This window comes from Dermacentor andersoni, chromosome 6 (assembly GCF_023375885.2).
Source record: "Dermacentor andersoni chromosome 6, qqDerAnde1_hic_scaffold, whole genome shotgun sequence".
Lineage (NCBI taxonomy): Eukaryota > Metazoa > Arthropoda > Arachnida > Ixodida > Ixodidae > Dermacentor > Dermacentor andersoni.
Window position 1 is genome coordinate 148200862 of NC_092819.1, and position 144179 is coordinate 148345040.

At 47.0% G+C, this 144179-nt stretch overlaps 1 pseudogene; it reads left to right on the plus strand.

The window, feature by feature from the left end:
- The first annotated feature begins 7800 nt into the window (after positions 1–7800).
- LOC126523399 (uncharacterized) lies at positions 7801–81446 on the plus strand (annotated as a pseudogene).
- The last annotated feature ends 62733 nt before the right edge of the window (positions 81447–144179 follow it).

Below are 144179 nucleotides of genomic sequence, written 5' to 3' on the forward strand. Positions count from 1 at the left end.
TGATAACAAGAAAACAAATGTCTATATTTTGTATAGATTTTAGGATGCCAGATGGCAGCATTGTTCTCTGACGTTTGCGCGGTACTGCCCGACGTACCTGTACGCAGCATGCGTAACGTACACACATATATACGAAAATAGACAGCATACGTAGACACATACTTATGTTCATAGAAACAAACGTACGTAGATATATGTACGCATACATGCGTCATCCTGTCGTTTGCGTTATTCTTCTGTCCTGGTCTATTGCGCCTTGCTCTTTACTCATTGAATACATGCGTGCGTTCTACAGTCGCGTTCCTCTAGTTGATGTACGTTCAGAGGGGGAAGAAAAAAGATGAGGTAGGCTCACACAGGAGCGCCTAGTTTCACATGAAGGTTTATCTATAGCATATTATATGTGTATCTGAACAACTTCACAAAAATAAAAATATGAGCACGCGCAGCAGCAACGACTGGCTAAAGCTTAGAGAATTGCGAAAACTAAACTTTGTCCCCTATAAAGGCCACGTTCGTGAAATCCAAGAAACAAACTAAAAATGACATGATCTCATAGCGAACGTTTATCAGAGGGGTTATAGAACCTCACAAATATTCCTGTTCTTGTAAAACCGCAATTATCTGCTACTAAGGGCAACAGACGGCTTCGTGATGCCTTTACCGCCTTTGCTTTCAATGCATATTAAGGTTCCAAAAGTTTTCTTGTATTGTGGCCCTTGCACGAAACGTAATTGTTTCCCTGCCACCGGGATATTGTTTCGGGGTGTAGTGGTTGGTTAGACTTTTACCTTTTTTGGCTATTTTGGCCGACAAAATTTGTTAGTCGATGATATTACCACGAACAAGAAAGGATGGGAGGGGGAGGGGTGTGGAGCTCCAATCCACGCTTTGAAGTTGGTTGGCCAGCCATGCTGTGGTGCTACCTGATCCGATAGGCCAATGCGACGTAGACTTGAACTGGGTCCTGTCGAGCTTGTGCACGACGCAGTTTTTCATATTGACGTTGCTGTTGCATTTGTGGCTCATCGTATGCGCGCTGCTCTTCAGGCATAACCCAACTGTGCGTGGCTTGCTTTGGGCAGGAACCGTAGCGTACTGCCTAGCCTGAGTGCGACGCCGTTGGGCATACTGAAGCCTCCCTTCCCATTGCCACTCATCGTGTTCACGCTGCGGTTCGGGAGTCCTAAATATGCATAGCCTCTACATAGCGCTATCAGAAGACAAATGAAATCAGTTGCTAGCCGGGTTCTTCTTTCACATATACAAGGGTAGTTGCGTCACTCGCTACCTCGTATGCTTCAGTTGCCGCTTCCCGGCAACTGCAGCTTGTCCAACCGTAATTTTTACCGGGAAACACTTGCGGCAAGCGCTAAGCGCGAAGGTGAGCTTTCTGGTTCGTTTCTTTTGTTTCCCCCGCACGGCAGACGCCGCCGCTACCGCGGACGCGCATAGGTGAGCGCCATCTGGTGCCGTTGCAAGGAGCCAAGCGGCCCACACAATGCGCGCCTTCCACTGTGACTGGTTGAGGTTTTTGCCCAGGGACACGACAAATGCATTCGGGGAGAAGGAGAGGGGGTCAGAGGTATACAGCTTCGCTGTAAAAATCGAGTCACAGCACCACTTGGTTCTGTGACATTGTTGGGCAGAACGCTAGATATCGCGGAAGTGCTTGCTGTATGCATATATTATCCATCCGCTGACGTGGCCATCCTTTTGTGCTGTTGAAAAGACGTGAGATTGTTGGGCACATCAGCGGGTACTGAATGAATTGGGAAATTATGTTCTGCGAAGGGGAGGACACAGCGGCGGCAACGACGAAACGTGGGCGAACATTCACGTAGGCATGCCGTAGACATGGCTGGTGCGTACGGTAGCAATTCATCTGGGGCTTTATAATTATTATATACTATTGGCGGATGTTCTACTTCTGGGATAAATTTTGCTGAACTTTTGTAATATAATGCCTTTATTTCCACATTCATGTGCCAAAATTGTCGAATATTGGTTGAAGTCGTCAGCATCGGCGTTCTCATGGCTCAGTGCATTATTCACCCAGAATTCGGGAAGCGTTCATATTAGAGGTATCGGGAAACAAATGACTTCTTGTCTGTTATCATTCGGTCAGCACAGTCGGATTGAGGAAAGTGCAATGAAATTTCGTTGAAGTATCGGAATTTTAAGCCTTCTGACTGCTGTTGTGTCCGTAATGCGATTCAACCTCTAAGGAATGCCGAAGCGGTTGCTGTGTCGCGGAGAGTCTATTCACACACATCTGACTGCCAGTAAACGAAACTCGGCCTATAGAGGCCCTGCTAAAAAAAAAATATTGCCTAATAATTAAAAATGATGCAAACGAGTACGCCTGTTATGCTGATAACTGCAGAATACACGAAAACTGCTCAGCAATTTTTGTTCACCGACACTTCACGTTTCTTAACACAATTCGCTGCAGCCTTCTTGCCGTCAGTTAGATTATACTGGAAAGCTCAAACTCTTTGTTCCTTACGTTCTGTATCAGCTGGGTGCTGAACGAGCGACCGCGGTCGAGCGAGGTGCTTTTCCACAGGAACTCTCCGCAAATAATGAGCGTAGTCCTGTATGCTGTTTATATTAATCAACGCATTTATTTTCTTCTTTCTTAATTGAGGAACGCAATTAACCACCGGATCGAAGGAAATGACAGTTTTCTGCTATGCTCTTTCGTGCTGGGCAGCCTTTTGTAACTCATTTCTAAATGAGCTGATATAGAATTGACGAGAAAATTCAACTTCAGTTGTTGAATCCCTGTTGCAAAACCCAGTGCCACTGGGACCCAGTGCGCCGGATTATGGGCCCAGTGCAGCGCGCTGGATGCTGGGGCGCTGGGAAGGTGCAGCGTGCGGGAGGCACTGGGTACTCGCGCGAAAAACAGCTCTAGCGCGTTAAATACGCAGTGCCTGGACGCAGCATATATGTTTTTTAATGCAGAAAGCAACAAAGAGCGTTTTAGTGCAATAAAAAAAGGAAAGGAAAAGAAAAAACACGTAAACATAAAACTGCTCCCACCAGGACTCGAACGTCCGACCTGCAGATCCCAAGCCCGGCACTCTACAGCTACGCTACGCCAGCATGCAATTTGCCATGTCAAAGCCGAGAAGCAGTTTGTTTCGCAAAGCTACGACAACTACGACAACGGCGACAGCTCCCAGTCATACGTTACGTGCGAACTACTAAAAAAACGCGGCGTCCTCTACGTTTACGTGGTTTCGTTCAAGAATTTAGCTATCCGCCCAGTCAAAAGGGAAAATGAAAAAAAAAAAAAAAACGAAAGCGATTTTCAGTTTCAAATGTGCATGAATAAACAGGGCAGCTCACGCACCTTTATTCCAAGCTGTGACACGAAATAGGGTTTTATAACCCCAAGATATAGCGTTATTTAGGACAAGAGACTAGTATCCAGCGATGAAACTGTATAAAGCATTTAATATTCAGCAGCGCTCGTCCTTGCGTACTGGAACCGGCGCGGCACAAACACAACCAGCGCAGTTTCCAGTGCGAACCAGCGAACTGCAGCGAGAACCAGCGCCTGTACAGCACAAACCAGTGTGCCCCAGCGTCATGGCAGTGGAACCAGCGTCTCTTCCAGTGTGACCCAGCTCTTATCCAGCGTTCTCACTGGTGTCCCAGTGAGTCCCAGCGAGTGGCAGCGTACCCAGTGGGACCCAGCACCAAAAAGCGCGCTGGTTTCACACTGGAAGACGCTGGTTTTTGCAATAGGGATCAAATACGGAATAATTCCTCATTTCTAAACAACGTAAAATATAATGCCCAAGATCCGTTTACTTTAAAAAAGAATGCAAGTAGAATCTTATTAGCAATATTGGACGCCCTTAATGCCGTCCACGACGGGAACTTCCGTCACGTGACGAGCCATTTCACGTGTTAGCCCAGCGACTGGCGCCTGTTGGCAGCCACGGCGGTTGCGCTGCAGCAGAAACACGTGTGGGCCTCTCGCAAGTAGCACGTGGATTTCTACATGTGAACTCCCGAGCGCTGATGTGCAATTATTACAATAACTAATATTGGAAAACTTCGAATAGCGAATTCTCGTACCGAGCCCGAATGAAATGGCGCACACTATTCGGTTCGTGTTCGAAATTTCGAATAATCGGGCACTCCTGCTATTCGAGGGCCGGGAATGTGCTGTCTGCCGGTTCCGCTCTGTTAACTTTTCCGAGTCGACTGACCATTATTTGCCCTCAGTTCTCAGCAGTTCACATACAGAATGTGAAATGTAAAAGCAGACGTCTTTATTGCATTTCATTTTCTGACAAGTGAAACGAAGGATGCGCTTCAGCAGCGCCAAGACGACTCAGTAGATGCCAAGTATTTTTGGGACCGTTCAGTTTCCTTACGTTAATAATGATAACAAAAAAACAAAGGACGTCAACGCCGAGTTGGTCGCGGCCTAACGTTAGCGAATGCGCGCCTTCGCGTGTACCATACTTCAAGCACGGCGCGCGGGTTTGGGGCACAAAATGCGCCCGCTGGCGCACGAAAGATCCATTCCGCCAACGCGGACGTCCTGATTGAGAAGTTCGTAACGAAGATGTATTACGCCACGACTCGCGGTTGCCATCGCTTCGCGGGCCACCGTGCGAGGCGACAGTCGAAACGGCTCCGCTCGTGCTCATTCTGGCTCGAATTCTCGCGCAGTGCGAAGTGACTAATGGACTTCCTCAACTGCAGAACGCTTCCATTAAAGAAATTCAGCTATAAATAACAAGATATTCGCAATAAACAGGCCCCACTGCCGATGACTCCGGGACTTTTGTGCAGAGCGGCATTCGCGGTTATGAACGAATATATGGATAAAGTTAGGCACGGTTACGCATGTTTTCTCCGGTGAAATGTAACCGCCATTTATCACTATCTGGGGTGCCTGGTGTCTAAAAGCGAACGGCGAGAAGTCGTTCGGCTTGTTTTGTGTCTTATATGCCTAGTAATAGTAGCCAAGTGTTTCTGAGGTTTAATGCGTATAGGGTAGGGAAATTACGTCCTCTGAAACTAGAATCTCGCTGTTATTTTGTGGAGCAGAGTCGGAAACTTGAGAGAAAGTGAAAGAACAGAGATGTTGCTAAGTATGCGGGACACACAACCAGATTTTGCCATCCTTAACCACTTAACAGCGATAAAAATTGGTATGCTGTCGCTAAGAGATTAGTGATGAGTGCCAGCACGTTTAAAACTTTTTTTCAGTTTTCTGTCCGTGAGACGCACGTTTCGTTAAATGTAACTATACGTGGGCTCATCGGCCACTCTCTCTAGTGTCTGTACTCTACGGTGATGCATAAATGGCAAGGTGCTGTGCCCCAACTTTGTTTCGTCTCAGGCGTGTAAAAAAAAAGAAAGAGGCCGTCCATGAGAAGGTGAGACACGCAATTGGATTTTCCTAATAACCAAATCAAACCACATCAAATATGTTAATTAAAGTGCCCACGAACAACCTCGATCGTCTTCCCTTACAAGAATGAATATTAACATTATTTAGAACTTCTACCAACTGTCTCTTTGCTTGACTGACAGTCTATTTACATTTACATTGTAGTAACATTTGTTCATGCACTGTCAAAATATTTCTTCTTACTTTTGTATAGAGAATGTCTTAAATACACCGTTAGAAGACGCCCTTCTTACTTTTGTATAAAGAATGTGTTAAATGCACCGTTAAAAGACTTATTTTCTTTTATATAAGGAATATTTTAGAATACACCGTTAACAGACTTCCTTACTTTTGTATCAAGAAAATGTGTGTTCATGCACCGTTAAAAAGCTTCCTACTTACTTTGGCATAAATTATAGTTTAAGTACACCGTTAACATACCATCTTCTAACTTGTCTCTAAATAACTTTAGTACTACGTCACAAGGCTTGTTACTTTTGTGTAAAGAATGTTTTACTATATACATCATAAAATGTTTTTTTTTTTTCTGAAGGACATGTATCCCCAGTACGCCAACAGCCCGTACTCTTTGAAAAATATTTAGAATGGGAAGTAACTTGAAAGTTATTGGTAAATATTTCTAACGCGCATTAATGCCGATATATGACATACCCAGGAATCAAGCTCTTTTTTTTTAAATCACAATTCCAATCCAAGTCGGTAGCGAATTGTTGACGGAGCGCTACTAAAATGTTTAAAGAAATGTGTTCGTAAACTGTTGGAACTAATCTTTTTAAAAGTTCTACTGGACTACGTAAGCGTGCAGTGACGTAAGCACACTTCGAGAGAGAGAGAGAAAGAGATGAAGAGGATAGGCAGGGAGGTTAACCAGATATTAGTATCCGGTTTGCTACCCTACACTGGGGATGGGAGATAGGGGTTAGCAAGATGAGAGAGAAATTTGCTTGCGCTACACCACCTGACCGATGTGATGTCGGAGTACTGTGCAGGCCGCGCACCAGTTACACAGCTTTATCCCGGCCTTAGGGCTGGTTAATTAAAGGCCGATTTACGCTTGACCGTGACTTGAGTCGCCCGCTTGTCGCACGCGTGCGGTCGTGCGGAAAACTGCACATTTCGCACACTGGTTCACAATGTTTAGCATACACTGGGCTCGCACACACAGTGTAAGCCGAAATATGTGTACCAGTCTGCAAATTGTGTACATTTTCACCCGACCACATTCGTGCCGGCGGGCGGGTGGCGTGGCGTGCGGCTCGAGCGTAAAGCGGCCCTCACCACGCACTGCTATCGCAAGGCCAGCAATTAGCTTTGTAACGAGATAAACAGGTCAGTGCATTCCGCGATATGAACAGTATACGCCGTAAGCTGAAACATGTCATCACAGTAGCGGCACGATATTTGTTCAAAAGAAGAAAAAGGGACGCAACTCAAAGTAACACTGCGCTGCTGATGGGACGTTGCCGCTCAAGCAACCAAATGGCTGCAAAATACAGCTGCTGTTGAGTGAGCGCGAGCGTTGACCTGAGAAAGAAAGCGCAGAAGGTCGAATACAAAGAAAAGCTGAACTCTTTGAAAGTCACACCTTTGTGGGAAAAAAGAATGAAAAATGAATGAAAAAGAATGCTTACTGTATAAGAAAATGTGGAAATGCTGGCGTACCTACTCGCACGCTTTGCTCCCTGCCTCCCACCGATGCCTTTCGCACATTAAAGGAAACGATTAAAGCGTTGCATCAAAGTGAAAGTAAAGTAAATATGTCAACTATTCTGCTTCACGGCGATGGTTGCTTGCTGTGTCGGAAAACAGATTGAAAAGGAATAATTATTCCCTTTTAATATTCAATGCTTTCGCTTCATAACACGGCGACAAAGTTATGAGCTCCGACAAGTTTTTGCGGTGCCCTTACTACGACACCCGTAATTATGGCATTCCGGATACCAAGAGCCAGGATATCAAAGGCCATGCTTTTGCCGGGCTTCGGGCGTCTGAACACCAGTAACGTCATAGCCGCCACGCTTCGGACATATATTTAACTATGAAAGTACTACTGCAACAGATTTCAGCATTATTTTGCGTTGGACGCCATTAAGTAAATTCTCGTCTTTGAAAGCGACAATGCTAAAGGATATTTTCGCACAAAATAGAATAACGATATAATTTACCCTATATTAGGGTAAGTTATGTCGGCAGTTTATACCCTATAGCAGTTACGATATATTAGGGTATTTACGGCGGCAGCGGCAGCATCGAAGAAGCATCGTCCAAGTTACAACTTGCCTTTTCGCAGGTTAGTATTTCTATACTTGAGTACTTTATTTTTCCCCTATTGCTGCTGCTGCCTAATTGTGACCATGCCCTGCAATGTTATATGCGCCACTTGTGAGCTAACGCTTACTGTTTCAGACCCTATCATTGAATGTAGTGACTGTACTTCTAAATTTCACACCGGGAAATGCTTAGGAATCTCGGACACGACAATTAGGTCAAATAGAGATGCATACCGCCTGGCTTGGCACTGAATGTCTTGTAGACGGCAGAAATTGCGTGTGCAACCTAACAAATCTAGTGATGATTCTCACGCGCAAGACGTGCGGTAGTTGTTAATGACAATTAACGGAAAGCTTGACCAGCTGTTGCCACTCCGAGAGGTAGTTGAAGGCATTGAAGATACTTTACAATTTCTGAGCGAACAGTACGATGAACTGCAACAACTAACGGAGCGAAATGAAAATGAGATCAAGGATCTAAAAGCAGAACCGAAAGACTTGAAGGAGACGAGAGCGACGTCAATCAGTTTCATGCTGAAATTGACCAACTTGAATTGAGCAGCCGCCGCTTAAATCTGGAATTTCATGGGATTCAACACTCTGAAAAAGAAGACCTGCTCGAAAAGCTAAACGAAGTAGCCGTGCAGCTCGAACTTCCACAGCTCTCAGAAAATGACGTTGTTTCAGTTCCCCGGCTGCCGTCAAAGAAAGAAAAGATACCGGGTATAATCTGTCGCTTCGCGAAACAAGCCGACAGGGACCGCTGGTGGAAAAGCAGAAAGAAGTTGCGTGAATCGAATGACCATGTATTCCTGCTTGAAAATGTGACAAAAAGGACCAGTGATTTGCTCTTCCAGACAAAGATATGGGCGAAGCGAGCAAACTACAAATATGTGTGGCACAGCAACGGCCGCGTTCTTATCCGAAAAGCGTCTGCTACAAACAAACACGTACCCTTCAGCCGCTAGCCTCCACCTTATATTGCCAGACGGTTACACTACCCCCCACTGCCGGTGCTGTGGCATTCAGCCGGCTACGCTTCCGCATATGCTGTGGGAGTGCCCAGCACAGTACACACACATTAACACCACGACCCTCTGGTCGAGGTTGCATGAGGCTCTGCGGAGCTCCGCCCCCGACGACCAAACCTGGGCGACCCAGCACGCTCGTGAGGCGGCGGCGAGGCAAGCCCTTGACGTCCCCTCAAGGGAGGCTTAGGCCCGGCCATCATAAAGAGCCGGTTCTACCATAAAAGTTTATCCCCTCCCCCTCCCCCCCCCCCCCCCAAGCACGAATGAATACATTCAAATTCGTGACGTCGCACTGACGTACCGGGGCTAAAGTTTTTGCGCGAAATATCTAAAATCGTTCTCCTTCACTTTCTCATCTAATACGCACCAATTACCGCGAAATAGATGAAGGCGTAGTAATTAAAGAATGATTTATAAGTGTGAATTGATTATTTAGTGCTTATATTTAGAGCCCTTTTAAGGACAGTATACTCATATTCGAAGGCAGACTTTTAGAGTCGGTGTCGTGAAACCCTTAATCAAGCTGGCAAAGATCTCGGCTTTCTTAGTACCTGTACCAGAAAGGAAGTGCGTCTTTTGCTTTAATTTTGCTGTTGCTTTGAGCGTGAAAGTTGTTCTGTGGCCGCCGTGCAAATGATGAGTAATGTTTTGTACTAAAATCCCCGCCGCACCCTGTGAGTAATTTGAGCCACGCCACCAAAACTATTTGTGCAAGTGAGCCTGTTAATGTCCATGAAGGAATGCTCCATGAAAGTAACCTCCAGCTTACGTACGTGTGATGAAATCGACTAAACAAACTATATTGCCCTTAGCTCGAGAGCGCAACTAAATATTCCTAAAAAATAGCAAAAAATTATGGAAGGTACACAGGTCGACCTGCCTTTAAAATGAATTGTCACATAAAGTCGGAGGAGAATGAAGTGTCATTGCAATTATTTATGTGACGAGCGTAATTCTAATTTTTTTTTTACTTGGCTACTTCTTTTCTCAAGCCATAATGTAAATTGCAAAAACAATAAGAAATAAATGCTGAACCAGCTTCGCAGAAAATGCTATTGAAAGGGTATGCGGAAGCAAGTTGAGATCGTGCAGGCACACTCTGCAGGTGATGTAGTACATGAACTTGTTATTCAGTCACCACTTTAGATGCACCTGGACGAACACGCGATAGCGAGGCACGTGTTCCGGCGACTTGGTGAAACGTTTGTGCTTACTGCAGCGCCGTCCATTAGCCTCAACTGCGCCAAATGATTAGAGCGTTCAGCTTTGCGTCTTTTTCCCGTGGAAGAAAGAAAAGAGCTAGGAGAGAGCATGAATCCGCATGATTGAAGCCAACTGAGTCGGCCCAACACGTGCTGACACGTCAGAGCGCGCGGTAGGTTTTATTGCTCCCGATCTATCCGCGCTCTATTGGCGGCACAGCCAAACAAGTGCACATTAATCACAATATGATTGAGAACGGAACACACTCGGCTAATTCGCCGATACCCACTGGTCACATGTTGAGCAGAATTCTTGATGGGGAAAAATCGAATGCGATGGTTTTACGAATATGTAGCTTGCCGAGGCTGGCTGCGCATTTGAATGCTCTCTAGTAGTTTATATCCTTACTTCACGCTTTTTGCATCGTTTTATCTTCATTTTTGCGTTTGCATGCTTAGAGATACGACACACAGGAGGTTTCAGTTAATATTGGCATGAACAAGTCAACAGATTGCCTGTGACCTGCAATCGCAAGTAAGCTTAAGCGTTTTCCTTTTTCTTTTTCATGAGGTGTTTTCTGCTATAGCGTAGCCACAGTCACTGCTGACGTAAAATGCACTTGAGCATGAACGCGCATGATAAGCTGCTCTGAGCGTGACCTGCAGAGACAGCGGAATAAAAAGACACTTTAAGTCCACCAGAAATTGCTTGATCACCGAGAAGATTTTTGATTGTGCCTGAAGAAAAATGGCACCACTTGAGTCATGTCAATTTACCGCATCTGAGCGTAGTAATCTCGTTTCTACTCCGAGGCTACGAAGACGGAAAGATGCCTATTTTTATTGCGCTGGCTTGATGGAGAATTGGGCTATTCCAGGCTTCGTCAATTATTACTGCAAATATTTCGCGTCCGCGTCGAGGAAGCCCGAGAAGCACTCATTACCTTCTTCGGAATGAGTACTAGTGAGTTCACGCCTTTGCTAACGCACTCCAGAGCAAAGCTGTGACATGCCGGCGACAGGGCCAAATTAGGCGCCCCGCAGCTCGGAAGCAGATGCACGCGGGATGCGAGCATAGTAGGCGATTCTACGCGGGTGGAAGTGGGGGATATTGCTTTCGGGGATCCCGGCCAAGGCGGCCGCATTTCGATGAGCGCGAACAGCGAAAACACCCCTGCACTTAGATTTAGTTGCACGTCAAAGAACCCCAGATGGTCCAAATTTCCGGAGTCCCCTAATACAGCGTGCCTCATAAGCAGATCGTGGTTATCGCACGTAAAACCCAATAATTAATTGTCTCCCACTATGCCTCTACGGGAATGAAAGAACTGCAGGAACTTTACTGAGACGTATACAAGATGGATGCTATGCTCCGTATGAGAAGTTATGTACTGCATGGCAACAGGACCTCGTTTGCCCTCTGTTGACCTCCCGGCCACTGCTCGGTTTTCTGCCACAAATACCGGGATTAAAAACACCCGCAACAGAACTGCTGTAGCAAGGCACAAATAATACAAATACTTCAAGGATTACGTGGAACTACTGCTTGCATCTTTACCTGCAGTGTACTTAACAAGTATAGATGTAGAGAGAGAGAGAGAGAGAGAAGGGAAGACAGAAAGGCAGGGAGGTTAACTAGACTGAGTCCAGTTTGCTACCCTACACGTGGGGAGGGGAATGGGGAGTGAAAGAGGGAGAGAGAGAACTTAGATATAGGATGTCTACAGTCTGGCACTCAAGTCTGTTTCCCTCAGGTAGCGAAAAAGCGCTCGAACTGCTTTCTGGGCCATTGAACTATGAGGCCAGGCCCCCAAGATCTTCGCTTCCGTAAATGGCCTGTCATCCAGTCTATTTAAGGCACACTGGAGAGTCTCGCGTTGATTATCGAAGCGAGAACAGTGGCACAGAAGGTGACTGATGGTCTCTTCACACTTGCACTTCGCGCACATTGGTGAATCCGCCATTCCAATACGATAGCTGTAGGAGTTGGTGAATGCTACTCCTACCCACAGCCGACACAGCAGTGTTGCGTCACGTCGTGGAAGGTTCGCTGGTAATGTAAGTTTCAGTGATGGGTCGAGGCTGTGTAAACGACACTTAGAGTTCTGAGGTGTATGCCAGCAACCTAACGTGATTGTACGAGCGAGATTGCGAAGCTCTCTTGCAGCGTCGACTCTGGATAAAGGTATAAGGAGTGTCGGTGAGCCAGCCTGGGCACGTCGGGCAGCGTCATCGGCGAGGTGATTACCAACGATGCCACAATGTCCCGGCAGCCACTGAAATATGATGTTATGTCCTCTTTCAGAAGCGCAATGGCAGGTTTCGTGGATTTGTGACACCAGCTGTTCATAATTGCCACGTCGTAAACTTCTCAAGCTCTGGAGGGCTGCTTTCGAGTCACAAAATATTGCCCATTTGTTGGGCGGTTCTTTTTCAATGTATTCGACAGCAGCGCGAAGAGCGGCCAGTTCAGAGCCTGTAGATGTCGTTACGTGTGATGTCGTAAACTTGATGACGACCGATTGAGATGGTAGAACAACTGCGCCCGTAGAATTTTCCGAGACGGAACCATCCGTGTAAACATGAATTCGGTTAGAGTATGAACAATGCAGAAGTTCCAGTGTGATCTGCTTGAGAGCCGCGGTGGTCAGGCTAGCTTTCTTCACTATTCCTGGAACAGCAAGGTACACAGGAGGCTTCTTCAAGCACCACATAGGGGATGGCGTTCTTGTTGCGGGTGAGTGCCTCAAAGACAAAGAGTGCCGGTTAGCCGCAATTGATCTGGAGAACGCTGCCCTGGGTCTTTTCTCAGGCAATCGAGCGAGATGGTGGTCAGGGACTCGGGATATATGGCGAACATGCACCCGGAGCGCGTCGATATCTATATAGGTCCTTATTGGGTGGTCTCTCGCGGTGGCAATTGTTGCCACGGTTGAAGCATTTCGAGGTAGCCCCAGACATGTTCGAAGGGCTTGGCCTTGAATGCTCTGTAGGACATGGATGTTAGTTTTGTTAGTATTGGACAGCACTGGTGTGCTGTATCGCAAGTATCCCAGGAAGAGCGTCCTGTATAGTTGAAGCATAGATGCCACGGATGTGCCCCACGTTTTACCGGCGAGAAACCTTAGTATGTGGGAGATAGAAGTAAGCCTCTTCTTCAAATATGTGATGTGGGGGCTCCATGAAAGGTCTCTGTCTATAATAACGCCTAGGAATCGGTGAGTTTTTGCGTAGGAAATTGGTTGGTGGTCAATAGAAATGGGGTACCAGGTCATGGGCTTGTGGGTAAAGGCGACTAAGGCGCACTTCTCGGTCGAAATGCTGAGGCCTTGCGCACGCAGGTACGATGATGTTAGGGTCACTGCTTTTTGGAGCCGTGCACGCACCTGGAGACGTGTAACTGCCGAGGCCCATATGCATATGTCGTCAGCATATATAGAAAGGTTTACTGTATGTGGCAGAACGTCGGCAAGGCCAAGGATTGCAAGGTTGAACAAAGTGGGGCTAAGAACCCCACCCTGAGGGACGCCACGGTAAGTGTAATGGTCAGCAGTTCGGCCATCTGCACTGTGCACAAAGAAGGATCTTTTGAATAGATAGCTCCGAATCCACCGAAACATGCGTCCACCTATTCCATTATTTTCCAGGGCATCAAGGATGGCTTCATGCGTTACATTATCATAGGCGCTTTTCACGTCGAGGAATAGTGCAACCGATATACGCTTGTGGTGTTTTTCCTGTTGTACAGACGAGACTAGGTCGATGACGGTGTCAATAGAGGAACGGCCTCTTCTAAAACCAGCCATGGCATCGGGGTATACGTTGTGGCGCTCAAGATACCATTCTAGGCGGGTGAGAATCATTCTTTCCATGACCTTCCCAACACAGCTGGACAGCGCAATGGGTCGGTAGGACGCTAGGTCAAGTGGCGACTTTCCAGGCTTCAGGAGTGGTATCAAGCGGCTGGACTTCCACCGCTCAGGAACGACGCCATCATTCCATGACTGGTTATAACATTCCAGCAGTCTGCTTCGGCCATCTTCACCTAGGTGGCATAAAGCAGCGTAGGTGATGCCATCTGGTCCTGGCGACGATGAGCGCCTGCATGAGGCCAGAGCAGCGTCCAATTCCTCAAGTGAGGACACATTCAATTCTGGGAAGCGTGTCGCAGGAACTTCACCCAGAATTTCACTATTGATGGTGACCACACTGCCCGCAATCTTCACACAGAAATCTTCGGCTATATCGACCTGTGAGCGGCCTTGATGAAGGGCTAGGGCTGAGAATGGGTGTCGTTGCTGTGGAGACGAGCCAAGGCCGCGCACCGTCCTCCATATGATAGACAGAGGCTTGCGGGGGTCAAGTGATTCGCAGAACGTCTTCCACCGTTGTTCCTCCAACCTGTCCATACGACGTTGGATTTTCTTCTGTATACGTCGAGCGACTCTAAGGTCATTAATTGACTTCGTGCGCCTGTATCGCCTCTCGGCTCTTCTGCGAATCGTTCGAAGTCGCTCAAGTTCCATGTCAAAATCCGTACGTTTTTTCGCAGACGTAAATGTGTACTTAGACGATTCCAGTACACTTGTAATAAGGTTTTCAATGGTGCCGGTAAATCCTTCTTTGCATGCCTCTTCCACCTTTGTCTTATACGTTGACCACCTTATATATGCTTGTCGGGAAGTACAAGAGGAGAAGCTTCCAAATCCATTGATAATTAAGTAGGTGGGAATATGGTCACTACCATGAGTCTCGATGTCAGAGAACCATCGAACATTTTGACCAAGTTGCCGTGAAACCAAGGTCAAGTCTAGGCAACTGCTATAGTTCGCACCACGCAAGTACGTCGGACTGCCATCGTTCATAATGCAAAGTTCATGGTCGGAAGCAAATTCCACAAGTTTCCGGCCCCTGGAATCTATTCTGGAGCTTCCCCAAGCCAAGTGATGAGCATTAAAATCTCCTGTGATAATCCAGGGTCCAGTAGTTGCCGTCAGGATGTCTCGCAATCGGTCGCCGTCGAACCGACTATATGGGGATATGTAGGCGCCGATAAGGGAGAAGGCCACTTTATTCTTTGTAATGCGGAGACACACGTATTGGTTTCCATCATGAGGCTGCACTGAGTGGGGAATGTAAGTAAGTTCTGTACGGATGTAAACAATTACTTTGCTGGGTTGCCCGCACGTTGACGCCATAAAGGCTTCGTATCCAGAGAGTCTTAGCGCTTTCGACACGTTCGGTTCACATATTACCACTACAGGAAATCGGTTCGTGAAAACGTATTGGCGGAAACATGAAATCCGTGATTTAAGTCCTCTGGCATTCCACTGGAAAATTGTCGCGCTACGCACCTCATCACGGAGTGAAGGCAGTGGAAGAGCCATTGTGCTTATGCAAGATTTGCAAGCACTGGGCTCAGGGCATCCAACACTTGAACTGCGCTTCGAGCTGTTGGCGTATTCGAGTTGCCCACAAGCGTGCGAATCGCATTTATCAAAGACTTGAGCATTGTTACAATTCGGCGGTCATGCTCTGTCAGCTCATCTGGGTGAGGGGTGGAGCATTGTGGTGCCTTTCCTTGTTGGGGTTTTTCCACAGGGCTTATCCTTGGCAGTGGTGGCCATTCCTCATTCACGGCAGTCTTTTCAGATGCTCCGTTATCTATACACGGTTTGGAAACATTCTGCACTGAGGTTGGAGCAGATTCAACAGCAAGAGGCTGTGCGGCACGCGTATTCTTTGTGCGGAGAGCAGAATTCCTTGATGAGCGTCTGCGACGAGAACGACGTCGCCTGACGTCAGCAGCTGCTTCACGATGGGTCGACCGGTCCCTAACCATTTTCTTCAAGATGGAGAGTTCTCGCCTAACTCTAGGACAATCCTTTGATGAGGCATCGTGGGGCCCTTGACAGTTCGGACACTTATAAGTTTTTGCCTGGCAGTTGCCTGCTGAGTGTTGTGCTGCACAGCGGGAACATATAGCAGACTTTCCACAGACGGCGCTCACGTGGCCGAATTTCTGACAGTTCCTGCACTGAAGCGGCTTGGGAACAAAGGGCCGGACAGCATGTCGAAAATGACCTACCTTCACATGCGATGGAAGGCAGTCACCTTTAAAGACAATTTTCACGCATCTGGAAGTTCCGAGACGGGCCACCTGTAGTATGTGGGTCCCATGATTGGCAGGCTTTATCAAAAGTGGTAAATCCTCGCCTGAAATGGCCGCATCAATGTCATATATGACGCCTGTGGTAGTCTCTTTTCCCATCGGGATGATGGTACGGACGTTCATGCCACCGAGAACAGTGACAGCTCGCAGAGAATCTAACGCCGACGCTTGGGCGACGTCTACCGCGACAATATTCTTCCGAGGGTTGACTCGTACGTCCTCAATGCCATTTGGCAACAGTCTCTCGAGTTCAACCGATGCAACTTGCCTGTTGAGGAACCTCATGTTGTCGGTGGGTAGCACAGGTAAGAAAAGGATGGTGTACTTTGGCGAACTTTGCGGAGTCCTCATAGTAGATGTGTCCACAGAGGCCCCAAGCATCCGCCGCTTTGCTTTCTTACTCAGGACAGTCACGTAGTCGTCGTCGGAGCTGTCGTCGCTCTCGGTCGAGTCTATCAGGGTAGCCTCGCTGTCGCTCGAGAGGCTGTTCCGCTTCCTTGAGGCTGCCGACGCGGGCGCCGCTACATCAGGTCGGAGTGCGGGTGGCTCCACTTCCATTCCCGTCGGGCAGGGAACAGTGTTCCCCGGAAGAAAGCGAGAATTACCACAAAATACTGGTGACGGAGAACAAACACTCAGCAATAGGATCACTTCGTCGTCGTCTGCACCAAGTATAGATGTAACACGTTTGATAGCTTTCGAGATAAATATTGAACTTTTACGATAAGCTGGCGCGACAACAGGAAAGGGAAGGTGTTAAATACATGGAAACGCAGCAATATAGGTGGCGCATGCGCGTATTTCTACGTCCCAACAGGGATATAAGCAATCACAATGAGTGTATGGGTCATTTAGTCCGTGATAGTCACTTACGGAAAAACAAATATCTGGCCACGCAAGGAGTAGGTGCCTCTCAAAAATTATAATTTAAAACGTTCTGACAGCATTTTTTAGTGCGCTAGTGCTATATATAGGGTACTAATCCGGTGAAAAGCGCTTGTGTGTCTGCCCGTGCGCTGCGCGACCAGAAAGAGCCAACAGCAGCGCCTCCCGGTGGAGAGGATGCAAGGGGTAGGTACGTCACGCGTTGGAGGAGAGTAACACCTGCAGCCAATGACGAGCTCCCACCTCGCACAGCACAGCCACTCAGTGCGCGCGCGCGCCACGACAGCTGTAGCCAATGGGAAGCCACACTCGGCCTCAGTGGCGGTCGGGGGGGGGGGGGGGGGATTAGCGCCGCGCGTTAAAGCCCCTTAAACTTTGTCAAGTAGCGACACTCTCCTCCTCCGCCTTCACTCTTCCACGATTCTCCTCTTTTTCACGCTCTCTCCTCGACCGTGGCGCATGTTGGCGTAGTGACAACGGTGTCAACATGCGCTCCTCGCCACTCCGTTGACGCTTCTCGAGCGAAAATGGCGCTGAAGCACGGCGCGAGCACCCACGTGATGCTATTAGGCCAATAGCGACGCGGCGTCGGCCAGAGCGCGCGAGGAGGACGCAGCATTCTTCAAACCGTGGCGCTGCTTTACGACGTTTAAGGGGCTTTACCGCGCGTGGGTCTGCTCTTCTCGAGGATAGTTTAGTAGCGCGTCAGAACAAGTGTCGTGTTTCTTCGGAGGTGGGCCATGGATGAGGCAGAGGGTCCATCTGGGTTGGTCGGCGCGGAGCGTCCGGCTCGACGGAAAACACCGCTATGGTGGAACCGACTACACGAGCGTACGTCGACTGATCCTGGCAATGTAGTTAAACGAGAGAAGTTAGACGCAAACAGGTTGAGAAAATGTCGTGAACGTGCAAATGAAGCTTGTGCGCAGAGGAAACGTCGTCTCGACGCTGAAGCCGAGGCCATGAGAAACGCGCGGGATAACGAAACTCTCGATCAGCGACAATACCGTGTAGACGCCAACGTTCAAACTATGAGGACACGACGGGCGAAGGACACTGCCAAAGAGTAAGCCGCGCGTTTGGTCAAGTACGTTCACTGACGAGTGGCACACACCTAGTGCCACATAACAAATAACGCAAGTTGGCATCAAAGGGTTCATTGGAGACTAGCACCGACCGTGTGGCACATTCCCATGATTAGCCGAACCAAACTTTGCGAAACTAGTGTCAATGGTGTTAGCGCCCAATACTTCATGCGTAGCCAGGGCTAAGCGTCAGCGAATTCTGTTTATTAATAACAGGAAACTACGGGAGACCTTATCGCCATTAGACGGGGGCGCAATGCGAAAGCACCTTTGTACTTAGACTTAGGTGCACGTTAAAGAATCCCAGGGGATCCAAATTTTTGGTGTCTCCCACTACGCCGTGCCTCATAATCAGATCGTGGTTGTTGGCTAGTGCACGTCGCATAACATAGTGAAAATAAGTAGTGAATACCGTCTAAGAGCAAGAACGCATGCAAATTTCTCTATAGTCTGTGAAACCAGATAATCTAGTAAAAGACCACGTAAACGTGCAACAACATTTATGAACGTGCCCAGTTCCACATATGAATAAAAGCACTTGAACATAACCAAGAAAAGACACAGTTCGCAGTTTAGCGGAGGGGTTGACCGGCTGCTTTTACTTTCATTGCACGATGTTACAAGAACTGTGCGTCACGTTGCCACTGACAGGGTGGATGGAGGGGGTCATTATAAAAATTCCAGCAGAACACTCCGCAGAATGACTGTCGACGTTACTACGATTAACATTCACGCAATGTAACAACTAACTGTATTGCTGAAGAAGCTATCTAAAATTATTAGATTTATTTAGAATTTCTAGTAGCAGAGGTAAGCTAAGAATGCCAATCGCATTAATACAGTCGCGTGAAACAGCGCTCCACATACTACAGTGTATACGCCTTCGGACGCTACAAAGAAAGGCTCACTAAACCACGAGCGCGCTCGAACACAGTAAAAATGCTTCGTTGCTACAGTGTTCAAGCACGGCTGTGAGTAAACGAGCCCTGCCAACTGCATCCGGTTTTCGCCAGCTTTCACTGTAGATTTAGGGTTCCCCATAGGGTGTCCGATAGTCTGTGTTTCTGCGCTCTCCTGTGTGCAAGGTTTAACGGCTGAATATGGAGAGCAGGCTGTGAGGTATGTCATTGGGGAGACGTGCAGAATAGTTCTGATAGAATGCAGTTCTTTACCCTATAAGTAAAGCAGATTACACGAAAGTTTTCAATGCGAATAATTTTTTGCCTCATTCTTCGCACTATGACCAGGCAGGTAGGTTCCCGTATCGCCTGGCTTCAATAAAAGGAGGATATAATGGGGGGACGGACGATGGAATCGAACCTCTGTCGTCAAGCACAGAAGCGCGCTGCTGTAGCCGTTAGGCTCACGATCGCTTTTTTTTTCTTTCTTTATTGCCTTACTCAATTCACACACATTAGGTTCTGAAGGCAGCTATATAGTTCTTTGAAACACTCGGCGCGTGCGCTGCGAACCACTGCCTGATGCTATTTTCTTGTGAAAATCACGTGAGGTGTCTTAACTACCTGTCGTTTGTTAGCGTCTGAAGCCCCAATAGCCACTGACGCTGTGATGGGTAATTGAAATGCACTGAGGCGATTACCATGAACAGAATGTTTACTTCATCTTCAAAGGCCGCTTGGCGGGCAAACCTGTATTGCATAGTAGTGTTGTTGGTACTCTGGTTTTGGGTTCTTCGTTTGACATTACGCGTCACACATAAGGGTAGCTTGTTTACGTGGCAGCTCAAACGTGATGTCTGGCGTGCGCAGCCCGGAGCGCCACTCTAAGCTGGTCAAGCGCACCCACACTGTCGTTCGTCTCCATCGCCGAGAGTTGATTGCTAGACGGTAAAATAATTTACGCCCTTCAAAGTGATAAATGGTGTAAATTTTTTTATAACTCACACTCTTAGGGTGTGATTTACATAACCGACACCCTAATCATGTGAATCATAAACACCTTTACGCACTATTTCACTTTCAAGTGTGTAAATTATTTTATAGTGTATAGTGAGGAGATGAGGTTAGGATGCCGAAGATACAGGAATGGGTTTATTTACATATTTACCGCTGACAATGCCGCATAGAGACCCGTGGCTATATGAGAGCACATTACAGGTCGTACCAGCATCAAGCCGCCCCAAAAACACAAGACGGTTGCTTAAATAACACTCGTGCTGCCCAGATCCCTATGCTAGGCCAACGGGTGACGCTATAATCGACCAATCAGGTGGCTAGTAGCCGTCGTTTCGCACCACCACCGAGTAGGAAAGGTCACCACAAGGCACACGCACCAACTCTTATAGGATTGTTGAAAGGGGGAAGCCAGTAAACCCGACATATTGCCCAAGCGGCGTTAGAGGCGAAAGTCACAAGCTCGCCAGAAGGAACGACACAGCCTGAAAACCTCCAACCCCTCCTTGACTCGTTTTATGGGTGGCCACGAAGACTTGACGTCACCAATTAGCAGACTCTCCGATGCCGTATAGGCTTGGCCGGCTTGCTGAACGCGCACAAACCAATTTTCCAGCTCATTTCGTTGGATTCAGCAGGAGTCCAGCAAACCGTTCTGTTGTCGCGCTCTGATAATGAACGCCGCCAATAAAGCCGCACCTGAATGACGCACACGCCTTGTCGGACGAACTTCACATGGACGACGGGGGCGAGTCGATGGAGAAGACTCTCCTGACCATTTCGCTGGTCTCGTCAGCTTCTGAGTGGTTACTCTGGCTCTGTGGGATGCTTTTCATGTCATCGTGTCTATGGCGCTTGCACATCGTCGTAACAGTGTTCACGTTGCTCAACGATTTGACTGCAAAATACGACGAATACAAATAAGTACTAAATTTCAAAGAATCCATTGGCTAGTGGCCTGGTGTAGTACAGAATTGTTTAGATTCCGGCTCTATGCATCTGCTTGCCATCAACTGTGCATCTCACCTTCCCACGCAGCAAATGCCGTCATAGCTTCCTGCATTATTAAGTCACAACGGGGCAAAGATGATTGTACAAGTATATTTGCGGCATAAACACGTGACATAAGAAAGCCTCGGCACCACGGGTGCTCAGAAAGAAAAAAAGAATGCCCGGCAAGATGAGAGGGAGTATGCTCAGGAATTTAATTTCGAACGGTAAACAATAGATTAGGAGGCCTCTTACGTGTTACTGCGACAGCGCGCGAGGCAATATCGCAGAGTACAAACGCGCACCTACGCCTGTGCTCCGTCAACGCCGTCAACAAAGCCTGGAGTGAAAAGACAGAGAAGTTTCCTACTGCTCTTTCTTTTCACATTTCTATGTCCTAAATTATTTTGAGAGCGCTATTTATAGTTCCTTACTCTTCTGATACCGTAGAGAAGTTATTCCAGGTACCACTAACCTGTTTTAATTATGGTTTTGAGAATGCTCGCCCCAGTTTCTTCTCCTTCCCATTTTATCTTTCTGTCGTGTTCCAATCTTCTTTCCTGGCCCGAGTAGTGGTGCGCGTTATAGGCAGGGGCGTCGCTCTGTCGGCTGCGGGAAGGGGATGTCGGGTTCAGACAAAGGAGCCCATCGATTTCATAGAGCGCTAGCTTGAGCCAGCGGCATCAAAGATTACCGGGACAACGGCACGCCCGGCGCTCCCAGAGCTCTGCGCGGTGCTTTTTGTACCGATCTGCCTTTTTTTTTTTCCGACTTTTCTCCACACTTGAACGTTATCCCCCTGACTGTTCGCCAGTTCATTCCGAGTTTCGCAGAAGTGCGGCAAATGTGATTGCGAGGCTGAACTTTCGAGCCCACATTTTTGTTCCACTATGGTGCTTAGTCCCCGGGTCCGTTCTGCTCTATTATCTGCACCTCCGCGACCTCCATTACCGATTGCGGGCTCTGAACGTTTGCCGCTGGGGAAAGAGGTTACACCGATTGTCGTTATAAGCAGCTCGTCATAGCTGATGTGCGCTACTTGAGTTTAATGTATGTCTTAAACCCTCTTCCGAGTATGCAGTGGCACGTCGCTGTTTCTCCTTTTTTTTCTTGTTAATATCATTGTGTGTATTGTAATTCTTTAGACTTCTACTCCTATAGAATTATTCTACCACTTCTGTCGCTGTGACAAATCAGAAAAAACAAAACAAAATTGACATTTTTTAACACAGCACTCTAGGCAAAAAAAAAAAGAGAAAAAGAAAGAGAACTTCAAGGATTGGGTTTTGTTGCGCAGCAACCAGCCTGAAGCAAACTTCATTCAAACAAAACCTTTCCCACAATAAATCTGCGGTACATAGTTGTTGTTGCTGTTGCCTGGCACATGCCCAAAAATGGGATGAACCTTTCTAGAAATGCGCGCGCACCGCTAGTGGTGGCCACAAGGGTGCGTGGGAAGCAGAAGCGACGGAGACTCGCCTGTCCGTCTTGTCTGCAGCGTGCGAAGCGCGCGCCACCGGGCGCTGCCTTATCCCACAATGCCTTGCGCCTAACCAGCAGCGGCGGCAGCGGCGCTACCGCGTGCATTTCTGCAAAGGCCCATTGGACACACGTTGTCACATGCGTAGTTTTGGCTGCTGTTGTTGCCTCGGAACGCGGCTCACGTGGTACTGGCCAGACAAACGAAAGATGAGAACAAACGAAAAACATACATCATGTTAGGTATGTGTGGTTCTCCGACGTCCTTTATCTCACGTTGCAGCTGACTGGCTTGACCTTCAATTACCCTTACTCGCATTTAGTACAGCAGTACGGTGCGGAAGATATTTCACTCTAGACTTGTTTTAGAGTCTGTACATAATTAAATAAGCAGTTTTTGCCCACAACAGGGGGTCTCGGCTACTCCTTGCTACTTAATAAAAGGTAAGTATGCCGAGTTGTAAATATGTAGACAAAAATGTTGATATTCACTTTAGCATACGCTAAAGAGGATGAAAGCGATAGCCTGAGCTCTCACGAGACATTAATTAAATTATTTTGACATTCTCATTCAACCGCAGTGTTACTTCCTATTACTTATTTTCTCTTCACTTGCTTTTCTCTTACTCTTTCTTTCGGTCGCCTAGACATCGCCACTGGTCTATGAAGACCATTAAAACACGTACGCAGGTTCATTAATTTTTGTTATTTTAACACCTTCATCGACCGGGAAGCTACATGGGATTGTATATACGGTGCCTTCTACTTTCTTGTATCACTGGCAGAATGACAGGAATACGAAAAGGCAAATTAGTCAAAGACACAGCGTTGTGCTTTCAACAACAGATTTATCTCCAGTTTACCAAGGCGTACTTATACTCCGTACAACGTCGTAAGACGCGTGTACATTGCTCTACAAAGACCAAAACCGGGTAAACCATACGCAGACAATTTTGTGGCTCCACTAATTATTCAGAAAGGTGTCCGTTCAACGCAAACAGATATAATCGAGCTCTTTCTTTTAACAATAAATAAATACTGGCATATATGCTTTAATTTGGGTGCTATAACGCCGAACGGTCAATTTTTCGACCCATGAGCCATCTAAGACTTTTGCCTTGAAAGAAATGGCACAGCTACAAAAAATTTGACAATATGGACCTCGTATAGAAGAAAGAAGAAAACCTACAAAGGGAGGAACCGACTCATATATGCCATCAGGCAACAAATACCCGAAACAAGAATATTGGAGACAGAAAGTTTTTCATCCCTATTCTTCCCTCCACCCCTCGCCCCAGCCCCACCGAAGCCCAAAAGAGCAATTCTCATTTTTGCATGACAATAACGTTACGTTGACTACATGCAATAAACTAAGTTTTAGCGAGAGGCAAAGCGTAATTTTTTTCTATTCATATGCGTCTAAAACGCAGTAGTTCTATGGACTGATTAGAATGCAATTCAAGTGCAATTCAGAATTTTAATTTTGGCCTTCCTTCAGAATTTTTAAAAATCTTTATACTCATAAACGCGAAACACGAGGTTTACAAAAACCTAGCTCATGTTAATCAACATGAGCTACCCCAAAATAATCGTAACACGCATCTCGAGCGGACAAATGGTATGATGGTTAAAGTGAAATTGTTGCCGCGTTTACGGCTTTTTTGCAAAAATCCTACAAACAAATGAGTTAGGAGTGATGTATAATCGATCACTTTCTTTGCTTTGTATGTTTGAGTTCGTGATGTTTGCAGATTATTATACTGTCGCAACGTCAGAAACAGGGGTCGTAGAGCGCTATTCAGGATGCACAGCGGCAGGTCGCCTTTTTTAATAGCGAGCCCAACTGCGACTTCATTTGACAAAAACGCCTTGACAAAAACGCTTATGCCTACACTCGTTGACCTCTTCTTCAACGGAGTACTGGCACGGCATTTGCCTCCCTCCAAAGGAAGCATCGTCCCGATGCGCAGATTAATCGGGACAATGGCACAGAGTACAGCACGACAGAGTCACACACAGACACACACACGCAAAAGAAAAAAAAAACGAGAAGGAAAAAAAGCAAAAGGGAGGTCGACAGGTACGGCTTCACCGGTACCACATGCACCACTTCGGGTAAGTGCTTGCGGCGACTGCAGCTATTGTCACTGTCGGGAACGACCTCGTAATTCACGTCGCTCAGGCGGAGGATCGCTCTGTACGGCCCAAAGTACCGTCGTAGGAGTTTTTCGTAGAGCCCACGACGGCGTATGGGTATCCAGACCCATACTTTGTCGCAGGGGGTGCAGAAGGACCTGTATCGAAGATCGTACCGTTTTGCATCTTGGTCTGGCTTACTGCAGATACGTACGCGGGAAAGCTGTCTGGCTTCTTCGGCGCGCTGAGTAAATTCGTCAACGCCGGTAAGTACGTCGTCAAACTCGTGCGGCAACATGGCATCCAGGGTTGTCATGGCTTTGCGACCGTGGACCAAGCTGAACGGCGTCGTTCCAGTAGTTTCCTGTGGGGCAGTATTGTAGGCGAATGTTACGTAGGGCAAAATCTGATCACAGTTCTTATGTTCTACGTCGACATACATGCATAGCATGTCTGCGAGGGTCTTATTAAGACGCCCGGTTTGTCCGTTCGTCTGGGGATGATAAGCGGTTGCTTTCTGGTTGCTTATGCCACTGAATCTGAGAAGCGAGTCAAGAAGTTCGGCAGGGGAGGCAGTTCCCCTATCTGGGCGCCGTGCCTAAGGACGATGTTCTCAATAAAAATATGAGCTGCTTCGGCTGCTGTGCCCCGCTGTGTAGCTTTCGTCTCCGCGTAGCGCGTCAGGTAATCGGTGGCAACAATGATCCATATGTCGGTACTACGAGCAGGTACGCGCTGCCACTGGCAGAAACGTTCTTATATAGAACATCGTTCCGGAGACAAAACGACGGCAGTCCCCTGACATAGATTCGCAGAACGTCTTTACTTCGGCCTTCCAAGAAATTAATGAGCGGAAGCAGCTCTGGGTCATGGCGCTGCTCCTGTGAAATAGTGACGGCGTCGACGACGCCCAAGATTGCAGCGTCCACGTCATCGTTACCTGCGGACTCGACAGGTAACGTAGGTAACGACAGGTAACGAAGCACCGTAAATTTGTAAAGGCCGTCGGGGGTCACAAAGGCAGTTTTCTCACGATCTCTCTCATCGACCTCGATCTGCTAATACCCGCTTCGTAGGTCCATTGATGAAAAATAACGTGCATGCCGCAGCCTGTCTGCGAATTGTCGATGCGTGGCAACGGATAGACGTCTTTCTTCGGGACCTTGTTTAATGAGCGGTAATCGATGCAGAATCGCAAATTGTCGTTTCTTTTTGACTAAGACCATAGGTGACGCCCAGGGATTTTTCGAAGGCTGCATAACACCATCCTAGAGCATCTTCTCCAGTTGCGTTTTGAATCTCTTCGCGTTCGTTTGGAGCTACACGGTAGGGATTTTTTCGAATCGGCAGCGTAGTATCATCCATGATGATATGGTGCTTGGTCAGTGGTGTTTGTGTGACCTTTGACATAGTCGAAACGCAGTCTTCGAACGGCTGTATGAGTTCCAATAGGCGCTGTCGCTCGGAAGGCGACAGCGTGAAGCTGACGTCCAGAGACAAAGACGCCGAGGGCGGGACGGTCCTTGCTGGTAGAGCGAAACAATCTGTAACTTTGGTGAAGTCGTCGCAGTACGCAATTTCGGTACCCTTCTGGATGTGACGGCGTTCGTTGCTGAAGTTCGTGGGAAGGACTTCCGCATGCCCATAAGTCATGTCGAATACGCTTCTTGCAATGGAAACGCCTTGCGTGAGCAATAGTGCAACGATTTGCTCCGCGATCAAATCCCCGTGGTAGGGCTTCGTGCATGATACAGATACAAGGCGGCAGGACCGTGGCTTAATGGTCATATCGTCCCCGATTCGCATGTCCGTCATTCGTCGTGTCGCCGTATGGGCTGGCAGAAAATGTCACCATACCTTCCGGCATGTTTATGACTGCGCCGTGACCTCGTAGAAAATCCATCCCCAAGCTGAGGTCTTTGCAGCAGTCGGGGAGAATGACAAAAGTGGCAACGAAGCTGGAATCACCATATAAAAGAACGGGCGCATGCGGTGCATGCGCCCGTTCGTGTCATTAGCTCACCCCCGGCACTTCTGATGTGGAGCCCTGTCCATGGCGTCTTCACTTTCCTATTTCGGCTGGCCAGATCTTGCCGCATAATTGAGAAGTCTGCGCCAGTGTCAACAAGTGTGGTGACGTGATGTCCATCCACCAGAATGCTGAGATCGGCATGGGCAACGTCGTCGGCGTGAGTAGTCGTCGTCGTCATATCGTTGTCGTCGGCATGAGTAGTCGCCGTCGTCAGGTCGTTTTCGTGGCGAGCATGGGGGGGGGGGGGGGTATTTTTGGCGGCACGGCACAGGGTAACCTTCCCCCCGGAAGTCGCTGCCGTTAGTTTCTCCGGCGCGGACTAGGCGAGCGACCACCCCTGCCGACGCCAGTGGTGAAAACTGTGGCTGTTTGGGGAAGTGTAACGTACAGGGGACGGGGACTGCCAGCGACGACGTAGTAAAGCTGCCTGGCTGGTCGAGAGCTGATCACTGCGCGGGGCGCGACGGTCGTAGGAGTGCACAGAAGCGGCGGGCGAAAAGGAGCCGACTACAGCGTCAGGATATGGGCAGTAGCGAGCGATGAGGGGGGGGGGGGGGGGTGGCCTGGTTCGCCGCAGTAGAAGCAGAGTGGTCGGCGGTCGGCCGCTCCATAAGTTGGTACGGGGAACTGGAGGTCGTCTCACAGACTCCGTTGCCACCACGGCACGGGAGCGGGCCGTGGCTGCAATGGTGCTATCGGAGGTGAAGGGGGAGGACGTCGGACCATGTCGGCATAGGTGAGCGGACGTGTTTCTGGACATGAGGCTGGTGAGGAGAAGGCTTGCCGCAACTCCCGGCGCAAGATTTCGGCAACAGAAACGACCGGCGACTCCATAGGAGGAATGCCGAGGGCTCGCAGCTTTACATGGAGGATGTCACGAATCATGTCGCATAAAGAAGGGTAGTCGACAATCTGAGCTGTGGAGCTGATTGGTGTGTTGTTTCGCTGGCGGTTGAAGTGGCGGCAACGTTTCTGAAGTGCCCACTCGATGACCGTCGCTTCCTTGATGAATTCGTCGACTGTTGTTGGCGGGTTTCGGAGAAGACCGGCAAACAGCGCTTCCTTAATTCCCCGCATAAGATAACGCACTTTCTTTGCCTCCGTCATATCCGGGTCAGCTCGGCGAAACAGACAGGCCATGTCTTCCGTATACATGGCGACGGTTTCGTTGGGTTTCTGCACCCGAGCCTCAATAGGTTGCGCGTAAACGTGCCGGTCTGAGCTCGAGAATGTATCGAGGAGCTGACGACTAGAGCTGACGACCAGTGTCGCAACGTCAGAAACGGGGGTCGTAGAGCGCTATTCACGAGGCACAGCGGCAGATCGCCTTTCTAATAGCGAGCGCAACTGCGACTTCTTGTGTCTTGTCTTAAATTACGGGGTTTTACGTGTCGAAACCACTTTCTGATTATGAGGCACGCTGTAGTGGAGGACTCCGGAAATTTCGACCACCTGAGGTTCTTTAACGTGCACCTAAATCTAAGTACACGGATGTTTTCGCATTTAGCGGCAATGCGGCCGCCGTGGCCGGGATTCGATCCCGCGATCTCGCGCTCAGCAGCCTAACACCATAGCCACTGAGCAACCACGGCGAGTAGTCAGGAACTGGAATTATGCTGTAGCGTTTATAAATGGGCACAAAAGCATAGGTTTATTCCAATGGGCTGCAGCCGCTGTAGAATGAAAGTCAAGGAGTTAGCTGATGTTTCCAACATTGACACTTCAGTGACTTTTCATAATTAAACAACAAAAATATTTATTGGGTGCACTGTCAATCTAATCAAGTTCCTTCCCAAAAGAGTTTAATTACTTACTTCAAGCACATGCACAAGTTAATGGTTGCCTGATACGTTAAGGAAGAAATACTCTTTCATCATTGCTGAAGGAACGTGACTGGTCTCTAACATGCCATCAAACACGCTTGTGCCTTCAGCAACGCAGCTGTCTGTAGCAATACTCGCCGCGTTGAAGCGAAGTGAAACCAGAATGAGTATGAAGGCTGTTCCATTAAAATATTTAAATTAAATTGTGTCACTGTAGGTGCCACAACCACGATACGATTTTGAGGCACGCCCGTATAGGGGGGATGGGGGGGGGGGGGGAATGAGTCCAGCTTAACTTTGACCCCAGAATTCATTAACTTCCACTCCGTGAACTTCTTATTCAATTATGTGCTATTAAATCTTTGCACCTTTTTTCAATCTGGTCTTGAATTATAGAAGAAATGCAATAGAACGAGCCAGAAGATGAAGCACCAGCAGCAGTGCTGGTTTTCTGTGGTTCATGCTTTCGTCCCCGTGTGTAGTGTACCTATTGCGAGAAAGCAATTTCCCCCCAAAAAAGTAAATATGTAAGGAATAGGTTTCTAAAGAACGGTGTCTGATGGTACATATCAAATAACGCTTCATGTCCTGCGCAATGGCGCCCGAAATCGTAGAGATTGTTTGGGAAGGAAGTAAGTGTAGTTTGGATTAAGTCTGGTTTTCCCGATAGCATTCTCCGATGTTTGCTCTCCGATGGCAATATGTCAGCAAGGAAACTAACATTCTAAAAAATTGTCAAGATTGAGAGCCAAATTGTTTTCATTTCATAAATAAATAAAGAATACATTCATGTAACTTGGACGCGCCTGCTTTCCTGCTGGAGGGAACGGCACTATAAGCTGCCCCAAAAGGTTGATAAATGGCAGTCGCCAAATCGACATGCCGTAGAACGGCTTTTCTTCCTTAATGCGTTTCAGGATTGGGCTATTTTTGACGCTCGTGGGCGTTGCTCTTTCCTTGCCTCCTTCTCGATTTGTCAGACTTAGTTTTTTTATTCACTCATAAAATAAAACAACAACACAAACTAAAAAAAAAAATGAGCCAGGCAAAGTGCTATGAATCTAAATCTTGCGGGCGTGGACATACGTATACGTGTGGACACTTCAGCGCATGCTTGGTCCTTCCATGCGTCGTCATTTTGCTTTCTTTTTTTCCCGGTGTTCCTAATCACGAGAATATAGCAGAGATAGACCTGTCGTACGGCGCGAGGAGCGCCGACGCAATTCCGTATTTGCTTGAACGTCAATTTTCATGAATTCCTTAACAAAAGAGGAGTTTATGATCACACTGAGCATAAGTCACGAAGAGTGTTGTACATTCTGGAATGTACTCCAGCACCAGCGATTAGTATGGAATTAAATTATGGGGTTTTACGTGCCAAAGCCAGGATCTGATTATGAGCCAAGCCGTAGTGGTGGACTCCGGAAAGTTGTACCCCCTGGAGTTCTTTCACGTGCGCCTAAATCTGAGTAGGCGGGTGTTTTCGCATTTCGCCCCCATGGAAATGCGGCCGCCGTGGCTATTAGCGTGGAATGTCCAATGAGTCAAGTGTAAATATCCAACGTACTTGACCCGTGGATTGTGGACCACCGACGACTGTGCTCGCCACTATCGCTGTGCTTCTCGTGTAGCTTGAGTTTAATGGCACGATTTCTCCCAATAAAATCTCATTCTTAACCGAAGCATTTTTTCATTCTTCACCGCCACTACACCGTGACAGTATTTTTCTCATGCTTCCACGGAGGAACGCCCGGTAGTAAACTATAAGCACCACCGGTAATCTTGAAGCATGCATACGGGGCAAGGTACACGACAGTTTTTGCATCGAACCCCTGGCGGAGTCAGGCCTACGCGGCTGAGAGCAGAACCAGCGACCTCATCCGCAACAGCTCAGCGCTACCGTCACTGCTCCACCACGACTGGCAAGCGCTTTGATGAACCTTCGCCCCTGCGGAGAAATGGCTCACACGCGCTTGCTTGCCGCGGCGGTCCGAAGCAATTACAGCCGTAATCGGTTCTGCAGTCGTCTTACGGAGACATTACTCCGCTTGCTCCGAAATGCGCAAGAAGATCTTGTGACCAGTCTGCTGGCGACATCGACGCAGCAACGTTATAAATGGCGCAGTCTAAGGAACAATCATCCATAACAACAATCGGTGGCACTTAGGTGATGTCGACCGCCTGAAATATTGCACAGGTGCAGCTGCATGGCGTCATTGCAGCCCATTTAACATCGGAGATGTGCGATTAGTGAGAGCGACTCGGCGGAGAGCACTTTGACAGCGTCGGTCGCGCTAACGAAAAACAAACTAAAAGAGAGCATGAAAGTTTCTACGGTTTATCGGGGGACCGAAGAACAAAAGTTATGCACAAAAAAAAAAAAAACGCATCTATTCGTTATTCACTCAAAAGTTCAGTACACAAAAAATGACTGAGACTCCACTAAACGAGAAAGGAAGACGTAAAAGGAGATATTTAAAATATTTGGCTTACACAAAGCACTTCATTATGCACTCTTAGTTAAGCTATCGAGCGCATGTTTCTTGTCGGTGCCGTGTACATTTGTGTGTTATCACGATAGCTGATATTTCACCTAGTATGCTATAAAACACTCGATTACCGCGGTGCACGGGTTGTTTTTTCGAGATCGGGCTAGCCCGAGCTCAATAGAAATCGACACCGAACAGGTTAACCTCCGAAAACTGCGCGGAGGGATATGTGCGACGCAGTAGTGGAACGCTATAGAATAAATTCGACCACCGGGAATCTTAAAACACGCGTACGAAGCCCGGTAAACGAAATTTTCGGCATAGAACTCCTCTCGGAATGAGGCCGACCTTGCTAAGAATGGAACTAGCGTTCTCATCCTCAACAGCGCAGCGCCACCGGAACTGGTGAGCGGTTCGATTAGCCTTCGCCCCCGAGGGGCAATGGCTTACACACGCACGTTGGCTCGCCAGAGCCTGGCTCGGTACTTTTAAAACCTAACCCGTACCTGGCCCAGGTCAGAAAGATTTGGGCGCTACCCGGGTGCACCTTATTCCTGGCTCATAAACGAAGCATCGTGCAGATGCCGGTTAATGGGAGGTATCAGCTACATGCAATGTATTTTCCAGAGGGAGTCTTGACTGTGTCAGGATTTCCACTGGCGTTATCGCTGCCAAATGAACAGGTCGAACAGAAAGAAACATTATTCCTTAGGTTCACTATGCTCCTGAGTTTACGCGTGACATGAACGCCCGCACTACACTTGCGAAATACTTGCGCGGCAATATATGTAGCGAATGCGTGGGTGTCTAGCAACGTAGACGTCGCCTACCACCTAATCTAAATATTGTATTTCGGAGAACTAGTGCAATGCGCAATGCCAGAGCTCGAGCCGACAACCTTGGCGGAAAATTTATAGCTGTATAAAACATAAATGGTGACACGCAATGACAATGCTCATGCGCAAACACACTTCACTTGGAACAAGCAATTTTTATTGCTTTATTCGGCTTAATCCTGATGGCGTACACTTTGCAGTCAGCGAGCGGAAACTCTGTTTCGCAATGTGAGTGAAGTTGAACTGTCTATGTTTTTGTTTCAGATTGTACGGCTGTTAAGTGCGAGGTTACGGCTCAGTCACGTCAAAAAGAAGCATGGAGGCGGGCATTGTGATGTCACCAACACGAACACAGCCCGCCCAATCCCTTGCTTAGTCGTTCTTCTCTTTTTTGCCGTTGACCCGCCGTGGACCCGCCGTGGTTGCTTAGTGGCTATATGGTGTTGGGCTGCTAAGCACGAGGTCGAGCTATCGAATTCTGGCCACGGCGGCCGCATTTCAATAAGGGCGAAGCGAGAACACACCCGCTTACTTAGATTTAGGTGCACGTTAAAGAATCCACCGTTGTTCAAATTATTTCGCAGCTCACACTATGGCGTGCATCATAACCAAATCGCGGTTTTGGCAAGTAGAACCCCCTATTTCTTTCTTTTCTACAGTTGCGCGTGCCGCTTGAATTAACTTCTCGCGTTGCTTCCAGCATTCCAATTCTAGCGGCGGTATTATTTAAAAAAATAACACTTGGAGAAATAACACATAACAAAGAACATGCAAGCATCTATGCATGTACGCGCACAAATCCACGACACACGCAAACAAACCAGAAATAACTACTATAACAAAAAAAAAAAAAAGCAAACGTGCTTTACCAACATAATCCCGAATTGCGAGGCCCAACAGAACTGGCGATTTGACGGAACCCCTGAACCGTTTCTACTGCAAATAACATCTCGCAAAGCGAAGATCTGAGTGTCGCAGCCGAGTTTTCCGTAGTTAATGGGAAATACCTATCGTGTGCAAGTATTCTCGTAAACATTTTCTCGACCTGCGAGTCATAAAAATAGGCTAGTGCGCCGACGGAAACTCTTATTTAAAAATATTGCGAGCCTTCTGAGCAACCGCGTCATCCCATATTAATCAACAATTGCGAGGCTGTTCGTATAAACACATTTTTTTTTATTGTGCTTAGGGTTCGCATAGAGTTCAGGCACGTTCAGAAAATATTTGTTTGGGTACGGGTTCAATTTCGACCAAAATGTCGTTTCGAGTACGGTCTCCGGTTCACGTTCAGTACGATATTCCGCTAATTGCGCCATAAACCACGGAATATTATTACTAAAATCGCTTGAGCAATGAACGACTAAATTAAACGGAAAACAATAGAGAGCTTCAATATGCCCTAGCACGCTCCTGCTTAGGTGAATGATTACTCTAGACTTTATTTACTGCAGTGTTAACGATTGCGTGCAGGGCTAGATGGTTCATTGCAACTTATGCGACAGCGCGAAACATAAGGGAGGGACGACGACAGAGACCGAGCGGAAACAGCACTCTTTGCACTCAGTCTCTGTCGTCCTCCCTCCCTTATGTTTCGCGCTGTTGCATAAGCTGTAATCTTAATGAATTACTTTATTACCCCAAAAACGTGTTTAAGGATGGGATAGCACGCTTCTTTTTTTTTTTTTTTTTTTTTTTAACTCGACCTGAGCGCACGTCTTTCAGGAATACCTGCGCACTTGAGAAATGAGGATTTAGCTTTAGACGCAGCACCCCGAGCATTCAAGAAACCTGGGACATGAAATATTGACAAGCAACAAACTGTTTCTGCACTACAGTGGCTTTTTCTGCGACTTTGCGGCTGCCAATTTGCGCTTATCCGCCGTCGTTTCTGAATGGCTATGGTGTTGGGCTGCTAAGTACAAGGCAGGGGGATCGAATCCCGCCCACGGCGGCCCCATTTCGATGGGAGCGAAATGCGAAAACACCCGTGTACTTAGATTTAGGTGCACGTTAATGAACCCCAGGTGGTCAAAATTTCCTGAGTTACCCACTACGGCATGCCTCATAATAAGGAAGTGGTTTTGGCACGTAAAACCACATATTTTTTTTATTTGCTTTGCTTGAGAACTTATTTGCATAAACTTGCTCCGAGGAAATATATATCTTGCGCTCTTTCACCATAAAATACTTGCGACGTGTGGCACGGAGACCGACGTGCCATACATTTCCCAAAGCTTAATCATTTTCCGTAAAACTTACGCAACACTCGTCAAATGTGTAATTGGGCCCAAATTCGTAAACTTTATGAAAGCAGCGGGAGAGTTGGCAGGTACGCTTGCAGGTTAACTTTTTTAACGAAAAGTGGCGTACATGTCTCGGTACCCTGTCGCTTCGTCTCGGCAGCGCTTTCATGAAGACAAAAAAAAAAAAAATTACGAATTGTGGCAAGGACAAGCGCGGCCATGGGGATCGCACACACACACACAAAAAAATTAAAAAAATGTTTTGTACGACAGTCATATTAGGGAAGTTCTGAACGCTGCTTATTTGTAATTAAGACGACTTCGTGCATCGTGGCAAGGCAGTCCCTAATAAATTTAGGCATTTCGTAAAGCGTCGAAACGCATTACTAGCGTGAAAAGGTCGGAGAGAGAGAGAGATAGCAAAGAGAGGAAAGGCAGGGAGGTCAACCAGACGCGCGTCCGGTTTGCTACCCTACACTGGGGGAAGGGAAAGGGGGAACAGAAAGAAAGAAAGCGGGATAAAGGGAACACTGTCTGTGCACGCAGCAAAGTGCTTGGAAATCAGTCAAGTCAAAGCAAGTGCTCCGTCGATACGTTAGGCTGCCGTCAATCTTGGTGGTTCATAGCTGGTGATGCACGTCGAAGTCACCAGTGAAGACCAAGGATCCGGTGGGCGTCAGCAGTACGTTGCAGTACGTGGCAGTATATTTTTAAGCTAAACCCCAGCCGTTCTGACTTCGGCAATTTCTAGCAAGGCTACGTGCATCTGCAGCAAGCAACGCTGCCCGTCTTCCGCCTAAGTAAAACTGCGTTCGGAAACCGAAGAAAAAAACAAGAACTCCTGAGGTGCTGAGGAAGTGGGAATTACGTTTACTAGTCTCCCAGTGCAACGAAAGCAGGCGCGGCGCGCAGGTGGGCGTGGGTGTTTACCGGGACTGTTTTGCTAGAAAACGAGGGGAGCCTGCCACATACACTCACCTGAAACAGCACAAGAAGACAGAATTGCTGTAGTATATCGAGAGCGCTACGAAAAAAAGTTATATCTCAAAGATGACGCCGAAGCAAATACATCCCCGCTGAGACCGGGACCACGACAGGAAGCCTAATCTATACCAGATGCATCAATCAACTGATGGATGCGAGCGGAGGCTTTTCTTTGGTGTCTAGTCGTATAGAAAATTGCCACGTGATGGTAAAGTTGCTACACTATTTGAAAAACCCAACCTGGAGAGGGAGTGTGAGGAAAACGTTGCCCACGTAAAAACGAAACTGCGACAAAAAAATGAAACATATGAGTACTGCCTGCCGCTTTCTAGAAGAAGTAACGATTCAAGATCAGTTAGCCGAACCAGCACACTCAAAAGTCTATTAAAAAAAAAAAACGATAACCATTGTTCTACAAGGCAATGTGGACAAAGTCAACCGACAGTAACGTGAAAGAAACTTGATCCTTGTGCACTGGAAAGCGTAAAGGCTGCAGTGCAACCGAAGAAAACAAGAAGGACCCATAACACTGGCTCTGGATCTGGCTTCGCTCAACCTCATACGCCTCCATTATGGTTCACCACTTATCTGTCATGGCTATGGCAGATAAGTGGAGACTATGGCATTTGCACTACGCTGCGATGCGCGAGGTCGCGGGATCGAATTCCGGCCGCGGCAGCCGCATCTCGATCGGTGCTAAATATAATAACACCCGTGTAGCGTGCGTCGACAGCGCGTTAAAGAACCCCAGGTGGTCGAAATTAATCCGCAGTCCCCCACTACGGCGTGCTTGATAATCATGTTCTTGTTTTGGCATGTAAAACACCAGAATAAAAAAAATATGATTCATCACTTTCTCATTCTCAGCACTGCGCACTAATATCACTGCTTCACTAGGTGAACTGCTGACGCTGCTTTCCAATTTTCGACAAGAGAATGTCAGTGGCTCGACAACGGCTAACGTGCCTTATTTATTACAGTTTCTATTATACCGTCATCGCGAACGCACGATAATGATCAGCATTAAATGGCTGCTGCAATAGTTGCCTACGCTGACGCTGCGCACGCTGCTGCAAAGTCAGTTTGGCAGTTATTGGTCAGAAAGAAACACAAGCAGAAGGTTGTATGGCTATAATTTTTATACACATTTCGCTGCGGTGTTAGATAAACATGTTATGAAAGATGGATAAAGCAGACTCGTTAAAGAGTCTCAGAGGAAGCTTTCTGTTTCAATCTGTTTTCAACATCTTTGCCAGAACCAGAAGATGTTAGATATCGAGTTTGCGAGGTTTCCTACTCATAAATTTTGAAAACGGATTTTTTTTCGTGTCAGGAACTCATGGCTCATACAGCGCACTGATTTCATTTTCCAGTTTTCTTCCCATATACACTTCATAAACATTTGAGGTCCTGTGACGGTTTCTTTCCTATGCTATGCGATAGTCTGTGCTACTTAGGTACAGCCTGATGTTGCAGCTTTTCGAAGAGCTAGCATTTTCTGCATATTTCTTTCACCATTTTAACCCTAAACCTCCGCCTGCTATTTCAGCATAAACTTCTTTTCGCTTGGAGATGCTATAGCGAGTGTATGAATACACATGTGCTTAATGTGGTTGCTTTCAAATACAAAAGCCGCGAAACTTCCAAAGAGAAAATCCTAGAATAAGTGACAAAATAGGCTCTCCACGTGAACAGAAACGGAAACCTGACCATAACACTCCATCATGTACATGTTTGAGAAGTTATCCGCCATAGTTGCTTCGTGATTACGGTGTTGGGCTGCTATGCACGAGGTCGCGGGATCAAACACCGGTCCCGGCGGCCGCATTTTATTGAGGGCGACATGCGAAAACACCCGTGTGCTTAGATTTGGGTGCACCTTAAAGAACCTTTGATGGTCCAAATTATTTCGGAGTCCCCCACTACGGTGCGCCTCATAATCAAATCGCAGTTCTGGCACGAGAAACCGCCTAATTTTTAAATCTTTGAGAAGATATATGGAACAGAATAAATTGAAAGCAGTATAGAAATAGCAATGAGTAAATTCATATTCCCTGCCGGTGTTTGAATTGAAAAGCGTTTATTGTAAAGAGATAGGGTTGCGAAAGCAGGTGGGTGAAGCCCCAAGTACAGGGCTTCACTGGTCTCAGCAGCGCACCATGGTTGGTGCAGGAGTGCCACTTGGGCAGGCTTTTTCTAGTTGTAGAGCACCCACGTTGATTGCGAGAGGTTGTGGGTTCGATTCCTACCGCCGCTGGATACCCACTGGTTCTCAAATGGGCACAAGTGTGCCCCGGCCTGGCGTTCGGCTTTCTTCAGGATTGATACGCTTGGTGAAGGAGTATGTGCCTTAAATTCCCGTAGTAGCCATCGCCAGCACAAAAAAAAGTGTTGTGAAGTGAAATTGCTGTTCTCATGGCGGTCACTTTCCATGTGGCGCTCGAAATGCACCTACTGAGGTGGAGACACCATCCAGTTGGAGACAAACACGCCTTTCCAAGCGTTGAGATACCATAATGGCCGAGCACCAGGCCGAGAGCGCTCTTGTACCTATTTTACCGGTATAGGTGCCTGGCGGCAGCACTTGCGTCCAGCATCCGCGGCGGATGCTCTTCAACACGGCCGTCTGTGGTTGGACAACCAGGCGCCCAGAGACAACTCGTAAATCTCTATTGGCCCCCTTATTCATGATGTGAACCCCCATGAGGGCCGAGCACCAGGCCAGGTGTTTTTCTATCTCTATCCATTACAAGAACCGGTGGGTTTTCGGCCGCACTGTGATTTCAACTCGGTGCCCCCCGCATACCAGGCGGAAGCTCTCCCCCTAAGCTGCCACAATTACCAGTTCTCCCAAGGCCCCGTTCTTAATTTTCTTGCGCCGCAATGCGAGGCGTATTATGGGTTGCCTGAGCTCGCATTGCCCCGTGATGTGGACGAGAGTTGGCTTGCCTCAGCACCACGGGCTCACGTATGCCGTGGGGTGGATGGCCTATTTTAACCGTAGGCGCGAGTATGTATTTGTCTGCTAGCGGCGCCACTCATACGCTTCCCTTAACCTAGCTGAAGGTGTGGCGGGGAATGGCGCCGTCTTTCTCGACGCTGGTGTTCTAGGACATACCGGGGCGTGCGGGGCGCCTGGGGTGGGAGGAAGGTGCGTGGACGGGGGCACATTCGCACGGTGAATAACAGCTTGATCTGCAGTGGCCATTCGGTCGTTACCAGTCGATGTGGTCAGGGCATCATATGATTCTGTGTTGCTTGTTTAAAGTTGCACCTAAATGGCGGGTGACACACGCAGGAACGCGGCCGCTAGTGAAATAACGGCACCCTATTTTAGAGTCTGTGACAATATAAGATACCGGTCTCATGGCTTCTTTGTATTTAATAGCAAGGGCGACCGCTAGGGCTTCCGCCGTGTTTGCCAAGTTGGTCTTGGCTGAGGCGCAAGTTAATATACGTGGCCTGCGGGCCGAGCGAACGTTGGCCAGTGAAAAGTCAAGCGTGCCACAGCGTGCTGCCTGAGTGTTAAGTGTATCTCCGTCCATTCCGTACTGTTTTGCGAGTTACCTGGATCCGGCGTCGCGACGCGCTCACTGGTATAAGGGATTCATGTTTTTTTTTCGGCATAGGCGCGGTGTGGATTTGAGTGCGGAGGATGAGCAAGCAGGAATAGACCAAAGGGCATGGAGGATAGCCAGTTCTCAGACCGGCTGGCTACCCTGCGATTTGGGTACGGACGTTGGCGGAAAGCGGTAAGAGTTCCTCATCACTGCATTGCGGCCGCATGAGATACCCCAAGCCACTGAGGACCTCCCTACTCATGAGACTGAGTCTTTCTCGCTGCGAGATGAGGACCGCGGCCCTCAGATCCTCAAAGGTGTGGTAGATACCTGAGGCCCGAAGTCGATCCGTGGGTGTTCCTGCTGGTAGTCGGAGGGCAGCCTACTCGGCAGTAAGGAGAAGGCAGCAGCTGTTAAGGACTTCACGTCACTGCTTCCCTGAAGCCATTCTAAGACTGCCACTTTCACAACCTCAGCAATATATGTTATTTTTTTCGAAGCTCTCGACTACACTTATGTTACCAGTGTATGCATGCCGCTGCTCTTCCGACCGATGACGGTATCGTTTACGGGATACGTGTACTTCACAGCTGAACCACTTCTTAGTGGATTACCCATGCTGGCGAAGTAATTGTAAGTACAGACAAAATGCTTATTTCACTTGTTCTTCCTTTGTTGACATCTATACTGAGGGAAACTCCGAGACAGCATGCGCACGTTTAACTGGGATATCAGAAATTAAGACTTCATTATTGTGACTGCGGGACCTATGCAGTTCATAGAGAGACCTTCAGTGGTCGATCGATTTTTGCGATAGCCACGTGTGGGCGTCTGAAACCTTCCATGAACAGTGTTAAAAGCGTGAAAAATAATACCAAATTTTCAGTTGGATGGATGGATGGATGCAAAACTTTAATAAGGTCCTGAGGTACGCGACTCAGCGCGCTGCGGGCCACTCCCACGTTGGGACACTCAGGCCTTGCCCGACCGCCGCATAGTGGGCCCTCTGGACAGCCCATAGTTGCGCCCCGGCATCGGGGCTCTTGATAGCGGAGAGCCAGTTGTCCTCATTGATTTGTTATGTGCCTCGTAACGAGGGGCAACGCCAGAGCATATGGTCTAGGCTAGCGATGTCATTGCAGTGCCTGCAAGAACTAGTGGCATAGGTGTCGGGATAAATTTTGTGCAATAAAGCCGGGTTGGGATATGAGCCTGTTTGCAATAATCTGAGGGTCAATGCCTGCGCTCTATTTAACTTCTTGTGTGGAAGGCGAAAGTCTCTCCTGCCGAGATAAAGGTGCTGCGCAATTTCGTTGTATGTGGTCGGTTGATGTCTGTTCTCTACTACTGCGGGCCGGCGTTGGAGTTCTCCATGGTCGCGGGAAGCGAGACCTCGCGCTTTGGAATGGGCCAGCTCGTTGAGGTTTGTGGGGCCTCCCATGATGGATCCCATGTGAGCGGGGAACCACGTGATAGTGTGGGTGGCGATGCTTTTGCCGTCGAGGATGCGACAGGCTTCCTTACACACGGCGCCAACGCTGAAGGCGCGGATGGCTGCCTTGGAGTCGCCAAAGATATCGGCATGTCCGTCGTCCAGGAGGGCCAAGGCAATGGCCACTCGCTCGGCCGCACGCGACGACGTGCTTCATACCGAAGCGGCGTTATCGGTCGAACCCCTGTGGTTGATTGACACTACCGTGAAATTGTTGCTGTTGCCATGCTGGGCCGCGTCAACGAAGCAGCTGCCGGCAGGGAGTTCTGTTGCGCGGCGTAGGACCGCCATTGCTCTGGCCTTCCTTCTTTCTACGTTGCGCTGGGGATGCATATTGCGCAGGGCGGGCGATATGATGATGTTATCTTTCAGATCTTTCGGAAGGCCCTGGTAGGCGTCTTCGACAGTGGCCGGGGGGACACCCATCTCAGTTAGGAGTCGTCTGCCCGCCCTGGCGCCGTAGAGCCTGAGAATCTGTGCCCTTTCTTGCGCTTCTGCAATCTCTTCCAGGGTATTATGAATACCCAACTGCAGGAGTCGGTCGGTGCCTGTGTAGTTTGGTAGACCGAGCGCGCTCGTGATCCCCCTCCTTATCATGGCATTTAGCTTGTCTCGCTCGGCCCTCTTCCAGGCGTGCATGGCCGCTACGTACGTAAAATGGCACAACAAAGAAGCGTGGACTAGCCTTAACAGATTCTCTTCGCTCAGGCCTCTCCTTCTGTTAGCTACCCGCCTGATTAGACCGATGACGCTATCCGTCTTTTTTTCTAGTTTGTGAATGTTCTAGTTGTGAATGTAGGTGGTCCAGGCTCGGCGGTTTACCGGGCTTCGGGATTAGTATGAAATTCGCCAACTTCCATTCTTCCGGTACAATTCCCTGCTCCCAAATCCGATTTATTTAATCTGTAAGAAATTCGATCGATGCGTCCTCTAGGTTTCTGAGAGCCTTGTTGTTAATGTGATCCGGGCCGGGTGCTGACCTACCATTGAGGTCGTGTAGGGCGCGACGGATTTCACTGACGTTGAAAGGCTCGTCCAGCGCGGAGTTCGGCTTCCCTTTGTATACTGGGTATGCCGCCTCATCGGCGACAGTTTTGAGCGGCAGGTACTTAGCCAACATCTCCAGCATGTCCTTTTCCGAAGACGACTTCTTGGCTTCGTTGAGCGCTTTAGCGAGGACACTTCTCTGGTTTGACTTGGTGCCGGAGTCGTCGAGCAAGTGTTTGAGAAGATTCCACTTCCCTCCCGTGCGCATCTGCCCATCGATTGAATTGCAAATTTCGTTCCATTGCTGCCTAGACAGGGCTTGGCAGTGCTCGTCGATCTGCTTGTGGATCTCGGCTATCTTTCTTCTGAGCCTCTCGAGAACCACCTCTCGAGAAGTGATTGCTTAGCCTCGAGAAGGTGTGCAAGCCTGCTATCCATTTTGTCTGTCTGTAGATCCGTCTCTATGGTTTTGGTGGTGGAGTAGATATCTTGCAGAATTAGTGCGCACCACTGGACGAGACTCTCCGGCTTTTCTCCACGGGCGGCGCGGGCCTTGCAAACCTCACGGAATTTGTCCCAGTCAGGCAGCGAGAACGCCTTCTTTCTTTTCTGCTCCACTTGTAAGCTGCTGACCGTGATGTTGTGATCACTACCGAGTTCTATGAGCAGATTTGACCACATGGCTAAGCCAGCGTTTTTAACAAAGGCGAGATCCGGGACAGAGTCCCTGGTCGAGGAGGCGCCCCGTCTGGTGGGAAAGGCTGGGTCCGTCAATAGTGAGAGTTCCGCATCTCCTGCCTCCTGCCACAGGCTTCTGCCCTTGACCGTGTCGTGCGTGTAGTTCCACGCGGGAAAGGGGGCGTTGAAATCGCCGGCCACAACGAGTGGAGAGTTTCCGGCGAGTTTCGTTGCCCTAGTGATGATGGTATTGAAACGCTGTCTGTGATTGCTCGGGCTGCTATAACGTTAATTATAAAAATGCTAGAGATGTTGGATTGGCTTGGGATGACTTTTACTAGGGAGGTCTCCGTCTTGCTAGGCCGGACCCCTAGATCGTGTGCGACGAAAGTGAACTTGCTGCTGACTAATGTGCAGATTCCTTCGCCGTCCCCACGTAGAGCAAGAGCTTTGTATCCCTGGAGTGAAACCTGATCAGTCATCGTTTCTTGCAATAATATAACATGTGGCTTTTCTTTGTGAGTGCGAACAAACTGCTTGTCCAGGTGACATAATATATTTATAGGTCGGTAAAATACTTGTACTGCGCGGTGTCACCTAAAAAATGTAATAAAAGTCGACCCTAAAAACACGAGGGTCCACCTAATACGGCCAAGTGTGACCTCACAGATGTGCAAGCAGTTGCGTGAAGCTTCTGATGTCAGACCTCAGAAGTGTCTTTATGCGCACATGCGTCAGCCATGCCATGAAAACTTCGGACTTCTTTAATGTTTACGAACACTGTATGTTACGATTATTTGGAATCATGACATCTTACAAGGAATATTCGCCACAGAGAAAAATATGCCAAACTGAGCTCTCGTTACATAATGCACGTAGACTTAGTGCTGGGGATCATTGCTTCTTCTAGAAATTGAGAATCAGTGCACACTTTGCAGATTGGAGAGATTAGGCGTGTGGCTGCATAATTGTTGCCTGCCGCCTAAAGCATATAAAACGTCTTAGTTGCAGCATGAAAAGAATGTTCGAATAATTCGGGCTCATTCTTCCCACACGCTAGTGATTGCAATTTGGATACATTAAGTTCCATAAACTTGTGAGGAATTCTGAATTTGTATGAGACAGCTGTTACGTTTGTTGAAGAATTGCTTTGGGAATTTTGTTTTCGTCATCTTTCTTTTTTTGTCATTGAGCAGTACATAATTTAAATTTGTTATGTCAATAAAAATAATATGAACGCTAAGGGATAAATGCGCGTACAGCAGAGGTTCGAATCTTGGTTAATGAGTTTCTCTTTCTTCTTTAGCCAAACAATACATATCAAATAAAGTAAAGCTATCAAACTTAAATTTGCATTAAAATTATATACTGAAAGGTTCGAACACGCTGACGCATTCATGGCAGAAAGATTAAGTTAGCCGATTTCGCGTCAGAAGAAGTAAAATTTACACCCCTCGTATGGGACAGTTTCGAAAAAGAAATACGAGAAGTGAAATAAAAATAACGTTCAAGTGCATTCGCTGACAGTCAATGTCCAATTTAGAAAGCACGGTGCTCTCACAGAAGCTCTCACAAGCTCAAAACATTTTACTCACACGTGGTAGAAAATCTGTATTGCAGCGCATGAGGCTCGACATAAAAAAATGTTTCATAGAGATCAAACAAGATTGCTCGGGTAGTTTCCGCGCAATTGTTCACATTTCTGGGAAAAGTTTAAGGACACTAACATGCAGGCTTTTGTGGTTCCACTGCTGGTAATGTTCTCTTTATTATCTGTTGCCGCTCTTGGCAGGCAAGAGTCAGAAGCGAAGTTCGACTATTTGCACGGCAGAAAAAAAAAAAAAAAAAGAAAAGAGCGGCGTATACGTTTCTGTGAAGTGATGGCTCCAAGGTAGAAGCGTGCTCTTAGTGATAGCTGAGACGTGTCTACTTCCTCGCGACGTTTGTTCGTTTGCTTGTGTGTCGCTTTCATTTTAGAGAATTGCTCAATAGAAGAATCTTCATGTATTAATCAAAACGACTGCGAAGTTGGGCCAGTTGTCTTCCTCTTATTCTCCATTATTTATTAATACGACTATAATAATAATAATAATAATATTAATAATAATATTTATTTATGCACCACAAGAAAAAAAAATACATAGTAAGCGGGCCTGTCGAAGCCTAAATGGCTTGTGTGACTAGGCCCGGCAGTGCCGGCAACAGCGATGAGGTCAGTGTATGTACATACATGCGTAACCTTAGTGCCGACAAAATATTGTGCATAAATGAAAAATAAATACATGTCAATACAATGTAGCGTGAACATATTTTCACGCTTATATAGATGAAAAACAGAAAATTTTGATACATGGTAGTCCAACATAGTGAACATTATTTTTATGCTTACATAGAACAAGAAACAAAAAATAAAAAACTAGTTATGGCAACGTAATGAACATTTTTGTAAGCTCATAGAGATATACAGGTTAATACAACCAAATTACTTCAAATAAACACATACCCATACATAAAAGAAAACTCAAATGGAAGATAACATCTTCTTTAAAACCTTTTTTGACTGAACCGAGAAAAATTCGTCAGGTAGATCATTAAAGATTTTGGGCACATAGACGCATCGCCGTGCCTCGCCATACCGAGTTGATGAACGAGGAACATTGAAACGAATGTTGTCCCTCAAAAGTCGAGGAGCTACATATTTTTCTCGAAATTGGTCATTCCAAAATTGACGAAGAACAACAGTTTGCGTAAATAAGGACTGAAATGAAGGAAAACCTAACGCGGAAAATGAATTGTCACCTGACATCTGGCCGCAGCCATAGGCAACACTTTTCAATATACTTTTTAATAAACTGTCAATTCTCGTCTGCCATTTCAATGCGCAGAAAGCGAAAACGGTGATTCCGTATCGCAAGATGCTGTATGCGAGTGCATGCACTATGGTTTTCTTTACCGATAATGGCGTGAAACCTTTTATATTAAAAAGCAACCAAGCGACACTCCTAAGTTCGCCACACAGGTATGCCAGATGAAGCTGCCATGACATGCTGCTATCAATAAATAAACCGAGATATTTCACAGAGTCTACATACTGAACAGGGGTACATGTACATGAAATGCAGTGCTGGTCATGCAAGAGTACTGGAATGTTTATTGCTGTGGTCTTTAAGGGATTTCTAAAACATATTAACTGTGTCTTCCTGATATTTACATTAATACAATTTTTTCGCAAACCAGTGCATTACACTGTATATTGTATTTTGCAGGGCGCCCACAGCCTTTTCATAATTTATATGCTTTGTTAATATAACCGTATCGTCAGCATACTGATAGATAGTGCCTTTAGAAATTACTAGAGGAAGATCGTTTACGAATATGTTAAATAAAAGAGGTGATAAAATTGAGCCCTGGGGAACACCGGCTGTAAGCCATTGCTTGCTACTGACGGTTTCCTTGTCACCCATAACTATCTGTGACCCACCACACATGTAGTTTCGCAGTACCCTGTGGAATGGTCCTCTGAATCCCATTAAAGCTAATTTCTCTAGTAAAATGTTATGATTAACTGTGTCAAAAGCTTTCCCTATGTCTAGAAATAGCGCACAGGTGAATAAGTTGTTTTCAAATGCAGAATATACTTCATCTGAGAATTCTTCCAATAGGGCTGTAGTACCTCGATTCACAACAAAACCAAACTGTCTGGGCGATAAAATCGAAAACTTCATTAAGAAAGACATCATGCATTCGTAAAGGAATTTTTCTAGTATTTGGGAAAGTACCGGCAAAATTGAGATTGGCCGATAGTTTTCAATGTTATCTTTCCTGCCTGCTTTATATAGTGGCTTAACTATAGCCGTTTTCAGAGTCTCGGGAATTACTGCAGTTTCTAAAAAGCCATTGATTAAAAAAAGCAAGATGTTAGCAAGCACATCGAAGTTTCTTCGCAGAGTGCCTACAGATATGCCATCTATTCCTGGTGGTTTATTTTGCCGAAAACTAAAAAGAATCCTTTTCAGGTCAGGCGTTGATAAGCTAGGCAAGAAAGCGGATGCCGACACAGATTCCTTCAACGTGCAATTATTTTCCTCTTGGGATAAAGTGTTTTCAGAAGCACGCGAAAAAAAGCGGTTGAATGCGTTAACTACCACTATTTTGTCATCTAGAAATGTGTCAATGGGATTAGAAGGCACGTCACTTCCTTTCCTAAGATTATTTATTATAGACCATGTTTTCGCGGGACTTTTGCGCGACTGGTTGAATTTAATAAAAAAATACATTCTCTTTGCTGTTCGCAATAGCCCGACTACCCTGTTTCTTGTAGTTTTATATTCAGCTTTTAATCTCTCATATTTAGGAGAGCGTTTGCAGCGCTTCCAGAGCCAATCCCTAAAAGATATGGCACGCATAATATCGGCATTAAGCCAGCTAACATTATTTCTGCATTTTTTCATGACAGTATATGTGCTTAGGCGCTCAAAGTGTTTAAGTTGAGTGGAGAACTTTTCGTATGCCTTATCGGGTGCACTGCCATCGATTAGCAAAGACCAGGCAAAATTAGTGATGTGTTGGTCCAACATTTTTGTATTAGTGATTTGGATTTTCACGTTATTTCTTTTTGTGTTCCCAACCGATTGATGTTCTGTAGATAGAGAAGGCTTCGAAAGGCGACATGCCACAAAGTAGTGGTCAGCTAATCTCTGATTTATGACGCAAGCAGCCACAGAATAGTCAGATGCGCGCACCACAATGTGGTCTATGCAGGACGCTACGACTCGGTTATTTAAGCACTCTTCTCTAGTCGGATGATTTATGATGGATTCCAAACCATAAGAAGACAAAATGGATAAGTAATCGGAAACAGTGGTTGACGTGACGCACAGCGTATTTATGTTCAAATCACCAGCTAAGCATAACTGCACAGCTGAACCCCATTTGCCCAGTATTTCATCGAGCTCTACCAAGAATCGCCTCACACTGTTACAAGGTGGACGATATATCGAAAGTAGGATTAGATCTGTATTTGAAAGATTTATTTTTATGGCCAGGCATTCCGCATGAACGAACGTAATATCTATTCCAGACGTCGCATACATGTCACGAACAAAAATCGCTAAACTACCTCCACGCCCTCGTGGCCGGGTCACGAAATGTGAACGATAACCAGACAGCGTAAACATATCAGCCCCGACTTGTGGTATATTTATCTCAGTGAGAATAAAAGCGTCAACGTAATTGCTAGCCGCTTCCGCTATCTCTTTAAATTCATTCCAGTACTTTCGTAGGCTTCTTATGTTTACGCTGACGAAAGTAAAATTATGTTGTGACCTCAAGCAAAACGTACTTTTGAAACTTCTAAAATCAGGAACCACACAGAAACTAGACGCCATGCTGCTTAAACAATCCTAGCAATATCAGCTGGCCTGATTACTGGGATCAAAGGTGCACCTTCGTCCTTCTTTACAAAAATCTTACCACCTTTTACCCAGGCGAACTTGTACCCGTTTTCCCTAGATACGGTTCTTGCACGCCAAAACAAACTGCGATTTGCCTTTGTCAAGTTATCGTTGAAAAACAATTTGGGTAGAGAATCGTTCTGGTGTAATCGCCGCAGCTTTCCTCGTGCATCAAACCAAGCTTCTCTCGCTGCTATCGAAGTGAATCGTATCAGGACTGTCGGGATTGTTTTACGTTTACTAGGCAAGCGGTGCACCGCTTCTATATCCGCGCTTGAAAAGTTCGTTAGCTCTAGCTTAATGGCTACCTCTGATAAAACATGCCTGAGGTTTTCATTTTGTTCCAGTGGAAGGCCTTCAATTTCCAAGTTATTCTTTCTATTGTATTGTTCGTTCTCATTCTGTAAATCCTGCAGAAGATCAAGCTGTATCGCTTGGGCCTTGACCGTTTCATTCAAGCGCAAAATTTCCTCTTCCTGGACCTTTCCGCGTTCTTTGTTAGCGTTCATCTCCTTCAGTACTGAGTCATACTGTTTAGACATAAATGAGACCGATTCCTCTAGGTTATTAACAGTCATGGAAAGCTTGGTAAACTCGGTTTTCAGCAGAAGCAGGGAATCCACTTTTGCATGCAGAGTTAACAAAGAAGCAATACTGTCTTTTATTTCCCTGAGCTCAGAAGCCAAGGATGGCTCTGCAGAACTGCTGTTCCCTGTCTGGCTACAATCCATCTGCGATGCTGAAACGTCTCGCTGCCTGCCAGCCCGACAGGTTTTGCAGACCCACGTTTCTCGCTTAGCTTGGCTCTTGTTCGCAAAAGTACTAGGTGCTATGCCTGAACAAGGTTGACCCAAATGGTAGCCATGTTTACATTCAGCGCACGATATAAAACGACCATCATCGGGTAACGCACTGTGGCAAGCAATGCACCCTTCAAATAACATGATAAAAGAAAACGAGGTACTTTCACGAGCTCAACGAGTCAGTCCGGCGGAGAAAGGTGAAAACAACCGAGAATCAAAGGCAACTGTTCTTACCTAACAAGAAGAACAAGCGATTATGACAGGTTCACACGCTCCGCCGGACTGCAGCCGCTCGTGGGGGAACGCTCGGTTTTACAGTTTCCAGTTCTTCGTGTGATGCTTTGATTGGTCGGCGCTGGACCCTCGTTGAACGATGCCAGCTCAGCACGTGCAAGTGTCAGGTGTCTGGTGGGTTGATGACGTCAGACGGTGCAGAGCTTGCGATCCATGCGGTAGATAGATCAGGCACGTCAACCGTTTTCGAGTGCTACGACGCAGGCAGACCTAACAAGAAGAACAAGCGATTATGACAGGTTCACAAGCTCCGCCGGACTGCCTATTATTAATAATAATAATATTAATAATAATAATAATAATAATAATAATAATAATAATAATAATAATAATAATAATAATAATAATTCTTACATTAATATTATATAACAATCAGTATTATTTAATATCGAAAGATATATGCACAGAGCAGAGAGGGAAATAGGGGAGGGAGCAGCCTAGCAGCAGCTACTCGAGAGGAACACTACGCCTGCCTAATCTTTAAGAAGTAGGTGATACATAAGTGGAAACTAGGAAGAAGGGAAGTAGAGATGAACAAAAGAAGCAAGATGAGAGGCCAGAAAAACTAAAGCAACGACGAAGTATAGAATGCGGCAGTAGGTAAAAAAAGAAGAGCTTGCCAGTCGCACTCTTTAAGACGAATAGTTAGGAACCATTCAAAAAATCAAATAAATCTCGCCTCTCACGAATAGAAAATATGTTCAAAACGGAAAGCCCAGTCCGCTTTTTATTTATTAATTTTTTTTGTTCGGCATTCAGCATGGTGTGACGGGGAGAACCTGCGCGCCTCGAGCAGCGCTACCTGTACAATACAGGCAATCATGGAGGGTCATACGCCGCAGGCAAGGCAGAAGATACACACGAGTAGCAACGCGCGTTGGTCAAGGAAAGGGAATCACTTTCACATGCGGCACTCAAGTGCCTTGCAGCAACCACAAAACGCTCACGATGTACTTTTCCCATGCTATTTTCGGTGTGAAACACCAGGAGCCCTGTTACATTTAACTGTTCCAATCTGTTTTATTCTAATTGCCATAGGGGTGCACAACTTACGTAATAACCGCGCAAGCATCGGGTGGTGACCCGCAGTGTTGTTCGAACAACTCAATCAAACGCTCTCCTCATTCATAGCAGGACACATTTTTTAAAGATTTCAAAGCAGATAGCATGGTCCACCTTGAAATGTTTTTGTCATTAAATTGGCTGACGACAGGCGAGGAGCATGCACAACTGGGGAGGGTTTTGGTGGGGCCGATCTTACGAAGTGAAAGTAGATAACACGATGAGGAGGATGCGGCTGGCGCCTGCGATTGGCCTACTTCCCCTTACTTAGCTAGCGGTGGCTGGTCGCAAATCGCGCTGGTGTGCAACGGAAGGTGAAAAGTGGCGCTAAAGCTGACCCTCAGTGAAGTATAGTTGGCCGGGCAACGTCGTAAACGTGCCGGAATTGCTCGACCACGCTATCCTGCAACGCTAAAATTGTTAATATGTTAATATACGCGAATAAGTCCATTCCCCTCGGCAGCTCCGAGTATCCAGTGCCAGATTAATCGGTGGGTAGACTTCTGGTCTTTTGGGAACGCGGCAGTCTCGGGCTATTCCCTGACAAAGTCAGTTTTGTTCAGCATATTAATGCATCTTTCATGCGTACACGCCACTTCGTCGCGGTTTGTTGCGTCGCGTGACAGACTGGTGAGGTGGACGCAGCGCGAAAACTTTAGACCAATAGCGGAGGTTTATGGCAGAAAAGGTGTCGACAACGAAATATTATTTTTATTTTGTTCGGTCTAGTTAGACATATTAAGTGTCTACAGGTCATATCAGTTGGGGAGTTATCACGGTGTGAGGGACGTCGGGAAACGAACAGGTATTTTTTGACCGATCGGGGAGGAATGATTGCAGAGATGGAATAGAAAAAGCCTGACATAGCTTTACGTTATAGCTCCCTAGGACGTAGCCAACCATTGACTTGACTAACAGTATACTAGCACGGCTATTGGCCTGCCTCGCTCACAAACACGATTCATTTCGTACAGGTTGGTCGGGGTACGGCCCGAAGTGATATTGGCAAATCAGCAGGTGAGTGTTGTATATATATATATATATATATATATATATATATATATATATATATATATATATATATATATATATTATAGGGTTTAACGTGCCAAAACCACTTTCTGATAATGAGGCACGCCGTAGCGGAGGAAGTTGTGTGTTTCTTTTTGGCCTCCTGCGCTCGATTGGGAGCCACACCGCATGTAAATCTGCGTCTCTCGGCCGTCGTGACTGTGTGTACGGCGAATGCGTAAAAGAGGCGTTGGTCGGGCACATCGGATACGCAAGAAAGCCCACGATCAGTTCGATGGTAACGCAAGGCGACAGCGTAAGTTTCTTCGGAACTGCGTTTCATCAACAAAGCTCAAGGCTGTTAGAATGCAAGCGTCCTTAAAGGAGCCGTTGTTTCCTGTTTGTCCGTATGCTGGCGAATGACGTCATCTACAAAACCCGCAACTTTTGGTCTCTATGCCGGCGGCCGAAACATGATGTCGAAAGCTTGCTTCACTACATTAGCTTCCGAAGCTTCATCTACCCTTGAGTCCTTACTGATCAATTAGCAACATCAGCTAGATAAATCATCACTCTCCGCAAGCAGCAAAAGCGCAAGTTGGCGTTGGAAAGCACCACTCATTGCTTCGAGAGACCGCGATTGGCAATCACGGGCCATAGCGGTACGTTGGCTGTGGGTGGCCTGACATCACGCGACTTCCGGTCGAATTCGTCAATTTTTACGGAGAGCGCTGATCCGGAGTGTATCTATAGCGTCGCAGCAGCTCCCAATCCACCAATGAAAGATACTAAAAACTATTGCTGCGAATGTGCTATTGGAATTCACCATCAATCTCGCGCTCCCAGGGGAGGAAAGCGGGGAGGAAGCGCGCCGTCTTCCGTCGCGCGTAAGGCACAGATGAGAGGGGAGGCAGGGGGGAGGTTGTTCTACTCGGGCGGCAGCTTTGTATGGCGCTGCTGCGCGCGCCCACCCGGAATCCGGGATGAGTACGGAGTCTAGGTGAACCGAGGGTGCTGTGTTCTCGCCGGTTACTTCGTGTTGAAGCCAGAGGCAGCATGAAGAGGCAGCCAGCGTTTTGACAGTTACTGCGCAAGGTCATCCAGTGAGATGTGTTCATGCTTGCTTGCGTGATACCATGTTCGTTAATTTAGTTAGTAAGCGAACGTTTACAAGTTTATGCGGCAGATAAAACTAGTATCCTTACTTCGTACAGCTGTCTAATTTGCTGTCGCGATCGATGCTTCGCCTTTCGGGCGCTACTGCAACTTTTTTAGCAATGTTTTCGTGAGTATTTGCTATATTCTCTAAATGGTTAAGTAAACTCGAAAACGTTTTGTCGAAACTGAGCAGCAAATTTGACAAACCTAGGAAAGTTTTGTAATGTGTCGCAGAAACGTGCATTTTTTTTACATTTACTGAGGAATATTGTTCAGCGCGCACTTATTAAATATGAAGCGGTACAACAGTGCGTAAAAATGCTGGTGTGCGTTTGAATGTCGGCTTATATGGCAAAGACTCATGACAGGAGACAATCGGAGTGTTGAATAAAACGTTCTCATAAGGCTCTTTCTCTTTGTGCTCTTCGCCAGTGTGTCCAACTAAGTTTTGCTAACCACATCCTTAGTGCCTTTGGTGCAACATATCAAACTTGAAGAGCCTCCGTAGAGATACTTCAAAGGCATTGCCATTATGCGTCAACGCCAGCTCTTTCTTCGTCTTTGTTTTTTTTTTTGTAAAAGATCAAAACAGGCGCTTGTGTGTCTAGACAAGCTGCACGGAAAGGTTCTCAGTTTTATGAATTTCGCAATTCAGTGTCTTTAGTCAAGCATCACTCTCGCGTGCGCAATGTATCTCGCGCAGACATGAATTTCTTGGAAGCGCCATAAAAAAAAGAAGACGCGGTGCAGTTTGGTGTTGCTGCCTTTCAAAAACGCCGACGATAATATTCTGGTTCAATAAAAAAACCTTGAATTACAGCGTTCTTTTTCTTTAATTTTCAACCTAAGAGTACTGGCTGGTCCTAACAAGAAATGTAAATAATTCACGAAGCAAAGGAAAAAACTGAAAAGCTGTAAATTTGCCAATTGTGTTCGTTAGGAGAGCTCGCACTGGTTCCTAAACAACAGAACAGTGCCACTATTTTCGCAGAATGCTCTCAACAGAGCTTTGTGATTTACTTGTCTTACGCGGAAATATCGCCTGTTTACACGATAACGAAGTAACAGTGCGAAACAAATGTTTCCGCCAAGGCTAGCTGTGACTGTATGGTCTTCTTTTCCTTTTTATATCATGTTTTATTGACAGCCAGACATATATATTAGTAGAAACGTTACTGATTGTTACGAAAGCCTAAGCTAAAAAATCAGGTATTACTTGAAACATTCTTCTTTCGTTGTGGTTCAACTAAATATCTATATATCTCATCAATTTTATTCCCACCTATAAAATTTAGCAAGGCCTGGAAATGCATGAAGCACATGATTGATGATTTCGTCTGCCAATGTTAAAGACAAATATTGGGAAATTATATATGAGAGGCTAAGATTATGTTCAATAAAGTGTGGCTATATATATACATAGTGCGTCAATTTTTGCGGGTGCTAGCCGCTTAAAATTTGAAGTTGTGCAAGCACGCTTTTATCAAAGCCGAGAAAGACAGACATGTTTTGATAATAAGCTCAAAACTAGCAGACAGATGAAGTTGTTTTGAAGTGTAAATAGCAAGAACCCTGAAGTCATGAGAAAAAATTTCACCGAGGATTATGATACTACCTAATGGGAATTTCGAGTGCAGGTGTTTAGGTGTTTTGCATTCGCGATATAATGTGGCGAATAACTTGATTCTGAAGGACAATTTGTTCTCGGCGGGGGCTCTGAATCTCTGCTCGGGCAGCTCGTTTTGCTGCAGCGGCAGACGAATGATTTAACAGTTGCGACGAGGGGGGTGATATGGGCTTGGTGGTCGGTGATCGTGGGATAGCGTGTCTGGATAGCGCAGTAAAGGACGGAAACAAGAAGAAACGAAGACGAAAATAAGCGTTCCTCTTTGCTTCTGCTTGTGTCCGTGCTTTACTGCGCTATCCACATGCCATTCCATGACCACCGGTTGCGTCGTTCATTGTTAAAAAGAAAGCGTGAACGCGGGAACGCGTAGATCGCGCGAAGCGCGTTCTCTAGCGGTGGCGGCGCCGCAGGTCAAGTACTGCTAAAGTCCCTTAATAATTTGAAAGTACCGCCACTCTTTGAGCTCTGCAGGCGCCGCGCGACCTCCTCGCCCGTTGCCCCCCCCCCCCCCCCCCCCCGCGGCCGCCAGTTGTGCCCCCGTTTTTCTGCACGACGATTGGTCTCCCTGCCGTTGTCATTGGAAATACGCGGATCTTGCGTTTTGCTTGTGTGTTTAAGGCTTGTGATTAAGGTGGAATACGCTGCATAATTAAGGATTAAGGGGTAGGCAAGAGATTAGGGTGGATGAAACAGCATTTTGGTGGATTAGGGTGGATTAAGGTGCATTAGGCTTCATGAAGGAGTATTAAGACCGATTAGGGTGGGTTAAGGTGGATTAGGGTGGATTAAGGAGCATTAAGATGCATGAACAAGGATTAAGGAGGAGTAGTGTGGGTGAAGGAGGATTAAGGTTGTAAAGCCTACTGTAATAAAACTTCATCATCATCATCAGCCTCGTTACACCCACTGCAGGGCAAAGGCCTCTCCCGTACTTCTCCAACTACCCCAGTTATGTACTAATTGTGGCCATGTTGTCCCTGCAAACTTCTTAATCTCATCCACCCACCCTAACTTTCTGCCGCCCCTTGATACGCTTCCATTCCCTTGGAATCCACTCCGCAACCCTTAATGACCATCGCTTATCTTCCCTGCTCATTACTTGTCCTGCCCATGCCCATTTCCTTTTCTTGATTTCAACTAAGATGTCCTTAACTCACGTTTGTTCCCTCATCCAATCTGTTCTTTCTTATCCCTTAACGTTACGCCCATCCTTCTTCTTTCCATAGCTCGTTGTGTCGTCCTCAATTTAAGTAGAAACCTTTTCGTAAGCCTCCAGGTTTCTGCCCCGCACGTGAGTACTGGTAAGACACAGCTTTCTCTTGAGGGATAATGGCAACCTGCTGTTCATGATCTGAGAAGGCCTGCCAAACGCACCCCAGCCCATTCTTATTCTTCGGAGTATTTCAGTCTCATGCTCCGGATCCGCGGTCACTACCAGCCCTAAGTACCTCCTTCGCTTACCGCCTTCTGGTTGCACTGCACCCTTCTTTCCGCTTTTTACTTCGCGTGTTTTGTCTCCCGCCTACCGCGCGCGCTGCGCTCCGCGCTCGCTTTGATGTTTCGCTGCGCTCGTTCGCTCAATTACGCCGGCGACGACGCTCCCCGCAGAAACAGGCGCTTAAAAAACTGCGCTCTAAAAGCGCGCGACATCTCGCACCTACAGAGAGGAGGCGAGATTTTCATCCTGTGACGTGAGGGCCGCAGTGGCTCGCCGCCAATGGATGTGTCACTCTGCCGCACCTGCACGTTTTACAGCTATTGTGTACGGGGCTCTCAGAAGCGACGATCGCTCCGAAAAATCACCAGAGTAGCACGCGTTGCCTGTTCGCCGATGGCGCCATCGATGAGGGATGTGGCGAGCGCGTCAAAACAAAGCGCTGCGGAGCGGAGCTTGTCTGTCTGCGGCGGCTGCTCTGAACAGCGCCCACGCGTTACCTGCGCGCTGCCTCTGGCGATCTCCCGATTAGCGAGGCCGTCACACCACACTTCGCTCGTTTGCAACGCGCCGCACTAGACATATTGTCCGCGCCAGCTAACAGATGGTGAAATGAAAGCGCATATAGAGCTGCGCCCAAATTTGCATTAGAGTATCGTAATCATCGGTGAATTTCTTCCTTCGTCTGTTGACAGTTTGGTGCTGTGTTTACGTTCTTCGTCCTTCATTCTTAACACGAGTCATGTCTTATAAAGATGAAGTTGTGGTTGCCAGTGATCATAATCATGTTGGTGTGCTCTTTTCTGTTGCGGCGTCTCCGCGTTCAAAAGTCAGGGAGAATGAGCTACGGGATGTCGCCTCCGCGTCCTTTTATTCAAGGTCCGTCTTGTCGTACAGAATCGGCTGTGGCGCACTGTGTCCAAAAACCTGTCGATCCCGAGGTCTCAGTTTGGACTCAGCATTTTAATATGCAATATCGAACCGTGACAATCGAAACAAGCGTGAACGCTAACCAAGCTAACCAAAAAAATGCGAGCGGGAGCTGACATGAACAGACCATAGTACGATACGAGCGGTTCGGCTGAGACCAGATACGAGTACGCAACGAGCGCTCGGGCGGCTCCGCATGACACCAGTTTCCAGCGCGGGTCACTGAATGGACCGCTCTCATTGGTCTTCACCGTTCGCAGCTCGTATCTTTGTTCTCCCGCTCCGTGTTCGCTGTTTCATTCTTCGCGGTTGTGCTCGTTCGCTCGGTTACGCCGATGCTGGCGCTCGCCGCAGGAAAGGGTGCCCAAAGAGCTGCACTCTAAAAAAAGATTGCATTTGCCTTTGAAAAATGCACAATTACTGCAATCTACCAGCATACAAAACTGTGGGACTGAAACTTAGAGCATAATTAGTAAGTCTGAGAAGAAACTATAGGTGGACACGCAATAACTAACTGAAATACTAAAGGGGCAACTTTATTAAACAGCAAGCCAAGGTATAGAAACGCTAGCGAGTAAACGGTGCGCATGTGGGCTGATAGTCTATAGTCGGTTACAACCTAATAATTCAGTATGTGCTCCACCAACAGAACCGCAGTGCATCTGTCCTTGCAGGTTCACTTCTCAAAGACAGCCACGCAAGCTGGAATTCGGACAGAGCTCAAGTACTATTCACCTATACGAATCTTAATGCTAGGATAGCTGGAAAAATGAACTCTTGGTGTTTCTAGCTAGAATATTTTCTTCGCATGAGTACTGGAATGATGGTTTCGCATAAAACTTTCCAAGACGTACACGTTTCAGGATGAAACCTGAACCTTCTAAAGACACAGAGAAACAGAAAGCGCTTGAAGTAGTGGAAATAAGCTAATGCCGTTGCCTGGCGCATCAATAAATTTTTCTTTTAGTTTGGCAGTGGTGCATATGCGACAGCAATATTTGGTTGTTGGCTGTTATAGTTAAGATTAAAAAAAAACGAAGTAGAGTTGGACATGCCATCTAATTGGCGTCGAGAAGATAACCGGTGGTTTAAGGAAGAGTGACAAGAAAAGGAAAGTTTAGTCATGAGTGGCAGAGAACTAGATGTATAATAATTACAGCGAAGCTCTATACCTCTGCCCCCCAATGCATTTGTCATGTCTGTGGGCAAGAACTCAACCAATCACAGCGGGAGGTGTGCGCCACTGGGTTCCTTCAAGCACCGCCAGATGGGTTGGTGGTGGTCCTGGTGATTGGAAGGGAAAGCGGCATTAAACTACATCGGAAAAATAACAGCGGAGTCTTTCCAAGGTAATGACGAGGTTGTATTTGAAGAAAAAAAGAACATGAAAGAGAACCTGATGGAAAAGGAGCTGGTGCTGACAATTTTAACTGGAAGGAAGCCGAAGAGAAAATTCCTAAGCGCACAGCCACAGGGCTAGAAGAGGTTCCCGTTAGGCTGATTAATGAACTAGGACCAAAAAGTAAGGAAGCTCTGGTGAAAACAGTGGAAAAACTTTAAAAGCTAGACGAATACCAGACAGTCTTTTTTTATTTCATTTATTTACCTTAAAGACCCCGCTAGGGCGTATTACATAAGGGGTGGGTGTACATATAGAACAAATAAGACACTCAAATTTTTGACAACAGGTGCTCAGTCACATTGGCAGAAAAAGATTATGGACAGGTGAAAGCGACGATACTGCGAGGAAGGCCGTTCCAGTCTTTGGCTGCACGAGGAAAAAAGGATGCTGAAAAATTAACAGTTCTCACACGTGTTCGGGAAACTTGCAGTTGGTGACCAGTGCGAGGAGATATGTATGCGGGCGGTGTGATGTAAGCAGCACTGTTAAGTGATGAATAGTAAAGCTTATGGAATAGACAAAGTGTTGCTATGCGTCGGCGGAGGGATAAAGCTTGCAGTCCTGATTGCGCTTTGAGGGCGGTAGCTCTAAAAAAATATTAAATTCTGAGGTTTTACGTGCTAAAACCATTTTCTGATTATGAGGCACGTCGTAGTGGTGCACTCCGAAAATTTCGACCACCTGGGGTTCTTTAACGTGCACCTAAATCTAAGTACACGGGTGTTTTCACATTTCGCCCCCATCGAAATGCGGCCGCCGTGGCCGGGATTCGATGCCGCGACCTCGTGCTCAGCAGCCTAATACCATAGCCACGGAGCAACCGCGGCGGGTAGGCGGTAACACTGACTTCGTGAAAATAAGATGAGTGAACGAATCTGGCAGCACAATTTTGTACCGCTTCAAGGTCATCTACGAGGCATACTTGATGCGGGGACCATATGGCTGCCGCATACTCTAGTTTTGAACGGATAAGTGACTTATAGGCTAATAATTTAACGTGTTGGGGCGCGTTACGAAAGTGACGTTTCAGAAAACCAAGAGTTCTATTTGCCGATGATATGACGTTTGTAGTATGTGCATGCCATGACAGATCATTGCACAAAGTAACGCCTAACTATGTGAACGATGTTACTGCTTGTGTACGTTCGTTAGCAATTGTGTACGGGAATGTAACGGGGCGCTTTTGGAGTGTAATGGAAATAAGTTTACATTTAGTCGGGTTAAGGGTCATTAGAAAGTCTGGCGACAAAATAGAATGAACTTAATTCATAAAGGTAAGGGGGAGAAACACAAAAATCACTCGTATAGACCGTAGACCATTGCATTGGTAATACACAGGCTAGCGCTGCAGGTAATCAAATTAAAGCTGCAAGCATGGACAGAGAATAATGGCATTTTGGGAGAACTTCAGAATGGCTTCAGAATACGTAGGCGTTGGGATGATAACTTATTTGTTCTTACTCAGTGTATAGATATATTAAGAGTAGAAAGCAGACCGTTATATGTGATATTTTTAGACATTGCAGGAGCGCATGACAACGTAGACCGCAACATTTTGTGGGATATTCTGGAAGGGGAAGGCTTAAGTGATGATTGTGTACAGCTTTTCAGAGAGATTTACCTTGAAAATTCCGAAATGCCGCTTGCGTTGCATGGGAAGGAATGAGATGCGAGGAGAAAGTTGATATCAACAAAGGACTGAGGCAGAGGTGCCCTTTATCCCAACTACTGTTTATGATGTACATGGTGAGGATGGAGAGGGCGCTAAGGGTAAGTAATATCGGATTTAATCTCTTATGCAGACTGGCGGGTACACTAGTAGAGCAGCAGCTTCCAGGTTTATTTTATGCGGACGACACTAACAAGCAAAGTGATTTGCAACGTCTCGCTAATATCTATGGACAGGAAGGCAAGAATTTAGTTTTGAAATTCAGTGTTAGAAAATCAGGTGTTATGGTATTCAATGAAAACAGTGAACAGACAGTGGCGATACAGGGCTAGGAAATGCCTCGGGTAACAGAATATGAATACCTCATTATATGGATAAACGAAGGCAATAGCTATATGGAAACACAGAAGGAAGGAAGGAAAAAGTGGAGAAGGAAGGCAGGGAGGTTAACCAGTTTCACCTAACCGGTTTGCTACCCTACACACGGGAGCGGGATGGGGGGGATGAAAGATGGGGAGAAGAGATAGAGGGCACATAACACGGCACACACATCGTTGGTTACAGTCTGTCACTCTTGTGCGGTACGTGACATCACTGTCACAGCCGCTTGTCCAAGCCCGTATCCTTCATAAACCGAAGTAGTCCCTTCGTCGCCTTCAGCTGCGATGTCTTCAGTCGGCGATATGTGAAAATGGTTGCAACTGACAATGGTCTATTGTCAAGGTTCGCTAGAACGGACGCCATGGACTGTCTCTGAGCATTATATTCAGGACAGTCGCACAGAATGTGTTCCAGCGTCTCCTCGCAAAGACAGGCATTGCAGAGAGCGTTGTCGGCCATTCCAATGCGAAACGAGTAAGATTTCGTGAAGGCCACCCCTAGCCATAAGCGATAAAGCAGGGTGGCCTCACTTCGGCGGAGTCCGGTTGGCATACAGAGATGCATCAAGGAGGGCAGGTCGTGTTGATGATTGCTGCGGTTGGTCTGGCTGCTTGGTGTGTACCATAGAGAGAGCGTGATCTCCCGTGCAAGCACTTGAAGTCTGCTGGCTGCGTCGGACCGTGAAAGTGGTATGGCCTCTTCCTGTGTGTCTTCTAGAGCTGTCCGAGCGGCTTTATCGGCGTCTTCATTTCCGATGACGCCGCAGTGACTTGGCAGCCACTGAAACGTCACGTGATGTCCTTTCTCATGTGATGTATGGAGTAGGCATCTAATATCGAATACGAGCTGTTCGAATGGCCCGCGACGCAGAGCTGATAGTACAGATTGTAGGGCTGCCTTTGAGTCGCTGAAAATTGACCATTGTCGAGGTGGTTCCCGATTGACAAAACAAAGTGCAGCTCGAAGAGCAGCTAGTTCCGCAGATGTAGATGTCGTTGGGTGGTCAGTCCCAAAGCTGATGGTAGTACCTCTTTCTGGGACGACTACAGCACCGGACGAACACTGGATGTTTGTGGAACCGTCAGTATAAATATGTGCACTGTCTGCGTACCTCTCGTGCAGAAGAAGCAGAGACAGTTGTTTCAGCACAGGCGACGACAGCTCAGACTTTTTCCCGATTCCTGGCACGCTGAGATGGACTGTGGGGCTGACAAGGCACCAAGGGGGTATCGATGGTTTAGATGCAGCGGTGAAGCCTGAGGGAAGTTTGTCGTTGTACTTGACGATAGTTTTTGAGAATGATGCTTGGTGCATGTCTGAAGGTAGTGTTGCAAGGTGGTGATAGGGGGCCCGTGCCAAATGTCTGATATGCGTTCTCAGGGTTTCCACCGTGATGTGAGTCTGCATTGGATGGTACCGAGCAATCGCAATAGTTGCCTCAGTTGACGTGCATCTCGGCAAACCAAGACAAACTCTGAGTGCTTGGGCTTGCGCTGCTTGCAGAACACGAATATTTGTCTTGCAGCTGTTGTTCAGTACAGGTAGACTGTATCTTAAAAAACCGAGAAAGAGAGCTCTGTAGAGTCTCAACATTGCGTCTACTGACATCCCCCACGTCTTTCCTGTCAGGTATTTAAACAACTGGGAGGTTGCTGTTAGGCGTCGTTTCATGTAAGCCACGTGCGGGCTCCAACAGAGGTCTCGGTCGATAATTACGCCAAGAAATCTGTAGGTTCTGACATAGGAAATGGTCCGCCCATTGATTGAGATGACATAAGGCGTCATTGGTTTGCGAGTATACGCCACTAGGGCGCATTTTTCTGGCGATATGCTGAGACCTTGTTCACACAAGTAGCTCGCTGTCAAGGTAGCCGCTCTCTGAAGCCGTGCACGGATCTGAGGACGTGTGACTGCCGAAGTCCAGAGACAGATGTTGTCTGCGTATACTAAAATTTTGGTGGTAGTTGGCAAGTGTTCAGCAAGCCCGATAAGAGCGAGGTTGAATAGAGTCGGGCTGAGAGCACCGCCTTGAGGAACGCCCTTGCTGGTATAGCGTCGCGTAGTTGGGCCATCAGCAGTTAATACATAGAATGATCTTGCAGATAGGTAACTTGCAATCCATAAAAATACTCGACCACCAAGGCCAACCGTCACAAGAGCGTCGAGAATAGCCTCATGTAATACGTTATCGTAGACCCCTTTCACATCTAAGAATAAAGCTGCAGATAAACGTTTACGGGACCTTTCGTGCTGGACATATGAAACGAGATCAACTACATTGTCGATGGAAGAGCGGTCACGTCGGAAACCAGCCATGGAACTCGGATAAATCTTGTAGTGTTCAAGGTACCATTCCAGGCGGCCAAGGATCATCCGTTCCATTATCTTTCCTACACAGCTGGCCAACGCTATCGGGCGGTAAGAGGTGAGCTCTAGCGGGGATTTGCCCTGCTTCAAGATTGGCACCAGGCGGCTCACTTTCCATTCGTCAGGAACATTTCCCTCCTGCCATGAGGTGTTGTAGAGACTCAATAGTGCTATCCGTGCGGATTCTCCGAGATAGCACAAGGCCCGGTATGATATACCATCTGGACCCGGAGATGATGAGCGCCTGCAGAGAGCTAGTGCCGCCTCGAGCTCCTCCATTGTAAAAGGAAGGTCCATGCGGCAATCTCGGGAATGGGGGACATCATCTCGGGCTGGAGGATCTGGACGTGTCGCTTGGTCTGCCATTCGCGCACAAAAGTCTTCTGCGACATCGATGTCTTGCCGCCCTTGGAAAAGCGCGAGCGCCTTGAATGGAAAACGCTGTTCCGGAAGGCAACGCAGACCTTGCACCGTTTTCCAAATGTGAGACAGCGGCTTGCGGGGGTCGAGTGTCTGGCAAAACGTTGCCCAACGTTCCGACGCTAATCTATCCATTCGACGCTGAATCTTCTTTTGTATCCTCCTGGCTGCCCTAAGGTCATGGATTGATTTTGTACGCCGATATCGACGTTCCGCCCGGCGACGAAGTGCGCGAAGTCGCTCTAATTCTATGTCCAAGTCGTTTCGCGTGTGAGAGATCGTCAGTATGCGAGTGGCGTTCCGCATCGTATCTTTAATTGTTTGTTCTAACCCAGAGGGTAGGCCCTCGCTGCAGGCCTCTTCCATATCAGATTTGAAGTTGGCCCATTGAATCGTCCGAATGGTATTCCGTGGGCCAGATCTAGACGACAAGCCTTTGATGTTCAGATAGGTGGGAATGTGATCACTCCCATGTGTCTCAATATCCGGAAACCACTTCACATATCTGGCGAGAGAGTTGGAGACAAAAGCAAGGTCGAGGCAGCTGCCGTATGTCACGCCTCGAAGAAAGGTGGGGCTACCATCGTTCAAGAGAGTAAGGCCATAGTTGTAGGCGATGCTTGATAATCTTCGTCCTCTTGCATTTGTCCTTGTACTTCCCCATGCTGGAAGGTGTGCATTGAAATCTCCTATGATGACCCATGGGGCGGGGCAAACACTCAAGACATCCGCTAATCTTTTAGTGTCGAAATTGTTGGAAGGCGATATATACACGCCTATGAGAGTAAACAAGAGTTTGTTCTTTTTAACTGTGATGCATACATACTGATTGTCGTCATGGGGCGCAATCGGTTGCAAAACATAGGTGAGTTCCCGACGAACAAAAATGTTGATTTTGCTGCATGCACTATTTGTTGATGACATGAAACATTCGTACCCTGACAGTCTGATTGGTTTCGACAAGTTGGGCTCACAAATGACGATGAGTGGAAACACATTGGCGTACACATACTGACGGAAATCTGAAATTCGTGATTTTAGCCCTCTGGCGTTCCACTGCATGACGGACGCTACCTTGACTTCTTTTCGGAAGGATGGGGTATGGGTAGCCATCTTTCTAGTTGAGGGATTCAAGCACTGGGCTTAAGGCGTCCAGCACTTTAAGTGCGCTTCGAGCAGACGGTGTCCCCATCTCAACTAAAATCGTTCGGATGGCCTCCATGAGGGAACGTAGCACCGAGATGAGTTGACGATCTGTTTTAGGTGAATCATCAACGGCCGGAGAAGGCTCCGGTGGAGCAGTGACCTTCTGAGGTTCCTTAGCAAGGGAGCGGCTTGGTAGCGTAGGCCATTCCTCTAAAGAAAGAGTCTTATCTGATGCCCTCGTAGAAGTGGTGGGCCCTTTCGCGTCGCGACTAAGTGGTACCGTAGTGGAGCGGGTACTATCGCTTCGCTCATGCGCCTTCTTTGAAGACGTACGACGGTGCCGACGTCGACGCCGGACTACTTCGGCTGCCTCCCTGTGGGCCGAACTGTCTCTGGCCATTTGCTTCAGAACCGCGCGCTCCCTCTTGATGCGGGGACAGTCTTTCGACGAAGCTGCGTGAGGGCCGCTACAGTTGGCGCACTTCAGAACTGTGGCACCGCAGGTCACTTCTGCATGAGGTTCGGCGCAACGGGGACACAGAAGCGAGTTGGGACACACGCCCTTTACGTGTCGTAGCCTGAAGCACTGATGGCATTGAAGCGGCTTCTGGATGAATGGTCGTACTGGATGTCGAAAATGTCCGACTTTAACGTGGGAGGGTATGCAATCCCCCTTGAAGATTACTTTTACGCAGCGCGTATTCCCAAGACGGCGCACTTGCGTAATGATCGTGCCCTCGTTTGCCGGCTTGATGAGGCTAGGTAAATCTTCATTGGGAATGGCAATGTCAATGTCGGAAATTACACCGGCTATCGATGTGTCGTCGATCGGGATGAAGGGGCGCATTTTGATTCCGCCAAGCTCCGTGATTTCTTGAAGTGTTCCAAGCGCACTCGCGTTGTACACGTCTATGGCGAGTATATTCTTGCGTGGGTTTATTCTGATGTCTTTAATTTGATCCGGCACCGCACGTTCCAGAAAAATGGATAGGGCTTGCCTGTTCAGCAACCGCAGGTTGCTTGACGGTTTTCCGGCATAAAGATGATGACGTGTGGCCAGCGCGCAGGCCTTGACTTCATAGTCGTAGTGCTCGCAGGAGGTGACGGCGCTGTGTTGGCGATCTTTCTCTTCGCCCTCTTACTCCGGACGGGTATGAAGCCGTCGTCGGATGAGTCGTCTTCCGACATAGAGTACAGCTCGGTGTCCTCGGTGTCGCTGGGGGAGCCAACTCGCTTCCTTGCGGTTGCCGGCCGTGATGACTTCTGGCCAGGCGGGCCTGTGGCATGCTCCGCGTCCATGGTCGCAAGACGGGGAGGTGAGGCACCCCGAAAGGCAAAGAGTTCACAAAAAATGCAGAGAGCACAGAAACAAGCGTTCTGTCAAGAAGATACTTCGTCGTCTTTCTCCGGAAACACAGAAAAAATCAATAACAGTAAAGGGGAAGAGAAATGCAGCCATAATGAAGCACAGAGCGCTATGGGGATACAATATGTACGAGGTGCTCTGGGGTATGTGGAAATGTATAATGGTTCCAGGACTTACTTTTGGAAATGCGGTTGTTTGCTTGAGATCAGGGGTGCAATCAGGACTCGATGAGAACCAAAGGTCAGGGGGTCGCCTCGCATTGGGCGCTCACGGGAAGACTACAAATGAAGCTGTGCAGGGTGATATGGGCTGGACTAGTTTTGAAGTGCGGAAAGCTCACAGTAAAATTGATAATTAAGAACGACTGAGGAATATGAAAGAAAGTAAATGTGCCGGCCGGGAGAGTGTTGAGGTATCTGTACAGGAAAAACAATAATTCACAGTGGAGGAAAAGAACTAGAAAGCTTACCAGCAAGTATGCGGCCTGTAGGGTGGGCAACACAGCAACAAAGAAGTTCAAGCGGAAAGCCAGAGAGGCTGAAATAGTCTCATGGGTGGCGCCAATGGAAAAGAAACCTGCCATGAGTAACTATACTTACGAGGAAAAAATGAAATCAGGAAAGAAACAATTTATGATAACTCAAAGTGAAGCTCATTACTTTTCGAAGCGAGATCAGGATGCCTTAGAACACGCACCTATAAAGCGAGGTATAAGAAGGCAGAAGAAGCATGTGCTTGCGGCGGTAAAGTTAGGGAAGCGATGGAGCATGTTTTATTAGATTGTGAAGACAGTGGTCGATTTAGGTGCCACTGGCCTCCTTGAAGCCCTTGGGTTCAGCGAGAGCAGGGGAAAAGTAAACATGTCCGCAATAGAGATTAGTAAGAGGCGAGTGGAAGATTGGGGGGAAGAAAAGCAGGGAAACGACAAAAAAACGGAGACGTACAAAAGCAAAGTTCGCAATAGGGGTCAGAAAATTTGGTTGTGAGAATTCATAGTGTTCTTTTTTTTCTTTTTTTTCCTTCTTTTTTCTTCTTTAACTTAGGTAGCACATTAGGCAGTAAATAGCAAGAGCTTGGTGGCGCAACCCACGGCCCCGTTCCAAAGGGGAAGCTCATAACATACAACCATGCATCCATTGATCCATCCGGGGCGCCCCAGACGACGCCGGGCGTGCGACGAAAAAAAATTGAACCAGAAAGCTCGACTTCGCGTATAGCGATCGCCGTATGCGTTTCCCGGTAATGATTGTGGTTGCATAAACTGCACTTACAGGGAAGCGGCAACTGTAGCATACGAAGCAGGGAGTGAGGCAACTACACTTTCATATGTAAAAGAAAAACCCGCCAGCAACTTAATTGATTTGTGTTCTGATAGCGCTATAGTAAGGCCGCAAAAGTACAGGCCTTCAGAAGAACAACGTAAATATGGACAATATGGACAATATGGACAATATGGCGTTTTGCGCAGGCTATGTAGAACGCAGCAGTTCCTTCCCATATCGACCCAAGCACAATTACGGCGCCTGAAGAGCAGCGCGAATACGATGAGCGACTACAGGAACAGCAACATCAATGTACACAACGGCGTTGTGCTCAGACTCAGCTAGAACCAGCTCAAGGCTACGTCACATTGGTCTATTGGATCAAGTGATACCACAGCTTCACTGGCCAACTACCTTTACCGAATGGATTAGAGCCCATTTTTAATAATAAGAGTTTATTTCTATTGAGACAGTGATAGGAAGAAATAGAGACAAAGCCTGAGGTGGCTTAGCCAGCTCTCCTCTCCCCAGTAGAGAAAAAAGCGTACATTGTGTAGCCCTTTCTTTTACAACCCTGTTATTTTAATCTACACTGAGAAAATTTGTATGCAGTTGCTGGCGTATGACAGTGGTAACTGAACTTCGCTGCAATAGGTCGTGATTCTGAGGAGACAAAAAAGAATGTAAGCGATTACTAGACACTTCTAGCGTGTCCGGTATCCCGGTATATGCGAGGACGTTTGCGTAACACCGAATGACCGGACGCCGGTAGCCACAACTCGTGACGCTTGGTCTATCTACAATGCCTTGTAGAGACCGTTCATGTTCCGTGAATGTTCTTGTCCTAAAGATATTTAAAAAGGCAACCTGTTGACAATGACGCCGCTGCTGAAAGTTTACAGTAGAAGTGAAGTAAAATACACGTGTTTACGGTAATATTAGTTTTGTATTTATCTAGTTGAACTCTGCGCCACAAATACGGGCGTTCAACATGTCCGCTAACGCGGTAATCCACCTGTGTATACCAGAATACTGGACACTCTAAAACTCTCTATTAATAATACGTTATGTCGCAACCTGAAATGCTCGGATAAGATAACACGTTGAGTCTAATAACACAAGTGGACATGGAATGCGGTTAATTCAATAAATAGAAGTTCTCTACGTAATTTTTTTTCTAGATATTCGATGAAATGATTTTGAATTGTAGCGCCAAGTGACACGGACACAGACTAGAAGCAGACCGGACGAGCGCTAACTCTCAACTAAATTTTTGTTGAAACGAACAGCATATATATAGGCATTTACTATCACTAACCTGCGAAAAGCTTTTAAAATGGGTAAAAAGCCCCTCTAAGAAACAATAGAAATAGAAAAAGGGAAAAAAGGGTTGCTGTGGTGCCCTTTTTACATATATTATGCCACGGTTTACGGATCGTGGCCAATAGATATGACGTCAATGCTGTTCTTTCGGCCCGCCGCAAATTGTCTATCATGTTCCCTATGATAAATAAAAAAGTAGAGCAGAGTGGCAAAAAAAGAAAAGATGATTGCGGCGTTAGACATGTGTCATGTTTTGTGCCTTGTAACACTGGTATAGTTTATCAGATTCCGCTAAGTGCGGGAAAACTTGCATTGGACACAGTGGCAGGTGCATTGATATTAGACTAAAAGAACACAAACATTCTCTTCACAATCTTAATGCTTCACATCTAGCGTCACATTGTTTCAATTATGGTGCTAAACCTTTCTTTGAAGACACAAAAATTCTTTCAAGACACAGATGCTAAACCACACGGGAAATAATAGAGGCAATCCACATCAAAAGATTGGGCGAGACATGCGTTAGCCAGACATCTTTGTCTCTGTTAGAATGCGAACTTAAGTATCTTCCCAGCACGTGTGTTAATCTGAAGTAGTGTCTTTTTGTTGTTTTCTTCTTTTGGCTTCCCTACCTCTTGATATGTTTAACTGATGTCTTTAGACCTTGTCACGTTCATATGCTGCGGTATTTGCAATCATCCTATATATGTGCTGTTCGTTTCAATAAAAATTTAGTTGAGAGTTAGCGCTCGTCCTGTCTGCTTCGAGTCTGTGTCCGTGTCACTTCGCGCTACAATCCAAGATAATGTTACCGAACCAACTCGCCCAACTTTCTATTCTCTTGCATTCAATTAAATGCCACACCAGCGCGACATTCTAGCAGACATAGCGGTCGCATAGATTATATCGATACCGTGTATTTTTTATTGTACTGACCGCTACTGCTGTTGAAATTAATTGGTTCCATCAATAATTTACGTGGCATTTTAACAAACTGTGTGGATTTTGTATCGCAGATGTATTGATTCGCTGCCTTCCTTTTTCACTTGTTGTCAGCGCCTTTGTGTTGCGGGCAGCTCTTTTATAAAATGAGGAGCAGAAACGGAGGGTTGAAATCGCCTTGCAATCCTACTGGCACCACTCGACGCACGTGTGCTTCCACTTTTGTGGGAGCACCCATAAGTTAACGCTGGGAAATACTTCAAAAGTTTCACTTCATTTAACTTTCGTAGTGTTGTTATATTCCATTCCACTAACCATCTTCCCAACGTTTCTTTAAGGTGGTCGATTGCCTAGCGTTGGCTGCTATCGCAAACCTGCAGCCATTAGTTGCTGCTCCCATAGCCGAGTGGCAACAGAACGTAAGTGATTTTTTTCTTTTTTTTTTCTGGTGTCTGTATTTTATGGAGCGGCTGTCCTATGCTCCTACATGGGACTCCAATTACTTGGAGTCCCATGTCTAGCACACTCGAATTTCATCTGGCACCGAACACTTTCATCAATTCTGCCTTAGGGAGCTCCAATACTTCTAGTCTTTTTGGTGACAGCATGAGGTATTGCGAATGATTTGTTGCTAAGAAAATGTTCGCTATGTTGTTTGACGAAAAAAAAGTTGGTTTTGCTTAACACTTATGAACTTCAGCTGACACTCATTGTTGTTTCCCGCTCGAGCTGTAGTTCTGGCGTGGCAAACTTCTTCATGAATTGCTTCAGCTTGATCGTCAAGTGCGCGAAATCCTTTTGGCTGACACCGTGGGTACAGCAGACTCCTCGCTGCTTTCCTTTCTTTATGACTTTTTTGTTCTTTGCGTATTTTTCATCACTGCACTTCCCATATTACTTGGTATAGGTTGTGCTTGCGGGGGATTCAAAGTATTTGCCCTCGTACAAAAAAAAAATGTTGGATTGGAAATCAGGATATTAAACTTTAATGCGGGCCACGCTTGTTGCCTCGCACGTGGGTGACATAGTCTTGCATGTGTGTCTGTTTCACTGGTTTCCTGCGCAAACGCATGCTCAGCTCCTACGTCATACAGAGCGTATTGCCGATGTTTCTTTTTTTTAGGGAGGGTAAGTATGTTCTTTAGTCCGCACGTAATAAATAACCCCTTAGGCTAAACTCGGAGGACCCCGAAAAAATCGAAGTAGGAAAGGAACTTGGAACGAAGCTGTAGACAGCGCAGACAGAGGTGGGGGCGGTAATTTTAAAGCGTATGGAAGAAATGCAGAAAGAAGGAGGTATCGATTTGTGAGCCAACAGGGATCGACGACGTCACACTTGCAATATATTTCTGCACAAACTGCCGACAGTGCCGTCAATGTAAGCGAATAGACAAACGTTGCTAGAATATTATTCGATTTAATAAAGAAATCATGCGCTTCACGGCGCATATATATAGTTGTAGTAATATATTTAGGTAACGTTCGTTGTTTTGTTGCGTAAGACCCGGTTGAAAACAGCCGTTAACCAGCAAATCTGTCGCGGCAGTATAAGTAAGGTGCACGTGTATCTGAAAGTGCTACAATAGGTCATCATCATCATCATCATCCAAAACATTTATTGGTCTCTGCTTACAGAGTCTTTGGTGGTAGTCCGTCAGGGGCTTCTTGGACACTCTCGATTGGGTTTAGCAGGGGTGGGGCCCTTTGTACACGGCTCCAACGGCCTCAGCGCTGCTCTACATGCTCGCGTCACGAGGCCAATTTAGCCCTCGCAGCGGTCGCTGGCAAAGCAGTGCGCCCTATTGCTCCGCATTTGGATTTATGATTTTGCTGACTGCTATTTTAAGTTGGCCTTCTCATGCGGTGTGATACAACGTGGGCTTTTGACCGCACACAGGGCAGCTACCTGCGTATCTGGCGGGGTAAATCTTACTGAGTAGCTGCCTCCAATGAGTGGCACCCGCCCTCGTAAGTGATTTATGCGAGGAATGATATCGTATCCTGGATCCCACTTGGGTATCAATAAAGACGACTATTTATTTGGAAAAGGTGGTTGGCTTTTGAGTGTGGGTTCTCCTGGTGCTCTGGTTGTATACCCTCGAGCTACCCTGTCAGGTTCTTCGTGCCCCGCTATTCCTGCATGTCCCGGCACCCACAGGATATTGTGTTCAATCTGCTGTATTTGGGATGTGTGGTGTATTACGGCACCTGTCGTCTCGAGGAATACACAGAGTGCGCGGTGGCCTACTCTGCCGTTCAGGAAATGTTGGCAGGCGCCTTGAGATGTTCGGCGACCCACGCGCCACAAAACAGTATAAGAAATTCTTAAAGTTTGTCTGCGGCAGCTAGCACAATTTTTAGTGCCATCTTTAGTGAATTTTATAGAATTTTTAGTAATTAGTTGATTATGTATTTAAATTTTTTGCAGAAGTAATGTCCGCCTCTTCGAGTAGACCAGCTCATGAACAAGAATAGTGCTATCTGCCGCAGGCAGCCTTTAAACAATTTAAAAAGTGTTCGCTGAAACATCCGGCATATAGGGTCGCCGATTCCCGCTACGTGTAGTCTACTTGAAAGCAACCTACGGAGTCTGGTGTTGTTGGATGACCCGCGAACAGAGGCGGTGCTTCAAGATTTTCTGAAATATGAATTTCAGGAACAGAGAAAGAACACCTTTCCAATCCGAGAGCTGCGCAAATTATGAGACGGTAACGCTCAACTCCGCTTACTTGCCTCGAAGCGCATAGGGAGACGGGAATAAGTGCTTGCGAGTAAAGAGCTCATAACACAAGCATGTATTAGACATATATAGTCCTTTATATTGGACATCGACAGTTCTTTTTCTTTATTTCGCGTATTTTCTTTGCGGCAGCACGGCTTGAACGTACTGTTTGCAACTTTCTGGTACCATCCTGTATCTGGGCGTGTATGCAAGAAGTGTTAGCTGTTTTTTTCTCCGTCGTCAAAATAGTGGAATTTTAAAGCGCATATCTTTCTTTTGGCTCTTTGCTTCGTTTTCGTGGTCGGTGGTCACGCTTTCACTAGTGATGCAAAGTAGCCGATGCAAAAGGAGCGTGTGCTCTCGCGCAGCCGAGTTGCAGGGCGGGTTAGTCGGCGAATGCCTACAGGAAGTATGTCAAATTTAAAAGAAAAATCCTCAATGCGAACGTCATTGTCATAAATATTCGAGTTGTAGACATGCCATTTTTAACGGTAAAATAAACATTTGTCCAATAGTTATTAAGTATTCGGGGATGTTGCCGAGATCGTGAAAGTAGGCGAATAGGCAGTGGACATGCCAAGGTACGACTCTGCTTTGTTGTAAACATACCTTCGTAACAGCGATCTTTGCTATCATTTTCACCAACAAGATGCGGACCTCACTCGGCTCCTGCTATGCACTGCCCAGAGTTTCAGCAGATTCCGAGCTAACGTGGAATAAATGAACATTACACAAACGTACGACTGACTGGCGTCAGGCGTCGCAGCTGTAGCGACGAGGACAACGAGGGTCTTTACGACTCCCGAGCCCCCAAAAACCATGAGCGTCGGACGGCCACCAGCGTTTGAAGGAGCGTGGTCAAGGTTCCGAATTCGCCTCGAAGCCTACTTCGAAGCGCAAGACATAACGTACGTGACGAAGCGACGAGTGGTGTTAGTCGCCTCGCTACCTGACCGCGCGATTCGAGTCGTCCAGGGACGTTGTCACCCGAGCCAGATCAACGTACTCAACTACGACTAAACCGCCGGGGTATCTCGAGGGATAATATGCTCAGGAAGTCAGTGAAATAGCGGCAGTGACAGTGACAAGAACTTTATTAGAGTGTCCTGAGGAACTTCATTTTGGGGAATCGAGGGCTCCCCAATGAAGTTGGTGGCTCCGCCCACGACGTGACAGGGAGGTGGTGACTCTCCGCGACGTCGCGGGCCCTCTGGACGGCCTGTAGTTGGTTCGTGAAATCCGAGCTCGTCAGCAAGGCGTCCCACTTGGACTTGTAGTGAAGGCCGGAGCCCGCGTTGTACGGGCATAGCCAGAGCATGTGGTCGAAGGAGCAGCATGCGTGACCGCATTTGGAGCACGTCTGCGGGAAGTTCGGGTCTATCCAACTAAGCGCTCTGGCGATGAGGTAGGACCTGATCTGTAGGAGCCTGAAAATAACGGCCTGAGCCCTGTTAAGTTTCGGCCTGGGGGCCGGGAGGGAATTTCCTCCTGCTTTGTCTGTAATGCGACTTAATTTCGTGAAAGGTGGTAAGATGATCTTTGAAGGGACAATCCTGTGGGAGAGCCGGGCCATTAGCTCGGGTGCGGTTCGTGAATTCACGCGCCAGGCAATTGGCCCGCTCGTTAGGGTTGCAACCAGCTTAGTCGGCTAGATCATTCGCGTGGGCCGGGAACCACGCATTGGTATGACGTCTAGTTTCTTCTCCCGTACTAATACGAAATGATCTGTTGATTATGCCGGCTGCGTGTTTAGAAACTACAGCGGACGAGAAAGCCCTGACCGTCGTGCGCGAGTCGGAGAAAATGGTCGTCGGGCCTATTGCGGCTTGAAGAGCCAAGGCTATCGCGGTTTCCTTCGCCTCATTCGTCTGTTGATTGTAGATTGACACGGCGCTGATAAGTGCTCCGTGCGCGTCAACGACGGAGATTGCAAACCTGTCGTCGCTGCCATATTTGGCGGCGTCGACGAAGAATGCATCTGCCCATAAGGATCTATTCGTCGAAGGATGGTTCTAGCCCGCGCTTTTCTGCGACCTTTGTTACATATTGAGTGGATGTTCCTCGGTACGGGGTAAACCTTTATACCTTCCCGGGCTAATTTAGACATGGCATGTCTGTCGAGCGGTGCCTGTATAGGGAGTAGACCAGCTTCATCAAGAATCCTAATTTACGGCTTAGTTGACGAAAGCCTGGAGATCTGTGCAATAAACTGTTCTTCAATTAATTCATCTGTGGGATTGTGAATTCCGAGTTGAAGTAGCTTTACAGTGCTAGCGGATTGTGGAATACCGAGTATTCTTTTGACGCCGGACCTCTGATGAGTACGTCGAGTTTGTCCTTTTCGATATTGCGCTATGTGAGGTACGGTGCCGTGTAAGTAATATTGCTGATGAAGAAAGCTTGGAAGACCCTGAGTAGGTTGTCCTCCTTGAGTCCCCCCCCACTTTTGCTTTTGATTCTAGTTATGAGTCTTAGTATATTTTTCGCCTGCGCACCCAGCTTGTTCAGAGCTTCTGCATTACATCGTTTAGCGTTGATTAAAAGTCCTAAAATTTTGATGAAGTTCACCTTCGGAATGGGGTACCCTTCTCGTGTTGCAATTTCGACTGACAGCGTTCCCAGAGGCTCAAAGTTCCTAACGCCCTTCCTTGACTGTCTGTAAAGGAGGAGTTCGGATTTGGTCGGTGACAGCTTGAGAGCCACGCATGTAAGAAATTCTTCCGTTACATCTATGGCCGCCTGGAGAGATTGCTCTAGAGCGGCCAGAGATCCCCCGGGGATCAGATAGGGATATCGTCTGCATAGATTGCGTGGTCTATTTTTGGGAGTACGGCCAGCCTTTCTGAGAGTTTATGCATGGCGATGTTAAATAGTAGCGGGGATAGGACCGAGCCCTCAGGAGTTCCGCAGTTGCCCAGTTCGTAAGGACCGCCCGAGATCGTGCCCAGTCGACGAAACGCTTTCCTTTCCGATAGGAACGAGAGAGTGAAATTAAAGAATTTCCGCCCTAGGTTGAGATGGGAAATTCCGTTCAAGATGTGTTCGTGGGCCACCTTATCAAATGCCTTAGCGAGGTCGAGTGCAATGATACCTCGTACGTCCCGGGTCTCTTTATCGAATATAGATCTTTTCAGGAGGAGCATAGTGTCCTGTGTGGAGAGTCCCTTTCTAAAACGTATTAGATTATGCCTAAATAGTTCGTGGTTTTCTACGTGTTCGACGATTCGATTGTGTATTGCATGTTCGGCCACTTTGCAAATTCACGATGTTACAGAGATGGGACGCAGGTTATTTCTGTGCGGTTTCCCCGGTTTGGGGATGAGCACCACCTTCGCGGTGCGCCATTCCGACGGGACCTGCCCCGATCTCCACACCTCGTTTATCTCTGCCGTTAGGATTTCGATGGCCTTGCCGTCCAGGTTCCGGAGGAGCTTGTTGGTGGCCCCGTCTGGCCCCTGGGGCGGTCTTCCATTTAAGTTGAAGAGTACGCCTGTGATTTCTCAAATTGTAAAAGGTTCGTCCGATTCTGGCCCGTTTAGCCCCGTGTAACGCGCTCTCGCGCTTATGCCTTGCGAATCTCCTTCCTTGACGGGTAGGTAAGTTTGCGCCAGGTCATTGACAATTACATCGTTTGTGAGGCCCGACGTTACCTGCTTACGTATGAGCCTATCGACGGCGTGATTTAACGCATTCCTGGACTGTTTGTCGTTGAGGAGGCTTTTAAGCAGATTCCACTTACTACCTCTTCTCATGCGACCGTCCGTTCCGTTGCAGGTTTCGTCCCACTGATGCAGGGCCAGTTGCTTGGAATAGCACTCTATTTCCTTGTTTAGTGAAGTTAGTCTTGCTCGTAGTCGGCGATTTAATTTCTGCATTTTCCACCTCTCTCCAAGAGCGTGTTAAGCCTCCAGGAGATGCGCTAACCGCGAGTCCATTTTGCGGACTTCAAGTTCTGTGCTGATTTCTTTGGTCTTGCTTTTGACGGCCTGTTTAAGATTGGTAATTAGTTCTTTGAAGGATTCGCTTGAGGGGGCCGTTTCGGCTCGAATTTTCCGGGAAAGATCCCAATCGACGTATTCGTATTTGACCGGAGGTTTGGGTTTGACCTGTTCCGCGATTGCGAGAACGTAGTGGTCACTACCAAGTCCTCTTGGAGATTATCCCACGTGCCCTCGATATTTCGGAAGAATGCGAGAATGCGTTGTGTCTCGACTGACCGAATTACCCCTTCTAGTGGGAAACCTAGGATCTGTAACAAGCGTAAGGTTAAAATTGGCTGCACATCCGGCTAAGTTTGTGCCCTTCTTGCTGTTAAAGCCGTATCCCCATTCCGTGTTCGGAGCGTTGAAGTCCCTCGCAATTAAGAGGGGCGCGTTTCTAGCTGCTCTGATTTCGGAATGAAATATTGCATTAAAGTCTCTGTTCCTATCTGCAGGTGAACTGTAGAAGTTAAGAATAAAGACATTCGCGTTGCTCGATCTACTGGGGACGAGCTCGATCAGTTGTGCTTCTAGTCCGCTACGATATTTTGGAACGGTGTGCTCCACAAAGGAGACGCTCTTTTTAACTAAGGCGGCGATGCCTCTCCCCGTTTCGCTATTGTACGCTACTGCGCAATACCCCGACAGAGTAATCTCCTTCTCCGCGAGCGTCTCCTGCAGTAATATGACTTGTGGCAGCCTGTCACCGATCGGACGAGCTGACCTAACGGAGTCTTGCGCCTCTGGAAGCTAGCGCAGTTCCACTGCCAAATTTTAGCGGTATTGTTATTTGTGATCGCCATCTGGGTTACTGTGAAATTTTAGAAACCTTTGGCGCCCCCGTCGGGATTTGATCCGGTCGGGAGCGGTGGTTCAGTATGTGTTGTTTTTCTACTTTTGGGCTGAGCCCTAGGTCTTTCTAGTAGCGTTACTCTCAACTCTATGGCGGAGAGCATTTCCATAAACCTACTCAGGATCTTTTCAAATTTACCCTCGTTTTTGACGGGGGAAGCCGAGGCTGCGGACGGGGTCTCGTTGACCTCGGTTATGTCGCTCTCTTATTCCTTCTCCGTGTCGCTAAATGGTTCCGGGTTGAGCGCCTTGCGTTTCTACTGCCGGCTAACGGACTTGGGTTACTGTTGCTAACCACGTGCCAGTTTGTGAGTTATTGCGGCAAGTTATGTTCTTTTTCACACGGTCACATGAAGAAGGAGATAGCGCACAGGTATTTATGGCCGAAATAAGACGCCTTGCAGAAAAATTCAATTTTGGGAAGTCTCTCTAACGCATGCACCGCGACCGAATCGTATCAGATAACGATGTAAGATAGCACTTGCTGACATTGCGAAAACTAACGCTAACAGAATCAGAGGCATTTGTCATCTCCGCTGACGACACCGCTAATGCATGAAGCATGCAGCCAGCGGATCCGAGTAGCATCCACTTCATGCGGCAGGAGGCACGGCTACGAAAACCGCAACCAAACCCCGAAAATACACCTTGTCCTAGGTGTGGCAGTGAAGCTGATGTGGAGGAACAGCACTCACACAGCTGTACAGTATGCCGCCGATGCGACAAGCGAGGACATCTAGCTCGAATGTGTGTATTATGAACAGGATGGAAGCCCTGGAGCACGTACGCCCTGTCGGCTGCACCCAGTGACAGCTCGGAGGACGAGACAACCCTCTACACTATAGTAGCTCATAAACCCACAAGCGGTTGCATTGTCAAGACAATTTTCCAAGAGATCACTTAGGATGGAGTGACTGTGACTATGCTAGTCTGCACTGGGTCACTTGTTAGCGTCATCTCAGTGACCACGTTCAATCAGAATTAAACCAGATGGCCGCTGTGAAGCAGCACTACTCTCAGATTATCTTGTTTTTTGGGGGAACTCTTAGTGGTTGGAGAACTGCGCATGAAATCTACATGTAAATGACATGACGTACATGGTACCCTGGTGATCGTCGATAGACCCAGACCGGCTCTAAGCGAATGAGATACCATCAAGTCGTAAAATGGTTGCTTGCCGGGTTAGTTGGTTCATTGTAACTTATGTAACAGCGCGAAACATAAGGAAGGGACGAGGATAGAGATACAAAATCTTCTGAACATATGCTCCAAGAAAGCCTCGCACTTCGAATTAGACGGCTGTCTGATGCGGGACACCCGGAACCTCTTGTGGTCTCTGTGGCCGAGAGCCCGTTGCAAAAAAATGAAAACAGTGCAGCAATCTGAGAAGAAAGATGTGCCATGCTCGATTGCGCGAAATAATATAGCCATTATTCCGTATATCCACCAGGCTTCCCATACCCTCAAAAAGATTGGCAATCGCGTAGGAGTCGATGTTGTGTTGTCGGATCCATTAAAATTTTCTATCCTTTGCAAGAAAACAAACCAGTGCAACAGCAATGATAAAAAAAATCATGCATAATTCACCACCAAAAACGTTTTGTCTATTGGGACGAAGGTGCCGTTTATTGCGTACAGCTGTCTTGCGGACACAAATACATTGTACAGACTGGCAGACGCGTAAACACCAGACTAAATGTGCACAACCAGAATATAAGTGACGGTAATTAGGGGCAGCTTAGCTTACGCTGCCGTAAATGTGATATGTCTACGTATCATCGTGCCAAGCCATGCGTGCCTCAGTTAAAAAAAAGCGGGATTATTTCTTGGTGCAAAGATTAGTGCGCCCGAGAGATTATTGAGGCAGTCAAGATTTCTCGTGCAGGAGAGGGGTCTGTAAGCATGCAATCACTTACATTCACCAAAAAATAGCTAAGGTATTTAAATGGTTGGTGATTAGGAGCTTGATGATATCACCCTGTGCCTCTCATGCGGATTGTTGTTCTTTTCCTTTGTCCCCTTTCTTTCCTTTCCCACTGGCATATGTATGTAAACATATGCATAGCATCGACAGTAGAATAAAAAGTTGGAAATCAACGCTCTTTTTACTCGGTCTCTATCATCATAATCATCAAGTACCTCCAATACCATCAAAATACCTACAAAAGCATCTTAGCCAAATAGACGTAGAAGATCCTTTTCATGTGAGCAACTCAAAGGATGTGATTGAATTTTTGGGTGAGCAAGATGGTGCTTCACGAGCCAATTTGCCTTTTCAGTTGATATTGAGGAGTTCTTTTATTCCATTCCCCAAACAGAGTTGTTAGACGCAGTAAAAGAGCGGATTGAAAACTGGGGGGCTGTCCAGTTGCAAAATAGTAGCGGGGTTTCCGTAAACGACTTTGTAGCATTAGTTGAGTGCTACCTCTCTTCCACCTACATTTGTTTTAACGACAAGTTGTTCGTGCAGAAAGATGGTATTTGCATAGGCTCCTGCATAGCTCCTATACTTAGTGAAATTTTTTTAGACCAATTTGACAAGCGCGTGGCAGCGTGCATAAAACAGGAAAAACGTGTTGTGAGGTGTTTTAGATATGTTGATAATTTTATTGTGTTTGTGAATGTTGAAAACGAGAGCGACAAACCACAGGTTGTAAAAAGTGTTTTAGAAATTTTCGGTGATTGTTCTGGCAAATTAAGGTTCACGCATGAAGTGCCTATGAACGGATGTCTCCAATTCCTCGAGCTGTGTTTGTACTTTGGCACAGGGTACATCTGCTGGTCGTACCAACCTCGCACAAAAAAGAAAATTCTAGCATATAATTCGGCTCACTCAAAATTGGTTAAGAGGGGCATTGCAAAAAATTGCCTGCGTGGTGCTCTCGAAAAGTCCTGCCACCATAAAATTGAAGTTAGCTTGCAGATGCAAGTGCTCCGGTTGCAGAACGCCGGTTTTCCGAAAGATATCGTGACGGCTGTGGCGGAATGCCTCCTGAAAGAAATCAGAGCAGGTGGACGCCCTGGCGTAGCAGCCGAAAAAAGCTGCAAGAAGCTGAAACGTACAGCTATACCGTACGTGCACCAGCTATCGCACCGGCTGAGAAAAGTTGGAGAGAAGTGCGGCGTGGACGTGATGTTCACTGCCCCCGAAAAGCTGGTGCGCATGTGCAAAGCCGTAAAGGAGAAGAAAAAACCGGTCTGCGCCATAAAACATGCATGCAAGTTTGTACCCTGCATTGTTGGGGTCGTATACCGCATACCTCTCTCATGCGGTAGATGCTACGTGGGGCAGTCTGGCCGCTGCCTAAATGAACGGCTACGAGAGCACCGAACGCTGGTAGATTCATTAGCGGGAGGCGGCCATTTGGCCATGCACTGTAAGCGATGCGGGTGCGTGCCTGCGTTTGACACCACGTGTGTTCTTGGTAGGGGAGGCACAAGGTGGGGGCGCGAGATTTGTGAGGCATATCACATTGACAGGGAAGGTGATAACTGTGTCAGCACGGCTTCACTTGCCTTGTCCAAAAAAGAAAAAAAATGTACTTACATAACAGTCTACCACATTTTGATTAGAATGTGATTGTACTGTTTTAATACTGTGTGCGCATGCACCAACGCAATGTATATATGTACCTTCGCTCGCAGTAAAAACCATTTGATGTATAGCGCTCGTCCTGTCGTCTTCTCTGTCTTTGTCCCTGCTATTTTGCGCTAGTCTTTTGAATAATGATGACACACCAACTAGCCCACCTTTCTGCCTTGATAACCGAACAGTACACACTCCCTCGTGTGGACGATATCTTCGCAAGATTGAACGGCAAAGTATTAGACACATTGGACTTGACTCAAGCGCACAATCAACTGCCCCTGGATGACGAGGGCAAGAAACTGACAGTCATAAACAGCCACAAGGGCTTCATTTATTTCAATAGGCTCTTTTGGAGTTAGCTCAGCACCGGCCGTCTTCCACAGCCATATGGATTCGTTGCTCAAAGATCTTCCGGGGGTGCAAGCCTACATTGACGACATCACAGGGACCGAAAACCACAATGATACTTCATTGCTAAGGCAAGTCCTTTAGCGCTTATGTGACTGCGGCCTCAGGTTAAACATCAAGAAATGCAAATTCAGACAAAGAGAAGTCACGTTCCTTTGACATCGAGTGGATGCTAATGGGCTTAAACCAAATGATAACAACATTGAAGCAGTTTATGAAGCACCGCCCCAAATTCAGTGAGCAAACTGAAATATTTCCTGGGTTTAATAAACTATAATGCCATATTTTTACCGAACTTTTCCCCAGGACTGGCTCCACTGTAGAGTCTACTAACAAAGCGAGCTACGTAGAAATGGCAACAAAAGCAGAAGGAAGCGATCGAGAAGGTGAAGCAAGCCATACAAGCGTCAAAATTTGTGACATACTTTGACCCTGACAAACACCATTGAAGTTGGAATGTGATGCCTCATCTGTAGCAGTGGGAGCTGTAATTTCACTGAGCTTCAACGGCACAGATTATCCTATTGGATTCCGCTCCACGGCGCTGTCAAAAGCAGAACGCAACTATTCGCAGATAGAAAAGAAAGCGCTGGCGCTTGCATTTGGTGTGATACGATTCAAGGACTACTTATATGGCAATAAATTTGATTTGGTGACGGACCATAAAACTCCGACGGGTTTGTTCAGCCCAGAAAAAGCCATTTCTCCCGTGGCAGCGAGTAGGTTCAGTGGTGGGCGCTCCTCTTATACAGGCATCAGCAAACGTTGCAGTATCGCAGGGGGTACGGAAAACTCGAATGCTGATGCCTTAAGTCGCTTGCCGTTGCGGAAAAAGCTGCACGATAACAGCACAGAGAACCCGCCAGAGTATGATCCTCACTCTGAGCGTTTGGAAAGAAAGACCGTTAGCCAAGCAAAAATTTCGCCAAGTTCGCGATCTTTGCGAAATTGCTCCTCGCATCCGTGTTGTTTCGGGGTGGTTCCGCCGTTGGGCAGCCAAGGTGCTAGATACTGTTGCGTAGTTAACTGCCACAACAGTGACAAAAAACACCCGAGGCTGCAGCCGCATGTAAAGTTCGACAGTTTCCCAGGAGCGCAGGCAGGCGTGGTTTATCGCCATCCGCAGAATCAAGTAAGCTCGATTGCGAAAGTCTGCCGCTTTACTGAATGTATGCTATTATTCGCTATGTTTTGCTGCTTCGCCTTATTGCTGAATAATGACAGTTTGCTCATGATGACGAGAATGTCACTGCAGCTCTCTTTCAGTGTGCTTTGAGTGATGCAATGAGCGTCGGCTGATTAGCGCGTGCGACGTAGATTGTGCTTTCTTGGGTTTGTTTGACAGCGCGTGCTTGATAAGTAGCGTTTCTGTTGTAGCCAGTTGGAAGGAGTTGAGCGCTTTATCACAGGCGTATAATTAGGTAGACCATTTCTAAAAAAAAAAAAAAACCAGTGTGGACCGTACTATGTGGCATCTAGACTACGCGAGTTGTGTCGCCAGAGGAGGGCAGCGGCAGTTTCGATCGCTTTGTCTCTCGGTCCTTCTTTAATATCGGTGCAACATGCGCGTGCACATTTGATCGTGACCAAGCCCGATACGGATAAAAGTTATCTTTCACGATTAAAAACGGTAGCTGTTGAATGGTCAGAAAATCCGGATAGAGTTGGTCGAGTTCACTCTGTATTACGGTATAGACGACAGGCTAGGATCGCTATATACTGGATCCGGATCGCGCTAAGTCGTGGTCAAACGTGCCGATGTAGGAGTACGCTGTCCGGATTGGACTCGAGAGCGCTCCAAAGTGCCTGAACGACAGGGCTATGAAATAATCATGTGATTAGACACCGCAGGGACATCACAGCCATTCCGTCACGCGGCATGACGGTAGAATAGCCTCTCGTGGTACTTGTGAGTCGGCTTTCGACATGAGTTTTTTATCACTTTTTTGTAGCCTTGCACCACTCTTTTGCCACTCTCTTCCTTTCCGTTTTTAACATGCAGTGATATCGCATCACATCACACGACTCGCTGCACCTGCGTGAAGCCGCCGCTGCTGCCGACACTCAGTGGTGGCACCCAGTGGGAGCCGCAGTGTCTCCTGTATTACTAGACCGAAGTTGCGTGCGAGAAAACCCCCGATTGACTACATGACACAGATGAGAATTTCACATGAGGCAAGGTTTAATAAAACTGGTTTGCCAAAGGGAACAATCGCAACATTACTTGGACTGTGCCAACAGCCGCAGTGGTGCATACTTGTGTCCTCTGTGTTTTGCACTACGCTTCAGGAAATATGTGGCATTTCACGGGCGGGTGTTTACCCTTCATGTTTTAGAGGCTATTGCGGCACTGAACGGCAGTCATGTGCGCATAAATTCACGGGAAACGCAATCTTGCAGCCCGTACTTCCGTAACCAACACGCCTACGGAACCGCGCTGCCTGGCGACGTTTTTGTTTGCTCCCGTGAATGGCGTTTCTCAGTAGCGTCCATGGTGCTACCTAGCTCAGTTTAGGAGGTCTATACGCAGATCACGCCATGCTGCCTCCTCATGTGAAATAGCTATGAGGCTGATGAGTAATTATATGACAAAAATAATATTTTTACGTGCTAATCGTAGTTGGCTTAAGCATATAAATTTTAGTGATTTAATTCCGAAATCAAAATCTTACTGGAAATGCGGAAATCGCAGAATTTAGGTGTAGTGTTCCTATAAAAGTAGGGAAAAGAAAGCGGAGACACGTATCTGAGATGTACGACGCCTGTCTAAAATGTGCTGCGAAATTTGTTTGCCTTCCACGTGAATTCCCGAAAAGCTCTCAGTCGCGCAGTGCTAAGCACATCTTAATAAAACGCCAGTGTATGCCATATACAGTTTTATGGATGCATGCCTGTAAATGTACGCCAGTAGTAAGACTTCTCGGAAACACTGAGAACTCTGTTAATGATAAGCTTCAAAACAAAATGCAAGATAACTTTACCTCACTAGACACTGCCTATCTGCCACTGAACAGCAAGAACGCCAACAAAAATAGGTAGGAATAAAAATAAAGAATATATCATCCCGTCACCGAACACATGGGTTCCATACTAAACCAGAAGGAGCGAAGGGACGCATATCAGTCACGGTAACTTTGTGGCTATACGGTGTTACGCTCCTCAGCTCGAGGTCGCGAGTATGATCCCAGCCGCGGCGGCCGCATTTTGAGGAAGGTGAAGTGCGAAAATGCTTGTGTTGCTAGATTTAAGTGCAGGATAAAAATGCCAAGTGATAGAATTTAATTCACAGTCTCCCATTACGGCGTGCCTCATAATCAAATCGCTTTTTTATACTCCCTAATAGATTTGCCCTCTGTAGCTGTGGTAATATATAATTTATTATGCAGCTTCCGTTATTTATGCGAAACTAGAAGAAAACGGGCACTCTTCTCACCACCTGTTATTCAACAACAATAACAGTTAATACTAGGACCATATTTCTCACTCAATGAGGTGGCAAGGAGGCTGTGATGCTGAAAGTTACTTTGAATTTAAATGACTTCTTAGCTGGCGGGGGTTCTTGTTTTTGTAATATCAGCAACAGGAATATGGCACTTTAGGTGCCCTCCTTGATGGAGACTCCCCATTTACAGTGTCAAAACACCACGAGATTATCCCGCATACTTTTAATTTACACTTCAACAAATAGATATTTCGCACAATGTTGAAGGTGCTACAGTCATCTTTTCGCACAATATGTGACGCACACTTGAGAAAATAAATCGAACAGTGGCCGACAATACGAGGAACGTGATTTAGCGTGCAATTCAGGACTTAGCAGAATGTCGCTTGAAAATCTAATATTAATCTGATGTTTCGTAACCAAATATTCAAAGAACCGTATTAAAAAGTGAACTACCAACACTAACCCTTTACTATGTGACTTAAGAGCAACCTCCTCGAACCCCTCAGTCGCTAATTCAATATCTGAATGTCGCATTCAGCATACATTCTTTTTCCGGGAGAGAAAGCAACTTTAGCAGTCAGATAGTCTCACGGAAACAATGTTCATTACATATCTAAGCACCATTTTTGCAGCGGCCGGCACTGCAGATGGTTTACAGAGTCACATAAAGACATATCGCGCACTAAATATTTTCTCAGAGGAGCTTCGCCCGTGAAATTAGCCACGACCAATTTTCATCAAGAATTGGCCAGAGGTCAACTGTTATCGCCAAAAACGCGGACATGGGCGGGCCTGGGGACGTGAAAAATGACGGGGAAAGCCGGAAAGCCCATTAGCGAGAAACGAGCTGGCGGCCTAACACACACTGAGTCACTTGTGTTCTTCGGAATCATCGTGCGATAACAGTTGGCTCATTCGGCCGTAAGCACAACACATAGTTCGTAAAAAAGCGTAAATTGACCGTCTCGGTGACGATTTCCTTGGTAACGTTTTAGCGACAGCAGACTTGGCTTACTGATTTTTTTTCGAGTTTTGATGGGAATGTTTATTATTCAGCTACTAAATTTCTACACAAAAAAAGTGGTGTTAGCTGGTACTAGGTATATTACTTACGCAACCTCGTTGTACTAATGTTCGAATTTTCAAATGAAGCGGGGTCTCGTAAGCTTGCAAGAATAGTGGACGTTTGAAAATAGTGATTTCATTGTATCACGTTTTCATTTGTATCTACAAATGTAAGCAATTACGAAGTGCGATTCATTTCGAAGCCTGAGTGGTGTTTTGCGGTGTTATACTAACTGATATGTACATGTTTACGTGCGCAGGCATTTCTTCACAGCAGTTGAATTAACGCTGATATACCGCACTCACTTCCTAATGTGTAAAGGGGACCAGTCTTCAGTAATATCGACGTCTACGCCTTGAATTGTTCTGGCACTTAGCAGAGGTGCTGTGTATTTTCCCATGCGTCCCCTCGCAAACTCTCATGTCAATATTATTCATATGAATCATTTCATAGAAGGCAACCTTAACGCCGCCATCTATGTCTTTGAATGACGATGAACGCCACGATCCATGCCGGCTTCCTACGTTGAATGAATGGAGTATCATGACATGTACACCCGGCCACAAAATCTTACGGACCATGGAATCTCACAAAATATTCAATTCCCGAGCAGCCTGTAGCAGTACTCAGTAAAAATGCAGACGACAATGTCGTTAGAATACTCTCTTCGAGGGCCGAAATGCGAATATCTGGCTGCGTTGTGAGGTTGTGGAGATATTAAGCTTTTTCCCAAATGTCATGGCCCGTAATATATTGTGGCCGGGTGTAGGTAACACCATGAATGAAAACTTATAGCTATTGCCTGTGTGCTATAGGCATTAAATGATGGAAAATGACTTTGCAAGGTCACGTAGGGCTGCAAAGCGCGATGAGTAATGTTTAACCAAGGTAGGCTTACACTGCGAAGCTGCTACAATGTTTACAGAATATGTAAATATGTAGGATTTCCCTGGTTGTCCCGAATCAAGAAATTAAAACATACATCGAGCACCAGAATGAAGTTATCCGCCAAATACTCCCTTACTGACGATATTAGATACCTAAGGGAGTCAGTGTCGAGACCACAATTCGCCACCATACAGGCTCCGTCAAACCACTGATATTCGTCCGGATTTCTTGACGTTCGTACTTCTAGTTCTCGATTTCTCCACGTTCGTCTGTAGTGTCCTAGGTCCTGAAGGTATTTAAATGTGTAAACAAGTAAATAACTAACAACGCACCTCGTAGACACGAGAAATTTCAGGCAGGTGGCTAATGTCTCGACCTCACGATGCCACTGCCAGTGTTTCCGCCGGTGGCGAAAGTAACGCGGCACAATTATGAACTCAATAATTCTCAATTGTTAATTTCTAGTATAACCGCGCCAGATTGTCCCTACGGTATACAGGTGCACTCCTGTGACGTCACAGATATGAAAACGCGTGCCTTTTTTGTGTAGAAGGCAATATAAACAATAATGAGGTGCTGCAGTAGGCCCTAGCCCACACGGGGCAATCCTTGGGGTAACGGGCCAAGATGTGACGACGTTACACGAGGAAGATCCGTCGACGTCTGCTAGCATCTAGACGCGGTTTGTTCACAGAATCATGGCACATCTACAAGCGATGAATGACATCTCGTAGGGATTCCAAGGCTGTAGGCTCGACGCCAATCTCGGCTGCATTGTGTCACGCTAGTTCTCGTGCAGCATTGTCGGCGATAACATTGCCTCTGATTCCAGCGTGTTACGGTATCCAGATGATTGCGATGTTAACACCTCTTTCGAGGGTGCTTTTACACACTTGCTTGAGGCGCTGTATTGTGGAATATGTGTAGTGGCGGTAGCGGCGGGCGCGTACAGAAGCTCGCGAATCCGTACAAACGTGTGCTTTACGCAGAGGTCCTGCGCGCGATCGCAGTGATTTCTGCCAACCGAGTGATACCGCGCAAATTCAGGTCTAAAGGTACGGTTCTTCGAGCAGTGTTGCCACTTGAGTGACGGCTTGATTTGTACTGGTATCGTAATAAGTGAGTATGCCATCTCGCCGGTCGAGAACCAGCGATGCGTCTCTACATACGTGCCATGGGGCCGGACCCAGGTGTTGCAGCAAGTTAGAATGCTGTTGTGCCTTGGCTTGATGGTGGTTGTCGTTCACGCAAAGTTGCATGTTTCGAGGTGGAGGTGAAGCGGCAGCTATGCGGACATCTTCACAAGGGGCAACGGCAGCTGGAACACGTTTCATGGGCTGGCACTGACGGCGGGCTGCAGCTCAGGCAAGTCTCCGACCTGGGGCGTGAAGATTGAGTGCTTCCAGTGGCCCTTCTGCGCAGATTCGATAGTTTCTTGCATCAGATGTAGTTTGGCTCCGCGGTATAGTCGTTATGCGGTTGCACGTTTAGCTAAACTGTCAATGAAGCTCAGTGCTTCGTGGATGAGTGTTTCTAGGAGTTGACAGCGAGATAAATAGCCTCGGAAAAAAGCAGCACTCGGACGAAGCTTTGAGCTTTGTCGTCGCCGGTGCCGCCGGTGCAGTATGTGATTCAATTTAACGTGTGCAAAATTATGTGCCACTTTAGTTGGAGTGCGTGAAGCCGGGGACATGCTAAGCCATTGTGGTCAAAGGGCGAACTTAGGACTTGGGTTGGGTTCCACGATAGTCGTAAATGTTTCGCCACCACGGCGGAGGCAAAAGGCGCTTTCGTCCGTTAAAAACGGTATACGTGTTTTCTGATGATGCTTGCATCCCCGTTGCCGGAATTAAAGCGTCAACGGGGTCAAGCCTCGCTTTCAGTGTGTCTCGTTTGTCAGCTAGCGATTGGGAATGGGTCCAAAGCATGAAATCATCCACGTACTATTATGAGCAATATGAAAGGGAACACAGGAACGCGTAGAAAACACCCTCAGACCCAGCTATATGGGTGATACGCAGCGACCGCCGTCGGAAACAAAGTGGAAAGGGGGACGCTGTTCCAACAATTGTTTGCACTCGCACCGTGTGTCTGCAAAGTGCGCAACTTCGCATCGCCAGCAGACAGTGATAACGCTGTTCGATATTGCATCACTGGTAACCTTTTGCGTCGAATCGTTACAAAAGGTAGCACTGTTCCTGACCTCGATATTTATTTGTAGTAAATCTTGTAAATCGGGAAAAAATGGCATTTAAGGATGAGTTCAAAATAAGCTTATTGGTGCTTGCCGAATATAAGAAAGATATTGAAGCAAATGAAATAAGGCAATAGCGTCATCGCAGTTTATCCTCGTCCTTTGTTTTGTTCGCTGGTGGCCTAATAACGCGTCATGCCACCGCCGACTTGAACGACGGCCTCCATTCTTTGGGGCAGAGACGCGTAGAGAGCCTCGATGAATGCGGTATCACGCTGAAGGCGCTTCCACTCATGTTCCATTGCTTCCCATATTTGGTCGGAATTCGCCAATTCTAGTGAGCTCTTCGAAAGGTTCACTTTCATACGGCCCCAAACGTGCTCTGTAATGTTCATGTCGGCACCCTTCGCGCAACACTGAAGTTGCATTACCCCTCGCTCTTCCAAAAGGCGCGCCACGTCTTTCGATGTGTGAACGGGGGACAAGTCCTGCTGGAAAAAATAACACCCATCCGGGTGCGGCCCGTTGAACACATAGGGGATCATCTGGTGCTCCAGCAGAGTGCAATACGCCGCACTGGTGAACCTCCCATCAATTCTCACCAGTGGGCCTAAGCCCACTGACTAGGTGACTTGGCCGCATGAGAATGAGGACGAAGATTGGCGTCACTCGGTGCACCCTCATAGCAGGCGCCCGATGGAGCCCGATGGGGATGGAAGCGCCGCGGTGTGGCCCCGCAGCCGCTCCTGCGCCCGGATCCGTGGGCCACGTATTTTTAATTGCAACTATACAGTGTAAATCAATGGTGTGGTAATGTGGCCAGTTTTCAAGTCAGTGACGTCATAACTAAGGTGATGAGCATGGGTAAAATATTATAAGCCTCCAGTACGCCGATTGCGTTGGGGAAGCACATGCTGTTGGTGCCACTGTCCATGTGTATTGAAAAGGTGTGATGTGACCGGAACTACTTGATTGAGTTTGTTATTAGAGGTCCCCATGCAACGTCGAGAAAGGCGCAGACGATGGCTGCATGGCGTACACTGCCAAAGCCTCATTTCCACCGTGCCAAGCGCTTTCGGTGCAGCAGCTACAACTTTTTTGTGGTAGTCGTTGTGGAAGTATGTCGTCTCTGAGAAAGCGGAGGCTGTCGTCAGAGTTAACGTTGGCGTGGCGAAATTAGAGTACAGAAACAACATTTAAAGCCTTCGGGTGCTTTTATTAATATGGTGCGAACGTCGACCACACAGCATCTCGGCGCCTTATAACGCAGAAGACCGGTGAGATATCCAACAGTAAGCGCCAGCGCACAAATCACACTCGGGTGTGAGCGTCCTCTGTGTCGCTGTTCACTTAGACTGCACACGCCTTGGCTTTGTTATCCGTCAGGCCACATCATTCACCGCAAATACCTCGTATATGGTGATAAATTACCTGCAACATTATTTCTTTATATATATTTGCCGGCACATAGGCGGGTTCAACATAAACAGAAAAAGAAGAATATAGCATCGCAGATGATTTATCGCTGTCGTCATGGTGTTCTGCTTCACATCGGTTTCTTGTAAACAGGATCGTGCAGATAACCTGGGTAGAGCGCGTGCCTTCCTGAAGTAGACAGCGTAGGATATGAAAATGCAATGTGCTTTGCGCGAATGTGGGTAATATGGCCGATCTCGCCGCTTCTCGTCGATATAAGGTAGGGACATACTGTGCGATCGATGATAGCGTGAGAGCAATAAAAATCCCAGAAGTTGTACGGCGTGTATCTGCCGGCGCTCGTCGTTACATCCATATTTCATGTAGAAGTTTACAAAATATACAGTGACGAACTGCGTCGTCAGAGCGAAATGGCGCTCATGTTAGAGCACATAGAGACCTAGTGCACCGGGAGCTTGAGAACACGTCGCAACGGCACCGATTATATATATGTACACTATGTACAGCTTCCACACGATATCTTGCAGGCGGCCTCCACTTATCCGCAGCACCCGATGGCCGGTTGTGCGTTTTGCATCAGCCTGTGTTTGCGTCTGTGTTCGAACAGCTGTCTCATCTGTTCCCAGTGAGCAGCTTTTGCGGACACGCAATCCTGAGTTTTTCTTTTTCTCTCTCCTTGAAAACCGAGTCGATCACGAATGTGTTCCTTATGTCGCACGTTTCTCTGAAACCGATAAGCAATAATGGGCACGTCGAACACATCTGCTTGTTCAGTCTTCATCGCAGCCTTTTTTTTCTTCTTGGTGGTTTTTTTCTATCAGGGATCGTTTTATCCATTTTCACCTTCAGGTAAAGCGCCACGAACAAAATCAACATATATGCTCTCGAAAAAGAAAGACGTGGCGCTAGGCACACGAATACAGCAGAGTTTACGCTGTTGGCGGTTTATGCTTGTCCTGAGTATTATAATACAACAGGGGCTAGATGTGTCTTTGTATATAGTCTTCAGCGCATATCCCAGAGTCAACATGATGGCATATCGATTCGATTGCACAGATGTTCTTCTGGGATGGTGTGTACAGTTTGAAGCGAGGTTCTCATTGGTGCGGTGTGTGTGTTCCATTTTGTGTAGGTGTACAGGATACAACAACGTCCTCAGGTAGACCCTTGCGTGCTTTTTTATGCGAATGGGGAGCATACGTCGCTTGCAATGCGATTCCTAAAACAATATTTATTTCCAATCACAGGTATAAAACTAATAAAATTTAGGGAAATTATTTCTTGAATATCTCTTGAATGTTATCTCTTGATTATTATCTCTTGAAAGCACCCTGAAATCTAAAAAAATGTTCCGATAGAGAGGCTATTGCTCAAGGAGGAGGAGGAAACAATATTATTCAAGAGAAATTTCAGGGCTTTGTAGACGGCTGCCTGTTTGCGGCGACCTATTCCGCCCACCCAATGATTGCTTTTAGTACATTTTCTGCGGGGGACCGTGTCAGGGTATCCCCTGTCGTTTCGGAGGGAGCTCTTTGGTTATTGTTGGAGCAAAGAAGCTCAGTTTCCTGAAATTCAAATAATGAACCGTCGAAACAGCTCACGGAAGAAGCGTATTTGTGCGTAACTTGAAAAACAAAAGAATATTTGTTGAAGCTATAATGAAGCTCTTCGAAAGTTTAATTCCGCACTGAGGAATATTCAAAATAACACAAAAGAGAAACTGCCAGGATGACCCAGTTCCATACAACTTATGGGAACAATGCCCTGTTTCACCGCTACGCGGCATCTGCATTCTCTGCCGTTTGTCAATCGGTTTTAGTGGAAGAGAAGGAGAACTTCAACTAAAATTTATCTTAAAAATCTGAGGTTTCGGAGCCTGACCAGGCTATTTTTCAGGGGTACAATGGCGATAGGTGTAGCAGTGCTTATACGCGCTTTTAGCACTCTGACAGGGGCGCAGACGTGAGAGTAAACGGCGGAAAATGTTTCAGACGAACGATGAAGAGGTTACCTGGCAGCTTCTAGATGTGTCAGGATTCCAAAAGGAGCCGTCGCCTGTGGTTGTTTTCTATCTCCAAGACTAGAGCGCCATCGGGCCTAATCTGGTCGTGAAAAATCTCGCAGCAATGCGTTCTCTCTTGACGTGGCAAAAGTCATTCTTGTTCTGGCTAATTATTTCCGAGAAGGTTTTGATTTCGCCAGTATACGACACTGGGAATTCGGTGCAGGTGATCTTTTGCACAATGCCCTGCGCCTGTTCGAAAGGAAGGCAGTATTTCGTACGCGGGATGGAGGAGTCTACCGACCATGGAAAGAAACTTCTGAGCGGCGTCAATCTCTGCCTCAAGCAGCACACGGGCTTATGTCTCGCTGACGCCTTGAACCTAAGGTATCGAGACAAGGCATCATTGCATGCGTGACTCGGCAGCCGCCCTCTTACTTTCATGCTCGTTCCGCCAGAGGGTGCGGTGAATAAATGCCTTTTCTTACAACTGCTCATCCCAAGGGTACGGATTACTGGGTTCTTTTCTTCCTTCTGTAGGTGCGGGGATGATCAAATTCTTTCGGCTCTTTTGATGAGCCTTGTGACTACTGAAATCTTGTGGCAGGTGCGGTGATTAGAATTGAAGATATCGTCCTGTGTGTGTCGGCTTCCTGAATGCGGAAAAGGACAGGTTTGGTCGCTCTCTATTCATGAGGTCCTCTAAGGAAGGGAGAGAACCAGAATTTTGGTGTTCCACTGTATACTGTTTAGTCGGCTATGAAGTTCAAGAGCGCAAGCAAATTGCCCACCCCACGTCAAAACAATCGTCCACGTAGTGCACAAAAATTTTGGGCTTGGGTGTGAAACTGCAAAGCACCCGCTTCTCGATGTCCTCCATGGCGAGTGCGGTGACTGTGACCGAGATTGGGGCGCCCATAGCAATTCCACTAGTCTATTTGCCGAACTGTTATTGAAAAAGAAGTCGAGACTTGAAAGTGCGATTTGCAGTAATCGGACAAATTTGATTATACAAAGGGTAGTGTGGTCTTTCGTTGCGGGTCATGTTCGAGAGCACAATGTGTGACGGAAAGCACGAGGGGAACAGGCACACTAGTGAATAGCGAAACCACATCAAAGGACAAGATGGAGTCTTTTTCACCAGTGCTCACACCGCACGCGATTTATAAGAAGTTTTGTGAGTGGCGTATTTAAGCTTCCGTTTTTCCGCTAAGAGGCAAGAGTACCCTAAGAAGATAGGTGGACCCGGCTCATAAGGGGGAACACCTAAAATCTGCTATGGGCCGTAGAGAAATTTCTGTTTTATTAGTCTTTGGGAGGCCGCAGGAGCCTGGGGTGGAGCTCTTTCTGCCTATTAACCTAAAGTGATAAGTGTTAATTACTGGATGTTGCTTGAAAATTTTGAAGAAAATCTGGGTTTGGGTTTGCGACGGTTGATTTGGGTTTGCGACGGTTTGGGTGCCAGGGTCCTCTCCTTTCTTCTCGTACTCAGCTCGATCCATGACGACAGTGCTGTGGCCTTTGTTGACTGGGAGGACAACGACGCTTTTGTCTTTCTTCAAGTCTTATAGAGCCGGTATCTTGAACAAAATTCCTATTGCTTTTAGTCTTTCCTCTTGTTGGACGCCAACTTCCAGATGTTGTATACCGTCCACAATTGCTGCGATGATCGTTGGGAGAGGCGGAGTGATTGAGATGTTGCACCCATGTTCCTTGGTCAGTACGGATACTTCCAGCATTGAAAGATGCCGAGATGATAAGTTCGTTACGAAGGTGCTTGGAGGATTTACAGGTGACTTTTGGTGGTGAACCAAGCTGCCGAGTTTTGTGCATGCTGGCTTCTGTAGAGGCAGCTTCCGTTGCAAAGTTGTCGCCAACCAGGCCGATAACAGCGGAATGTTTATCTTCAATTCAATTTTCTTTAGCTTGATTATTTTTATTGCCTCAAAGCTCAATAAGTACGTCGCCCTGACGAACATATCAAAGCAAAGAGTGGGTTTCTTCGCGAACAATTATAACTACAGGTTGATTATTGAAAAAGGCAAGTGACATATAGGTTTTAGAAGAAAAGCCACACGAGACTAATGCAGGGATCATGCTGTGTATAGCTAGAGTTTTGTTTCAAGATCAATTAAGTAATCAGCAACGGAAGGCTGTGGAAACGACGAAATTTTGTGCTCAATTTTCAAAGCAGAAGGGGCCACTGTAATCAAACTTGTGCGGCTTTCATAATAGCCGGTATGTTGTATGTTTGCCCCAACACTCGGCTTTCGATTGATGCTTCTCTCCACTATCCACACAGGGCGTAACACTGGTCCTAAATGTGCTGTCTCATGTCCCCCTTCTTCGTGTGTTGTTTTATTTGGCGCCGTCTTTGTAATCAAGCTTAACCAACTAGCCCACCAACACATGCTCAGTGCAAATTCACTTGGCAGCTTGATAAACACAAGCGTATCATTACCGAATGGTTAGAAGCAGTGGCCGAGTAGCTTAACTATACACAACTGCTGTCTCACGTGATGCTGACAGCGATTCAACACAGTGTTCAGTTATATATCTTTAGCGCGATAGCGTTGAGGTCCTCCAGTCACAGAAAATCCGGCGTCGGCCTCCGTCCGCCGTCAGGGGCGTTTTCCGTGAGTAAATACCACCCCGAACCACAACCACGCCGGCCATCTGCGTGGCGCAGAGGCATTAGTGAACTAATTGAATTTCTCAAAGTAAAATGCTTCACAAAATTCATAGTCACGCCTACACACAACCTGTAGCAATGATTGTGTCGGATTGTAACTTGAATATACGAGGAAATAATTTGAATATACAAGAAAACAATTTTGTTGCGCGGGAACTCAAACACAAACACCTATTGCCTCGCTTACGGGAGTATGAGCAATTGATGAGTAACTGATTATAGCCTTTGCCTCACGAGGAGTATGAGCCATGGACCCCCTGCAGAGCCACCGCGATCGACCCACCATTGTTTTCTGTCGAGTCCCGTGTCACAGAATATCCGGTATCGGTTTCGCCGTCAACGGCACCCGATAACGCTATCGCGTTCCACTCTTAAAGGCGAAGCTTAAGCGTTCTCCAAATTTTTGTAAAAGCGCACAGGACTTAGTTCCCAGGTATGTAACCAAAAGGGAAGAAATGAAAACTCAAGCTATGGCTACAGCTTCGCTTTGTTAGTGTTGCTCTTAAAAATATATATAATATATATATATATATATAAAATTAAATTAAATTATGGGGTTTTACGTGCCAAAACCACTTTCTGATTATGAGGCACGCCGTAGTGGAGGACTCCGGAAATTTCGACCACCTGGGGTTCTTTAACGTGCACCTAAATCTAAGTACACGGGTGTTTTCGCATTTCGCCCCCATCGAAATGCGGCCGCCGTGGCCGGGATTCGATCCCGCGACCTCGTGCTCAGCAGCCTAACACCATAGCCACTGAGCAACCACGGCGGGTTATATATATATATATATATATATATATATATATATATATATATATATATATATATATATATATATATATATATATATATATATATATATATATATATATATATATATATATATATATATATATATATATATATATATATATATATATATATATATATATATATATATATATATATATATATATATATATATAGCACTTCTTGTGTTTTGTAGCTGCACCAAGTTGTTAAAAATCACTTGTGGCTAGTAGCGCCATTCTAAACTTGAATTAAATTGCTTCATGAGGCAGGTATCATTTCCACGCACGAACAATGAAATACGTAAATAAGTAATTGCCGAAATTTCACTTATGTTCCATACTATTTATTTAGAGCACATATTGCAATTTATGAACTGTATAGGTGAGTTCCCAAAGCATATTGACGTGATACGAGTCTAAGGATGGCAACGGTTTCGAGATAGGCACCGTCTCATCATCATCATCATCAGCATCATCAGCATCATCATCATCACAATCGTCAGCCTGGTTACGCCCACTGCAGGGCAAAGGCCTCTCCCATACTTGTCCAACTACCCCGGTCATGTACTAATTGTGACCATGTTGTCCCTGCAAACTTCTTTATCTCATCCGCCCACCTAATTTCTGCCGCCCCCTGCTACGCTTCCCTTTCCTTGGAATCCAGTCTGTAACCCTTAATGACCATCGGTTATCTTCCCTCCTCATTACATGTCCGGCCAGTGCCCATTTTTTTTTATTGATTTCAACTAAGATGTCATTAACTCGCGTTTGTTCCCTCACCCAATCTTCTCTTTTCTTATCCCTTAACGTTACACCCATCATTCTTCTTTCAATAGCTCGTTGCGTCGTCCTTAATTTAAGTAGAGCCCTTTTCGTAAGCCTCCAGGTTTCTGCCCCGTAGGTGAGTACTGGTAAGACACAGCTATTATACACTTTTCTCTTGAGGGATAATGGCAACCTGCTGTTCATGATCTGAGAATGCCTGCCAAACGTACCCCAGCCCATTCTTATTCTTCTGATTATTTCAGTCTCATGATCCGGATCCGCGGTCAGTACCTGCCCTAAATAGATGTATTCCCTTACCACTTCCAGTGCCTCGCTACCGATCGTAAACTGCTGTTCTCTTCCGAGACTGTTAAACATTACTTTAGTTTTCTGCGGATTAATTTTTAGACCCACCCTTCTGCTTTGTCTCTCCAGGTCAGTGAGCATGCATTGCAATTGGTCTCGTGAGTTACTAAGCAAGCGAATCGCAAGTTACTAAGGTATTCTCCATTAACTCTTATACCCAATTCTTCCCAATCCAGGTCTCTGAATACCTCTTGTAAACACGCTGTGATCCTGTAAACACGCTGTGAGGCATCGTCTAGCTTGCGGTAAAAATTCATTGTTGTTCTATTCACATTTTTAAAGAAACACTGTTCGATACATTGAATTACCAAAGCAAATGAAATGCTCATGTATCACGTCACACATATTAAAAAATTATATTTGCTATTATCCCGAGAATACATTCTAAGTGGACACGCTTTGCGAACTCACCTGCTACAAGTGTTAACTTTTTATTGTGTATGGTAAAGTAATTAATTAAAAAGTTAGATTGTGCCAATATATCCATTATACAATTAAGAGTTCGGAGTTCTCCTATACGTTATGCCAGCGTCGTCGAGATGCTCAGTTCCAGGTTGAGAATTTTCAAAATTTCAGTGCAGCTAAGAATACAACACCTTATATTTTGCGTTTTTCTTTCCGGAAACGTATCAATAGGTTCCACGTTTGTTAAGTCTTAATTTTGTAATAGAATTTTATTCATTGGACTTCGACAACGTAACCACGAGCAGGTGTGTCTTTGTGCTAAGCTAAAAAGAAAAAAAAGCTTTCATGCTTTTTAGCATGAAACGCACCTAAAATACAATTTTGCCAGGTCACTGAAAGCAAACAACACCCTTGATAGCAGGCTTAAATATGAACGGAAAGCGAAACATGATACGGCTCATATACGGACGAATATTTAAATGCGAGTTTTATTACAAGTTGAAAAAGAATTGTCAATGCAACTTATTAAAATAAAATAATAAGATGCGGGAACTGCCTGAACGGCAGTTATCCACGATATGCGCAGCGTTAAATTGGCCTCGAGCTTGCTTCTGCTTTTGTTGCGGCTGTTCTTACGGCTGTTGTTAAATGTGCAATAATGTGTGCGTGTGTATATGGGAATTAAAGGCAACGTATATTACGTATCCAACCCGCCGTGGTTGCTCAGTGGCTATGGTGTTAGGCTGCTGAGCACGAGGTCGCGGGATCGAATCCCGGCCATGGCGGCCGCATTTCGATGGGGGCGAAATGCGAAGACACCCGTATACTTAGATTTAGGTGCACGTTAAAGAACCCCAGATGGTCGAAATTTCCGGAGTTCCCCATTACGGCGTGCCTTATAATCAGAAAGTGGTTTTGGCACGTAAAACCCCCTAATTTAATTTTATTACGTATACACTCACCTAGTCTTGCATTTCACGTACATTCTTCTCCTACCCTCTTGTGTGTGTCTTGTCCTTCTTCCTTTTGTTTCCTCTGGCACTTGTTTGGTCCTAGTGTGCTGAGTACGGGTCAAAGGATGCTGAAGTATGCCAAGTAAGTTAGTGTTTCCACGTTGTTGGTACCACATGGCGTATACGTAACCAATGACTCCTCCTTGTCTTGTGGTGGGCCCGTAGTCGACTGTAGATGGTGTTAGACAGACGTGTAGACTGTTTTGCAACGATGTGCGTAATATTTGCGCGCTGAGTGTGTCATCACGCCACAACAGCCGGCCGCTATCAAGCGCGCACGCAATGAGCTTAAATTGCGGATTATCCACACGCATAGGGAAAGAGTACCGGGCCACGTTCTGCCAGGTGTCGCACCATCTCCGGGATCGGCCCACATGTTCTGGCTAGGGACAGACGGACAGAATTTCCGACCTATTCCTACTATAATGACACGCATTAAAACATCTGCACTGAAATTTTCGTTCTAATACTGCAAGGCTGCTGACGTGTGCGTTTCTTTTTTCTTTTTTTTTCTTTTTGCCGTACAATGCCAGCCGCGGGATGAAGCGCACGGCCCGAGCACAGCACACAATTTGTAGATGACGCCGGCGGTGCGGCAAGCGCATCGTAGACTGGGAAAAACGTCACTGTCTGCTTACTTCGCTACTCTTCGCTGTGCCTGTTGGGGATGGGCTTCCCGCTCGAATGGGGAAATGCTGTTTTCGTCCACTGGCCGTATTTTACCAGCTGTATTGTTTTTAGTGTAAATCATAACATACACTTGTATAACTGAGAAAACTTGCTACACAACTTTTTTAACAAATTGCTTTAGCTCATGTATTGCAATACACAAATTGAAGCCCGTGACTTCACAAGGCACATTCACTTAAAAGGAATTTTCGAACTAAGACCAGCTTTAAATGAGCGCTGCCTAACTTGTGGTTTGAAATCCATGGTTGTTGTACTCACGTTTTAACAAAGCAACTTTTTAAGTTTTTATGCATTGAAGCTCAGGAATTACTGGAACACCAATGCATTTATTCGCGAAGTTTGTAAACGCATAACGCCTTACACAACTTTTATTTAAATCAATTGTACACGTATTGGTACTACCTACCGTATTGCCCAGCCTCGCACACAAGCACTGCTGCTGCTTATGCGGTCCGGATATATTTATCTCTTAAAAGAAGGGATGTAATAAAGAAATTGTTGTCATCGCCACAGTTTGTTCCAATAATACAGCTAAAACTCGATATAACGAAACCGGATTTAACGAAGTTACCGATCTAACGAAGGGATTTACATTCCCCTAGCAGGTATCCCTATGGTTCAATGTTATCATCCCGAATTAACGAAAGAAACTTGGCCGAACTCGATTTACCGAAGTTTTTCCTGAATAACATGAGTAAAAAAACCGCTGATTTCTTTCTAATTTTGACACATACGGGTTCTTCTTGGAGCGTTCGCTCTAAAGCTATCGCGTTAAACCATATAGGCGCCATGGCCGCATACCTAGCTTTATTTTGAGGAGATTGCACGCCGCGCCCAGGCACGGAACAGCCGACTCAACACCTCCTTGGTAGGGGCGGTGGTGCTTGCTTTCGTTACTTCATGGTGTATACGAGAGATGGCTGGATTAGCGGCAAATATGACAAATACTTTTGAGAGAGATTCACCTAGAGAATATCGCTTGCGTTGAATAGGAAGGAATGAGGAGCGAGGAGAACGTTGACATCAACAAAGGACTGAGACAAGGGTGCCCTTTATCCCCACTGCTGTTTATGATGTACATGGTGAGGATGGAGAGGGCGCTAGGAGGAAGTAATGTCAGGTTTAACCTCTTATACAAACAGGCCGGTACAGTAGTAGAGCAGCAGCTTCCAGGTTTATTTTATGCGGACGACATTGTGTTGCTAGCTAACAAGCAAAGTGATTTTCAACGTCTGGCTAATATCTGTGGACAAGAAGGTGAGAATTTAGGTTTTAAATTGAGCGTTAGAAAATGAGGTGTTATGGTATTCAATGAAAACAGTGAACAGACAATGGCAGTACAGGGCCAGGAAATACTTCGGGTAAAAGAACATAAATATCTTGGTATAAGGATAAACGAAGGCGATAGATATGTGGAAACACGAGAAAAATAAATTGGAGGATGCTTAAGCTTCGCCTTCAAGAGTGGAACGCGATAGCGTTATCGCACCCCGTTCACACCGCCCACTCATTCGCTCGGCATGCTCTTGAGTCACACAAAGACGAAACGTGCGCCTGAGCAAGCGGAACGAACCAAAGAACTCACTGTCTCGGAGGGAGAAACGATCTACATGAGCCAAACGTCGTGATCGGCACGGACAGCCGGGCGGCGACGCGTCATGAAGGCGGACGCGATCATGGGGCGGACGCCTCGATGGGTTCGTCCTCTATCTCGCTTGGGAGCACCCCGCAGACGCATGGCTCCTCGCCAGCAGCACGGCACACATCGCAGGGGACGCTTTCCCACCAGACGCGCTATGGCGCAGTGATCACGTCAGAGGCATTCCGCATCGGACGCTGCACCTAGGAATAGCGCTGTGAGCGGAAAGAGGAGCCGCGTCGCCTAAACACGAGGGTTCGAGTGACGCACGCTGGAAGTTGGATGGGGAGAGACCGAGAAAACTTAATAAATGCAAGGGTATTGGGGTCATCCTCGCACCGGTCCCCACACGGCCCCAATGCGCTCAAACGAGACGAAGGGGAGAAGCGGGCGAGTGGCGCGCCATCTGTCGGGGCAGCGCCGTACATTGCGAGGAGGGGTCTACTGTGTTTGCCGCAAGAGGGCTCTGCGTGTGCGCCAAGCGCAGAAGAAATGTAGCGGAAACGTACTTCGCTACTCGTTTAACTGCGACTTCTATAATTTACATGCTCAGAATTACCTATATACACCGCAGTGTAGCTTTATACGGCACGTTTCTAAGGCAACACCGCATTAACTAGAGGCGCTTTTGTCCCGCATTGAACCATCGAAGTTATGGCTGAGTGGTAGAGTCTCCGTCTCAAACTCCGGAGACCCTGGTTCGATTCCCACCCAGCCCATCTTGCAAGTTGTTTTTATTTATGAATTGCCTTCCGGGATTTTTCGCTCATGGCCAACGGCGCTGACGACACCGGGTTCTCTGCGACACGAGCTCCTTAACGCTGTCGCGTTGAAACAATAACAGTAAAGGGGAAGCGGAATGCAGCCATAATGAAGCACAGAGTGCTATGGGGATACAATAGGTACGAGGTACTCCGGGGTATGTGGAAAGGTGTGTACTGGTTCCAGGACTTAATTTCGGAAATGCGGTTGTTTGCTTGAAATCAGTGGTACAATCAGGACTCGATGGCAACCAAAAGGTCAGTAGGACGCCTCGCGATGGGCGCTCACGGGAAGACTACAAATGAAGATGTGCAGGGTGATATGGGCTGGACTAGTTTTGAAGTAAGGGAAGCTCAGCGTAAAATTGATTATGAAGAATGACTGAGGAATATGCAAGAAAGTAAATGGGCTGGGAGAGTGTTTAGGTATTTGTACAGAAAAAAAAAAACAATGATTCACAGCCCGCCGAGCTGCTCACGCTGCAGCTCGGCGTCCTCCTTGTAAAATTTGACAAGTGATCAAAGACATGAGTAATAACTGCATTACTATGACAAAGCTGTTGCAAACGAGTCCTTAAACGTTACGCACTGTCAAGAGAAGTAAAATATGTATTTTTTCATCAAAGAATATACTCCTATGGTCCCAAAAATTGTGCCCGAAATAGCTGATATCAATGCTTCCATGTTTGTTGTTGATTTAATAAGTAGAGGAAACATCACACGAATTTTAGAACTATATCAGTTCGAAACCAGCAAAGCAGTGCATGCCGCTGATATGAAAAATGTAAAAGCCATGAAGTGAACAAGTTGAGGACAAATATTTTAATGAAACTTTGTCATTCAAGAACCATGTTTAGATTTTTGTAGATATGGAACCGCCAGAGACAATCTCAATAACGCTGTCCTTTGTTCCAATGTGTTACGCAGGAGCAAGCTGTCACCGGTCATGTATTGTGAGTAATTGTACCGAAATTATAGTCGCAACAGAGAGCACATATAAAAAAGCAGAAGCTTTGTTAAATATACGAGGGCGAGTAAAGTGAAAGTTTGTAAATACAAATATATGACAAACGGGGTACTTTATTTAAACGTAGTATCCATGAGCATTTAGACATTTGTCCGACTGACTTACAAGTCGCGTGATTCCCGTCTCATAAAACTTCTTGGGTTGCTGCTTGAAAAAGCCTGTAACTGTCTATTTCACGTCATCGTTCGACGCAGATCTGGTCCTTTTGAGCTGTTTTTTTCAATTGCCCCAAAATGTGGAAGTCGCGAGGCGACAGGTTTGAGCTGTTTGGCGGATGTTGCAGCGTTTCCCACTTGAACTTTGCCAGTTTTGTGTTAAACACATCAAGGACGTGGGGCCGGGCATTGTCGTGGAGCAAGGTCACCCCATTCGTCAATTTTCCGCGTCGTTTGTTCTTGATTGCGACACACAGCCGATCCGGCGTTTCAGAATATCGGAAACGATTGATAGTCTCTCCAGGTTTAGCTAATTCGATGAGTAATGGCCACTGACGATGGAAAAAAAATAGTCAGGAACACTTTTCCGAAAGAAATGATGGCCTGTGCTTTCTTTCGGGCTGGTTAATACGAATGTTTCCACTGTAAGCTTTGCCGTCACGTTGCAGGCTCGTAGTAGTGGCACCATGGTTCGTCCGCGGTCACAATTGCAGACAAGAGGTCGTCACCGTCATTGTGATACCGGATCAGATGAGTCAAGGCAGCACCGAACCCCTCCGTCTTCTGGCGGTGATTCAAAATTTTGCGTATGCATTGCGCACACAGGAGCCGATAACCGAGATGTTCATGAATTATGGTGTTAGCCGAACCGTGACTGATGTTCACATGCCCTGCCAGTTCATCGATGCTTGTCCTCCGTTCTTGTTTAATTCGCTCATCAACATTTGCAGTTGTATTGGGGGTGACTGCACGGTGGCTCTGGCCCAGTCTTGGATCACCTTTGCAATTGTCACGTCCTTATTTGAACAGTTTGCTCCAACGCTTCACAATGGCCAATGACATGCAATGTTCAACGTACACGGCAGTCATACGGCGACTAATTTCGGTTTGGAAAACACCTGTAGCTGTCAAAAAACTGATACACCACGCTGTTCAATTTTTGGAGCGTGAACCATGAATGTGAACTATGATGCATCAAAGGCGACATAAGCATAAGTACAGGCAGGGAAGTGCACGAAAAATACAAAGAAGCAAAACAAACTGAGAATGGCAGCATCTTGTTTCACATATCCCTTCCATGCACGTGGATTCTGCATGGAACTATGCATATACTTGCACGATGAACCAACTACCTGAAACCGAAGCTTTTTTCCTAGTGAAGTGCTTAAGATGCGCTAAAGAAAAATTATCGCACTTTACAGAATCTTCATCACAAAACAAGTAAATGTGTCTAGAAAGTTTAATACATCGGCTCACGGTGCACTCTATCTTAAGTCCAGAAGAATTTTGTCTACTGAAGCCATGATACTAAGGGGCTTTTGCTTAACACTGTATGTTCACATCTGCCAACTGATGAACAAGTGTTCTATTCAGGGCCTTTCAGTTTTTTGCATTGAACGCATCTCTACCTCCACTAGCATATTTGGTTGGCAAGTAGATTGGGGAAACCACAATTTTACATTTTTAAAATAATTTTCAATTCCAAGTGACTCTCCGGCTTAGACGTAAGGTGTGCACCACCGTGTACGCAGTGAAAGGCCTTAATTGCTCCTTTCTTTCGCTTCAGTAGGCACAAGCGGTTCTAATGAACTGGTTTCGTGAACATGCACGTAAACAATAATGACTTCTTAAACATGGGATTATCTTCCCCCAATTCTTCCCCTTTCTGGGACCTATAAGGAAGTCATAATTCTAAAATTAGGTGTAAAAAATAGATGAAAAGGAAGACAGGAAAATCTGCCTGCTTCATGTCGGCATTTAAAATACCGAGTCACAGTGGTTTGTATTTGCACCCTTGCATTCACGTGCTGTTGAATGTAAGCTACTAAAGCTGTTAAATGTAAGTAAGCACCTAACCAAGCATGAGCTGTTGATTTTATAGTGAGCACAGGCACCGTGCGCATTGCAAGTAGGTATCATGTCACTAAGCAAATATGCAGTTTCACTGTACCACTATTTTTTTATCACGTGGATATATCTGTTGAGAAGCAAGACCAAAAGCAGTCACTTCTCAGAACTAATCAGCTTATTTTAAATACGTTTCTAAATTTTCAATGACACTTGCTCCTATGTGTTTGTGTCCAGAGATGATGCTTGATTTTGACTTTCCTATCAGAGACATTGCATAAATGTACTATGTTAAGATCACTGCGTAGAGATCGCGAGAATTTTCATCTTGATGTGACATACTTTCTTTTGATTTTGTTGGCATTTAGTCAAATGGTACACCTAATATACCCACATTCTAGTTTTCATGTCCAAACTGCATGGCAATGTATTTTGACTCTTTGACGTGCGCTCCTCTGCACTATGTGAAGTCGCGCTGGGCTGACTCTTTGACATCCTTCTGTCCTCGCGGCTGCCTTCTGCAGACAGAAATATGTATTTAAATACAAATGATGGACAAAGCGACGCATAGACCATAAACAAAGGAGTTCCACAAGGAAGTGTTTTAAGTCCACTTCTCTTCAATGTAGCAATAGCAGGTTTACCAGCAGTACTTCCAGCAGACAAAACATATTGTTACACACACTTGGAAAAGTGGTTTATTTAGGTGTGTGAGAGCAGGAACAGCAGGCTACGAACAGCAGGAATGGCCGCTGATCCCCGTGACCCTCTTACGCGCTTGGACGCAACATACCTCTCCTCGCAGGCAAAGCCCACTGGGCGAGTCAGCTAACTTGTCGTGGCGTGCATGATTTCAACCTTGCGACATGCGCGCCTTGTGCCCTAGCAGAACGTCTACCAGTGTTCTTGAGGCGCGTGAGAGTATAGTTCACTTAGCTGGCTTTGTCGATGACAACATACAGTGCATCGTATTTTGCCAGCAGCTTTCGGCACAAACCGCGCTTCCTTGTGGGAGTCCAAAGCCAAACGAGATCACCAGGGTGATATTGTCGCGTATACCCTGCTGGAGTATACAAGCTGAATGAAGATACAGGTGGTTGCACTTTACCAAAACGTAAGCGGGGACGCGCGATGCCGAGACGAATTTCGTTCTCCTCTTCTTCAGCCCCTTGCTCCGCCACACCATGTGGCATTACCCCCTCTTCAAAAAAAAAAAATACCCACAGAAGGAAAGCATACATAGGCTTGACCTGAGAGCGCCAAGATGCTCTAGGGCGAACACATAGGCTATAGTCACAATCACTGTGGTGTGCGATATAGTCACAAGGCACTGATGGACGAGCAACAACAAAAACTAACCGAAGCGGCTGAAAACGTCGAATATTAGGGGCTATAGTACGGTTTCAACTGCACAACGTGCACAATCTTAGATTGCGGTTGTCGACGTCGGTGAGGCTGGCTTCCGTCAGGAAGGACTTCATAATTCATGTCACTAATTCGCTGCAACACTCTGTAATTCCGAAGTAGCGACTCAAAAGCTTCTCGGATAGTCCTTTTCGGCGCACGGGAGTCCAAACCAAAAGTTGATCACCAGGTCGGAACTCGACATGTCGATGGCGGAGATTGTAACGGTGCGCATCGATGCCCAGTTGTTGCTTTATGTGCACTAGGGCAAGCTGACGGGCTTCTTCTGCGCGTTGCACGAAAAGTTCGGCATCTTGGGCGAGGTCGAGATGATCGATATTGTCGCACGGCAGCATTGCTTCTAACATAGTCTGAACTTCACGGCCGTAAACGAGGTAAAACGGCGTGAAGCGTTTTGTTTCTTGCGTAGCAGTATTATAGGCAAACGTTACGTAAGGGAGTATCTCGTCCCACGTCTTGTGCTGTACGTCTACGTACATAGACAGCATGTCAGTCATCGTTTTGTTCAGTCGTTCGGTCAAGCCGTTTGTCTGCGGATGATAGACAGCTGTCCTTTGATGGGTCGTGCAGCTGAGTTTAAAAACGTCTTCAATGAGCTGTGCTGTAAAGGCTTTGCCTCGGTCTGTGATGACGTCCGATGGGGCGCCATGCCGTAGGACGATGCTCTGTATGAAAAACTGGGCAACCTCGGAAGCTGTGCCTCGAGGCAGCGCCTTTGTCTCAGCATACCACGTTAAATAGTCCGTGGCGACGGGCCCAGAAGATCCATGCCGACCTGGTCGAAAGGTTTGGCAGGTGGATCAATTGGATTCAGCAATCCCGCAGGCTTCACAGCTGGCGACTTTCGGCGCTGGCATTCACGACAGGCTTGGACGTACCGCTTAACACACTCGGTGAGTTTCGGCCAGTAGTAGGATTTGCGCACTCTATCAAGCGTTCGCGTAAAGCCCAAATGGCCAGACGGAGGCTCGTCATGACAGGCGAACAAAACTTCGGCACGGAGCTCTGCTGGAACGACCAAAAGGTAGGTCTTCTTAGTGGCAGCGGAGTTCTTCTTGTACAAGACGCCATGTCGTAAAAAAAAAAAAAAACGACAATCCTGGAGCGCTATGCCGGGGTATTGATGGGTTTCGACCTTCTTGATGTTCGAATATAGGCCGTAGTGCGTCGTCTGCGCGCTGCCTTGTGGACGAATCAGTAACGCTTACGGCCCCAAGGAAAGCGCCGTCATCGTCAATGTCGTGGTCGGTAGCGTCGATAGGGGCGCGTGAGAGTGCGTCAGCGTCTTCGTGCATGCGGCCCGATTTGTACACGATGGTCACGTCATACTCCTGCAAACGTAGACTCCACCTTGCCAGTCGTCCAGAAGGGTCCCCGGAGATTTGCAAGCCAGCATAACGAGTGACGATCAGTTACAACTTTGAATGGGCGGCCGTAAAGGTAAGGTCGAAATTTGGCCAGCGCCCATACGACGACAAGACACTCTTTCTCCGTGGTGGTGTAGTTGGTCTCTGCAAGCGATAGTGTGCGACTTGTGTAGGCGATCACTCTTTCAATACCTTCCTGCCGTTGTACAAGCACCGCACCAAGACCAACGTTACTGGCGTTTGTATGAACTTCCGTGTCCGCCTCCTCGTCAAAGTGGGCCAAAACTGTTGCTGACACCAGACGTTGTCGAAGCTCGGTGAAAGCAATTTCTTTCTCTGAGGACCAGACGAACGATACATCGTCGCTCGTGAGGCGAGTCAGCGGCTCCGCCATCTTCGAAACATTTTCGATGAAACGCCGGTAGTATGCGCAAAGGCCCAGGAAGCGTCGGACACCTTTTTTGTCGGTCGGTGTTGGAAACGAGGCTACAGCGGCAGTTTTCGCGGGATCGGGGCTAATGCCTTCCGCGCTGACCACGTGTCCGAGAAACATCAGCTACTTCTAGCCGAAATGACACTTCTGAGGCTTAACGGTGAGGTTAGCCGATCGGATGGCTTCGAGAACTTGCCGCAGTCGTTTCCGGTGGTCGCAGTCATCACTTTTTCCTAGAGGTTTCCGAATTCTGGGGCGAGGCCTCAGATTCGCCGGCTTGTGCGGTGAGCTGGAGTCAACTCCAACTGTGTGGCGAAGTTCTTGCTGCCCAGTGGGGTCTCCTGCATAAGTTGAGCGTACCCAGCAAGCTCCACCAAATTGTCGCGTATACCCTGCTGGAGTATACAAGCTGAATGAAGATACAGGTGGTTGCACTTTACGAAAGCGTAAGCGGCGACGCGCGATGCCGAGACGAACTTCGTTCTCCTCTTCTTCAGCCCCTTGCTCCGCCTTACTATGTGGCAATATGTAACAGGCCGATGTCGTGCGTCGTAGCGGGCTTTGGAGTTTTCTTGCGATGTAAAAGTCGGCAGACGCGCAAGTGTCCGAGCCTCTTCAGCGAGGCATAGTGTATCGGCGACCGTAGGATTGTCGTGGTGGTAAAAAGGGAGGACAGTGTCGAGCGTATACCGGGGCTGCCGAGCATATAGAAGGAAGAAGGGACTGTAGTCGGTTGTCTCGTGCTTGGCGGTGTTGTAGGCGTAAGTAATAAACGGTAGAACTTCATCCCAATCCTTATGATCGGACGCAACATACATGGAAAGCATATTGGTGATTGTTCGATTAGTGCGCTCAGTGAGGCCGTTCGTTTGCAGATTTATTTTTTTATTTTTTTATAGTACCCTCAGGGCTTACAATGAAGCATTACAGAGGGGAGGGGCTAACAAATACAGATAAATATGCAAAAAAGGACAAAGAAAAACACGAATACTAGTCAGATGACAATGCATGGTGCAATGTAAAAATAACGCGAGGGCGACACAAAAAAAGCATATTACGGTAAAAAAATAATTATACAAAGAAAAACGGAAAATTTCGGTTATACAGACTAAATATACATGGTATATAGGACAAGTTAGAGTGAGACAATAAGCACAGAATGATAGAAAATAAAGCATAATACAAAATACACCATTTGTAGATTAGGTAGATAATAAAAAAAGAAAACTTATGAACAATACTGATCAGGAGAAAACGGAATTGCTTCGTTATACATTCACATCAAGGCATGCTAGATAATATTAGTAAGTGCCTTACGGAAGTTATCTGTGTTAGTTATATAGACTAGTGGATCTGGTAGGTGATTGCATTCCTGGCATGATTTTGGAAGAAATGAATTACCATAGGTAGACGTTTTGTGGAATGGGATGTTTACCTTATGACGATGGTCCAAGCGTGCAGAAGTAAAAGAGGCTGGTTCGATAAAGCGTGACTTGAGTGTAGGAATTAGGTGGTATATATTATGGAACAGACAAAGGCGAGCGATTTTTCTGCGTTTGGAAAGGAGAGATATGTTGAGGGCAAGTGTGATGCTAGTTACGCTTGCTGTGCGCTGGTAATTGTTAAGAATGAAATGAACCGACCGATTCTGCACAGCTTCTAAGCTGTTAATTAAGGTTAATTGATGAGGGTCCCTTATTGAGGATGCATACTCTAGATTAGGCCGAATGTAGGTGACATATAACTTTTTTCAGGGAAGAAGGTGCGAGTGAAAAATTTCGTTTAAGATAGCCCAGCATGCGGTTAGCTTTTGATGTAATGTGTTGGATATGTCGTTTCCATGAGAGATTATTTGTAATGTGCGCTCCGAGGTATTTATAACAAGATACTGATTCAAGTGGGATGTTGTTAAGATGGTAGTTATAAAAAGATACTTGGCTGCGTGAGATTCTCATGAATTTACATTTTGAAGTGTTAAGATTCATGTGCCAGCGGGAGCACCAGGTTGTAACGTTATCAAGGACTGATTGTAATGTAACCATACCAGAATCATTAGTTATTTTTCGGTAAATTACGCAATCATCGGCAAACAAACAAATAGAGCTGGTGATTTGATTAGGCAGGTCGTTAATATAAATGAGGAAAAGTAAAGGCGCCAACACAGAGCCTTGAGGTACACCTGATTGTACTGGCACCTCTGGTGAGTCATTGTCATTGATGGTTACATATTGGGTACGATTACAAAGAAAGCTGCAAATCCATTTGAATATTAAAGGGTGAATATTTAGAAGGCTTAGCTTATAGATAAGTAACTGGTGAATAACTTTATCAAAGGCTTTAAAAAAGTCTAAAAAAATACAGTCCGTCGCAAAAACCGAGTCCAAGAACGCATGCAAGTCATTAGTGAATGTTATTAGTTGTGTTTCACAAGAAAAAGATTTTCTGAAACCGTGCTGATAAGGGCTAAAAAAATTGTTTGATTCAAGAAAGTTTACAAGGTGAGTGAAAATGACGTGCTCAAAAATTTTGCAGGGTACTGAAGTTAATGAGATGGGTCTGTAATTCAAAGGGTGATGTGGGTTTCCCGATTTAAAAAGCGGGGTAACCTTACCGGTTTTCCAATCAATGGGTAGGGCACTGTCGTTAAGTGATCTAGTAAAAATAAAGGTAAGTATGATGGAGCTGTATTCTGCAGTGTTTTGGAGAAACTTGGAATTAATACCGTCAATACCGCATGATGATGACCGCTTTATCTTGAAAATTCTGGCTCGGATACCTGCTGGGTCTAGGGTAATGGGATCCATCGCCGGAAAGTTAACGGGTGTAAAAGGGGGATAGTCACTTAAATTTTCTGTGCAGAATGATTGGGCAAACGTGTTGTTTAGTACAGAAGCACAAAGATGATTCGGAACTTGATCGCCTGAATCGTTTACGAGACTTATAACGCTATCTTTGGTACATTTCATAACGTTCCAAAAGCGTTTTGGGTTAGTTTTTATCAGAGAGGGTAGGGTTGAGTTAAAGAAGTTAAATTTGGACGTGTTCAAAGCGCTTGTATAGGCTTTCCCAGCGGATGTATATGCTAACCATCGATCAGCGTTTAATGACCTTTTGGCGGAACGAAAAAGTCTGCATTTTTTGTTGGATAATCTTTTCAGATGGTTATTTTACCAAGGGGCGTTAGAAGATTGATGAATTATTCTAAGTGGAATATATTCTCACGTGGTGGTGACGTTGAATAACACAGTAGCAATACTGTGAACGACAAAACAAACTTTTATTGGGCGAACCTGTGCCCACAAAACAGGCTACACTTATAGCACAACGATAGCGGCAAACACGCTCGGCGATCGTCGAAAAATCTGATCAGCGGGTCAAGCGCGTCGGCTTTTATAGAGCAGTCGTCGAACGTTCCAGACTAATCGTTCGGACCCGCGTGCCTTCCACAAAGTTCTACACCATTCGCGTTACGCGATGACATCAGATAACACAAGGTTCGGCGACAACAGAAAGCCGGGTAGAAGCATCGATAACTTTCCAGAAACTGCAGGCGCGTTCCGCGCTGCGCGGTTACAGTTGTTAAGCGGCGAAACCTGGTCGCCCGATAAAGATAAGTACACGTGTCAATACCCCCCTCTTAAAAAGCATCGACCCGATGCTGCAAACAAACGAAGGTAGTAAACAAAAGCACTCGTAGCAAAGAAAAGAACAAAAATTACGAAGTTCGTCAGCGTCCGTAAAAGGGTTTAAGGCGCACCACGTGGACCACTTCAGATCGTGCGCGGCGCCGCTGTGAATGCGAAATGCCGTCTGGCACGACCTTATAGTCCAAAGCGCCAATGCGTCGGATGACCTTGTAGGGTCCGAAATAGCGTCGGAGTAGTTTTTCACTGAGTCCTCGTCGGCGTATCGGTGTCCAGACCCAAACACGGTCGCCAGGCTGGTACTCGACGAAGCGTCGTCGGAGGTTGTAGTGTCGGCTGTCGGTCCTCTGCTGGCTCTTGATTCGCAGGCGGGCGAGCTGTCGGGCTTCTTCGGCGCGCTGGAGATAGCTAGCGACGTCAACATTCTCTTCGGCAGTTACGTGCGGCAGCATGGCGTCAAGCGTCGTCGTCGGGTTCCTGCCGTAAACCAGCTTAAACGGCGTGATCTGTGTTGTTTCTTGCACCGCCGTGTTGTAAGCGAAGGTTACATACGGCAGGACCGCGTCCCACGTCTTGTGCTCAACGTCGACGTACATCGCTAGCATGTCGGCGAGGGTCTTATTCAGGCGCTCCGTGAGACCATTAGTTTGCGGATGGTAGGCAGTTGTCCTCCTGTGGCTTGTCTGGCTATATTGCAGAATGGCTTGGGTGAGCTCTGCTGTAAAAGCCGTTCCTCTGTCGGTGATGAGGACCTCTGGGGCGCCATGTCGCAGCAGGATGTTCTCGACGAAAAATTTCGCCACCTCGGCTGCGCTGCCTTTCGGTAGAGCTTTTGTTTCAGCGAAGCGGGTGAGATAGTCCGTCGCCACGACGATCCACTTATTCCCGGATGTTGACGTCGGAAACGGCCCCAACAAATCCATCCCAATCTGCTCGAATGGTCGACGAGGAGGCTCGATCGGCTGTAGTAACCCTGCTGGCCTTGCCGGTGGTGTCTTGCGTCGTTGACAGTCTCGGCATGTCTTGACGTAACGGGCGACGTCGGCGGTAAGACGCGGCCAGTAATACCTTTCATGTATCCTCGACAGCGTCCGGGAGAATCCGAGGTGCCCAGCAGTTGGATCGTCGTGTAAGGCGTGCAGTACTTCAGGACGCAGCGCCGACGGAACAACAAGAAGGTAGTTGGCGCGGACTGGTGAAAAGTTTTTCTTCACGAGTAGGTTGTTTTGAAGCGTGAACGAAGATAATCCACGCTTAAATGCCCTAGGGACAACGTCGGTGTGCCCTTCCAAATACTCGACAAGGGCTTTTAGCTCCGGGTCCCCTCGTTGTTGGTCAGCGAAGTCTTCCGCGCTTATTATTCCAAGGAAGGCGTCGTCATCCTCGTTATCTTGCGGCGGCGGGTCAATGGGGGCGCGTGATAGGCAATCGGCATCTGAGTGTTTTCGACCGGACTTGTATGTTACAGTGATGTCGTATTCTTGTAGTCTGAGGCTCCACCGTGCCAGCCGTCCTGAAGGGTCCTTTAAGTTAGCTAGCCAACACAACGCGTGATGGTCGCTGACCACTCTGAATGGCCTGCCATATAGGTAGAGGCGAAATTTCGCTGTAGCCCAAACGATGGCGAGGCATTCCTTTTCCGTTGTGGAATAATTGCCTTCCGCTTTTGACAACGACCGGCTAGCGTAAGCTATCACGTGTTCATGTCCATCTTTTCTCTGGACTAGGACGGCACCGAGGCCTAGGCTACTGGCGTCAGTGTGGATTTCGGTATCGGCGAGCTCGTCGAAGTGCGCAAGTACGGGCGGCGACTGCATGCGTCGTTTGAGTTCTTCAAATGCGTCGGCCTGCGGCGTTTCCCACTTGAACTCGATGTCACATTTAGTTAGCTGTGTCAGCGGCTCAGCGATGCGTGAAAAGTCCTTGACAAATCGCCTGTAGTAGGCACACATGCCAAGAAATCTACGCACTGCCTTCTTGTCGGTGGGCTGCGGGAACTTTGCGATGGCAGCTGTCTTCTGCGGGTCGGGGCGGACTCCAGACTTGCTGATGACGTGGCCTAGGAACAGAAGCTTATCGTAGGCGAAGCGGCACTTTTCTGGCTTCAGAGTGAGCCCTGATGACTTGATGGCCTCGAGTACTGTTGCAAGCCGCCTAAGGTGATCGTCGAAATTTTCGGCGAAGACAACGACGTCATCCAAGTAAACGAGACAGGTCTGCCACTTCAATCCTGCTAAAACCGTGTCCATCACGCGCTGGAACGTTGCTGGCGCCGAGCACAGTCCAAATGGCATAACCTTGAACTCGTATAGGCCGTCTGGGGTGATGAAGGCGGTCTTTTCGCGATCTCTTTCGTCGACTTCAATTTGCCAATAGCCAGACTTGAGGTCCATCGACGAGAAGTATTTAGCGTTGCAGAGCCGATCTAATGCGTCGTCTATCCGTGGGAGGGGGTATACATCCTTCTTCGTGATCTTGTTCAGTCGACGATAATCGACACAGAAACGTAGGGTTCCGTCCTTTTTCTTTACCAGGACGACAGGGGATGCCCACGGGCTTTTCGACGGCTGGATGATGTCGTCGCGCAGCATTTCGTCGACTTGTTCTCTTATAGCTTCACGTTCCCGCGTCGAAACTCGGTAAGGGCTCTGGCGTAGTGGTCGAGCGCATTCTTCGGTTATTATGCGATGCTTTGCGACTGGTGTTTGTCGAATCCTCGATGACGTCGAAAAGCAGCCTTTGTATCGTCGAAGCAGACTTCTGAGCTGTTGTTGCTTAATCACGAGGAGACTTGGACTTATGTCGAAGTCTGGCTCGGGAACTACGGTCGTCGGGGTAGATGCGACAGAATCCGAGAGGACAAAGGCATCGCTGGTTTCCACAATTTCCTCGATGTATGCGATCGTCGTGCCCTTGTTGATGTGCTTGAACTCCTTGCTGAAGTTTGTCAGCAACACTTTCGTGTTTCCTCCGTGCAGTCGAGCGATCCCTCTTGCGACGCAAATTTCACGGTCGAGCAGTAGACGTTGGTCGCCTTCGATGAGGCCTTCTACGTCAGCGGGTGTTTCGGTGCCGACCAAAATAACAATGCTGGAGCGAGGCGGGATGCTCACTTGATCTTCAAGCACACTCAAGGCGTGGTGACTACGAGGGCTCTCCGGCGGTATCGCTTTATCTTCCGACAGCGTTATTGACTGTGACTTCAGGTCGATGATTGCGCCGTGTTGGTTCAGGAAGTCCATACCGAGAATGACGTCTCGTGAACACTGTTGGAGGATAACGAAAGTGGCAGGGTAAGTCCGGTCATGAATGGTTATTCTTGCCGTGCAGATTCCAGTCGGCGTGATGAGGTGTCCTCCTGCGGTGCGAATTTGAGGGCCTTCCCATGCAGTCTTAACCTTCTTCAACTGGGCGGCGATGTGTCCACTCATGACGGAGTAATCAGCCCCTGTGTCCACTAAGGCGGTAACTGCGTGGCCGTCGAGAAGCACGTCGAGGTCGGTGGTTCTTTGTCTGGCGTTGCAGTTGGGTCTTGGCGTCGGATCACGGCTGCGTCGTGTTGAACTGAAGCTTGAACGTCGCCTCGTCAAGTCGTCTTTCGTCGGTGTAGTCTTGGCTTTCTGACTTCGTCGGGACAGCGGCGTGTCGTCATTAGGTCGTCGAGATGGTTGCTTCGTCGTCTTCGTCGGCGGCGGAGGATCTTCGTCAGTTCGACGAACAGCAACCGCACCTCCATCGGTTGCTGCTTTTAGTTTTCCGGATATGGGCTGACGGACCGGCCGCGGGCTGGGCCAGTGTATGGTCGGCGCTGCGGCGACAGGTTGCGGCCTGGTGACGGCGAACGGGAAGCTCGTCGAGGGCTCCACTGAGTGGCGGCGAGGTAGTCGGCGATATCGCGAGGTCGTTCGCCAATCTGTGGCCGCGGCGCGTTAACGGCGAAACCTCGCAGTCCCATCTCCCGGTATGGGCATCGGCGGTACACATGGCCGGCTTCCCCGCAGTGGTAGCAGAGCGGGCGGTGGTCAGGAGCGCGCCAAACGTCTGTCTTCCTCGGGTAGCTGCGCTGGGCGACGGGTGGTCGTGCTGGCGGCGGCGGCGGCGGCGGACGACGGAATTGCGGCGTGACAGGGCCCTGGCGCGGTCGCGGAGGGGGACCTTGACGGCGTGCGACGGCGGCGTAGGTCATCGCTTGCGGCTCAGGCTGCGGCGATTCAGGGGCTACTCCAAGTTGTTGTTGGAGTTCCTCACGCACGGCGTCGGCAATCGAAGCCACTTGAGGCTGTGCTGATGGGAACAGCTTTTGTAGCTCCTCCCGCACGACAGCTCGGATAGTCTCGCGTAGGTCGTCGGTGGCCAGTGACTGAACTCCGGCGTAGTTTGTCGCGTTCGTGCGGCGGTCGAATTGCCGGTTTCGCATCTCGAGTGTCTTCTCGATGCTGGTGGCCTCGCGAAGAAACTCGTTGACGGTCTTCGGTGGGCTTCGTACCATCCCGGCAAAAAGTTCCTCCTTCACACCACGCATGAGTAGGCGGACTTTCTTTTCCTCGGACATTTCCGGGTCGGCGTGGCGGAATAGGCGGCTCATTTCTTCTGTAAAAATCGCGGTGGTCTCATTTGGTAGTTGCACCCGGGTTTCTAATAGCGCTTGGGCTCGTTCTCGGCGTACGACGCTTGCGAATGTCTGCAGGAAGCCGCTTCGGAACAGCTCCCAGGTCGTCAAGGTGGCTTCTCGGTTCTCGAACCACGTCCTGGCAGCGTCTTCCAATGCGAAGAAGACATGTCGCAGTTTGTCGTCGCTGTTCCAGTTGTTAAAAGCAGCGACCCTCTCGTATGTCTCAAGCCAGCTTTCCGGGTCCTCGAACGTTGAACCGCGGAACGTCGGAGGCTCCCTAGGCTGCTGCAGCACGATGGGAGATGCTGGGGCTGCCATTGGGGTGGACTTGGTGGTGATCTTCCTGGTTTCAGGCAAAAGTCCGTGCTCCGGGGGCAGTTGTTGAAGACGGCGGCTTGCTCGATGATCCGGGACTACGTTGGTGCTGTCTTTGAGGTCCGGGCTTGGATCACGGTTTGTCGGGGGCGTCCGGTACATGAACGCACACGCACCTCCACCAGATGTCACGTGGTGGTGACGTTGAATAACACAGTAGCAATACTGTGAACGACAAAACAAACTTTTATTGGGCGAACCTGTGCCCACAAAACAGGCTACACTTATAGCACAACGATAGCGGCAAACACGCTCGGCGATCGTCGAAAAATCTGATCAGCGGGTCAAGCGCGTCGGCTTTTATAGAGCAGTCGTCGAACGTTCCAGACTAACCGTTCGGACCCGCGTGCCTTCCACAAAGTTCTACACCATTCGCGTTACGCGATGACATCAGATAACACAAGGTTCGGCGACAACAGAAAGCCGGGTAGAAGCATCGATAACTTTCCAGAAACTGCAGGCGCGTTCCGCGCTGCGCGGTTACAGTTGTTAAGCGGCGAAACCTGGTCGCCCGATAAAGATAAGTACACGTGTCAATATTTGTAGATAAGATGCATTAGTGTAGTTTTAAAAGACAACCACATTTCTTGAACTGTTAAGTCTACATGTGTCATAAGGAAGTAATCAAGAAAGGCTGAGAGCTCAGAGTTTATAGCGTTAAAGTTAGCCTTTTTGTAGTCCCTAATATATTTGGTGTGTTTCTTTACTTTTGTAGGCGGGATGGAAATGTTAAAGTGTAAGATGTCATGGTCGCTTAGGCCAGGCACGTGGGTCACTGGTGAAACCTTATCAGCATGAGTAGTCAGAATCAAGTCGAGCAACGAACTTGTAGCAGATGTGACACGTGTTGGTTTGATAACGAGCTGTGCAAGGTTAAAATCTACGCAAACGTTAAGAAATCCTGTAGCCTCTGCAGATGTCGGATTAGAAAAGGGACAGGAACGCGACCAGTCGATAGTTGGGAAATTAAAGTCTCCTAAAAGAAACATGGGTGATCCAGGAAATCGAACGGATATTTTGCTTAGGGTGTCATGAATTTTTTCTGCAAAATCCCAATCGGGATTAGGGGGACGATAACAGATCCCTACGATTATTTTTTTGAAACCAATAGATAGGGAGCACCAGAGTAATTCCAAATTAGTAGTTACACTCAAAAGGAATGATTCAAAACTAGAGTTGATATCTATTAAAACACCACCGCCTATTCTATCGGTGCGGTCTAGCCGATATACAGTAAATTTCTTGTTGCATTGAAAGAGCTCGCCTGTCTCTATTTCGTCAGACAGCCAGGTTTCTGTTAGTACAACAATATCAGCTCCAGTATCGTTAATTAAACTGTTCAAACTATCTCTTTTAGGAAAAACGCTCCGAATATTAGTAAAGATTACGGATGCTGTTGCCGATGGGCCTCCACCCCTCGCGTAAGCCTATTTATTCCCCGCATAGACACGTTCAGAACGCGTTGCTCCTGGGGACATGGCCACAGCATTGCTCGTTTGTCTGCCAGTATTGTCTTCAATAACGGAATTTTCGTCGGCATTGAACATGTAGCATTTTCCTTCCGAAAATAGTCTTTTGTAGCTTAATTTGAAGTTAGTGTTCAAGCCTCTGCCGAATTCCAAAAGTTTCTTCCGGCGTGACGCGTGGCTTCGCAAAAGTCTTCGCTTACGCTGATACCTGTTCCCGCGAAAGATGATACGGCGTCGAGTGCCTGAGGTGCGAGTTGCATAAACGCAGAAGCCCTTCGACGATATCCGCCGTGAATGGACGTCCCCGGTCGCTTATGATAACACCAGGCGATCCATGTCGCAGAACAATAACGTGAAGTAAGAAGAGCGACATTTCGGTGGCAGTGGCTGATGGTATAGCCGCCGTCTCGCAATAGCATGTGAAATGGTCGGCGCAGACAATTATCCAGCGGTTCCCTTTAGATGACTAATGAAAAGGGCCTAACAGATCAATTCCAACTTGCCGAAAGGGTGAGCTGGGAGGCGGTACAGGTTGAAGGAGACCAGATGGGGCAGTGGTTGGGCGTTTACGACGTTGGGACTGCATGCATATGGCGACAATATCTATGTATGCTGATGACATTTGCATATGGACATTAAACAAGTCTCTAGAAGCTGTCAAACATCGGTTACAGGAAGCTTTGAGCGCAATAGGCGATTGTTTAAGAGAACGGGGCATGAAGATATCTCATGCCTGAACAGCGGTTCTGCCTTTCACTAGAGAAAAGGTTAGAAATTTTGGTCTTTCAACAGACGGCCATGAGATAGAGCTGGTTCGGAAACATCGTTTTCTCGGCGTGATTTTAGACCACCAGCTTCGATGGACTCATCATTTGACCGCCGTTGAAGACCAAATTAGTTGTGTTGTGAATGTTCTCCGCAGAATCGCAGGCACGATGTGGGGTGGAACAACTGGATCCCTGCTTGACGTCCACGCAGCAGTTGTGCGTCAGAGAATTACTTACTGCGCCCCTATACTGCGCAAATTATCAGCGACGTCCCTCCATCGGCTACAGCTATTTCAGGCTCGGAGTTTACGAGTGTGCCTAGGAGTCCCGCAAGCGACGTCCAGTCACCTCACTACTGCAGAAGCGCGGGAGTCGCATTTCATGGTAATTCGCAGTCTCTAAACATGCCGACATCTCTTCAGAATTTCTACTCAACATTCTGCACACCCCCTTCTCTCTGTGATAGAGAACCGTCTTGTCTTGAAACGCCTTGTCCCAAGAGCATAAATCAAGACTCCCACGATCACGTTTTGGCACTCAGACCTCTGCTACCCACCATGGCTTCTGCAAGCTCCGAAAATAGAAACGTCAATCGAAGGGCTTAAAAATAAAAGTGACGTTTCCACATTAGCAGCAAAACAATTAGCCTAACATCACCTGTTTGACAAGCACCAGAAATCTATTCACGTCTACACGGATGGTTCTGTAATCAAAGAAAGTGCGACTGCAGCTTAAGTTATACCATCCCTAGAGGTAGAGTATGCTTGTCGACTAGGGCATACGTTGTCACCAACAATAGCAGAATTAGTGGCAATTCTTCAAGCAACTCATTTTATCAAAAGATATGAGACAGCAAAAAAGTGGGTAATTTGCACGGACACCTTATCGGCCTTAGCATGTCTTGAAAATATAGATGACAGCCAACCACACGCACGAATAACATACGCAGTGCTGAACAGTTTAACTCAGGCTAATGAAAGGAAACATGAAGTGATATTAAAGTGGGTCCCGGGCCATGCTGGTATAACAGACAACGAACTAGCAGACTCATCGGCAAAATCGGCCCATAAAGATGCAGAAATGCAACCCATCACTTTATCACCAATGGACACGAAACGGATATTGAGAGTACTAAATAAAGACTTGTGTATGTTAAGATGGTTTAATGAAAGCAGTAAGGAATCAGTCCTTTACGAAGTCGACCCTGAACTCAAATACCAGCTGGATGTACAACTTTCTAAAAGTAGCAAGACACTAATTCATCGACTGCGCCTTGGGACAGCATACACCAAACATTTCCTATATCGCATCAAACGGGATCCTTCCCCGGCTTGCTCCTGCGGCCAGGAGGATGAGGATGTTCACCCTTTACTCCTCGAATGCCCCATATACGAGATGCAAAGACGGCAGCTAGAACAAGAGCTACACTCCATTGATCCTCACCGGCCTGTCTCACTCGCAAAATTGCTGGGCCCATGGCCATTGAAAATAGCACAGCGAAAAGCATTGAACGCACTTGAACATGTTTATGAAGAAACAGGCACCCTGAACAAATACTAGGTGTTGCACTGAATAATCCCAGGATGTTACTATAACGTTCTTCTATTTTTTTAATTATTAGTGCTTGTATATTACGTGTTATACATTTTTTCTGAGTGAATCAATTCAACACTGCAATTCTTCATCTGTTTATATGCTCATCGAAGCCTACATCACGGCCGTTTATTTGTGTTCGTGACTTTGTTTACGAACTCATTGTGGTGTAACTTGCATTTGACTTTTATACTGTTATGTTCATAGGCGTATAGGACTTTGCTGTGGACTTCTGACCGTATGAAGGGATTTTTTTTTCATTTTCCTACATATTTTTTGTATTGTTGTTCCCGCTATGAGAAAAAGAGTAGCCGTCACCATTATAAGGTGACTACGTCTCTTTCTTTTATTTTCATTTCAATAAGAAAAGGTGCATGCCGCTTATCTGAAAAACCTAAAGGCCATGAAAGGAACAAATTGAGGACAAGTATTTTAATGAAACTTTGCCATGCAAGAACCTTGTTTACATTTTTCTACGTACCCAACGGCTCGGAATCTCAATGACGCTGTCCTTCGTTTCAATGTATTGCGCAGAAGAAGCTGTCAGCGGTAGTGTATTGTTTGTAATTGCACAGAAATTATAACCGTACCAGAGAGCACATATATAAAGCAGGAGTTTAGCAAGATATACATTAGAAATACGAAGATATAATAGAATCTACAAATGCGAAATTACAGCTTGATAAAGGGCAAAAAAAAGTGTCACTTGAAACATAGTTCACTGCATGCATACGCAAAACCTCGTAACGAGACATTTAAGTACACGTGGAAGTCGCCAATAAATCTACGTGTAAGTAACGGTATACATTGTGTCAAACAAGGCAAAGAATCATGTTGCGCAATCACAAATTCACAGATCACAGCCCCCTCTCACTCCACTCCCATGGATCGCCCGCGACGTAAGGCGGCGCACTTCCTCCCGCTTTTCTCCCTAGCGCACACACGACTGAGCACCATCGTAGGCTCACCTATCCCCCTCCTCTACGCTTTCACTCGCACATACAGCATGCGGCGCGCGGTGACGATGTTATCGTCCTTGCACTTTATGCGGAACATGACGGCGACGGCAGGAATGCGCCTTGAGTCTTCACATAATAGCTATTGCAATAATAAAGTAACAGTATCCGGCAACTGGAGTCCCGTGACCTATCACTTTCCGCACAAGAAGTAACAAAATCGAACTTTCACTATGCGACAATTCGCTGCGCGGCAAAAATGTCCTTTTCTTTTCTTTTGTGGGGCATGCACATCGAAACGAAAAAAGAAAACGCAAAGGAAAGCGTGTTGGCCACAATTGAATGCCGGCCTTGGGCACCTAATTTGGTTACCGAAGGAATATTGAAGAAAACGTGAGATGTTTGGTCCACAGAGAACCATATGCATGCTGCTCGTTATCCTACACTGGCGAGACAAAAGACTTTCCGGAGAAGTTGCGATAACATCGAAATGAAGGTTATGCCCTCAAGAGAACGCGTAGTCATCCGTCGTGCTCCGCATTGGTGGTGGCGAGTGACCATTGCTTCTTTTTCTCGTCGGCTAACCAGAAAGCATCCAAAACTCTATGAGGCCAAAATCCACTCGGCCAGAGAAAAACGAACGCGCACCGAAGTCGCCGCGTGGTTGTCAGGGCAACACGTGAAAAACGCATGACCTCTGGCTTGCTGTGGCAGCCCGCGGTTAGTGAGAACATGAAAATTGAAGAGGCTTAATGTGTCCTCGCGAATAAAAGTCAAAGTAGAAACAATATATAAGAACGTAGTTACCTTTGCTTTTATATAGTGTCCCGATATGGGTTGCTTTGGCGCAGGTGAAAAAAATGTTGATATTCTTTTCTTTGGCATGACGGCACGAATGAAGCATCACAACGTTCCGTTTCATCGGACCGCACTGGGTGCTTTGTCAACTTATCTGACGCTGTGTTTGTTTGGCTTGTCTCATTGTATGGTTCGATGTACGACTTCAGAAAAGTCAATGCACCTTTGGCGTCAAATGTTTATCAGAACATTAAACCCGCAAATATCCGGAATGGAAAATCTAAAGCACGACTTTAGAAATGCCGATGCACCTGTCACATCAAAAGGTTATGTGACATTTATTCCCATAAGGTTCCGGAATTCAAATCCACGCCCTGCGTAGATTCCGCGGCATCCGCGAGATGCCGCGACGAGCCCGCTCGCCATCAAAACGCCCTTGAAACTTTGTGCTCGGATGAGGCTCTGCGTTATGTGACTCTAGGTGCATGGGCGTTGCCACGAAATCCAGCCCGAGTTCACAATCTTCGCGCCGAAATGTCCTTTCGAGCGTGAAAAATACATTTTAGACAAAATCCAGATTGATTTCCGGCGCCGGGGGTTGTTTTGGTAGGCGGGGCATGACAGCACGAAAAAATTTCGGGGGCGGGGGGGGGGGGGGGCAGGACTGAAGCCCTATAAGCCTCCCCCCCCCGCCCCTTTTGGCTACGCCCCTGTATGAGATGTAATACCTTGTGAAGTTTCGGTTCTTGCACATAAGGGTTTAGGGGCTGGTAAAAACGAACGGACCCGCCACAGTAAGTTAGCGGCTATGGTGTTGTACTGCTAAGCACGAGATCATGGGATCAAATCCCTACCGCAGCAGCCGAATTTCGTGGGTGGCGAAATGGAAAAACGCCTGCCTACATGGGGGAGGCATGTCAAAGCTCTCCTGGTGGTCAAAATTAATCCGGAGTCCCCCCACTACAGCGTGCCTCATGATCATATCGTGGTTTCGGCCCGCAAAACTACAGAATTCGATTGAAAAAGAAACTGCCTATGTCCTGCTGAGAGGCCGGCATCGTAGCGCATGTGTCACTTGCGCGCGTCGCGATCCCTTCTCTTCTGAGGCGGTGCAGCACAGATTGATACAAGCTAGCTGCTGGAAAGCCTGACAGAACTTTACACGTTTGTCACTGCCGGTAAATTATTTTAACGATGACTAGTTAACAAAGGCTCGTAGTCTTCAAGAGCGTTTACTCGATATTAACACCTCACAGTGTTATCTTTTCGGGCGTTATTTTCTTTATCGCAGCAAAAATATCGTGACCCTGAGTGTGCGAAGGCGACATGTCCGGCCTATCTGCGCGGAGAGCGCCGAATGCAAGTGGCCGGGTGACGTAAGATGTACAGGACTCTTTTCGACTGAATATATTAAAAGGAAGCTTTAGCTCGGGCCCAACTCCGATGCCGTAAAATACAAGTAAAACGCAGAAATGCTTTTCTGAGTTAAACACTGGACGGATCTTAATGAAATTTGTTGTATTTGAGAGAGAAAGGTAAATGCTAGTGAAGGTGGAAGCCGAATTGCAATTAAGGACCTGAATGTTTTAAAAGGAACTTTCAAATATTAGTCGGTTCGAAAAACATAGAAGCACTCAGTTTACAAGTTCGCAGCTCTGCACCAAGAATGGATATCGCAGTTGTGTAAGTTGCATCCGTTGTGTAAGCTGACAAACTTCATATGTAATTTATATCTTATGTGAATCGGTTACATTGTTTATAAGCTTCTCGCAGAACTAGATATTAGTAGTTTACTTGATTAAAGAATTAAAAAAATAAATTATGGGGTTTTACATACAAAAACTACGATCTGATCATGAGGCACGCCGTCGTGGGTGACTCCGGAAACTTGGTCCACCTGGGGTTCTTTAACGTGCACCTAAATCAAAGTACACAGAGGTTTTCGTATTTCGCCCCCATCGAAATGCGGCCGCCGTGGCCGGTATTCGATCCTGCGACCGCAAGCTCAGCAGTCCAACACCATAGCCACTAAGCAACTACAGAGCGTTAGCAGTTCACTTGAGACCCATGTATAATTTAGCCATTTTGACCGGCTTGGATGTACTATTGCGGGCAATTTACGAAATTGTAATATCTTTTACGTCGCCAATTTACACAGTTGCAAACTTGATAGGTTTGTTTTGTGAAAACTTGAGATTTTTGCAATCTTCATTGAAATATTGACATCAATAAAAAATTCGCAACCGACAATCTCTACATTTTACGATTTTCTTTTAAATGCAGTGAACCTCATCAAATTTCGTGCAGTTATTGCCGAGAAGCACGATTTCTCCTAGGAGCTCCCGAGGTAAAGGTTCCTTTTTACCACTTGGCCTTTAGGCATGCCAGGAAAGCGCCGGTCAAACTGTTGGAATATTCCTGTCGTGATTGGCGTGTATATGAACGGTGCTTCACGCAGCGTATGCTGTGCATATATGTATAGTATGCGTTCGCAATCACGAAAGAGTGCGAATAAAATGAAAGAATGGCGATAATTGTCGCGACATCGCGTTTGTTTACAGACGAATATTGGCCGATAATTGCCTGATCTACCGTCCAATAGCCTACAGTGATGATCACATGGTGCTCCAACGAGACCTAGACATAGGGAATCAGCGCTGTACTGCGTGGCCCATGACACTAAACGTGTCGAAGTGTAAAACGATGTAGTTCACCTAAAAATCTGTGCACCCGCCGTGGTTGCTCAGTGGCTATGGTGTTAGGCTGCTGAGCACGAGGTCGCGGGATCGAATCCCGGCCATGGCGGCCGCATTTCGATGGGGGCGAAATGCGAAAACACCCGTGTACTTAGATTTAGGTGCACGTTAAAGAACCCCAGGTGGTCGAAATTTCCGGAGTCCTCCACTACGGCGTGCCTCATAATCAGAAAGTGGTTTTGGCACGTAAAACCCCATAATCTAATCTAAAAAATCTGTGTATTGGCAGTTACAGTATTATATCCCCGACTGCGCAATATAAGTACTTGGGCGTGCACCTTAAACCTGACCTATCATGGTCCGAGCACATTACGCATGTGAATGCGTAATGTGCATCTGAACAATTAGGGTTTTTGCGCCACAACTTGCACAGTGTTTCATCTGCCTTGCGTAAATTGGCTTATTTAAAGTTCGCGTGGCCCCAGCTTGACTACGTGTCTCTGATTTTGCCACCACATCAGAAATACTCAATTGAAGCGTTGGAAATCATTCAGAATAGGGCAAGTCGTTCCATTACTCCTAATTACAGTGCCCAGTCTAACATCACGCACATCAAAGCCGAGCTGTCGTTGCAGTGGTTGAGTACTCGCCGCGATATTGCATTGCTGTCATTATTCCGTAAATTATTCCACTCTGACGGATTATCCCTACCGTGCTTGAAAGACCACGTCGTCATATCGCGCAGATTACACAATAGTTTCAGCTATGCCGGCGTATATGGCGCAACGCAAGCATTTCGCTTTTCACCACTGCCTCGCACTAGCCATCTCTGGAACAGCCTTCCGGATAGCATTGATCTGCTCAGAAATCATGGTGCCCATTGCAGTAATTTCGCAAAATGTTTTTCTCCCCACACTGCTCGTGCAGTTGAGTTAATACACGGATACCTATGAATCACATTACGTTTACGTTTTGAATCCATTGTCACGGGTTGTGCCATGTTCTTTTTTAACATTACGCAATGTATAACGCCCCTACGAAATGAAACTTGCTGCTTTTGTAAGCCTTCTTTCTTTTATTGATGTATTTATGCAATGATTATCTGTTCATTTCCTTTTCTCTTTCTTGAACATCTTTCTGGTTTCTGTGTTATGAAAGATTTCTACGTTTTCAGCCAACATTTGAATCCTTGCACGCATCGATATCTTTTTACCGATTGTATTTTGCGATGAATCTTACCACACGCTTCCCTCACCATAGGCTTCTTCGTAGGCTTGTGAGGTCTTTCTAAATAAATAAATAATTCCATTAATTCGTTACGGTTGATGTTTGATCAGGTAGACAGTCGTATATACTCAGTAGTCTAGCCTTACGTACTGCACCGAGCAAACAGATACTTCCATCGGACACGTCTACTGTAGTTATTTGCACGCGTTGTCGGCAGTACATGCAAGATGCGGGCCTTAAGAAACTTTGCGTGCCAGTATTTACTCAAGTGAACTTTCTAAAGTTCCGTGCAGTCTGGTGTCGGAATAATGAACGGCCCGTTAATTCAGTGCGTCCCAATTTAGCGCTATCCCTCCAACCTTGTCGCACATGTTGCCGACAGCCCGGATGTAGTGAGAAGAAAGTTGTTTGAAAAAATGTTTAGGGAACCCACAGGTGCTACTAATTAAAAACTTGGGCTTCAAGTTGGGCAGCTCCGCATGCGGGGTCCTTGCTAAATTTTGTTCGGTACTTCTCTGAGGGTAGATAAAACACAGCTTTTTAACCCTTTCACCCGCCGGCATCATCAGTGGAAAGGGGAAGATAATGCGATTGACACGGGCAGGGTGGAATTGTTGACCAAGCTTTTGTTTATTCAACATGTCGCCAAGAAGCAGTAGACGGGGACATGACAGGCAAGGGGGAGCGGGGATGAAAGCCAGAGGGAGCGGGGGGGGGGGGGGGAAACGAGGCGAGCCTCGTAAAGGAACAATCCGGGGGAGGGGGGCGGGAATCGAGCCCCCCTACTCCCTCACTTCCGAAGTGCCTGATCCTAAGCGCACCTTGCCTCTTCTATATCTCCTAAACTGTAGTTTTAGTGCGAAGAAAAAGCGGGAGAATAAGCGGTATCTGCGACGACTTATGAATATAGACTTCTGTAAGTTCTAAATATCTCTACCCTTATAGTTGTTCTAAAGAGCACAATTATTAAAAATCGTTAAACAAATATAGAGATCTTACGACTGCTCTTCAACATATCCACTTTTTGCTTCCAACCAGTCATCACGAGGCTTTGTATAATGAGAAATCCTGTGCTAAGAAAAAAACCCATTTAGTATCACCGACGCCCGCGATTTGTTCTTTTATCATTGATAATATCAATAGGAGGAAGCACAAACAGGTGTGGTGCTGAGGTGTAATTGAGCCAACGCTCTGTCTTCGCAGCTGGTTTCTCAAATGTACGTTGCAAATTCGTACGCTCTGCATAAACTAATTTTATTAAGGTGTTTTACTTGGCCTGTGGAACAGCATATATATATGCCGTCATAAAGGTTTTAATGATAAATCATGTACCCGAGCGGGCTTTCGCTATCGTACGAAAGGACAACGAGTTAAAATTAAATGCGTTACGATATCTGAAAATATACTTACCGCAAAGGAAGCCACCATCCTGCATATTTGATGTTGCGCTTATGATTTATCACACCGCGCCGCTTGAGCCGGGATGCAGCAGACAGCAGTAAGCCGTCACAGTATGGATGGTGTCTGCCCGTGCCTGAGTGAAGAGTGCCTTATCAGTACGCTACTAATAGTAGATAAAATACCATAGCGCCTCTCTTAAGCTTCCTGCAAACAAAAGAAAACAATCACTAGTAGCTGTTGCTCTGCCATTTAAAGAGCGCAAGAAAGTGTTCGCACAACACTCCTGGCCACATATATGTCAATGTATTCGCAGGAGAGTAGCAAGAAACAAATGCTCTTCGAGGATGACCACCTTCATCTAAGCAATATAATTCTTTCTTAGAAGAAGGTTGGTTAGCAAAACTCGGCAATATATATATATATATATATATATATATATATATTCCATCAGAAACTTATTGCTAACATTTATGCTGAACTCGTCACATCGCTTTCTTGCATGTATACTTTCTTGGGGGCCCTTGGTTTCGCTTACACTGTTTTCTCAGCCTGACCACGGAACTTCCCCACCAATACCAACAAAATGAGCGCCATTACCCCGCAATGGCTTTTGGAAACGTAGTTAGCGTTGCTACAAGTAGCACGATCTCTAGAATACTACAGTGCTTCTCAGGGATTACCAGCTGAAGATCTTTGATGGTGTTGCTGGTCTATCGAAAATAGCATTATATTACGGTGATTCCTTCGGCTGTGAACCCATATACTGCGACAACAACGTTCTCTCCTCAGCAGGACCACCTTCGTGTTTACAGCGAAGGTGTATATGGCTAGGGTTCCGTGAATATTTGTTCTCCGTGAACAAAACCTCTCATCGTCAATGGTTCATACCCCCTGTAAGCACTCACACCCCCGTAATGAAGCAAGAGAATGCATTGGCTCAGAGCCCCGTAGAGTTCATGGCTACTCACATTGCTTGGGTGAGTTGCGATGACACTACCTCTGTGATCGTTGTCGGCGGTATCAATGTGGATGAGACGGGACCGAAAAGGGAGTGGTTTATTTGTTTCGTGTTGCAGACATACTGTCTGCGATGCCGCACCGATCCGGCCCAACCAACCACGCAGCGGCGTACGTGCATCGATTTAACATTATCAAATAATGTGTTTGCACTTGCGAGTCAAATAATGGCTACCGATCAAGACAATAAATGTGCGTGCGTACCTTTCGTCACAGTGATCACTTATCAAGACAAAAAATAAGTTCGTACCTTTGTTCAAAATTCAGCGTCACCTCAGTATCTTGTGCTAAACAGCTTCGCTGGTCATCCTCCTTTACAGAGTGGAATGGCTCATGATTTTTTTCTTAATTTTTATTTGAATTACGAAGGAGCTATTACAGAGGAGAAAAAAAAAAGCCGGTGGTTTGGGGCACAGTGTTTCATGTTATCGGTCTTTATTTGCCCACGATTCAACATACATTTGTCAGTTTCCGTTTTCAGCTGAATTCTCGATGACTTTCCGTGAATAGAATTTTCAAGACGCATTTTCACCGGCATTATTCCTGTGGATAATTTTTAGAGAGGAGGTTACCGTTGTTTTGTTGTTTTGATGAAATCATTTCCTGACGCTGCGACGTTCTCTATAACTTCACATCTTGGTCTTCTGTACTAAACTTGTATCCGATAAATGGAATAGCAAAGCGTTTGACAAGCGGTATAGCAGGGGCAGAATGAGGTACACTGACGTGGTTAGGTAGGAGTTACGAGTGAGTACATTCGACATTCAAACACAGTCATGTTTTATTTGTGGCATTGCGGTCCTGCAGAACCCCAAAGTGTTAACACCCGAAGACGTAACAATATGTCTACATATTGCGTGCGAGCTCGCGGTACTACCAGTGACATTGTTCAGCGCATGCACAGCATTAGCTGGAGCGTGACTAATGAAAAAAACCTGGAAAGAACCAGGCTAGGGCTCCTCTGACCCCCTTTGCGTGTTACCTTGCTGCTAAATTTTGTTGCAGTAGCAAGTAAAACAGACATAACTAAACACAATAATAGGCAACTTCAACACATATGTTGGAATTTATGCGAATCAAAGCTTTAGTCCAGTGGTTCATTCTATGCACGTAAATGCGATGCGTACAGTTGCGTTTATCGTAAGAAGCATGCAACATTATTGAATGCTTACGTTTATGCATTACACCGCTCACAAGTTATGCCGAAATGCAGACAAGAACTCAGGCGAATTCGCAGTGTAAAATGCCAAAGCAGCAGCGTTGGACGCGTCTCGAAGAAACAATGGTGAAGATAGCGTATGCACAGAGAAGTACAACAAACTATATATATATATATATATATATATATATATATATATATATATATATATATATATATATATATATATATATATATATATATATATATATATATATATGCGCCACTCTTAAACCCCTTGTGGAACTGAGGCACAAGGTCATTCCGGAGGATTGGCCAACCATGGGCACATAACCGTGCAGTGCCAGTGAGAGATACCCAGTGGTCCAATAGTGAAGTAGCCCAAATACAAGAAATTACAGAAATTCAAAGCAAACATGGAATATCCTACGCCATTCTATTAAGGACTTAAGGACTTTGTGCGTTCTAAGAATGTGTAAAGCTAAATTATAAGTTCATATCTGGTGTCATATTACATGGTTTATTCGGAATACAGGCGCCCTTACCTGCACTGCATTGTTTATAAAAATTTCGGCCCGCCCGGAAAGGTATCGACCTACTCAGCAACCGCGCGAGAGGCCGGAGGGGGACGGGCGATTAGGAAAAGGAAGCTGCGCGTTAATACAAGCACTGCCTTGGCATGCGGTTAGCGTAGTAGTCAGCGTGTCCGGCTCCCAAATGCACAGTTCTGCAGTGACATGGCCTCGAAACCCCGTGGCCGTGGTTGTGAAGAAACCTTGCCTTTTCTGTGCGTTCTGGCAATGGTGAAGCCCAGAATGAGGAGGCGACCTGAAAACAGCGGTTGTCATCAGCGTAACTGAATAAACGAAAGGGCAAGGCCAACCAAGCCTTTAGCACGTCACTGCAGCCACAGTAAAACATTGCAGCGGCTAATGCGCATGATTGGGCATGGTCAACCGATGTGTTCCTCACTGCTAACCCAGACTGTGACACGCATCGAAAGCTCACGTTTGCGGATACCTGCCATTTTTGCAATTATGAAAATATCAACCTATACATGTGTGTGTACGTAAGTTTTCTTGCATCTATCTCTACTGTCCTGAGGGTATAAAAGTCAATTAGATAAAACGGGAGCGTCGAAGTTTGTGCTGCAGTTGCACAGAAATATATTTCGTTGATGTGATTCGTCTGCATGTACTACCCATAGCGATGTTCGATGCGCAAGAAAATAAAATGCTTGTTTCGAATCTTCCAATGTAGTTCGCACTTTTGTTTTATTACGAGGAGGGCTGCCATATGGCATAGAAGAAAAAAAAAAGCAGGAAAAACTTATAAATACGAATGCAATCTTCCATCGTGCAGGAAGTCTAGAAACATCCACTCCACAAAGTAGTCAGCGCTTACTTTGCACTATACATTCAACGTCTGCCACGTTTTCCTGAGTTTCTGCACTGCTAAAGAATAAATGTACGAACGACTGTAACATCACCAAGGTTACACAGGAGAGACTGGCGTTGAAGCTGGGATACAGCGTGCTGCTATTTCGTTCATGTGATGAATTTGGAAATAAGGCAACAAATTTGACCAAAATGATTGTTCTTAAAACAATTTAGTTACAGCATCGTAGTCGGCGTGCTAAAATCAGTCCTTAGCCCAGCCGTCGAGTTTGTGGTTTCCAATCGTGTTGTAATATATTGTTTTGGAAGATCTTTATAATCTTTGACAAGTGTACTGCATATGAGCTGCATATTACGTTGCTTTACTATACTGAAAGATGTCATTACAGCTCGGACGAGACACACCTGGAAGAACGACCCATAAGTAAAACATTTGACACTCTCTAAGCTATACTCGTGAGATGTACACTGGCGAAAAAGCGTACAAAAGGAGTCTATATCTTTCATATCTTTCAAGCGCATCCATCAATGCGGTTGAAGGATAGGTTTCCGTCAATTTCATGCAATGATTCGGAGTTCGCTTAAGCTTCGCCTTTAATAGTGGGACGCGAAAGCATTCAAAAATCTCCTAATGCTTTTCACGTTTCCCGGCAAATGCAGCTTATGTAACCGTAATGTTTGGCAAATGCTATGGCAAATGCTATGCACGAAGGCGAGCTTTGTGGTTCCTTTTTTATTATTTTTGTGTGCAAGGAAACGAGAGGGCAGCTCCGCTCCTGCTAAGACAGAGCTCAAACGGCAGCTGGAAAAACGGGTTAAAAGGGGATTGGGCTTGAGTTTCCGCATAACAGGATTATGTTTTCTCGTACATTCAAATTACAGACCGATGCTATCATGTCTGTACGTTGTCTGCAAGTCGTACTTTACGATTCTTATGATGCACATTGCTTTAGGAGATTCAATTAGTTCAGTAATTCCCTTGCGCTGCACAGAGGGCTTGCCTGGTTGGGTACGCATGTTTCGGAATGATCCGGAATGACGGCGACGCCGGGTTCTCGGCGACATGAGGCCCTAAACGCTGTCGCGTTAATATTTGACGATGTAGTTGCCGGCGATCGAAAGGTGCTAAGCCACAAAAAAGCAAGGAGGCCATTTACAGTCTTGGTTGGATTTAGAGGTCAAGTACGTATATTTAGACTCCAGGCTAAACATAGGTGCTGGGCCCAACGAGGATAAAGGGGAGGCATGACCGGTACTGGAGATGAGCGGGCGAACCACGCGTGGCTATAGCGTAAAATTTTTGGGGTTCCTTTCGTATGCGCCTGTCGAGAAAAAAAAAAATTGACTCGCCACCCCTACCCTGAGAAAGTGGATGGCAAGCGAACCTGTTAGCAAACCACTCAAACGCCATCGATGCGCATATGAAATGCCTTATTGTTCTGCTTATCTTTAGCGCGACACCGTTGTTGAGCATTATGATTTTGCTGTCTTCGATGTTCATCGTATTCACTCTGCTCTTCGGGAGTTTTAACTTTGCGCGGTCATACCCCTAGCGGTCTTGCAATGAAATGAATGAGTTGCTAAGCAGGTCTCCCTTTCCTATATGAAGTTTGGTGAGGTTACTCATTAATTCCTATGCTGCTGCTGCTGCTCCTTCCCTACCGGAGCAGCTTATGCAACCATAATCTTTACCGGGAAACACACGCGGGAAGAAAGAACGTGCCTCGCATTGTTCACAGGTGCCTTATCACCCATCACGAGGTTTTGACGCTTGTTTTGTCCTTTTTATAATTGAAATGAATACTGAGCTCTGTGTTGTATGTCTGATTCCAAAGTAGATATGCACATTTTACAGTGAAGCTGTATATTGCTAGGATTCCGTGCATTTTTGTTCTCCGTGAACAAAAACTATCATTAACAATGGCTCATACCCCCGTAAGCTTTCATGCTCCCGTAAGCAAGCAAGAAATTCAATGGCTCATATCCCCAGTAAGCGTCGAAGACCGGCTCCCGCTTCTGAAAATGGTTTCGGTGATTTAATTTGAGCCCAGTGCGACTATTTTAGTGCCAACGGACTCTTTAAGTTGTGGCGATCCTGTAGACACCCGACTCTTGAAGGTGGGTGGCCTTGTTGCGATATTATCGGCCTTTTCCGTCCAGACCACGCCACTGCGACGCTAACCCTAGCCGCACTTGTGTTAGCGCGGCGAAGTGCTGCTGCGGCGCCAGCTTTTCTCGTCAGTGTCTGCAGTGATGGAATGTGAAGTGGAAGGGGAGCTTCTGACTCCCGAGGAATTTTCCAAGGATCCCGGATGGCAAACAGTTGCTGCCAGGCGCTCCGGAGCCAAATCGGCGCCCGTCGAGCGAGTTGGTGCCATTTCTACCGGCACTAAGCCAAATGACAACGCGACCGCAAAGGGTCGCCGAGACCGCAGCAGCGCTAAAGCCAAAATTATTCGGGGTGGAAGGATGCCTCCGCTGCCCAAAGAAGACGCGAAGATCATCGTCAGGCCGAAGGGAGGTCTGAACATCAGCAAGGTGGGGCCGACAGTTGTGGCCGAGGCCATATGGAACGCAGTCGGTTTCGACCAGGCGAAGCGGGACTCGGACACGATGTGCCCGAATTTCCAACAAAATATCATGGTCATCAGCACCCCCAGCAGAGAGAATGCGACCCTCTACGTCAGGGTCGAGTGCATCGCTGTTGGCGGCCAGCAGCACGAGGTGAACGCGTACGAGGCAGCGCCCAACTCTACGTGCAAAGGCGTGATCCGCGGCATCGCACCAAGTGAAGGCCCGGAGGAGCTCGATCGCAAGATTGTCAACTCAAAGAACCCGCTGGCCTTGGGAGCCAAACGAATCAAGAGCACGGGCACCGTGGTTGTGGTCTTCGACGGCTACAAGGTGCCAAACTACGTGTCGTACGGCGGCACACTTGTCAGGTGTGCATTATATAGGAAGCAAGTGGAGGTGTGCTACGCCTGTGGCCGCCTCGGGCATCGAGCGGACGTCTGCCCCTCGCCGGACGAAACTATGTGCAGGGGATGCGGCATCGCCAACCCGGACGAACAACACAAGTGCGACCCCAAATGCAGGCTGTGCGGAGGCCGACACTTCACCGCTGCCAAGGAGTGCAAGCAGAGGTACCAGACGCCGTACCTCGTCAGACGCAGGCGCCGGGACCGATCCCGAGTCAACAGAAGCAAGTCTCCGGCCCTCGCCATGGGCGAGCGACAACTCCCGGCCGCCGCCGGTCCCTCCGCGACTCGCGGGAGCTCTAGATCCAGGAGCCCCTCTCCACCTTCCGGACGCCGTTCCAGGTCCAGGGGCAGATCCCGGTCCAGGGGCAGATCTATGTCCAGGGGCAGATCCGGAAGCCGCTCCAGGAGCCGCTCTGTCTCATGGGCCCGGTATGGGTCCAGTGCCGGCCAGCAGAGGAAGAGAAAGTCGACGCTATCGTGGGCAGATATGGTTGCTGGCGGCGCCCATGCGAGATCTACCCGGGGCCCACGCGACCCGCTTCCAGAGCAATCCAGGGAGGCAGAGGTAGCGCGCCTTATGAAGGAAAACGCGGACTTAAAAGAAATGATCAGAAAGATGGCTAGCGAAATGATAGAGATTAAGAAATTAGTAATCAGTCAGAGTGTTACATCCAACGCGTCGGCGCCGACCGCCACAGAAGCACCAGTTCCGGCCTGCGACTCGGCCGGCGCCGCCAAGTGTAGGGCAGTTTCCAGTAAGGACGATTCAGATTCGCAAACTTATGAGATCAAAGGCATGCTGGCCACGCTCACTAAGAGCGCGCAGCAGTTACAACAAGGCTTAGCACAGGTGCAAGTCGCCCTAGGAGACCCGATGAGAGGCCTAGGCGCGCTGGCCGATCGCATGGACGCCCTCGAGCGTCTGGTGATTCCGAATAATACGTCCGTAACTCCGACGCAGGTCGTTGTTCCGAACGCGTCGGGGACTCAAATCAGGGCTACGAGCATATCGGCACGTCAGAGTGGGGGGAACTTCTTGCGTGCACCTCTGCTTATAGCGGGTACCCCGGACAATTTATCTAATCATGGATAGTGCCAAAGAGGAGTTCAAAATTTGGCAGTGGAACTGCAGGGGGTACTCCAATAAGAGGGCTCCTTTGCAGCAATATTTAAGGTCGCTACGTAACAAACCACAAGTAATAGCATTACAGGAAACCCTCGTCTCTGCCGCATCCCTCTCTGGTTATCGTGCCGTCTCCGTGCAGGCCGAAGGTCGGGGAGTGTGCACGTTAGTTGACAGGAGGCTTACACACTTGTCTCACGACCTGAAGCTGGCGAGTTGCAAGGTCGAATACGTGATGGCGGAGGTTCTGCTCAATACGAGACAACGCAACCAGCGGAGAAACAGCGTGTTCATACTAAACATCTACAGCAATCCTAGGGACTCGCAACAGCAGTTCAAAACGATACTCAAGAAGTCCGTCGACCTGGCCGGCACCCATCCCTTGGTCGTCGTCGGAGATTTCAACGCACCGTACGGCGTGTGGGGCTACGTCTACGACACGAGCAAGGGTCGGGGTTTGTGGCAGAACGCCAACGAAATGGACCTCACGCTCATCACGGACAAGGCGTTCCCCACCCGAATCGGCAACTCGGTTAGCCGGGACACCACCCCCGATCTGGCGTTCGTGAAGAACGTCGAGGGAGCCGAGTGGAGCAACACCGCAATAAATTTTGGTAGCGACCATTATGTGCTCGAGACCCGCTTCGAAGTCACCCGAAGTAAATCCAGACAATTCACTGTCACGGACTGGGACCTTTTTCGCAAGCTCCGCGGCAACGACAGCGCACCCGTCCCAAAAGACCTGGAAGATTGGTGCGAGCGAATCAAGAGTGACGCCGAGTCATCCACTAAGAAGATCGTCAGCGACCTGGAGGTAGAAAAGATGGACAGTAGGCTGGCCCATCTGATCGAGGCCAAGCAGGCGCTGCTTTTGAGATGGAAGGGACAAAGGTTTAACCGAAGACTGAGGAAAAAGATCTCCGAACTTAACAAGGCCATCGAAGATCACTGTCGGACCCTCGGCAAGCAGCAATGGGACGAGGTCTGTGACTCGATCGACGGGCAGATGCGTAACGGCAAGTCCTGGGGCATGCTTAAACATCTTCTCGACGAGGGCAGCACCAGATCCAGTCAGAGACACACGCTCGCCAGAGCCTTTCACGAAGCTACCGTATCCTGTTCCGGGGACGAGCTGGTTGCCAAGCTCATGGAGAAATACCTTCCCATAAAGCATGGCGACGAGGAAGACCGGTTTCCCGACTACCTCGGACCAGCCCGTCCGGAATTGGACGAAGACTTCACCGTGGGGGAAATTAGGCAAGCCATTTTCGCGCTCAAGGGGAAGTGTGCGCCAGGTGCCGACAGAATCACCAACAAGATGCTGCGGAACCTTGACGACGGTTCGATCGCATACCTCACCGAGAAGATCAACGAGACGTGGAAAAACGGCAGCGTACCAGAGCAATGGAAGAGCGCCAACGTCGTCCTGATCCCCAAACCCGGCAAGGCTCCGAACGTGGACAACCTCCGACCGATCTCTCTCACCTCCTGCGTTGGGAAAGTGGCGGAGCACGTCGTCCTCAACAGACTAAACAGATATCTCGAAGAGAACAACATCTATACTTACAACATGATTGGCTTTCGTGCCGGCCTCTCGTCGCAGGACGCCATGAAGATGATCAAACATCAAATCATCGATGGCAGTACCAGAGACACCAGGGCCCTGCTCGGACTCGACCTCGAGAAAGCGTTTGACAACGTTCTCCACGAATACATTCTGGCCTCCGTGGCAGACCTCAAGCTGGGCCCCAGACTATATAACTACGTCCGTTCGTTCCTGACGGGGAGGAAAGCGAGGCTGCGGATCGGCGACTTTGTCTCCGACGAGGTGCTCCTGGGAGCACGGGGCACGCCGCAAGGCTCGGTCATTTCGCCTGCTCTCTTCAACATCTGCATGATCGGCCTCTCGAGGAATCTGGCCCAAGTTGAAGGAATCAAACACACCATCTACGCAGACGACATCACCATCTGGTGCACCGGCGGTAGCGAAGGGCAAGTGGAAAGCGCCATGCAAGAGGCGGTAGACGTCACAGAGCAGTACCTGCTACCCACCGGACTCAGATGTTCCCCGACCAAATCTGAGCTTCTCCTTTATAGAAAAGAAAAAGGCCGCAGACCCAAGGGCTGGAAACCGGTCTCAGAAAGTGACATTCACCTGTTCACTCGGAGCGGTGACCCGATACCCAGGGTCGACACCATCAGAGTCCTGGGTATGTTCATAGAATCACGCGGCGGCAACGGCACTGCGTTACGCAAGATAATTGCGAAAACCGACAATGCTTTTCGCCTCGTCCGAAGGGTCACGAACAGACATCGTGGCCTCAAGGAGGACAACCTGCTTCGGCTCATCAACGCCTTTGTGCTGTGTCACTTCACCTACACGGTGGCCATGCACAACTGGCTCAGAGCCGAGCGGGAAAAGCTTAATGCCCTCATTAGAAAATTCTTCAAGAGAGCCCTCGGGCTGCCCGTCAGAACGCATACAGAGGACCTCCTTCGGCTCGGCATACACAACACCATGGAGGAGATGGCCGAGGCTCAGGAACGGGCCCAGCTAACTCGGCTGTCCACCACGCCAGCCGGCAGGCGTATCCTCGAGGAGATCGGACTCGCACCAACCAAGAACTTGGCTGAAGACACCCAAATCCCCAGAGAAATAGGGGAGAAGATCGTGGTCGCCCCTTTGCCCCGCAACGTTCATCCCGTTCACAACGCAGGTCGTCGCAAGGCAAGAGCACTTAATATACTAAAGCAAATAAACAAAGACAAAATCGCAGCAAGCTTCGTGGACGCAGCTGCATACCGAGACGGCAAGGCTTTTGCGGTTTCCGTCATTGACACGCTGGGCAAAGTCATCAACTGTGCTTCCGTCCGGACGACGAACCCAGAGGTGGCCGAGCAAGTGGCCATTGCACTCGCCATGCAAGACGGTCGGAGAGACAGGGTGTATAGCGATTCGAAAGCCGCCATCAGGGCATTCCAGAAAGGCCGGGTAGCCCGGCAGGTAGTTCACATTCTGAAAGGCGCCAAACAGGGCAACACCTACATGCACTCGATCCTTTGGTTCCCTGCACATGTCGGGGCGATTGCGGGGGTTCCTCTGAACCTCAACGAGTCTGCCCACGAGGCTGCGCGTGGCTTTACCGACCGCGCTGCCCTCGGATCGGGCGACTCTCTCCCCGGACACAGAGACGCTCCTCTCACACACAACGAAATCACGAAATTCTTTTACTTAGAGAGAAGGGTTTTCCCCCCGCCTCACTCCAAGCTAAGCAGGCCGCAGGCGGTCACACTAAGACTTCTACAAACGAACTCGTACCCAAATCCGGCGTCCCTTAATAGCATATATCCAGAGATTTATCCAAATTGTTCTTGCGTGGCCTGTGGTGAGGTAGCCACGTTGCCTCATATGCTCTGGGAGTGCGGGTCGCTGGGCCCGACGTTCACCAAGGAAGAGTGGGACGCGCTCCTGCGAAGTCCTGTCTTTGAGGATCAAATCCTGGCCGTCCAGCGCGCCCGCGATCGGGCCGGCAGACTAGATCTGTCAGTCCCGTCGTGGGATTAGCCGGGTGCGCGTTTTATCGCGCTTTGCTGGACCAAATAAAAGTTTATTCACTCACTCACTCATATCCCCGTGAGGCAGAGGCAACAAGCACTCAGAAGAGTGAATCGAATAGTGCTCATATTCTTTCTAATGACGCATACAACATACAAAACACCATGTCAAAAACCGTCATCACTAATGGCTCATAACCCCGTGCTCATGCAATGACTCATAGTTCCGTAAGGTTCACGGCTACTTACTTTGCGTGATTTAGCGGCGATGACACTACCACTGTTGTCGTTATCGTTGATTTCAAAGTGGATGTTTCGGTACCTAAAAGGGAGCGCTTGACGCGTTCGGTGTTGCAGACATATCCCTTGAGATACCACACCAATCCGGCCCAACCGGCCGCTCAGCAGCGTATATGCATCGATTTGACATTATCAAAGAATGTGATTGCAATTGCGAGTGAAATAATGACCACCGATTAAGACAATAAATGAGTTCATACCTTTGTTCAACATTATGTGTCACCTCTGTGTCCTGTGCTAAACAGCTTAGCTGATCAACCACCTTCACAGAGTAGACTCACTATTTTTTTCGGTTAATTTTTATTTTTTTTTGCTGAAGAACACGAAAAATCCCTACCCACTAGAGGCTGACAGCTTCGTTGCAATACGACGACTCACACGCGGTGTTGTAGTACGAGAAGGTGCAGGCAAATGTGATCAAAGACTGGGTCATGTACCTATCCCAGTGTTCAGCAGAATTATACATCGACAGCATGACAACTACCGTGTGATTGAGATTTGATTAGGGTGGTTGCGTGTTTGTGTTGATTCCAGCACGAGCGAGTAGTATCATCATTGGCATTGGACATAAAATGGTGACCTATGTCCGAGATAAGTACTCGTGGACCGCCATATTGAACGTCAATGCCGTGTTGAAGAAATCCTGTGACATCTGTAGCGCAGGTGGCCAGGAAGGCTTTAGTGGTAGCTTACAATTGGCCGTGTTTGGTAACCACAGCGACAGACACACACATTGCGAAAATGAACAGAGGAAAAGGGCCGCGTGAGTAGGAAAATAACCGAATGATAGCGGTCGTACGGTACATAAGGAGACTGAAGAACAAACTCAGGTTAGATGTTTTTTTTTTTCAAGATCTGGCCGAGTGCATATGAACCGACGTGACGAAGCACAGAACGGTATTTGCCAAGCCAATATAGCCAGCGTTTTCATACATGCCTCACACGCCACGTCGCCCGCCGCCAGGGCATAATGGAGCTGCGCGATGACGGTTTAGCTTCAACGCTCGAGAATGACAACTAGCACATAAGATACGTCAAGCGGATGTTTCTACGGTAAAAGATCACACCCTCAAAAAACAAGCTTGCGAATAGAGGCATCAGAAGATTCAGCCCTACGGCCTTAGCTGGCGTTGTTCAGGATGACGTAAGCATATTATTCATCATTTAGGTTTAAGGAAATCAGTACAAGGTATATTTATTTGCATCACATTGGCGCACGCGCTCAAACACAAAGTGAAAACATTACATCAATTGGTGCCCGAATGCCCTGTGTGCATTACATAGGACATTGATATCGATAACACGACATTAGTGAACGAATACAATTCGAAAACTTGTTAACTTATTAGTACAGCATAATGAAAAGGCATATCGTGGAGGAAGCAACGAGAGATCAGGCTCAAAAAGAAATCACACAGTCTTATAGGTCTGTAGTAAAATGAATACATCACTGACGTCTTTGCAGCAGGGTGAGGTCACCCTTGAAGGCACCGAACTGAGTAGGCCATTTGGCCCATTGACTCTCGCACTGATAAAATCCCGCAAAGCACACGATGACGCATAACGACGCGCGACTGTGCGCCAAGAAATAAAGGCAATTTTTAGAGCTAACGTATATGTCTAGCAATCGCGCTCATTATTGGAATAGTTTCAGTCCTTGCGGGAAAAAAAGCGGTTGTCGTGTCATCGTTAATGTTCACTTTAAACAGCTTCAATCCCATGACCATTGCATTATTGCGGACATCCGTGTGACTGCTGTCCTCAGAAAGGGTTAGAATCGATGGTGAATTCCGGAAGCTGATCTACGAGAAGAAAGCAGAAGCTTGCAGAAGGCATCAGCAAAATAAAAGGACTTATTCAGCAGCATGGTCAACGGGGCCTACTGCAGTTACAGCGTCTATACGAAGTCCCCCATAACGTGAACAGAGGCCGACAAAAATGCGGGCATCATGGAAAAGGTGAAACCGGTGGAAATCTCAGGATAGCACTGACTTTGTCCGGTTAAGGATAAAAACCTCTAACGTTGAGACCGTGGCAAAATTTCGGCACAAATGAAGTGGCTGTAGGAGGAGTTCAGGTGAAGCCCGCTGGTGGGCGATCAGGTGAGAATGTCGGCAAGCGTTGAAGGGAGGCACACTACTTCCTGTTGCCGCCAACAGCGCCCAGAATCTGTAGACCTACTGCACATATACGCAAGATGCCTTGTCACATTCATATACAGATTCAAGTCGTGAATAGTTACAGAGCGAGCCGGTGCTGAAATTGTACGCCAACTGCTTCACAAGAGAAACAATGCAATGCAAGGCGCCGTTCTTTGACGGCTGGTACCAATATTCGGGCCATAAGGATGCGAAGAAATTGTCTCATCTGCCAACTGTCAGCTTCCTCCCACTGCCAACATTCCTTAATGATGTCTATAACCGTCGCACAACTTTGGAATACAAGTGTGAGGAGTTGTGCGCGATGCTCTTCAAAATGTGGGAAGCCTTTTCGGCTTTCGATATATTCTACTCTACATTGTGGGTATATTATAAAGTCGAAACGGCAATATTGTTATGAGCGAGATGTCCTTCGGGTGTACAAGATGCTAAAGTATATAGTGAACAAGAAGAGGACTAAGTGGAATTTATAGTCCGCCATATTTGTTGTTGTTGCGACCCCGCTTTTAGACTCTTTGTAGATAGTGTAAAAACGTCCCGTTCACTGCAGATCTCCCCGTAACATCTTCGTGGAGATGTGGGGTACATTACGAACGAAACACTGAACTTTGCTGCGGACATTTTGTGGGCCATTCGACAGTGTCGCCTGATAGGCCTACTGCTTTGGCTTCGGCCACCATAGCATCGATTGTCTTAACCCAGCCCCGAGATCCTGGCACCTTCTCAAGAACTGACACCATGGGCATCGAACGATGGGTGACGGAATACGAGTGACGCAGCAAGAACAACTGGTGGGACCTGACTATCATGCTGGCTAGCATAATCTCTTAGCTCAAAGGAACAGCCCGTGTTTGGTTCCAAACACACGAGGCGAAGTTGACCGGTTGAGACACTTGCAACGAATACTGCAGAAACTCTTCAGGAAGGCAGTCAGGTGCCAGCCAGCTGCTATGAAGTTTCGTACAAGATCCAAACATCTACCGAACCGCACGTTGTGTGCATTCTTGATGTATTAGCACTTTGTCGGCGGGTCGATGACAAAATGCCCGAAGCTGACAGTCAGCTACATTCGTAAAGGTATCGACGGTGACACATTTAATTCACTGCTCGACCGTCGATGACGTTATCAAGGAGTGCCGATGCTTTGAAGAAGCGAAGAGCCGTTGTCTCAAACAACAATTCGGTCGGCTCCCTAACACCGTCTCTACGTTATCGTGGCTGGACGTACAAGCGCCTGGTTGTACGTTGTACGTTTTATTTTTGTTCACTGCATCGTGATATTCCTGGCGCATTATACGACTTTGTCCTTCAGATTATTCACATCAGTTATTAAGTCACTAAATACTTTTGAAAGCGCAAATATTTCTCTGCTATGACGAAACATTGTGGCAACTATTGTGTGGAGTACTAGGTATAGGAGTGTTCGGAATCCGCTAATTTTTAAGCGTGGCGGCTCTCAGCTTGTAGAATCTGTCGACGAACACTTGGTTTTGCTTAACTTCATATAATTGCTTTCTCAAGTTTTCATTGCGAGATAATGTCGAAGAGCAGTCTATTCCTATCATTATGAAGTCTAGAAACAGCCGTTTAAAAGGCTGCAGTTGTGGTCCCATTACTTTCCCTCCTCGCAAATTTGCCTGGAGAAGACGTTCATCACTTCTGCCAGATTATTACTCACTTAGTCATCAAGCTTTGTTTGAGGATACAATTGGAACGATAGGACAGACACGTTGCGATCGCAGAGCTTTGGCCTGTATGGTGAGGTGAAAGAGAGCTCGGCGTAATGTGTATTCAATAGATGACTTAGAAACGGCTCGCCCGTGACCTCAGAGCGGCCATCTCGACAACGTGGGATGAGTTGATGACTCAAACAAGTTTCTTCTTGATATAGAAGGTGTTTTCTTTAGTTGCACGATTTTTTTAAAAAATTGCCAAGGCAGATAACACAGTTATAACCCTTGATCTAACTTATTCAGTGAGGCGGCCATTACTTCTACGAGAAATCAAAAAGTTCAATTGAATAATAAGCGTAATTACGCTAATTAAATTTTTAATTAATTATTTTCCGCCACATGATTGAATCTGTGAAAAATAGCCCCTGAGTTAGCACGGCGTATCCACTTTGAATTACCTCTCCGCAAAGCACAGTTTCTGAGATATTCATTTTCAATGTATCCGATGAAATGTATTGGCGTTGCCGTTACTTCTTTAAGAAACAGCTGTCGTATGGATTGAAGCACAAAAGTAACTGGACCGCCAATGCATTTCCATGGGCACTTTGGAAATTAATATCTTTGAACTGGTGCTGTCCGGATAATTCGTTGCAAGTGGATACACCGTGCGAAGACATCGGCTACAATGCGCAGGGTGAACTATGCGGCGTAAAGCAAATAACTAAAAAGATAACTCGCACAATTAAGTTATTGACTCACTGTAACATTTTGATTTCACGTAGAAATAATGGCCGCCTCATCGACTAATTTAGATCAAGGAATAAAACTGTGCTATATGCCATAGGGAATGTTTAAAAAAACTTGGTGCAGCTAAAAAAATATGCGCCTTTACACCAAGAAGTGCTGGAGTCATCGACTCATTGTCCGTGTTCGAAATGGCCGCTCTGAGGGTGCGCGCGAGCCGTTTCTAAGTCCTCTAATGAAGATGGATTATGCCTAACTTTCTTTCACCTCACCATACACACCGAGGCACTGCGATCACGACGCGTCCGTCCTTTCTTTCCACTTGGATCCTCGAGGCAAAGCTAAGTGACTAAGTGAGTAATAATCTGACAGAAGCACTGAACGCCCTATTTACACACATTTGCCACGAGGAAGCGTAATGGGACCACCACTGCAGCCATATAAACGGCTGTTTCTAGACTTCATCATGACAGGAATAGCGCCATTCTCGAGCAATGAAAACTTGAGAAAAGCGATTATATGAAATGAAGCGAAACGAAGTATTCATCCCCAGGTTTTACAAGCGCAGAGTCAGCACGCTTTATAAATAGGTGGATATGGAGCACTCTTACACACAGTACACGTACAATATAGTTGCTAAATTATCTGTCGTAACAGATAAATAGTTGTGCTTTAAAAAGCATTTAGTGACTGAAAAAATGCTGGGAACGTTCTGAAGGAGAAATAACGCGTCAGGACTGCAAGGATGCAGTGTAAGAAAAAAGAAATGTTCTCGGACATGTTTTTGTTCTGGTTATTGAAGTTATTCTTGTCACCTGGCAAGCAGCTACTTGGCTAAAAATTTAGTCCCCATAAACACACATAAACTCAACCCTCTGTGTGTCGCCTTGATAAATGTTGAGACATTTCTCCAGCAACTTCAAACGCTTTTTGATTTCCGTTCAAACTGTCTGATAATACAGTAATCTTGAAGCGGAGCCAACTGCGCAGAGTGCAGTGATTCTTTGACGGTGCTGACGCGCCTGTGCACACGAAAACACGAAACCATTACGGCACGCGTTGCGTGTGACAAGAACGCTATAGAACACCAAAGGCTATTGTAAATGTATTTTTTGATCATGTGACTTTAGACGTATTAAAAACATGTCTCCTGCCACCAATTAGCAGAATAGTGATAGCTCGTCTATTAGAAACCCACGTATAAGAGGTATATTACTAAGGTGGCTGCAAAGTAGGGGTTGCGTCAGAGCAACCGGGATTAATAATGAAGATTATATTTAGCCCATTCACACAATGTTATCTTCTACATTGCCTATCTTAGGAAACTGTGTTGAAGCGGTCGATATCTCTTGATATGGTGAATATGATGCAGAATTGCGTCTAAAGTATGTAACAAGAAATATTCTGATGGATAAATGAGTATTTAAAACTTTTTTATTATTAAAGAATTAAAATTGAAAGTATTGCAGGTGCTAATTCTCTTCTTGCTTGGTCGAAAAGTGTACTTTTTATTGCAAGGAGATTTTCTACGTCCTTGATCAGGCAACCCCATCAGACGGCACATTTTGAAAATGCGGCGTTACGATTCCATTGACTCTTACTTAAAATAATATTCCAGCCTTTTACGCATTCCCCTTGATGTTGTCCTATACGTGTTTTAAATGAATTTGTGCGTCCCTTAAAAAGCCTCATGGCAATGGTAACTGTTAGTTTCTGCTAGGGGCCAAGCAATTATGAAACGAGGCTGCTGACGTTCATAACTGCGAATTTTGCTGGTGCCAACGAGAACTCGTAGGAATTGTATAGAAAATTACAGCTTCAGGTCCAATGACAGTTTGAGCTTTCGGGATTCTCTTTTCTGGGCGGGCATTTCGATGAAGCGTTGTCAAACACTTATCTTTGTACGTCTATGTAGAAGGACTGAGACCATAGATGCCTGCATGAAGAGTACTTGTGGACGGAATATACTAAAATATTAGACAAAAATCGCACTCTAGCAGACAAAGACATAGCACGAGGTCTAGACGATTTCATAAGCACAGTAGAGCGCTTAATTTTATTCCTCTACCTCGAAGAAGTCGGGCAAGAGCTTCTGTTATAAGTCCATTCGGGACTGCATTCAGTGAAACTATATAATAAAACGACAGACTTGCAGACGCAGATAACGCACTAGGGCAAAACGAGGTGTGGCAGTGCGAAAATACACGCATGCATTTTGCTCATTAACGGCTCTTCGTCACCTCGTATTAAGATCTTGCACGGTTACTGCAAGATTAGACGTACGCGACAGAGTTGGGCAATAATTGAAATGCGCCTCACGACATTAAAATTCAAAATACCAATTTGAAAGCAGGCGTTTGCGGCGCAGGCGTTCCGGGCAAAGCTTTATGTAAAGGGGAACGAACAAACGACACCCAGCATTGTTTTGTGTCGTCCCTGGTAGAGGTAACCTCACGACGTGCCCTTCGAAATGTACAGAACGCCATACATTCGACCGGGAAATTAATGACGAAAACAGCCCTCGTAAAACGTAAATAGGCGCCAAAAGCAACTCTAGTTGAATGCTGCCGCTTAACCAATGCGCTAAGTGCAATCAATAATGAGATTGGACACTTATGTCGGCTATCTGTTTGGAGAAGGTTGGTAGTAGTCGGCGTCACCTTGCCAACAGTCTTACGACAAGCGCGCTTGGAAGACGGGAAGAAGTCTGAATGGAGACGCGGCATCGCGTGTTAGTGGGAGCAAGATTTACTCTCAATAGCTTCTGTAGAAATTAACTCTCCAC